At 41.5% G+C, this 142397-nt stretch overlaps 4 protein-coding genes across 4 annotated transcripts; 3 read left to right on the top strand and 1 right to left on the bottom strand.

Moving 5' to 3' along the window:
* Positions 1-22773: 22773 nt before the first annotated feature.
* CDK15 (cyclin dependent kinase 15) lies at positions 22774-59487 on the bottom strand. Its single transcript, XM_058809722.1, has 14 exons — positions 59377-59487; positions 58365-58514; positions 58130-58227; positions 57484-57563; positions 54217-54311; positions 53367-53429; positions 51251-51374; positions 50562-50682; positions 45515-45608; positions 40470-40533; positions 33453-33501; positions 30702-30841; positions 25263-25400; positions 22774-22915 (listed from the first exon to the last, which is right to left on the bottom strand). The coding sequence occupies exons 1-13, from the start codon at positions 59485-59487 to the stop codon at positions 25291-25293; spliced, it is 1299 nt and encodes a 432-aa protein (XP_058665705.1). The 3' UTR covers positions 22774-22915; positions 25263-25290.
* Positions 59488-61052: 1565 nt separating this feature from the next.
* On the top strand, positions 61053-97891 carry ALS2 (alsin Rho guanine nucleotide exchange factor ALS2). Its single transcript, XM_058809220.1, has 34 exons — positions 61053-61092; positions 65195-65284; positions 67188-67342; positions 67815-68731; positions 71076-71436; positions 72293-72461; positions 72926-73022; positions 73423-73500; positions 74443-74619; positions 76198-76369; positions 76750-76930; positions 78634-78699; positions 81127-81289; positions 82080-82211; positions 82435-82563; positions 82874-82944; positions 83298-83364; positions 83647-83849; positions 83985-84050; positions 85453-85551; positions 86062-86226; positions 88350-88461; positions 88756-88833; positions 88944-89077; positions 90990-91157; positions 91420-91537; positions 92069-92226; positions 92917-93039; positions 93514-93690; positions 94070-94115; positions 94619-94680; positions 95294-95443; positions 95700-95796; positions 97165-97891. Exons 2-34 carry the CDS (start codon positions 65265-65267, stop codon positions 97201-97203), a joined length of 4950 nt encoding a protein of 1649 aa, XP_058665203.1. The 5' UTR covers positions 61053-61092; positions 65195-65264; the 3' UTR covers positions 97204-97891.
* Positions 97892-104607: 6716 nt separating this feature from the next.
* MPP4 (MAGUK p55 scaffold protein 4) lies at positions 104608-125963 on the top strand. The gene is made up of 21 exons (XM_058809701.1): positions 104608-104662; positions 105215-105336; positions 106236-106313; positions 106992-107072; positions 107623-107754; positions 109747-109828; positions 110956-111041; positions 111990-112061; positions 112478-112674; positions 113792-113856; positions 114638-114655; positions 115666-115704; positions 116426-116446; positions 117703-117717; positions 119162-119203; positions 120011-120181; positions 120929-121009; positions 121957-122050; positions 122852-122960; positions 124556-124690; positions 125657-125963. The coding sequence occupies exons 1-21, from the start codon at positions 104629-104631 to the stop codon at positions 125846-125848; spliced, it is 1866 nt and encodes a 621-aa protein (XP_058665684.1). The 5' UTR covers positions 104608-104628; the 3' UTR covers positions 125849-125963.
* Positions 125964-130052: 4089 nt separating this feature from the next.
* TMEM237 (transmembrane protein 237) lies at positions 130053-141960 on the top strand. The gene is made up of 11 exons (XM_058809364.1): positions 130053-130086; positions 130982-131038; positions 132077-132190; positions 132563-132677; positions 133247-133404; positions 134006-134129; positions 135110-135301; positions 136215-136288; positions 136782-136875; positions 137672-137793; positions 139307-141960. The coding sequence occupies exons 1-11, from the start codon at positions 130053-130055 to the stop codon at positions 139372-139374; spliced, it is 1152 nt and encodes a 383-aa protein (XP_058665347.1). The 3' UTR covers positions 139375-141960.
* Positions 141961-142397: the final 437 nt, after the last annotated feature.

Genomic DNA, 142397 nt, shown 5'->3' with positions numbered 1-142397 from the left:
TGCTGTGACACTCGGGATCTGGCTCCACACTGGCGTGGCCACCACTGAAACCAGAAACGGAGAAGTGGAAAGTCAGGTATGGCTTTGTTAGAACTCCACATTTCCAGTCATTCTGGAAAGCAATTCTCATACTTGGACTGCTGAGTAGAAGTACACCATGTACACACAGTGTATAAACAGATGAAAATGAAATGCAATATTCTAGCGGGAAAGGTTTCTAGAGGTGCTTGGTACTCAGTCATCTTGTGGGCTCTGTGGGTAGAAATGCACAAGTGATATCAGAGTAGGGAGTTATGACTGTTCCCTTGAGAAAAATGCCCCAGAAACTGCAAAGATTAGCAATTGGAGCAAGAAGTGAAGTGAGATTTGGCCTGGAATGAAGAAGGTTGGTTAGCCTCAAAAAGACTTATGCCAAACAAAAGGCCAAGTCTTTAACTGATGCAATTCACCATTTCAGACAGCTGGCCCAGACTGATTTAGTGGAAGAGGGGCTTGAAAAGCTGTTTTGCTAAAAGAGATGGGAGTGTGATAGTAGACAGCAAGTTGAATCATGTGAGTCTACAGTGTGTTATGGTAGGAAAAAAAGTAGCCAACAAGATTCTTATCTAAGTATGGAAAGGCATCAAACCACAACTGAGGGAGGCACTGGTTCCTCTCAATGCCTGATTACATCCCAAACAAAATAGGCTGCTTTCAGTCCTGGTCTATATCACAGTAGAAAGGTAGAGATAAATCCATGAGGATACAGGGGGAGGCTCTGAGATGTAGTACTGTAGGACTGGAGAGGCTGATTGGTGAGGAAAATGACAAAAAAAAAAGGCAACATAGATAACAAGGAGCCTGAAAAAAAGTGACATTATATATGTCCATGTGCTTGCCAGCTGTGAGTTCCAAAAGGTAGAGGAATACTTTAGGTGGTTATAACAGGCTATAACCAGAAATAGTGGCATAAAATTATAAAACATAACTGACAGTAATATGAGGTCACTTCTCCCCAGGTTACCCCACATACAAGTGTGTGGGAAAAAGGTGAGGAAGTGCTTTTGCATGGCATACACAGCTGGACGAAACATCCTTGGTCCTGATCTCTTCCATTTTAATGGGTCCAAGTAGCTGCTGCAGTAAGGGTTTGGGTTTTCCTGATGTTCTTTACCTCTCTGTTATGATAAATATTGATAGCCTTGCCCAGAGCACCTCCCTTCTCCTTGTTCCATGTGGATCCTTAAGTTCAGGTTTGAGCTGTGCTGGGAAGGGTCTTGCTTCAGCTGATCTCTCAGTCTCTTGAGAAGCTGTGGTGTTGGGAAAGGGTAGCATTGGAGGGGGATGTGGGTAGGTGACTGCCATTAGCAGTCTGTAGGGAGAAAGTTGCCAGCAGTAGGGAAATAATGGTGTGTTGTGCATGTGATCCTTTGCCCTTTTGGCTGATGAAGGAGCCTCAATCAGTCCTACCCCTCTGGGTAGGGGATGGGAGTGCACACTGGGCCCTCTGTTAATAGCTGGGAAGAAATTCAAGCAGTCAGCACCACCTCCAACACAGGCAGCCCCTCAGTCAGTGGAATAAGGCGTGAGTTTCTCAGCTGTAATGAGCTTGTTTTTCCATGAGATTGCTGTAATAAGCTGTAATGAACAAAGAGCTGCAGGATACAGAGTGAGTGGGTGATAGGATGGCAGATGAAATTCCATGTTGATGTATGTAGAAGTAATGTGGGGAAAAACAATGATAAGTGGATGAGTATTTATTAGCTATTACCACCCAGAAGGGAGATTTGGAGCCATCCTGGGGAGGAAAACTGCAGCATCAGTCAAACTGGAGGTGGGAGGAGGGAACAGCCGGGAAAGGAACTGGCAGCAAAACAGAAAACATCATTATACTGCTGTATAAATCCATGGTACATATGTGTCTTGAATGCTGCCTGCAGTTGCTCCCTGAGAGAGGACGTAGCGAAATGAGAGAAAGTGTGGCAGAGCTGGCAGGAGTCCTGCAGGGTGACAGGGGCTTTGGCTGAGAGTGAGAGGCAGGGACAGAGCTGGGAGCAGCCAGAGGGTGACATTTTGAAGAGCTGTTGGTCTGGAGGGACAAACACTGAGGCAACAGGTAAGAAATTACTTGCTTATGAAGGGACAGTAACAAAGCTCTTCAGCTTGAAACAGTGACAGCTGAGTGGGCTACACTGGAGATTGGTCAAGTTGTGATGTGCACAGAGATGTGAATGAGGAATGATCATTCACTATTTATCACAGCATGGGAGCTAGGAGACAAGGAACAAAGTTATCTTGGAAAAGTTTAAAGAAAAGAAAAAAGAATAGCTTTTTTATCAACGCATGCACAAACCTGGAACTGGTTACCACAGGACACAAGTCAGTGACATGTTAATAAATGAGTTCAAAGGGCTTGGGAAAGTGAATGTAGTTTAAATAGGGATGCTAAACTGGGATGCAGATGCAACCTCCAGCTCAAGGAGTTTCTTTGCTCTGTATTGCAAGAAACTGGGGGGATGTCCATCCTGTTCCTCTCCCGTGTTTTGCCCTAAGTTGCTGCATTGGCTACTGCCAGAGTGGATGCAGAAGAAGACAGACTTAAAGTCCAAGGCAGCGATGGCAGAGGCTGTGTTAGAGGTCTAGCTGTGGCTACATCAGTGCAGACTCCACATCCTCCAGGAAGCAAAGCCATGGTTAGCAATTAATGTGCTAGTTCTTGTGACTGACTTTCAATACAGTCCTACTCCAGGGAGGAGTTAGCTGTTCAGGAGCATGTGAGATTAATTCCTCACAAAGTATTGTCCAAGCATTTCCTTTAGGGAAGCAGCCACAAGAAGACAGACCTTTGTTCTGCATCACTGACTGCTTTAGGTCATCCCTAGAGATGGACTTAAAGCAAAACCTCTTGAACCCTCTTGAACTTTTAAGGAAAGTCATTCCTGGATCTTCCATCTGGCTGAAAAGCTCTGCAAGGGGCTGAGATTCAAACACCTCTGAACTGAGGGGAAATCTGGAGCCAGATCCACAGCTGTAGCTCGAGGCCATCCTGAGCTTTTCATGTCAGCTTTCTTTGAGAGCACTGGCTGTGTTCTGCTCTGCACGGTGCAGATGGGCCACAGGCCATGTGGAAGATAGAGTGAGAGGAATTCCTCTCACACACCACTCACACAGAAAATTTACCTTCAGGTAAACTACTTTAAGAAGGCTTCATTATATTGGACAGCTGTTTACTCTGTGAAAAGTGTGAGGATTCCTTCTTTTCTGCTTTTCCAAGACTTTCATCTCCTTTCTCTTTCAGGGAGAGTAGATGTAATAAGATTTAAAGCTCTGCCATGTAATTGTCATGAAGTTTATATCCCATGATTCCTGTTTGTGAGCAGAAATAAATTAAGCACCTGGATAAGCCCTTTTTCTCTCCCCTCTCCTGAGCACACAATGTGATGAGAAATCTGCTGAGAAACAACCACAATTAACGATGGGGTCACATTTAGTTCAGCACCCTGGGCTGGTTAATTGGCAGATTCCATTACAGCTCCCCTTATCTGTGTGCCAACACAGCTTCTAACAAGCTGTTTGCTGGGTAATTAATCCTGTCCAGGGTTTAGATCCTGAAGCTGGGTCTGCTTTAAGGAGCTGTGCCATTACTAACCCTCTGTTAGCAGGGCTTCTTCACTCAGAGCTCCTCCCTGCAGAGCCCGACTGTAGGTCCAAGTGGCAGACGGGACAGGTGGAGACATTGCATTCCCTGGAGAAAAGCCAGCCCTTGGTTTTGTGAAAAGAATCCAGAATCCCTGTATTCAATTTCCTGCTTTTGCTTGATGTTGCTTGGCAGATCTGTAGTGAGGCAATGCCTTGAGAAGTTAACTGGCCCTCCTGCAAATGCAGGTAATTTTATTAAACAAATCCATAACAGGATACAAACTCTGCTAAATATTGAAATAATAAGTTTACTAAGTAACCAAACAGTGTCCTGATTGGCAGAAAGGGCAAGAGGAAAATGAAAACAGAGACTGAAATGAAGATGGAGCTGATCATTGAATTGGTGGGAAGGGCCAAGGTTGAGGGTCCATGCACAGGGAAGAGCAGACAGACACTAGCAGAGTCAGCAAACAAGCACATACCAGGGAGGTCTGTCACCTCTGCCACTGTTGTGCCTTCTGCCACAGACACCCAGGTGGGCTTTCGGGTGTGAGGCATACCCTTTTGTTCTGGTGAATGGACTAGACAGAAGTGCTGATCTTATGCGTTCTGGTACAGAAAAGTCCTTTCAGCCTTTCAGGTAAGCTGTAAGTGAGGGGGGATTCATCTCTGCCTTCCCCAGTCTCTGTTGTGCTAAGACATGTGCCAGACAGCCAAAAAGAGTGATTAAAGCAAGAAAATTAAAATATGGTGGGGGGTGAATGACCGGAAATATTCATTCATGTTTTCTCATGTATTCTCATGAAAATAATTCTAAAAATGAGTGCATGAACAGTAGGTCAGTTTGTACAACATTCTTGGAAGCAGGGGCATTGGAGATGCACATGGAGAAGGCATGATGCCAGGATGAGCAGGAATGCAGGCAACTGGATGCTTTGAGCTGTGAGTAAAGGAGAGAGATGCTTGTATATTTACCACCTATTCTCAGCTTTCACTTAGGAGGAGATGGATTACCTCCAGCTTTTTTCATGAGAAACTTTCCTGTATCATGTGGCCTCAGCCCTTGCTTTAACTTGCATCAGCCCAATGTTAAAGTAGTCCAGCAGCTGTTAACAGACAAGTGGGTTTTTTGCTTCTGGAAGTTGGAAAATAAAGGAGATGGTCTTAGAGGACTTAATGAGATTGATCTTCAGGTATTCCTCAGAGCCCATTTGCAGCTTGCTCAGTGCAGGAGCACCATGAGCTCAGGGATCTCTGTGTGAGTTCTCCCATCTAAACTGAGTTTTGCTTCAGCCAACAGCCAAGTGAGCTTGCAGTGTGCAGGGCAAGTACCCAGCCTGAAGCCAGCTTCAGAGCAGAAAGAAAACCCAGCCAAACAGGACAGGAAAGGCTCTGTTAGCTGGGCTACCTGGAACACCAGGAGACAGGGGAGGCCTGAGACAACTTCATAATTGTGTCTGTTGTAATGTACACCCATGCACATTATAAAAAATATTCCTCATTATTAATCTTTATAGAAATCAAATTTGGACATTGGTCTGCACCTATCAATTCAGGCAGGTGAAAAAAACACTCAAGAGGCATTTGACAAAGAGAGAGCCTGGTGATGAGAAGGGATTGCTTTAAAGAGTGGTGCCCCTGGAGGAGCTGGGGAAGGCTTTGTAGCACTCTGCTGTGGAGCGGAGATCAGCATGATAAAGACAGAATTGCTGAAAGGACACAAAGGAAGGCAGGGAGCAGGAAGGGGAAGGCACTGAACAGGCATGGGGTCAGCAGTTGAAGTCTTGAAGAAGGACAGATGGAGCGGAGAGAGGGAAGATGAGACTTGTAAAGAAGCAAAGAAGGCAACTGTGTGGTTTGGGTGAACTAGAAAATGGGGAGAGAGGAGATTACATGGCTGTAGTGAAAGAAAGATGTGGATATGCATGTTCAGGCACTCCCATATGTCAGAGAGCAAACTGGGACCATTGATGTATTTGGTGCCATGTTTTCAAATTGCTGCTTGTTGGGAGCCACATCCATCTGTCTTTAGTTTCTTCTTCCACCAGGAGTATGTACTAAGTACCATCTGATTTACTTACAAAGTATGAAACAACCACTGAAGGGGAAATCTAATGCCATTCGGGTCATCCTAACTTCAATGGATAAGGCACCTGAACTTTGATATTATTACTGAGGATATCAGAACTGGTGAAGCTTGAAGTACAGCATTTAGAAATTTGGGAAGTTGCTCAGCTGGAGTGGGAATAGGGTTGATGCAGGAAAATCCTGAGAGCATCAAGAGAGAAGTTAGAAGTTTGATGATGATGAAGATGATGCTTCGTATTATTATTTCCAGTCTGCCTTTACAAAGGTACGAATGAGAGATCGTATTGGTTTTCCTGTACAACTGCATTGCTCAATAGTGTCTTGAATATCAAATGCAATTTGTTGAAATCCATAGTCCTGATGTTCTGTTAGAATGGAATGTATTGTATCCTATATGTTGGGTCTTTTTCTTCAGGAGCCCACTGGTGGCCAATGCAATTTTCCTATAAGGAAAAAATTTCAAAGGGTCAGATCCACATATTTCTGATACCATCCATGCAAATTAGCATTTCTGACAGACCAGAGTGCAAATCTATTTTTTGTGTCTGTGAATGCATTGCAGCCTCTGTTTGGTTGTTAGGGGATTTCTTGTTTGTTTTCTAGTGAGCCTAGCTAACATGCAGTTCCTGTTGATCTGCTCATGCTGTGGAAGGTCTGAGCTCTGTGGTGTTGCCTGTACATTATAAATACTGTGCACACATTTTATCCAGATACTGTACAGCCTCGTGAGAGTCCCAGAAGTTCCCTGACTATCTCAGATGGGACCAGTTGCACTTTGTGGAGTGCAGGACATAAGGAAAATGGGTTAGATCAATTTTGCTTGCCTTTTTCTGTAGGCTTGTTCTGTGCATCCCTTCTGACAGACTAAGCATGCTGTTTATGGATGTGATTTTTTGCTACCAAAACAGTAATGCTATCTCTAGTCCTACTTAGATGTGCTGACACTAATAAGTTTTGTATTCATGAAAAGATATTTCCCTCTAATAAGGAAGGTTTTGTCAAATAAGGATGCTTTTTAACAATTTTCATGCATGGAAGAGAAAGGGATGGAAGGGAGGAGAGATGTGTTGCTTTAGCTACACTGATCTAGTTAAAGTAGCACCATTTTTGTGTGTAGACAAGAGCTTAGGAAATGTGCAAGTTTTAGTGGGGGCAGGACTTTAAAGCACCCATTGAAGTCTAGTGTCAGTTTTCAAGGCTGAAGAATATTATTTTATTTAGGCTTCCAGACCAGCCTTGCTCCAGGAATGCACTTAGGTTGTTTTTAAAGCAAACATGAAATCAATAGCCTGGTGTTCTGCTCTGCTATTTCTTGCCAGAGCCTAAGGACCACACATGGGTTTTCCCTCCTCTTCGTCACACTGCCAGGCATGCTCTCGGATAACGGCAGGCAGTTCTTGGGGATGAATGCAGAGAGCTTCCAAATGGCCAAACACACACTGGACATCTGGGCAGCTTTTGCTGCAAAGTATTTTCCATCAGGCTTCCCTCCAGATATTGCCATGAAAGGACCAACTCACACCAGCCTGTCACAGATTTTATCCAGCCTCTGACTTTAGGGGGAGTTTTATCTGAGTACAGCTCAAATAGGAGCCTGTTGGCTTACCTCACCATTTACAATGCTCCTGGTGGAAGGCAGGGCTGAGGGTTTCATTTTGGCCCTGGCAAACACCAGCCCCGAGAGCAATACAGCATGGTGCCCTCCTGCACACCACTCCAGTGATGGGCCTCAACTCACATTTCCCTGCACTCTTGTTTAGTGCAGGAAAATAACTTTCATCCATCCTGTGCAGGGAACAGGGGCTTCAGCTGTAGGTACTGAATGGCTGTCCATGTAGGACTGACCTGCAGCTGGGTGCCCATTCCCAACTCCAAGCTGCCACCATCCTCATGAGCTAAATAACAGCCTCTGGCCAGCTACTGACCTCTCTGGGGACATAAATGCTCGCTTGGTTTCTAGCAGCTCCTCGGGCCAGGCTAGCTCCTCTCCCCCAGGGTTTGAAGCTGACCCACCCTATGGTACCAAGACAGGTCCCCAGACAGAAATGAAAACACACATTAACTGAGAGAAACAGGCTAAAATTGGAAGTGACCATTTTGTGTTTGATGTTATTCAGAGGAGCCTGTTCTTCATTTAGGACATTAATAGTTGCAACAGAAGCTGTAATATTTCAACAACAGTGGTGATTAGGAGCAAAGAGGCAGCTAATCTCCATCTAAAAAGAGCTAACTAGCCCGTCCTTTAGCCCCCACCGCACTGTCACATTTAAATACCATGAATATTCACTGCTTGGCACCCAGCTGGCATCTGAGCTGTTTTGACACAAAAACCTTCAAACTCAAAGAGTTTTTAATCAGTCTGCAAGAGAGAGAAGAAGAAAGTGAGAGAAAGAAATAGGAACAGAGAAAATGAATCAATGAGTTCAACAGAGAGGGGGGTATCTGTATCCACTTAACCCCTTCCTTTCCCTGCAGACATAAGTGCTGCCTCCGCAGTTCTGCAGCCCTCTCCCAGGCTGCCGGGGAAAGGAGGAGGAGCACCCCATCCCCTCCGGGCAGCCCCAGACCTCCTGAGTGCTCAATCCTACCCTGGAACCCCATATTCCTGGGTATCCCATCCTAGCTGAGTGCCCATTCTGCCGGGCTGCCCCATTTCCTCCGACTACCCCACCCACACCAACATCCCTTGCTTCGGGCACTTCCTCCCACTCACCTTCCCTCCTTAAAACGCATCCCCTTCTGCTGCTTGTGCTTGTTTTCCGGCACAGGGCTCTCCCCTTTGCCTGTGTTTGTGACTGGTTACAATATTCTTGTGGCAGACTGCACATTTCACTCGCGGTATGTGATGTGCTTTAGAGCAGCCAGTCTGCCTGCAAGGAGTTTTCATCTCAGAAGGAGGTTTCTCAGTGTTAGCAGCTGCCATCTCCAGTATCCCTATTGGAATCTCAAAGTTGCCTACAGCCCACACAAACCTCTTTGCATCAGCTTTTGCAGCAGGATTAACTATGCAGCTGCAAACACTGAAAATCATGCCTTGTCCTGCAAGAAATAACCCCACAGTGCTCTGAAAGTGAAGTTTTACCAGCACTGTGGATCTGGGCTCTGACATATGGGCTCAGCAGTCCCCAGTTAACCTGGGTCAATCCCATACACACAAGTGCATTTCTGTCAAAGAAGTCTAAGCACACAACACAGAATTTATGCAACTTTATGCTGTTATGTCTACTTGTGGTAGACAGTTTTTAGCTGATTTGGCAGGACAGTCGTGTGGTGTAGGAACTGGTCTACTCCAACACCTTGTAGTGAAAAAACTGACTGGTCTAAATTTTCTAAACGTGTTTAACTTGCTGGAGTGCTAGATCCATGATTCATGTCATATGGCTGTGGCATTTTTGATCAATACAGGAACCCCCGAGTCAGGTTTATTTTCTAATCAAACAGCAGCCTAAAGCTCGAAACTTTGTGGCCCAGGCTGCAGACCTCAACCATGTGTGGGGAATCTCTACTTGCAACTCAGCTGGTAGCATGTTCAGAGCACAGTGGGGGCTTTTCCAGCCTACTGTGTCTTCAAGGAATCTGTTGTGGGCTTAAACTACACAGAGGTTGTTGTGTCATTTGCCTTCATGGTTTTTAAAACTGAGATGCAGCTCAAAAGCCACTGTTCCAGTTCTTTTAAGGAAAACCTCTGGCAAAGTGAAGTATAGAAACCTGGGACTGATTTAGGCAGATTGTTATGGTCACTGCAAAGGATACTGGTATCCAGGAAGGTGCTGTTATGCAGACCTTCCAAGGCCTGTGCTGAGGGGAGGAGTAGCAGCTGGAAACAAGACCACAGTGGCTGGAAGTCCCAGGCCAATGAGGAAAATAAGCAACTAGCACTGGAGAAGCAAAGCTGCATGCCACTGGCAGTGGAACAGAAGATCTCTTGGGAGAACAGAAGAGAGCAGGGTTAGTGAGGAGCCTGAAGGCCCTGCTGTGGTGTGATGAAAGTGGTGCCACAGAGGAGGGACTGGGAGCAAGGGGGTGGTGATGCTGTGTGAGTCCATCTGCACTACACTGATCTGTCTGGGCTGGAGGCGGAGCCTTATGGATGTCAGGGAAGGACAACAAGGAGAAATTAATGTAACCAAGATGGGAGATGAGAGTTCGGGAGCAGGTTTTTCCTGTGTGTGTTCTCCAAATCTAAAGCCAGTATAGGATTTATTAGGAGTTACTGAAGATGGTGACTTCTACTGAATACAGTCTGGGACTCCTTTGGGAGGAAGAAGTAGAAAGACTTGGGTTCCACATTTCCTTACTGCTCTCAAGGTCTTCTGATGCTCTCCAGATACAGAGATCTCACCCAGGACTTTAAAATTTACAAGCATGCACACAATAGCCAAATGTGCTTTGTAATCTCTTCCCAGGCAACAGACGAAGTGGGTTTTGCATAGATTGGTACTTACTCTATTCAAGTTGATAATTATTTTGAATGGAATACTCCCCATGAAGTATGTCTGGAGCAGCATCAAACCCTATGTGCTGTGGGAGGCACATCCATCAGCTGCACTCTGGGGTGAATTCTGGAAAAGCTCACAGCTGGATAGGAGGATCCATTTTCCTATATATTTAAATGAGAAAATAGCATGAGCTTTTCTTCAGTCTCTTCTTGCCAACATCTGGCCATGACTTAAAATGAATTTGCACAGTTGCTATGAACTGTATCTGGGCATGCTTCCTTTGCCTATGGAAAAATGTGGGAATCTAATCATCCAGTACAAAAGAAGGTGTTCCAGTTAATATGTGCCTCAAAGACCCTAAGGACATGGATTTGGAATGCTTTCGAGGAGATGGATCAAAACTATTTTATTTGATATTCATCTACAGTTTTCTGTTGCCTGACTCCATCATATTTGCATGCAGCCAACAGGTTCTGTATTAGGAAAGGAAAATCCAGGCTGAGCTTCAGGCCGCAGAGATGTTGAACTGGCAGCTCCCACCCACCTGAGTCCAGTCTCTCCCCATCCTGTCCCAAGAGGAGCATGGTGCTGCTTTGAGGGTGGGGGGCTCAGATAAGACATAAAACAGAAGCTGTGGCCATCTGTGGCCATTAAAATTCCATTACACCTTTTGGTACTGAAGCAGTTGGTGCTAAAAGTAGCCCACTGCAATGGAAGGCAGACAAGTCTCGTGCAGCCTGGTGAGAAGGTGCCTCATGAGATCTGACTGGGGCTTTTCTGCCTGCAGCAGAGAATGGGGCAGACCCTTACACTCACTGCCAGAAGTCACTAATCCCAGAGCTGGGAGCAGAGCTGCTGCATCCCTGTGACCAGAAACCAAGCTGAAAAGGAAAGAGCTATGTATGGATTGTACAGCATGCTAATAAGAGAGCTCTATTGTTCCTGTGACTGCATTTACACGCACAGCGCTGCTGGATGGTGGCACATAAATGGACAAGTCTATTTGCAGGAGGTAGAACCACAGAATAGTTTGGGTTGGAAGGAACCTTTAAAGGCCATATAGTCCAAATCCCCCCCAGAATTTTTGAAGTTTTTTGGATCCTGGGGATCCTTGCAGCAAGCCACACAGTGAGATGTAGCCTGACACTCCAAGGTTGTTATGTGAGATAAGAAGACTCTCAAGCTCTTGTAGTTTGAATCCCATATCTGCAACTGTTAGAAAACTAAACTTGGGTAAAAGAAAAGGCCCTACATAAAATGAACTGTAATCCACCACACAGAGGAATAGACAGCTGTGGTGATGGTGGGGACCTTTACTGACTGACAGTTTACAAATCCCATCCTCAGCACTTGCTCTTATCCCTGAGTCTCCCTGCTGTGGAGTGACCCAGGGCATGAACCAATACAGCTGAAAAATAAACATTTTTCCCTAGAGTTTTTTTTTATCTGGATGAGTTCCCTGGTCTCATTCACCATGTGCTACACAGACAGCATGCTGGCATAGCTGGTGGCGCAGGGTATGTCAAGGAAGCAAGAGGGAGTGGAAGGGGAGCAGGATTGCTTAAAATGATGTAAATAGCCCTCATTCCAAAAACACAACCACAGCCTGCCCAGAGTGTTCTCCTGTGTGCCAGGCCTGACCTACAGTTTGCACAGAAGGAGCAAGGGGAATAAATGCCTCTCTCAAACACCCTTCAGCAATTCTTGAGTAATCAGTGCAAATCATCCCAAAATGCTGCCACTGGGGTTTTGCAGTTGATGCACAAGGATGCTGGAGCTTTAGGAAACTTACTGTGAGGCATCCTAAAACTGAAAAACAACAGCAGCACTTTATGTCTTGGTTCCTTTCTGTCTGTAATAGCTCTTTTGAAGACTCCTGTGTTCTCTGTGAGGAAAAAAATCTGCTATTTCCCTTTGCTCCTTCCCTGGCACATCCTGTGTGCCTGGGAGCTTGCTCACATTCCTGGTATCGCCCTCTGTTAGGAAGGTGTTGTGCCTACACCGCAGGGGAAAAGCTGCTTGGTCTGGCATGCTCCCCAGGCACCAGCCCACCTGAGCCGCTGCCTGGGGCTGTGAGCCCAGTCTGGCTGCTGTGCTCCCTCCCTGTGCTGCCCCTTCCCAGGCAGCATGTGATCCTCTGCTGTGCTCTGCCTTCCACAGGGAATGGGTTAACGCTCTGAAATAGTCTTTTTATGGAACCTCTTGGCAAGGCAGAAAACTTTCCCATTGCCAGGGTGTTCTTTTTATTCAGCAATTTGTTCCCAGAAAGCAGCCCATTTAAACAGGTTTTCTCTATTAAGGGGCTTCAGCTGCATTTGGGGTTTTTTGAGCTTATTCAGTGTGCTGTAAACTGCAAAATAGTGTCCTACAATAGATTTGTCTGAGGGAACTGAAGTGTGTGCTCCTGTGATTCTGCCTACTGTGGGAGCTCCTTGAAAGCCAGATGTCACATCCAAAGAGTAATTTGTGTTTACAAACACATGGCCACACATACTCAACGTTTTCAACAGCCACCAAACTGAAATTCAAATCCTGCAATTTTGCTTGTCTACCCACCTGCCCTGCACACAGCCAAAGCAGGAAAAAAAAAACTTTCCAAAACTTGGATGGGATCATCTCTTTTATTTAGATGAGGAAAACACACATTGCTGTCTGCAGAGGGCTGAGTTTAACTTCCCAGCTGGGGCCTCTCATCTGTAAATTCTTGCAGACAGAGAAACACCAACTGCTAGCAAGATAATCCAATTTCCCTTCTTTCCCACTCAGAGGAAGACTGCCTGCTCCCCCGCTCCATGTGGGTTTCAGTCTGGCAGAACTTCTCCCAACCACTATACCCCAGGCAAGATCCATATCAAAGCTTCAGCCCCCCAGGGATCATTAGAAGGCATTTATTTCTGCATATTCCAGTCAGGGATGCAGGGGCAGGGGTGGAGGAGGCAGATAACTTTATTCACAATGCAAATAGGCTGCCCTTACTTTCAACCTTTTCTTTAAACCTGGAGATATTAAAAAAACATGAGCTCTTCTAAAATAATAAATACACTAATTCTGCTGCATGTTACATTGCTAGTGCCTCCAGAAAAGTGCCCTGGCACCATTTGATGGGAAAAGCCAGTGAAATCTGTTAACTCTGCTCTTGCCCTCACTACCCAAATTGCTGGTAAAAGTTCAGTCGAGTGGGCTGAACCCATATTAGAGCACTTGGCTCATTTAAGAAAGATCATTAGTAGGTAGTTTTGCACAACAGGACTAAGTTGCTTCAAGGACTGAGGGGAAAGTCAACCCAATTCTCTCTGCAAATTTGAAGCACTAGTCTGTGATTTACTAATAGGAAGCAGGGAGTTATTAAGCTCATCACAACACAGCATCCTGCTCCTCTAGTCCAGAGGGAGCCAGCTATTTAATAAATCAGAAACCAGTGCTAAGCTACAGGGATAAAAGGATCTACATTAATATGAAAATATTAATATCTGGAAGAGCAGATTATAATCTAAATGGGTTAGAATGAGATAGCACCATTGTTTAGAAGAAACAGCTTCCTCCTAATCTCATTAGAGCTGTAATCATACTAGCAATGGAAGATATCTTCAGACCCTTGAAAGCAGTTTGGAGGCCTGGTAAATGTGGTGATCATGCTGGGTGGGTTCAAAAGCTGCCTAAGGCTGCCTTTCAGTGTCAGCTGGATCTGTCTGAAGGAAGCAGAATGTTGAGCTGAAGGGGATGATGTGGCTTTTCCTTCTGAAAGACGTGCAGCTTTGCAGAAGTTCTGCACCCCTTGCAAAAGTGAGCATTGCCCAGAGACGCTCACGACTGGGGAGGTTTCTCTGCTCCACTTCCCTCCAAAACTTCATCTGGAGCCACAGGGCAGGCAGGTGGAAATCTGTAAGAGAGCTATGTTCTCTCTCCCTCACTTTACAAACCAAAGGGGACTTGGCATAGCAGTGCCTGCTATGAAAGGGTACAAAAGGTTGGGGTCAAAGGGGCTGTTTCCCCCAGGCCATGGCCCCAGAGCAGCCCCTTCAGGGTCCTGTCTCTGCAGTTGCCTCAGGCCCTGCTGGATGTGAAGGGTCCAACCCTCACTGCTCATGGACTGCTTCCCTACAGGCCTCCCATTTTTTCCTCACCTGTATTAAGGGAGGAAGCCTGCCCTGGCAGAGAGTGTGATGCAGCCTGGCACATGCAGGCAGGTCCCTGACGACATGGTGATGGCTTGCAACCTGTCTGCCTGCATTGGTCATGTCCAAATGATAGAGGTTCCTCCTCTGCCAGTGGGGCAGCTGCTTTCCTGGGTTTCTCTCTGCCACCTTCAAAGACATTCTCAGATTGCCTCCTCACTCAGCCCCCAAGGCATCCTCATTCTGCTTCCAGGAGCCTCAAACATGGTCCCAAGCTTGGGGCTCACAGCCATCTCCAATCATCTTTCATCTCTTTTTGCACAGGATCTGCAATGGATGGTCAGCATCCCTGCTCCCAGGTCTCTTGCAGACTGTCTTCTTTCAATGTCATTAAATCTTCCGGGTCTGTGTCCAACTGAATGGCTCTGAGAGGGTTTTGTATGAAACAGGCATCTAATCAAGTGAGAAGCCTCCAGCATTTGCCCATTGGAGCATGGTGTGGTTTATCTTGGGGCTTTTCACCAACAGCAGCATGCAGGTCCGGCAGCTCAGCCCTCAGCTCAGCAGCATCAGCGTGGTGATCTGTGCAGCAGCATCGTGTTTGGCTCACAAGAATTGTTCCCACACTTCATCATGGGGATAGTTCACCTTGGCAGTACTATCACATGGTGATAAACCCAAGAGCTCTGTTCAGTGACAGAATTTTTTTCAACCTTTTCGTTTTAAATCCAGTCAAAGTGTGAAATGGTCCAGATTTAATTAGCAGAGAAAATTCTGCAAAGAAAATGCAACAGCTATTACTGATGAGAAGGGTGAAACCAAAGTGAGACTGCATTGCTAAGAGCTGTTATTTTCCTCTGGCACCTGTGACACTTCCAGCCTTAGTCACTGAAATGAATTTTCCAGCAGATCCTTCAGGGAAGTGCCCAGTCAGGCCAGCAGTCTGGCTCATGCTTGCCTCATTACAGACCCAGCCATGAGACATTGCAAACAGACAAACTATGGCCCAGCTGCCAGGCAAGGCTGGCACGTAGGGCTTAATCCACTCAAAATATGAAGGACCTTCCATAACACATAGTTTTGATTTTCACAAATATTGAGACTATTCTTTGCATTAATGATAAAGTGGATTAAACATGCCCCATTTTCCTAGATAATGCCCCTCTGGAGTTTCACTGGGACCAAAGTGGATCTGGCATTTAAACTAAAGAAATCCCTGTTTAGCGTGTGGGAGTCTCTGGAGAGGCCTCAGATCTGCACTGCAGCTGTGAAATACAGCATCTCCTGTGTTGCTTATCAGAGATCTATGTTTCTCCTGGGAAATTTTTGCCCAAAGGATTCAGCCCTTGCCCAATTTTCTACTGGAATTTGTTTGTTTATTTTAAATTTCTTTTTAAACATCTGAAACCAACAAACTTAAAATATGCTCTAAATCTATCAACTTGAGTTAATCTCTTAAAATAAAATTATTAAAAAATTAATTCCTCCAGGCTGCCAAATTCTATTTCTAAGACTTAGTCTAAAATAGATTTAAATGACTGAAATTCTAAACCCAGGAAATATGAGGTTTAATTGGAAAGAATCACAGTTTTTCTTTTCTCCTGTGCTACTCCACCTGCTCTTGACATCTGATTCTCCTGAATTTTAAAATGGTCCATCTCAAACAGGCATGTGTATATATAATGCTGTTCTTTTGACCCCTGTGCCCACTTTGCAGCCACAAGGAAATACAGGTACCCAAGGAACAAGTCACTCAGGGACAGCTCTGCCTCATCTCCTCCTCACTCAATCCTCCAAGACAGCTTCCCCCTTTTCTGTGCTCTCTTCCTTCTTGTTGTCTATACTCATTTGTCATGCAAAAAATATCAGGGCAGTAATGGAGCCAGATATTTTAGGTCCAGTACATCATCTAATGTCTTCCATGGTTTCCACCATGCTGAAAGGCAGAATTCTGCCATGATGCTGTGTGGACCTGGAGATGGCATTTGGCTGTGAATGCAGTGACATCTCCCACAGCTTCAGAGGTGCTCCAGGCAAGTGAGTGGGCTGGGATCTATAAATACTGATCCAAACTTCAGTTTATAGGGAGGGATGGTAGAAAACACACAACTACAATCTGTTTCGAGAATTTATTAATATTAAATCCTCAGGAGGTATCTCTGCTTACTTCACAAACATCTGTTTGTTGGAAATACCATTCTGATAAACAATTTTCTCAGCCTCAGCACTGTAGCAGTACAGATGTTACAGATGAAGATGATCATATGGTCCTTTTGGTCTTTGTGCAGGTTGGCTCTCCCCAGTACAAAGGTGTAGGACCACAGTTCTTTGCTCACAGGTGCACCATATATAGACACCTGCAATACATGAAGCACTTGGGCATCAGCAATCATAATCAAACACCCAAAGTGACTTCAAGGAAGGGTACTCCCCAGGGATCCCCAGTCCTCTGGGTAGGATGCATTTTGAACTCTAGTGATGCTAGATGGAGAACTTCCAGTGTATCTCAGCATTAAATATGTTTGTCCTGGAAATAGCTTCAACTGCATATTTTGAATGAAGTCTGTTGGCTCTGGAGAGAGCTAATGGTCAACTACCTGTAGGTATTTTTCCCATGTCATCATCCTGTTGACCAGTAACATACAGAGCTGTCTGATGTAAAGCATGGCCAAGAATGGAGAATCCCAAGTTTCTGCCTGTTTCTGGTGGCTATCCAGGGCATATGGAGAACAACACCCTAATAAAAAGTGAATTCTGATGTTTGTATCCGCATCCAAACTGTTGCAGTGTATACAATGACTTGTATTTTAAGAGCCTGGCTACTCTGTCTCACTACCCTGGAAAAGACTTTGGAATATTAAATAGAGAACAATCCCACTATCAGCAAATACTCCTCTCAGAGATAAATACAGTAAAAGAGTCATACTTGTCTTTCTTAGCCAATATTGATATAATCTCAATTCCATAGGGTATTTCATTTGAAGAACTATTCTGGAATTATTCAGAGAACATACATGTGATGGGGTAAATGAGTAGAATATGATTTATCTTTAAAAGGTCAGGCTGTGTACCAGTACATATTGCTAAAAAGTGTATTTTATTGTATGACCAGCTGGTTGGATGTCTTACTATGATACATCAGCATTGTGGTACTGTACATTTTGAAGACAGTGCTAAATTCAGATCCTGGCTCCAGCTGAAGGGCTCAGGATGCCATGACTTGCTGTTTGGGGCACTTGCTGAAGAGAAAAGCAAAGTTCAGGGTTGGATCCAGACGGAGAGCCCCAGAGTCCCTATTTTCCTGCTGCCAGGAGTGCTAGTTTTGGCTTCTTTGCTTGACTAGGAATGAATGGGACTGGTTTGGTTTTCTTCCAGATGGGTTTTACTTTGCCTCATTATAAACTTCACCATGCACTGTCCTTTCCCCTGCCTTATCTCTCGTCTCCTTCAAGGGCAAAGCTGGGATGTAAGAGGGTGCTTTTGCTGGAAGCTGTTCTGAGCTGAGAGAACAGGCAAAAGTGACCCTTTATCCTGCTTGGTGTTTCAAACAGCTTCCGCCTGCGGGGAGGGGATGTATTGAGAATGTGTGAGAGAAAACACTGAAAAAGGAAAAAAGGCACAAAAAGGGAGGAGAAAAAAAGTACAGCAAGGAAGCTAGAGACAAACTTCAAGTTGTGGATTATTTCTCACCCAGGCTCTAATTAGGAAGCCTCTTATGGGACTGCGAAGCTGTCAGGCTGCCAAATGTCAGCGTGTTTATCGGAGATGAGGCGAGTCTCCTGTCTGCAGCAGCGAGTTTGGTGCCATGATCCTCCCGGGTCCTTGCGGCGTGCGTGACTCACTCGGCACTGGCACCTCCGGGGGCTGCGAGGCGCAGTAGAGGGCTCCTTCTCTTCCTTTAAAAAGCCCAAAATAACCCCTTTCCTGGGACTTGGCCTCTTCATGCTGGCTCTGCATGGAGAGGGTTAACCATACAGTGCAGAGCAGCTTCAGCGTATGTGACTCAGATTCCCGGGGAAATCCCCGGCTTATCTGATGGAGCCTGTTAGTCTGCTAATTGAATAAGCTCCTATTAAAAGTGCAATGTTTTTTAATGACTGCTAACAACGGGGGCCAGATTCTGATCTGATCTTTCGCTTGGGATGGTTTTTGCTGCTGGTCGGGCCCAGCCCCTGATGGCAGCCTGGCCCCCAGCCCCAGCGGCCCCGGCGGAGCTGCAGCCGGGCACGGAGGCTCCAGGGCAGCCTTTCGGGGGGCGGGTGAGCCACCGGCCGCTGGAACACGCAGGAAGATTTATTTGGGATCTCTAGGAAGAGGCAGGATGCTGCAGTGCAGCCAGCAGAGCAAAGCATTTGTCGGGAGGCTATCAAGGATTTCATGTAACATGATTGCTGCAAATATTTTTTAGTGATTCGAGCCGTGCTATGAGTAATTAACTTTCCCGGTGTTGAAATCAGGTTGATTTGTTGATTCTTCACATAAGATGTTGCCTGTGTCTGCCTAGGAAAAATGTTGTGTATGGGTCTGCATAGGCACATTCAAACCCTAATTTTAATTAGAATTATGTGTATAATATCTGTATCTCCTTTTTCTCAACAGGAATTGACTTTGAGAAGGTACTTGCCTAACAGGAAAATTTTTAAAAATGTGATTAGCATTTAAAGTTACTTAGTGGGTTCCAGGGTACTTCCGAAGGAGACCATAACACCTCTGATTTCAGCTAGGCTCAGGGTGGGGTTGAGCTCTTTTGCATGACCTTGTGACCACATTTGCCTTTCTTTTCCTATCTGGAATTCCCAGTGGGTTACCCAAGCCTACTTGACAGCAGAACCATGTAAAGTTTTCTAATAAGATGTTTTTTCTTCCAAGCCAGGAATGAGATCTGACCACCTTCACCCCCACACATCTCCACACCTACCCATCTCCTTTGTGTCCTTTTAGCTTTTCTCCTAGGAAAGTTTCTATTAAAATGCAGGAGCTTCTTTTAGGAGGTCCCACACATTCACACTGGCACTGAGCTGCTGCTTTAGAAGTTTCATAGCAACCCGTAAGTTGTGTTTTTTTCCACACAATAACAATAACGAAGTGTCAAAAATCTCAAGCTGCTGTTATCAGAGGCAGAGTCTAAACTCCATTTCTCAGCCTGTTTCCTATTCCCCACTCCCGAGTTGTCAGATGCTGTGACATGGCTCCATCACACCACGACTAGCAGTCCCAACAAACAGAAAATGATTTCCAACTGGCAAACACGCTGTTTACTTTCCAGAAAAATTGCACTTTCCCATCTGACAGCTGATCAAGGGATCTCCTGCTGCTGTCAGCATGAAGAAGTGTTTAAACACAGGGATGGAAGTTTAAACATTTTCTCATTATCACAGAATAAAAAAAAATTTAAAAAATAATAAAAAATAAAGGCATTGAGTCTCTCCGACCACCTGCTGTGCCAGTAATGAAGCGATGTCACATGACCAGCCGGCGAGGACTTTTATCTCTGCCCCAATATCATTACTGAAGTGACACCTGTCACATGACCCGCATCAGAGCTTTCATCTGGGCTCCCCAAATGCAGTTCTGGCTTGTGAGGGGGATTTTCCTGGCATTTCCCTCCCCCACACACACTTTAAAGAGCATTGCCCACTTGCACCATTGCAGACAGGGGTTTGCTAGTTTTAAAGCCCTTGGATCTTTTCTTGGACATATATAATTTGGCCAACAAACTTGCTCCAGGCTGAAACAAAACAGAATCCTTGCCTGGGAAAGAAGTTATTTCATTTACTTCCAGATGTTTTTAAACCAAATACTTAAGTCTGATGTTAAATTCTCTTAACATAAAGGAGGATGTTAAAGGATTTCTCAAAAACCTCAGATTTGTTTTTGGATTTTTATTAAGTGGTGAGAAGGAACAGTTTGATGACCCTTAAGCACAATGATCTCCATTTACATGCATTTTATAAACTCTCACCTGCTTTACCCAAGCATCTTGCCCTGCCAAAAGAAAATATTTTCTGGGAAAAAAAAAAAAAAAAAAGGTAAAGGTCAGCCCTACACCTCTCTGCTAATGTCTGGGACTTCTTGTGAGGTGTTCTACAACAAACATTTGGATTTGAGATGGGCCAACATAAATGACAGCAGTACTGAGCACTTACTTGCCAGAACTCATTCAGTCATCTCAAAACAACATCAGACATTCAAATGTGACAGGGCATGATCACACCACAGGAACTAGATGTGAGCAGGCTGGAGATAAGAGAATATGAATTTTATGGATTTTTCCACCTCCTCCTTTCCTACTCCCCACTCATCCATGATTAAGTCTGGTACTTTTCTCCCTGCATAATCTGATTCAGCTCACTAAAACAATGAAAAACTAACTCAGCAAAAGAGTTCATAGTCTTCCATCTGTTTAGTGAATTAAATCAGTTCTTCAAGGGCTTATAAAGGTGACAGAGAGAAAAAGAGAAAGACTGTAAAGCTTGAAGTAGGGAGGGAAACGGGGGAAGCAGAAGAGCCTTTTTGGGTGGCACTAACAGGGTACATGGATTCAGACATGTTTCTTGTTACCTACTCTTTCTGACTCTTACAGCCATTTTCCCTGAAGGCTGCTGCCCCTGAGATTGTGCAGGCCACGGGATGGAAAATCTATGAGACAGTACTCCTGATGTAAATAGTATTCACATTAGCTGAGGAGAGGAGTGGTTTGGAGTCAGTTTCTCTCTGATCTGGCATATTTTAGGCATTGGGCCTACAGTGTTGAGTTAATGAACAGAAGACTGCTGGGTTGCAGCATATCCAGGGTCATCCTGGCTCTCTGCCCCTCTAGATGCAGAATTATAAGGTATCATTTGACTCTTTGGCAATTTAGCATATGGCTAAATTTAGCAATGGCAGGGCCATTTTAGGGTGGCAGCTATGTAAAACAGCAAAGCCATTCTGTCCCGCTGCTTCAGGGCAGAAGAAATTTACAATTGATGCTCTGGATAAACCATGAGGAAAACTGACTCAGTTCTCATCATTAGATCCCTCACTGCCCATGCATAACAAATCCTTTCATTCAACATATCTTGAACATTTAGTTGCTCTCAATTAGGAGCAGACATTCAGCCACAACCATCCCAGTGCAGGCCATGGAGATCCTGCTTCTTCACTGCTCTCAGTCCAGACATCTCCAAAAATGCAAAAGCAAAGCAAAACAACCTCTATCCCAACTTGGGCATCATGTATAGCTGCTCTGTTCAGTATTGCAAAGGGAGGTCAGGTCATTGAGAGTGGCTGATGTTTGGGAGATCCAAGTCCATGCAATCTACAGGTATAAAGACTTTTTGGACACAGCTTGCATTTTCATCAAGGCAGAGAATTTTAAGGAACATAACATGAGGAAAATCTTGTCCTCTTAACTGAGCAGTGCCTGCAGACAGTCTGTGTCCCCCTTAATATAGCTAATCTATACATTCCTGTAGCAAGGGCAAAGGGGAACATAAACTGTTGTGCTGCTTCCTGCCCAGATCTGCAGTGTGTGTTTGGTAAACGATGGACTGGAGTGGGGCTGGAGATGCAGCTCTCTTAACTAAAAGCTCACCTTTCAGCTTTTCACCTCTCAGCTGTTCCTATGGCTGCCACCCATGGCTCCTTGACTGGTTTTGTTCCAGTGCCTCAAGGCTCTGCATAATTCTTGCTCAGAGGTCTTCCAGCCATGCCAGTGACACTACTCAGATGAATAAACATATTCAAGAAGGTTTATATGTCTGCACCTCAGTGATTTATCTTTGTCTTCCTTTTCTTCCCAGATGTACTGTGAGCTTACACCCAGGCTACTGGTTTCTGTGTCCCAGAACTAAGAAAAAGTATCTGAGAAAACTGAAACCAAGCAGACTAGTACTTGAACACAGTCAATTACTTGCTTTCCCAATTCTTCCAGGAAGAATTCTATGAGAAATTTCAGAGTAACTGCAGTTGGGAAAGAGGTCTCTGATTTCCCCATGTATCCCCATCAGCACTCACCTCAGATTAGCTTTCCTTCTTATGGTCTGTCAGCAGCCTTGAGATCAAGGAGATTAAAACACTGTGGAAACTCATTAATGAGCCAGGACTCTGCAACAGCTGGACCAAAAATGGACTGCATTTGGCTGCATCTTAATTCTCTGCCATCTCCCCTCTGCTCATCAACACCTGCACACATTTGGGATGCTGTATAAGACCCCTGAATTCAGCTCTAAGCAACCAGTCTGCAATGCACATGTCTAATGCTCTGCTGGTGTGGAACCAGTATGCTGGTAATCCTGTTAGTAATGGCAGAAGCTCCCTCTAGGAAATTATCACAAACAGTCTTAAACAATTCCTTTTGTTGACAACTCTATCCAAGAAACCATCTTCCCTGGAGACTTCACTCAACTTTTGACTAATCCCCTCCTTCCCTCAGGAGCTCTTTTGTTGAAGGAGATTGTAGGCATACCCCAGGAATGACAGGTCTCTGTAAGCCTTGGATGAGCCTCTACATTCTTTCAATTGTCAGTCCCCATCTGTCCTGTTTGTACATCGATCTTCTGGTCCAGGGAGCTCTCTATTAAGTGACACATGGCTGAGTATATTCTGCAAGTCCACTGTCCAGACTGTGCTGTTACCTCTTCGTTGCCAAGTCAATCCTTCTGACATTGCTTTCTGAAAAACAAAAGGCAAGACATCTGCACAATTTCATTCCCTTCTACTGAAAGGTGACTTCTGAAAAACACACACCCCACCCCTCAAACTGTGTCCTTGTTTTATAATCTCAAGGACTTTTCTTTATTTTGTCAATATAAGGAGTTATTTCAAAGGTCTTTGGTGTAAGGGAGGGTACAATCTGCCCCTATTGCAGAGGAACTCTGTGAGGGGAAAAAATCCATATCCTAAGTCCTGAATCAAAAAGAAAAATAAATCCCAATTACAAATATTCTGCAGGGCTAGTGCCTTCAGTTATTCTGCTTGTCAACATTTGGTTTAAAACAGGCTTTTCTCTTCCTGTAGATTCAACTACACTTAGCTGGTACAGTATCACACACATGTAGGAGGTGCAGCATTAGATATTTGAATATTTATTTTGAGAGGCAGAATGAGAACAGTAGCAGATTCCAATGGCCCATATGTTCCTCCTCAGCAGGTAGAGGGAAAGTGGTGGGTGGAATAGGGCAGAAAATGGGTGGAGTGTTGGCATGGAGTATATATCAACCTGGGATAGACAACTGACAGTATCTCATCTTTTCCTGAAACCAGAAGGAGAACAAGGAGGAGTCTGTGATGATGTTTTGTCCCTTGTTGTGTTGCTCAGGGCCCATGGATTCAAGAAGGAGCCTAGTATGTTTAGTTTTTTTTGGTTTTGTCTATTTTTGTAACTTTAGTCAGGTTGGCAAAGGAAGGAAGGCTGGCCAATTTCATTATGTTCCCAGGAAATTCCTTTCTCTCATGTGCCAACGTGAGGCTGTTGTGCTTTAGATGCCTATCTGCCTCTCATTAGATTTGAAAAAGCATACAGAAGCCCCTGCTTTCCGTTGGTAGCCTATTAAAATGACAGAAAAATTACTGTAACCTTGCTTGCATGTCTGAATCCAGATACCTTTTTTAAAAAGAGAATTAATAGTATGAACACCATCACATATAGAATGTTTTCCTGCAATGAACTACAGAAGAAAACTTGAGTTGACATTTAAGCTTGTCTAGCATGCTTTGTAAGCAGCTAAAAAAAAAGGGACACAATCATCTTGAGGACAGGTTAATATATAACAAAAAATGTTAAGAGTTTCTCCTACTATTGCATGCTTTCACTATTTTAAATGATATATTTGTGAAACGATCTCTAAATCGTTTAAAATGGGCCAAATCCAAGTTCATAGAACATTGATGCATGAGTGCCCTCCTCAAGTGAGTTGCCCCAGAAGCTTTAGTGGAACTGACAGCCAGCTTTTCTGGCAGGATTAGTTCCTGTCTGATCACAGAGAGGGAAAAGCCATCCTGTCTGCACTCAGCTGAGCAGGTGAGCAGGGAAGGCATTCAAGCTTCTTCCAAAACACAATCTGGTCACAGCACTGGCAGTGTCAGGTCTTTCTTCAAAGGATTCCAGGCTGGCCCCTCTGCCTGCTGTTGTCTACATGGTGTGGGCAGAAGGGGTAGAGAGGCTGTGAGACCAGGCACTGTGTGCTGGGACCTGATCCTATAGCAGGTACAGCATCCACATGCATTTGAAAGGGGTACAGATGGGTAGCTGAGGTGTGTCCTGCTGTCCTAAGGCTGCCTCTTAGCTTGGCAGACAATAACACAGTCAAACTAATTTGGCCTCAAAATCAGTTTCCAGGTCTGCAAGCACTGCCCTGCAAGCACACACCCAGCAGCGGCACTGACAGGACACATGCTGCTAACAAATGCACAAAGTAAACAAAGAGACAGGATATAATGAAAAGATATTTTCCGGTAATTTTTTTTAATAACAGTGATTTTAAGTGACCTTTTGGTCTTCTGTAACAAAAAGATGAAAAATATTGATGCTGAAGCATAATTTTGAAACCTGACATTAAAATAGTGATTAATTAAAACCCAAGATATTACAAGATAAGGAGATTTTGCCTAGCTCTGCTCAGGTTCCAATGAGTGTGAAATCAAAACAAGTAAGGTATGAAATGTGAACTCAGTAGGCAAGGACAAAGGAGAACAAAGCAATTTGGTCAGTTTAAGCAATGGGGAATGAAGCAATACTTTGACTGCAGAGGCATTGGAGGAAAGGGCACTGGTCTGAGACTTGGCAATATGACAAAACAAATCCAAACCTCCCATGATACCACTGAACATTGTCCATTGGGGGCCATTGGCTTGCTGATCTCTTCTCTCTGAATATGAGATTTCCCACTTTGTTCTCACCCTGGATGTGATCGTTGATCCCTGAGTATCAAATCTGTTTTCCCCCCGCCTTCAATACACAAAGGAATTCATGTCCTAAGGATGATGGCAGCAGCTTTGACAATGGCAACTACATGCTTACCCAACAATTATTCAGTCATCCATGGTTTCTACCAAAACTTGCTCAAACCTCCTGAGACACGGCCTTTTCCATAAGAAGCAAACAGGTCACAGATTTCAGGTTGCAGTCTCACCCCTGGAACTGTGAGCACTGATTGTCCTGTGGAAAAATCAGGTTAAAGAGAAAGCTGCAAAAGGGTCCTTTTCCTTCATTGTGCTGCTTTCTTAATGCTCTCCTGTGACATTAGCTGCAATATAAACGAATTCAAGATCCCATTTCTTACAGCTGCATTCCTTCTGATTGTTTTTGGAAAATTATTTCTTTAATCTAGACACTCTTCTCTAGAAATCTCATCTGCAGTTTCTTTTCTTTTTTCTTTTTCTTTTTCTTGGAGCAACCAGCAAAACACTATTTGGTAGAACAGTGGTAGGAAGGCAACCCACTAATCAAAAGGATTCAAATGGATCTGCACACTGCCAAGCTCTCTCCTTCCCACCCAGCAGAGGGGAAAAAAAGAAAAAGAAAAAAGAGATAGAGCGAAGGCACAGAGCTTCTCTCCTTCAGCAATCTCACAAATGCAAAACCTTCCACTCCAGTGACTCCTCATTAACTTACCAAATCTGACAGTCTAATTATCGTAGCTGCTTCACGCTTAGAATAAATAAATACTAAAGTGGGTGTTTAAAGAAATTGAGCAGTGAAATTCAGTCATCTAGACAGTCAATAGAGAGTTTATTTTAAATTTTTATATTCTTATGTATTTATATCATTTTAGGAAAGATAATGAGATAGTTGTCTTTCAGGCTAATTGAGTTCCTATGCTCATGGTTGCTTGCTGTCACAATCTCAAACTTAGCTTTAACTTTTGTGCCTTAGAAATCTGATCACTACCTCCCTATTTACTCTTTTCTGCTGATAACTGGGTGAAGTCACAAGTGCACCTGAGGATGGGAAATGACTATGTGAGACTTCCAGTCTGGATGTCTTTTCACAGCAAACAAGACAACTAAATCTTTTCAGATTTGCATTTAAGAGTGTTAAAGGGAAAATGGAAGTTAAAGAAACCTCAGCTATAACTTGCAATTAGACAAAACACAGAAAAACATCTGCTAACCTCTGATGCAATAGCGTCTGCCTCCACGAACGGTATTAACAGCACTCCCCCCAAGAGTGGTTTGTCTCCCTGAACAATAAGACCTTTATAGAGATTCTCTGGCCTGAGATCAATGGGAGTCAGAGCATTTGATCCATGTCTGTAGGACTTTGTTTCCACAAGTCATGTGGGCCAAACTTTGCGCCAATTGCTTTTGCAAGAGCAGGAGCTGTGGAGTGAGCAAAGGAAATTTTCCTTTTCCCATCTTCCCCTTTGCCCCGTGCTCCTAAACAGTGCCCAGCACAATGGCTGCCCCAGGACAGCATGCAGGGAAAAGCTTCAACAGGGCAACATGTCCAGGGCCCTGTGCACTTGGCAAGCATCTGCTGTGATGTTGCAACAGCTCTTTCCTAGGGTGGTGGCTTAATGACACAATACAAAACTTTCATGTCCTGTCAGTATGAAGGCAAGCACATCTTCCACTGTGGGGATCACACCAGGTGAAGGGGGGTGGTTTCCTGAGTTAAGTGAAGATTTATCACCTCACAGATAAGAATGCTTCTGGCTTAGGAGGGGCAGCTGATTTCCTGCTCATCACCAGCTTTGGTTTATTCCCGTATTAAGACACATTATAAACCAGACTCATACACCTGGTAGGAACTTTCTAGGTGTCTGTATCTGACTTACAGTGAAGGATATCTGTTTGCTGTGTACAGAAGTCACAAAGCAAAGTGGTAAAAAAAATCAAGTATGAACTGTATGAACCTTTTAGCTATGTAGGAGAACCGAGGGAAACCGGCCAACCCAAACAAGGGATGATGAAAGCCAGCTCTTCTTTATATGTCCCCTGCAATAACATTTCCCAGTGCTGGCTAATCCCAACAGGAATGGGATTTGTAGTAGGCAATGGCTTGCAGCCTTAACCTCCTCATTGCCCACACTTACTGACTTGCTTTGTCTTAGTTTAGATGCAACAGACATTAAAATGACTGTCAACATCAAGCCTCCCTCCTCCTCCTCCTTGTCCCTAAAAGGCTGAATAGTGGACTGTTTCAGGAGAAATGGTACAGTGTCTTCATCACCTGGTGCACTGATTTTGTGTTGCTGGGGGAGATAACAATTAAGAGATCATTTGTACCCAACTAGTCAAGCTGAGATCCCATCCATGCAACACACAATCCTGATGGAACATGTACTAGAATGTACTGACTGCTGTGCTGAGGGTACAGCCAGGGTTGAACGTCTCCTACACTGAGAGAAAGGTCTCTCCTGAGACTGGGCATTGGTCTGGTGGGGAAAGGATCTGAGCTGCCAGCTCAGGCCTCCCTGGCCCCTGTGTCTGTGAGGTTTGGCCAGAGCTCTTCTTGCACTGTGTTTTCTTGGGAGTGCATTGTTGATAACCCCAAATCCCACTGCTTTCCTTCCCTTCTGCTCTAAAGCATTGGAGGGGAAAAGAGAGGGAAAATAAACCAAATCTATAACTAAGAATAATAAGCTGCAATTGTTACTGTGTCTGACCTGTCTGACAACAGAGTGAGATACCTCCTCAGAAGGCCCTTTTGCACTTCGGGACTGACACTGAGTTGAGAGCACAGCTCGTGCTCTCTTGATTCAAGGATCTCATCTTTCTTCCAGGAGGGATTAATTGGACAGAAAACATTCTGCTTTAGCAGGTGGCAAAGGGTTAGAATGAAGTTTCATCAGAGCTGCTGCAATGCAGGGCTGCACTGCACAAAGATAATTGTCTCAGGATTGGCTCTGGCCAGAAAAAGGACTGCAAATGCTCTGGTTTTACAAAGGTCATCACTGCCACCCCTTAGGCTACTAGCCTAAAGGAAAGGAAGCTGAAGAAACCCCTGCACCTCTCTCTGTTTCTATATGCAGAGGTGCTGGTGGCACATGTAGAATTAAGGCCACCGAGATGATGAGCAATGTTTGAACCTGGACCTCAGGAATCTCCTCCTAGAGCTACAGGCACAGGAATGAGCAGCTGTAGGAGAGGCCCATCTGTGGGCCAGTCCTACTCAGAGGGCAGAGAACCTTCTTCTTCCCTTAGAGCACAGGCTACTCTTTTTTCCCAGCACTTTGCGCTCAGATGAGCATAGCAACAGCAACCTGTTCCACTCTGTAGGAGCTGCTCTGGAGGAAGCAAAGAGCCCTGTGCTCCCTCTCCCCCTTCCCAGGGGCAGCAGGCAGCCTCTCACCATTAACATTCCCCCTAGGAATCAGAAACATGTTATTTGGAGGGGTACTTAACTTCGAAACAGTGATTTCTCCAATTATTTTTTCCCAGGAGCTGACCTTTGAAAAACATCCTCTAGCTTCCAGCTTGTCATAACAACTTATAAAAAGGACAGTTATGGATACAATTATTTCATAAAAACAGAGAATAATTTTTAAGAGAATCTTTTATTTTTTCAAATCTTGTTTCCCTCTTACTCTCTTACACACCTTGGGATTAAACCCCTCTTCTTTCACCTTTCATCTCCAGATCACATTCTGCCCTTCTGCTTTAACTGTCCCTTTCAGAGGATGGCAACTAATAGCCAGCATCCTCCAGAACAAAGTGGAAACAGAATATATTTAAAATCTGCACTGTTATCATAGCAACAAGAATTTTAAAATGATACAGTTAAATTCCAAAAGAGTGTTATGCCAAAGTGACACAAGAGAGCAAATGTCTTAAACAATTATGGCAATAGGAATGGCTACATGGGGAATTATTCAGAATAGCCTAAATTTTACAGGCTTAATGAGTCACTCATGAATATGGTCTTGCATGATCGTACTGTACTTGTTTCTGCCCTGTGCACTTTGATTCTGTTCTCAGCACATTGGTTGCTATGATAACACCATGCAGTTTCCTGTCCACACGACACTTCTTGCTGCAATATGGGGGATAATAAATATGGGATGGTGCCTAAACCCAGGTGAAAGGAATCTGTCCCCTCACTGGCAGCATATCGGAGAGACTGACACATTATGCCAATCTGTTTTCTCATTCCTTCTCTTTCTCCTCACTCTCTCCCTTTCTCTCACACTGTCTGTCTCTGTACCTGTTTTTTCCTCTCTCTCTCTCTCTCTCTCTCTCCCTTCTCTCTCTCTCTCTCAGCACTGACACTTTCATCTTCTCCCTTGGGGATTGGAGATGTCACTGCGGGAAGTGCTTGTCCGCCTCTCTGGCAGCAGCAGAGCCCTGTGGCTTTGACAAACCTCATTTAATTGGGAGGAAGCCAGGAGGGTTTGAAAGAACTGAAACATCCACGAAACTCCTTTTATCAGGCATAATTTAAACTCTGCATGGAAAAAACCCTATATGTATAAAGAAAAGTCAACTTCCCTCCTGCTGTGCGTGCTCCCCTCCTCCCCCCCCGGCACAGGCAGGCTCCTGCGAGATTCCATCTTTTCATTTTTCTGAAAGTGTCAAAGTAGATTTGTGCTCTGTGGCTGGGTGAACAGAAAAGGAATGCAGATGTCTCTCACTCAAGCACATACACACACAGAGCACCTTCTGAAGGGCAGCAGTTTGGGGGATTGGGAGAGATGCTAACTGGCTGCTTCTCCACTTGGGATGTGTCGCAGGAGCCAGAAATTTGGTTTTCCAATAGCTTGACAACACAGTCCATGAAGGTTTTTTCTTAATCGCCCCTATCTTAAAAAACACCACCAAAGTAACTAGTGTACAGGGTGCCCAGGAGGCAACAGAGAATGCAAGGTCCCTTTGGCCTGCAGCCCAGTAGGAGGGAGCTTTCCCTAGTGAGGAGCAGAACTGCAGCTTGGCAGACCCTGTATTTTTTGTCAGCTCAGGCCAGGAGAGGCACAATTGTGTTTGCAGCTGTGTGCTTAAGAGAAGGGAGCAAGGTAAAACTGAGGGAGAACTGGTGTGACAGGGTACAAGGAACAGCTGTCTCAACATCAAAAGGGAGTGGGAGGAGCAGTCCAAGGGAATTGGGGCTAGCAAACCATGCTGAGCAGATGGGAATTCAGGACATCAGGAGGGAGCAGCGGGTGAGTTACACTGAATGCACAGTGTGAGCTGGGGAAACATCCAGGCCCTTGGGGTTACAGAATGGGGGAGAGATGACCTGTCAAAGCATATACACCTCTGCTTTGCAGAGGGCTATGGTAGCAGCCCATCAGGGGCTAGTAGTATTAACACAGTGGTCAAGTAGAAGAAAACAGAAAAACAAGTTGTCAAATCTGTCACAGGATGTAAGCTTTGCAGCTTATAGGAGTGGGGAGGGAGTGCAGGCAGAAAAGAGACATCCAGGTGAATGGCAGAGACTTTCAAAATAGAGAGGAAACTCACAGTAAATAGCACGTGCAGCAGCTCTTTCTTGGTGAGATGGAATAGAGAGTTAACTCACCAGCAGGGACCTGGTAGAGCTGAGGAGGCAGAGGGCTGAAGAAGCCATGAAGAAGCGCATCTTGTGCAGAGATTCGGCCTTGAGGGAAGGCTGTGAGCATCCTGGAGGCCAAATTCTCTGCTGCTGGCACCCTGCTCATCCTAGGGAAACAAAAGAAAAAATAGCACAGGAGATGAGGATGAGCCAGAAAGCTGGAACCAGAACATGACCCAGCCCTTCTCAGCTTGAGGCAAAGATAGTGGAGGGACACAGGGGAGCTGGATAAACCCACCCCAGCTACGCAGCTTTGCAGGACATTTGCTTTTCCATCTGAGTTTGACTGTGTTGGGGCATATGCATCCAGGATTTCAGCTCAAACTCATGTTTACAGACAATTTTGAAAACCTATTTCTGTTTTTTAAAAAGAAGGTTGTAAGTGAAAGGGGAAATGATGCTGAGGAGACTCTATTTTACATGTTATAACTGTAATATCAGAGTTTTGTGGTATCAGTTTGCAGTGACAATCCAAATGTAAAAAATAATGTGACTGGCCCAATGAGAAGACTAGAGGTCAAACCTAATAAACCTAAAGAAAATACCATTTCCTCTTCTCCTACCCCAGTACCAGTAGTGCAGCTGGTTGTAAATTGTGTTGGGGATTCACAGAGAAGAATCTGTTTCTCAGGATGAGTGCTTCAAATAAATGTAATACACATATGCTCCATGCCCAGCAAACACCAATGCCAAGTGGCTGCTCCCTAGAGGAGCACACAGCTGGGGACAAGGAAGTGGAAGAGCAAAAACAAACCAACAAGGAAACAAATAAAAATAGTCATTTAGTTTTACAGCTTTTACTTTGTTTGTTTGTTCTGATCACATTTCAGCTTCAGAGCATGGCCTGTTGTGCTTCCTCCCTTGCCCCCAGCGGTGCTTCCCCTCCAAGTGACATCAGGAGCTGGGATCCCCCTGCTCCTGCACTCCCCCTCCCTATACAGAACATTTGACATGCTGACATTTTTGTTTTGAGGAGATAAAATGTAAAATATAAAAGAAGAGGAAAAAACACCAAGACAGAAGGAGAAGAAGAGACCCTGAGAAACAAATTTGTAGAAGGTATCTGGGCTCACTGTGGTAGATAATTGCTGAATTTTCACCTCCAGAAAAACAGCTCAAGTTCCCCTTCCTTGGGGACCAGGGATGGGACAGGGAGCCAAAGCATCATCCTGTCTGAGGCCTCTTGCTAGAGCTGCATGACAGGCTGCCCTTGCCATGGCAGGTTCTTGCTGGAGACCTTCTGCCCCGTGGTCTCTGCTGCTGCAGGCTCCCACTCTGGGCAGCAACACAGTTCTGTGCCTCCCACCATGGCTCAGGCTTCCTGGTGGTGGCCAAGCTCTGTGGAGAGCTCCCTTTTGATTTCTTAATTGTCCATGGAGAGTCGTGGCTGAGCAGTCTGTATGAAGCAGCTCTTTCCTTCTCCCAAGCTGAGCATTCCAAGGCAGTTCTTTGGCCATGGCAGAACCAGGACTCTAAGGCAGAGCTGGAGCTGGCCCACATTCAGCCCAGAGCTCTGCCATGGATGTGCTAGGCCAGCCTCTTGGTTTGACCTGAAGTGGGGTCTGTCAAAGGATTATGGCCAAAAAGCAGAAATGCAGTATAGCACAGTCACAAGGAATATACTTATTTCTTTGTTCAGGCTGAGAGAGGATTTGTTCTGTTCCAGGACCTGCATTATAAGGGTTTGGGACATATTGAGCCTTCTGTGTTTTCAAGCTGTGCGTGACAATGGCTGGCATTTCAGTAACCTGTGCTTTGCTGAAAACTATAGCATGTTTGTTCAGCCATTTAGAACAGCATCTGGGAAATCCTGCTCTAAAGAGCAGCACATGTCCCCCCTAGCAGGGCTGGATCCCAAGCAATCAACTGAACAGTTAATAAACAGCAATGAAAAATGTGGTTATGTCCTCAACGGATATTTGATTATTGGCATCTTCATGTACACAATCTTGATGACAAATCCTGTCTCGTCTTTTCCTACCTATCTATAAAACCTGCTGTGTGCCTCAAAATCATTTTAGGGGGATTTGATTTGAATGACTCCCTCAGCTAGGTTAGGGCACTTTGTCTGATTTTAAATTTCTTTCACTGATACATATATATCCATTGCGTGTGTGTGTGTGTCTCCGTATGTGCCTGAAAAACACTCCCTTCCCTCAGCACACTAGGGAGTGATTCAGCAGTGCTGGTGTGTCTGGTCAAGCTGTGTGTGTAACCATGGCCTTCATCTCATAGCTTTGGCCACTAAGAATGTGATTTTTCCCCTCCTAGCTAATCACAAGATTATTTCATTGTCTCATGAAAATGCTGTCCTAGCATGTCTTCCTTACTGCTCTTGAGCAACATTCCTCCAGTCTGTTTTCAAAAATGAAAATTGGGACAGTGTGAAGTCTGTCCTCAGTCTGGGCAAGAGGGCCTGGGAAAGTATGACCTTCTCAATTGAACTGTGCCCCACAGAAAGCTGCACACAAAGTCACTGAATCACTGCTTATCTCAGAATAATCACTACTCCTCTGAGAATATTAAACCCACTATGTGTCTACCTTTGCTGCGATCTCTCAAAATCAGTTGCTTAACTGATGTTAGATCTGCTTGTTACTACAGAGCCACCCTGCTCTTCCTGAGCTTGCCAAAAGAGCTCATTTCAAGTTAAATGATTGCACAAAGAAACAAATAAACCCAGAGGCAATTTTGACATTGCTGTTATAGGTAGCTTACCTGTCACAGATGACTCGGAGGCTCTGAGGTCTCCTGGAAGCAACCAGTTCTAGAAAGTGTAATATGCAATCACAAGATTAAATGAAAATCAAGCCAAAACCCATTCTCTGAGCTCCTACAAAAAATGTGCTCAGAATTTCAAAGGGCCCTATAGAATCTATCATCTTATTATTTATAAATATACATTATTCCTATAGGACTTGAGTACCTGCATTGATCTTAATAAGGCTGTTCCAGTTCTGTAACACTTTCATATATCTGTGAGTATAGGCCTTGGACCTCCTCCTGTTACAGTGTGAGTCTCAGCTTTGACATCAATAAAAGCAGTATTAGTCCCTAAAGCCTTCACACAAAGGAAGCAAAAAGAAGTTTGCAGTCCTGAATCCCCAGTCAATTGTCCTGACTTTCCAAGGGGCTGCTGAGCTTCACATATTGCCCCCATGGGTACATGGGGCTTTTCTACATGGATGCAGCAGTAACACTGGGGATGGAGACAAAGCACTCTCTTCTTGCCCACAGCCCTCACTGAGTTTGTTGTTTGTCCAGTTAACCATGCTCATGGAGGCTTTGTACTCACTGATTATTGTGATCTCTATCAGACTGGAACTTAGCAGAGTTTGCAGTTTTGTGGAGTCTGTGTTCTTGATATTTTTCAAGGACATATTTCTAAACATTGTGGTAAATATAGAGGAATACATTCCTCAAATGCTTTATTGTAAAGCGTGAATTTTCTCAGACTTAGATATGAATGAATGGCTTAAGCCTGGAAAATCTCCCTGTGGAGTTGATGAACAGAGATTTTTTTTGCAATCAGAAAGGCTGCAATTTCTACGCACCTACATTTTCCTGAGCACTGTTTCTGACAGCAGAGAATGAACAGTGGCACTCTAGTCACGGGAAGGAGAGCAGGAAGGGTGGTGTCCACCTCTCTTCCAGCTCAGCCTGGACAAGCATTCCCCACAGCAGGGAGACCACCAGGAGGCAAGCAGCACTGGTCTGCTGCCAGCAGACTCAGAGCTTGGCTGGGGTTAATGCTGCACCCTTCCAGAGCATCTGCCCTCCCTGGCTGCCTGGAAGCAGCAGGCACTTCATTCAGGGACAGGAGCTGCCTGCTGCACTCCAGGTGGGAGTCCCCTCTGCTTTTGCCTGCACGGCCATTTCCAGAGTGCCAGAGCCAGCCTCTGACTTGATGCACAGACAACTTGAAAAAGTGCAAATGACTGAACTTCCAGCCCTTGACCTTTCCAGCAGCAATCTTGCACCATTAAACCAGGCAAGCAGGTTGTTAAACCTCTCACAGGGTAAGTAACAGTTCAGAATTGAATTGTTCTCCTACACCCAAATACTAAGGTAATTTCTAGAGCAGTAAATGGGAATATAACTTAGGATGAGATTAATGGCTGTTTATGTGCCAGAGCACTGGAATATCACCAATAAATAGATGTTATATATTAGCATCTTGAATACTCCCTTCCCAAATAAGTCACCAAGACTGGCAGAACACTGCTCTTGGATCACTAATAACATTTTCACTAATCACCTTTCCTTTCCTTTTCATTTCCTTTTTTTTTTGCCCCCTAGACTGTAACAATAGTGTAGAAATAAGTTACCAATGTAAAGTTTCCAGATAGAATAGGAGAAAAACAATTTTTAAAATTGTTTGGAAAGGCAAAAAATTTTTCTGTATGAGGTAGAAATTTTTGCCTCTTCATAGAGCTGGCCAAAAAGGTGTGGTAACTTTCTGTCAGAAAAATTTGATTTGTGAGATGAAAACATTTTATGACAATTTATTAATTTCATTAAATATTAGTAAAAATGCCAAGTTTATTTAAGTACTGTACTGAAATATTTTAACATTAATATTCTTTAATGAGTTTAACACAGAACTTTAAAAAAGCATGTTGAGTTGGTAACAGCAGGGCAAAACGTTTCAATGATATCTTAGTGAAATGTTACTTTGTTTTTGCAGAGTGTATTTTCAGGATTAACATTCCAAAAAGGAAATAAGATTTTCTTTACATTAGAAATAGAAATATCAGCTTGCTTACTGGGAACTGGGAGGAATACCTGAATTGTAGAGTTTGCTGTCTTGAGCAAGCCTCTTGACTTAAATTTATCTTTTATGTAACCTGCAGATTAATAATTATCTGCAAGGGGTACCAGCAAGCCAACTACTCCTGTCCCTGTCCAAACACATCTCTCAGTGAAGAATTCAGCTTGAGTGAGGACTGCCAAATTTGCCACTTTGTGTATACAGAGCTTTGATTATAAATGGAAGGTATGGGTAAGAAAACAGTGTGTCTCTGGACTTAATGCAGTTAACTAATGCCGTTTAAATCAGTTCAGATTAATCTCCTGACTGACCCCTTATAGACAAATCCTTAGAGAATGCCGAGGCTCCATTGTGTTGAGCAGGGTAAAAACAGAGCAGTAAATATTTTCCCTACTGTAAGGTTAAGAGCAATCTAAAATTGTAAAACACTGTAAACAGCTACTCCATAAAGGTAAGAGACAAAGAATATTTAGATCATTCAAAAAAGTGGATGAACTACTGATTTAATTATCTCACAATGATGATGTAGACATAAAATGATGGGATTGTGTAGGGCTGATTGGCTTTTTTAACAGTTTGAGTAGATCTGAAAGGTAGCACGGTAGGTTTGTTATTTTCTATGCTTATGCAAGGTAGAGTGTGCTAATGAGGAAATACCTTCCTATTTGAAAACCCAGGTGGAAGTGGCTAATGAACTGATAATGAGGCAAGCAAGCCAGAGGACAAAAGTTAAACTTTCCTAATTGATGAAGAGAGAGAAAAGGGATGCCAAGTGCTGCTGGATGAAGGCGGTGGGGTTGCAGGCTCACAGAGAAAATTTCTCTCATTAGTGAAATCTCTGTGGCTTCAGGACAGGAGCAGAGCTCTGTCTGTGTGGCAGGCTGGAAACTGCAGGCTGTGCCCATTGCCACACAGATGGGAAGTTTCCCTACACCCTGGCTAGCATACATTGCAAATTAGTTACAGTGCGGCTCTTCCCTTTGCGATCAAAGCCACATGCAGTTTATTATGACAATAAAAATTTTATCGTTTTAGAATTCAGTTTTCTACCATCCCATGTGTTAAATGAAACATCAACATAAAAAGTGAGATTACAAAAAATCCCCAAAGCACTCGGAATGGCGACTTCATCTGCATTTTCACAAACGTCATGGGAAGTTTGCATTTCAGGGCGTGCTGCTTGTTGCCTCCATCTGCTGGTGACATTTTGGAAACGCAGCAGATACTGAAAACATACCTGCGAGCACAAATTGACTCTGGAAAGCTTCTAAATCTCATTCAGCATGCCAAAGCCGGCAGATAAATGAAAAACTAGGTTTTATTTGAAAGTCATTGATGCATCTGAAAAGGCCTTGTGTGAAACGTGCATCACCTCTGTGAGTAGATATTACCTGGCACAGGCAAGTTCATCATTCAGCCTGTGCAATGAATCAAGGAGTAAAGCTCATTCTCAGTTCATCATGTTAAAGATAGGTATGCACTGCTCCCCACTCTTTGGAATCCAAATTTCAGAAAAAGGAAATAAAAACTAACTTGGTACATTGGGCGCTTCAGCATTCCCAGTTTGGCAAAAGCACTAGCTTAATGTCATGGGCTGTGATTCCTAATCGTTTCCTGCCCTTGACCCCTGCTGTCTAGATTCAAACTTGTAACCATTAATGGGGCTGGATCAAAACACTGGCCTTCTGGTGTCACCAATGGTGTTTAGAGGGGATTTAAACTCACTGCTTTTCAGCGCAGTGAAATGAACACAGCAGTAGATTAATGCAAGGATTTGAGCTCACTCAGCATGAGAGCTTTCAAAAATAGTGTTAACAGAGCTGCAACTGCCTCTTTCAGGGGAAGCAAAATGAGGGAACAGAACAAATGAACAAACACAGGGCAAAGCCTTGTCACTATGGGTAGGGCTGGTAAGCCCAGGGAGCCAGGGAGAAAGCCACTGCCTGTGCTGAGATGTGGGGCAGGAGCTCTCCCAGTCCTTCCTGTTCTCCAGGGAATGGCTCTCCAACCTACTTGCAGGCCCTATGACTGCACATAATTCCCTACCCCAAGTGTCCCTCCTTGGGGCAGAGAGAAGGTGACATCACAAGCTGTAGGGCTGGCCACAGACAGGTCACTCACCCATCCTTCCCTCGGGTTGAGGCTTCAGCAAACTGTAGGGAATGGGCATGAGGCTGTTCTTGAACGTTGTGCAAGACACCAGGGCACAGGGTAGTCAAAAACGCCTTTGCACTTTTCATCCCTTGCCAGCTGCCCATAGAGGAGGCAGAGGAGCTGCTTTTCCTCCAGCTGCCCTGTGTGTGCCTGACTCACAGACCCCAGAGCCCATGCTGCATCCTTTCCAGACTGCAGCAGGATGTGCTCAAGCCCACAGCAGTGACAGGAAAACATCTAAAGGTTTCCAGCTTTCATTTCAAAGATTCCTACTAACCCACCTGGCCCAGGAACACTTCCAGTAAGAGTCTCAGTCTGGGGCTGAGCCTACACTGCTGAATCCAGTGGGAGTTTTGCCATCAACTTCAATGAGAATAGGATCACACCTCAGTGCTTTGTTTTGCCCGTGTTCATTCCTTGCCGCGGGCAGGAACCTGTTTGTTTGTTTGCTGCCTGTGCTCAGTGTGAACATCAATAGGACTAGCTAAAAGAATTCAAACCATCAGATTTGGGGAAGAGCTCCAAAGTTTGTTTGCTTATCTGAACCAACCCAGGCACCCAGATGCGCACAAATGGTCTGGGAAAAACCTCAGGAGAGAAGGTTTTCTCAGGCTGACTCCACAGACTGTATTGGGGCTGAGCATGTCCTGGGGGGGAGCAGCATTTGTGCTTCAGGGAAGAGAGGGGAAGTGCCCAGAAGCATATAAATAGCATTTAACTTTAAACAAAGAGACCAGTTGTCTTTTTACCAGCAGTCTCATCAAAAAGTGAATTGATTTAGTTCATGAGTAGGGCAAATAGTCCAACTTCAAACTAGCCTTCTTCTTCCAGACTGGCTTGTGTAATCCAGGTGTGAGCCAAGTGCTTGGTTCCTGTATGTGGCTGGAACAGTTCACAGCCCCTTAGGCTCGCAAGAGGGGAAAGGGATATTGCCTCTCCAGCTAACACTGCTATTGCCCCAAACACTGACAGAGCCGTCTTCCATGTGTTTGCCAGCTCCGTGGGGTGCTCCAACAGAAGTGTCCTCTGAGTCCTGCATTTCTGCCTGGTCCAGCCACAAAGGCACCAGCATTCCAGTATCACAGCACACAGCACAGGTCAATTCTGCCCCTCTGGAGTCCTCTACAGAAACTTTCTATCAAGTCTGAAAGCAAGTCAGGCTTGAAAACTGCTTATGATGTCTCAGCTTCACTGGCGTTGTTGCCCTGCTGTCCAGGTGCCTGTCCTCTCCTTCCCAGCCCTGCCACTGGCGCCCTCCAGAGCAGCAGAGGACAGCACTGCTACTCAGACAAAACAGAGCTGAGGGAATCACTGCTCAGAGCAGTTCTAGGCACTCACATTCTCTGTTGTCTGTGCAAGTTTCTTTGCTAACATAGCCTTAATGCTTGCATTTCTAGGTTGTGCCTCTACCCAGCACCAGGACACCTAACCATCATCACCCAGAGTTTGCATGTTTGAGGCTTTGTATTAGCAGATGACTGGCATAAAAAACTTCTTTGTGATTAGTTCCTCCCACACATGAGCATTTCTGTATCTCCCAGACTACTCTTCTCAACTTGTAGACTATCCAGCCAGGCCTTCCACAACTTAGAGAAGAAAATGCTTCCTCCAGCTGTCTGCTCTGTGCTTGCTTGCTATCCAAATTAAACTTGCTGTGGACAGCGACACATTCCCATTTCACGCTGGTTTGATTAATGTGTCTCAGCTAATTGTGTGAAAGATTCCAGTCCTTTCGACTGTGAGACCAGGTTATTGTTCAGCCAATCTCAGCTACCATGTGAAAATGGGGGCTGTTTAGTGTTCATGCACCAGAATCAAAGGAGGGGCATCTTGGACTGGGTCACAGAGCAACACCCACTTCTTTGAAAAGATGTTACTATGCTCTACTAAACCTGTAAACCTCTTGCTCAAAGCACGTCTTCTCCCTCCTCCTCTCCCCCCTGTTCTTTTTTTCCCTGTCCAGATAGACAGGCTCCCCCCACCACTCTCCTATGGTATAAGTGAGAGAGAATGGCTAGATTGTGGATGGCTGAATTTCACATTCTAGGGTTTTTAATATTTCACTTTAATATTTCTCTTACAGAATGATCCTGCTGAGAGGCTGAGAATCAGTGCTCATCATTTCCCCCTCACTGACACTTGAATATATTTTCCCAGGAGAAAACATTAAACAAAAAGAGAAAGAGAGAAAGGGAGAGAGAGAGGGAGAGTGACTGAGCTAGCTTTTCAAAGCATACTTCTCAACCTGCCCACATCAAAATAAGAGACAACTGGCCCTTTGAAGTTCAGGACACAGACTTCTCTACCAGCTCATGTGGAAATAAAAGAATCCAGCTTTGTAAATCACACAGATTTCTCACCTTGCCAACATCAAAATCAGGGACAGTGACCTTTAAAGCTGAAGTTTAAAGGTCCCCAAACCAATCTCCATAAAAATAAGGAAAGTTCAGATAAACTGCATCTCCAGGTGCCTGTCAGCTTTTCCAGTCTAAACCAGGAGACATTGGTCCTTTGCTCCACTCCACTGAGGAGTGGAGACTAAATACACTGTGACACTTTGAGCAATGAAATCTTCCATTAGACTTACATACACCAGCATTCAGTGAGGCAATTTTGGCACACACATACCTCTGTTTGTAAACCAATCAAATCCCAGTCCTGTTGTAGTTCCTACACCACTGTCATTAAGTAGCTCAAGGGATTTAGTAACATTGAAGCACAGGATTTTTCATAATAAGAATTACTGACCCAACAATGGAGTGGCTAGTGGCTCAGAGAAAAAGCTGGTCTTCTCATGAGTTAAATCCTACCTGGGTTATAGTTGGGGAGTTTGGAAAGTCCTGGCCAGGTATCTTCAGTTGGGACCCCCAATACCTGCAAAAGAAGAGAGTGAGAAGAACAATGACCTCTTTCTGCCCATTTTTGCCTTTGTGTGGAGTTGGAGGAATCACTCTCAGTGAGAGTGGCGGCCTGTCCTGTAAAGCAGAATCACGCTGCCTTGGCTGGTACTGGATCTACCACTGTGCATAAAGGACACTGACATTTTAGCACTTGATTATGTAGCAGAAAGGCTCCTGCTGAGATTGAATGCTGTTGCTGCTGGGAACATCAGTGAAGGCATATGCAGCTTCACTGCCAGGTGCCACTGCTGCCTGTGTTTGCCAGCCCAGGGGTCACACAGCTGAGCCCTTTTCAGTGCTGAAGGTGTCCTACCACACCAGAGCTGCACTGGGGACTTACTGTGCCTGCTAGCACTGGCAGCAGCTGGTATGTTCAGCAGCAGCACAGGCTGTGAGCTCTGAGAGAAACCCTTCTGAGGAAAAAAGTAAAGCTGGCAGACAGGTCTAGTAGCTGGAGCTAGAAAACAGTGCAGAGCCTCACTCTGAAGGATACAGAGCTTCAGGAGCTTCAGCAATGTCTTTGGCCTTTATTGAGGATTGTGGGCTTCAGCAGTAGCTGCTCACTGAGCAAAGTCTGGGCCACTAAAGCCTCCTCCACCTTCATTTTAGTTGCTGAAATGTGTGACATATCCAGATTTCTGCAGTTGCAGATGTTTAGTGTTGTTATTATTATTACTTAATGCATGCAAAGTGCCCTGTGCCTGTTGATATGGATGATGTGTGCTAAAGCAGTAAAGCCACATATTTAAGAAGAGTTCACAGCATGTGCATTGGTAGTATAAATCAGTACTGCTAGCTCCAAACATTCAAAGCTTTCATCCAGACAACACCCAGAACTATCAGGTTTCCTTAAAAAGCAGTGAAATTTTAACATGAAGAGTTTCAGGGTTTTTATTCACTTTCTCTTCTCCAACACTAGATTTGTCTCACATTAGTTACCCTTTGCATATGATAGACAATTCCTGTTTCTGAAAGTGTGAGCTGAGATATATGATATGGGGAACTTGGCCTCCCCAAGATTTGTATTAAGATTGCAAGAAAACAGGCATCAGTTAAACACATTAAAGAAGGAATAACTATAAAGCCAGCTTGTGGCACTTGTAAAGCATCAGGTAGTTGATTATTTTTCTCACTCACAGCTGGGAAACAGCTGTGACAATTGCTGCCTGGAGAAGACAGCCACAAGCAGGGTGTGCATCTCATCACTGGCACACGTTAGCACGGCGTCCGGTTGCTGTGGCCCATGGTTCCAGACTGTTCATGGGCTCAGTCTGCCACAGCAAACACTAAGGGGGAGGATCCTTGCCTCTGCTCACCTGTGAAATCACCTTGGAAAGTTGAAAGCTCCCCAAAGAGAAGGTGTCGTGCAGTGTTCAGCCAGCTGGGGATGTTGGAAGCTGGCTTGCGCCATGGGTAATTTGACTGCCCTGGGTGAGGATGCCTTCTTGACTGGTGTGTGCATCATGTGCCTAGGACAAGTCTGCCCAAAGCAAACTCTGTATGCACAGGAAAGAGAGAGTTGGAATTTGAACCTGAATCCAGAATTTGCTTTCTTTTTGCTATCCTGTTAGCTTTCCAGGAAGCCCTGCTCAGTGGGCCCTCATTCTTCAAGGTTTCTTGTGAGCTGTCAAACATCAGTTCTACAGGCATCAGAGGAAACTAGGTAAGTTCAGTGCATAGTAAAATCATACTTGACAGGGTCAGCTCAGCATTCTGATTCTTTTGGTGAAGAATTTAAACAAATAATTATTTGCATGTGCTTATACTTTTCTACATAAGGATTACAGCAAATGTTACATTTTACTGCATCGGTGAGTGAAAGTGTTCAGAGCACCAATCACTGAATGCCATATGAATGTATATTTGCATTTTCTGAGCCTTTTCATTAAAAAAGATACTTTTCCAACATGTAAACCTGCATCTCTTTTTGTTTTCCAATGGAAAACAAATGGGGCAAGTGATTTCATTTCTCTTCTCTTCTCTTCTCTTCTCTTCTCTTCTCTTCTCTTCTCTTCTCTTCTCTTCTCTTCTCTTCTCTTCTCTTCCCACCCTGGACCTTTAGTGAGATTCCTTACCAAATCAGACAATGTGTTACAATTATTTATTTGAAATTAACTATACTCTGACAATTGTTTTACCTGTTGTGTATCTACCTAAATCTAGATGTTAACTCTCTTGTCCATGTCATCAGAAAAAACAAAGCAACTTCTCTGCACTCTGTAGTGAAAGGTCTTGGTGCAGGTCAGTTCAGACCACTGGGGAAGAAACAGTTTCAGCCAGAAACATTTTTACAGTGCTTGCATTTCAGCAAGTGCTTTTAGATGGTGTAAATCATTGTTCTTTCTCTCTGCCCTCTAACTGCTTGCTTCTCTTGTGATGACTTAGATGAAGGAATCAACCTTGCTGATTTTGTTTAATTTTGTTGGGAAGTCTTATTGTATGTTTTGTGCTGAGGAGCTTTGTAGTCATTCATTTGGCACAAAGTTTGGCTCAGCAGCAGAAGCACCCTGGTGGCATGCTGTAGCCTAATCCAGCCCACATGAAGTCCTTCTCAGCATGATGTTAATCAATAAGATGGAGCTTTTGCATGCAAATCCTATGCCCGCCTCTTAAAATTTGAATCATGGATCTTGAGTTGGTCAGGTTTGCTTGCTCTCCATGCTATGAGCAAACTGGAGATGCTGGAGTCCTCATTCACTCATGCCACACTTCCATAACCAACACTGCCAGCCTTCCCTTCATGTTTGGCCCTGCTCCTGGGCCATGCCTTCATGAGTACCAGTGCTCATTAGGGCTACTGTTTGTGCAGTCAGAGGATGAAAAGGGCAAAAAAGCTGTTCTCATTTAGAGTAAGCCAGGGAGAAAACCAAGTTGCAGGGTCCCCAGTTCATGTAGCCCCACAAGTGAGGGCTGACACAGACCAGCAATGAGCAGCCAGGGATAGAGATGGGAGATGGAGACTGCTTTAGGTGGCACTTGCCTTTAGAACAATTTTTGGTAAAATGACAGCCAGTCAGTCCTGATGATTCAACAGGACAAACACATTTCACAGAATGGGGATTTTCCAACCATGTATTTGTATGGTGTGTGAACCAACAGTCCCACATGGAGATGAGCATACTGGGCCATAGAGACTCATGCACACAAATGCAGGTGGTCTCTCTACCAGTGCAGGCTGCCTCTACTAGTAATACATGAAAGGAACTGACTATGAGAAAACAGTAGGAATCTCCATTCTGAACCTCACACTCAGCAAAATATCTCATGCTAGACATTGAGAGCCTCTCAGGAGCTTTGAAATCTTGGTCTAACACAGAGCCTCATTCCAGGCTGTATAATATCATAAAACCTCCTGTGAAAAGCACTAATTATTTCATAACTCTTTAAACTTCCTCATGATTTTTAAATAAGGGGTTTTTTTGCCTTCTGTGGCACAAATCCTGTTAATCATGGTATTAGTTATAATACCAGAGAAATTATGATAATGCTATAACCCTCTAATGCAAACCCACAGGAAATGGATCCAGAGATTTCAGAGACATAAGTGTAAGGATAGCCTTCATTCACACTCTGAGAAACTGGACCCTGCCCTGGCTTTGAACCTTGTTAATTGGCTAAGTATGGATTCCCCCCACCCTGCCCCAATAATTCTCCCCCCCCCCCCCCCGCTGTGAAAGAGAAATTCAGCATTTATTTAAATGGACTGAACTCAAGTCTAAAAATCTGACTTATGCAGTCTAATGGCTGTGAAGTAATTTCTCATTATTTAAATGAATTTTATTTTTTCTATACTTTCTCCTTTGAAAACCCATGTTTCAGAAACACTCTATGCATAAGAGTAAATCCTTGGGAGAAAATGTGAAAGGGCTGAAAGGGCAGACACAGAATCACAGAATCTGCTGAGTTGGAAGGGACCCAAAAGGATCATTGTTTCCAATTCCTGGCCCTGCACAGGACACCTCAAGAATTCCATCGTGTGCCTGGCAGTGTTGCCCAAAATCTTCTTGAACTCTGGCAGTCTTGGCTGTGACCACTTCCCTGGGGAGCCCATTCCAGTGCCCAGCCACCCTCTGGGTGAAGAGCCTTTTTGTAATTTCCAACCTAAACCTCCCCTGACATAACTTCAGGCCATTCCCTCTGGTCCTGTCACTGGTCACTATGGAGCAGAGATCAGTGCCTGCCACTCCTCTTCCCCTCACAGGGAAGTTGTGACTGCGGTGAGGTCTCCCCTCAGACTCCTCTTGTCCAGGCTGAGCAGACCAAGTGACACCTACAGCAAGGCCTAAGATGAATGCTTGGGTGAGCTCGCTGTTGAGTCAGCACGAGCGGCCAGGAGCGCACAGAACCTGTCAGTGCTGCTGACTGCCTCAGCTCTGCCACCTGCCCTTGGAATGTTCCTCACTTCCCCAGCAGGGAAAACAACTTAGGAAGGTCCCAAATATGTTGCTCTCACTCACTACTATCTTTATAAAGTCATTTCACACTTTCCATTATGGCAAATCAGTCTCTAAAGCCACACCATAAACTGGATGATACAAAATGTGCCAAGTTAAAGTGAAGAAAGATCTCTGACAAACCTCAGGGTCCTGCCATGTTCAAGGTAATTCTGGAGCAGTATTAGTGTGCTGTATCCTACAGTAAGTAAAGGATTTAAAAAGAAGCAACAGAATTTGCAGTACCTGCACACCTTTTATGCCTTTTTCAATTTGATGTCACTTTAATTGGCTTTAAATTTTTGATGAGATGACAAACATCAAAAGGAAGTAATTTGATTTACTCCTGTGTCTGTAAGAAAGTTGCCAAATATAAAATGGGTTACAAAGTCTGCTATGAATTTGGCAGATTAGACCAAATTATTTCTGCTATTCACAGGACCTATGCTTAGGGCTTCAAAATTAACTAGGCTGGAGCAATGGATTCTTTTTCTCTTCCATTTCAGAGTGTATTTTACTCACCGCCCAGATCTTCTCCAGTTGTTCATGAGTACCAGAAGTTGCTGCAAATATTGGCTGACCCTGGATCATTTCCACAAATAGACAGCCTGCACTCCTGCAAGAAACCCAAGGTATTAACTCATTCACATAAATTATATATGTATTATGATTGTTAGGATGGGTGGGAAGAGAGGCAGAGATAATTGTTGGAATGGAAATTTAGGAATTCTGATTTGTAAATGCAGATATCTTGATACAAGTGCACAAGAAAAACAGGAAGGGAGCAGACCAAAGATAAGTTACATTCACATGCCTCCAGGATTTCAAAACCCAAAGGGGTCAAGGTTCTATACATGTCTGTTTCCATCTCCTTTTTCTCATCAGCACCACCCACTAAAAAAAAATAAATTCACTTTTCACCATCAAGACAAGACAGGTGAAGTCCTTGGAAAAGAAGCCCACTAAGCACTATCTTTTTTTTCAAGTACCAAAAAAATGGTTTCAGGTCTCTGTCCATTAATCCTGTTACAAACTATGTGATAAAAGGATCATGGCAGAAGCCTGTGCATGGACTTTCCATGAGAAAAGGGTACAAAATTGGAGTACTTAGAGTAGGAAAGATAAACAGGGAGGTAGTACACACTTCATGGGTTGAAGGATATATTAGATGCAGAAAGAACTCAGAGGCACTAACTACTATAGCCATTTTCCTTCAGAAGAAATTAGCTCTTTTCTGGAAAGCTGAAGGCAAGATTCCATAGCATAAAAAACCTGGTCATAACAGCAAGTTAAAATATTCTTATTTTTATGTCATCCCCTGCTCTACACTTGCTCCAAAACAAACCAGACAGCTTAAAAAACCCCAACACTTGCCAAATTGCTTCATTTTACTAAGGTGGATTAGTCCTCATGGCATTAAAGATGAAAAAGTTGTGATCAAGGTAGAATTGCCTATTTGCAACTATTCTCATCTCCTACTATATGGTGTAAAACTGCACTAATTTACTTTTTAATAATTTCCTTCAATTTTTTTCTACATTTTCTGTCTTTTCACTAAGCCCCATTGCAAGTTTCAGTCTCATTCTTCTTTGGTTATATCGTATTTGAGTCCTTTAGGCTCAACTCTTGAAAACCCAGCTTTGTCTTACAAGCTCTGAAAGTATTATTTTCACTTGCTTAGCAATAACTGGTAATCTGTTCTGGTCATCTGCATTCCTGTGTTACCCTTTGCACCTTGTTTCTGCAATACTGTAGTTGCTTTTCCCACCTGGCTGTGGTCAGTTGAAACCCTGGCAGAGAGCTCATCTGTGGTATTTATTTTGGTCATCCTTGCACACCAGCTGCTGCCAAGCCTGTTTGCAGATCCATATCTAACACTGTTTTCATAAACATCTCTGCTGCATTTTCCCTTAGCTTCCTGTGCTCTAACCTTGGCAAGTCTTGTGAGATGAGCTTCTTTGCTTGTCTAATATCCTCTTACAGAGTCCAGGCATCATGAAACTTAAATCCACAGCTTTTGCAACAGAGAGTTTTCCTGGTGTTTCATAGCACTACCACATGATTAGACATTACTTTGGAGCCCACAGATAGATTCTACTGAGCCCAGTGGCATACCAAGACTGTTTTCACAGCTGATGGATGTACCCAAGTGGCTCACCCTATTTTGCAACCCCAGGGGCTGCTGTAATTGGCTGATTGCATTGCACAAGTCCAACTGTGCATGGTCAAAGCAATTTGGGTACTCTTGATTTGCAGGCAGAAGAGAAACAACTGTCTGTGTTTTAGGAACAAGTGATGATGATGTTCTACCACAGTTTGCATTCTGATATCCTAGCTAGAAAGGACCATTAGACTGGCAAGAGCAGGAACTTTGGAAACTAACGGTACTCATATTAGCCTTGCAGTAGAGGCCTCAGCTTTCCCTCTGAGAGTGACAGTTACCGCTCTGACAGCATTATGAGGATCCTTCTGATAAAGAGGATGATTCAAAAGCATTTACTGCATTTACTTTTAAATGTTTCTAAATATTTCTTTGACCTGGGGTTGTTTTGCTTTTCCCCTTTTCATTCTTTCCCCTCTAATATTAATTTCTCAAGTCTTCTTACCCCTTCCAGTCTATAAGTTTCTCAGAGGGTCTCAGTCCTATAAAATTGCCTTGGGAAGCGATAGGGCAGAGGGAGGGGTCTTTTGGGAAGAGGCCTAGGCATGATATTTTAGCAAGTGCCAGATATGTACACAAATCAAAACAGTGACAGTTAAAGTAGTAGGAAAAGTTACAGGGATATTCAGGGAGCACAAGCAGAGCTGATTTAGACAGTACAGTTGTATCGATCTGCAGTCCCTGGGGAAGGTCTGAACACTGTACTTTGCCCTCAGTCTGCAGTGCTGCATCACACAGTGGAAAGATTCTCATCAGGATTAAGATTTAAGATATCTCTACTGCATCCCACAGTTCCCTCTCCATGTTTTGGAGTTTTTGTTGGCACTATTTTATATTTAACCAGAAATATATCCTTCCTCTTGTTCATCATCAAGCCTGCTCTGTACAGTGGAGCTCTTAGTCAATATCTCCCAGTTTGCCATAGCGGGGCACTGTGAACCAGGCTGAGGAGAAGGCTGTAGTGAGCCTGGCAGGTCCTTGTTAAATGACTGCATGTGAACTCCTATTCTACATGAATCTACAAGGGAAGAACACTGTGATTTTTTTTCTCTTTTTTTTTTTAATGGAAGATTATACAAGGAAAGACTGACTGAAAAGACATTTTAAGGCACTCATTATGTTTGCAGCCATTAATGTGGCTGTATATAAAGCACTTGGTGTTTTTCAAAAAAAAGAAAAAAAGTCCTTCTGATATGTAGTGTAATCTCCCTGAAATCCCTTAATTGAATCTTCTAAAGTCCTGAAGAGATAGTGAGGGAGAAAGAAAGAGAAAAGAGATACAGAGAGATTAAAGCAGCTTTTCTAGTTAGTCCAAGAGAGACCAAGTCTCCTTCTATATCTCTTTCTTCATCTATTCAAGGCCTCATTCACTTCCCATGTGCCTCCCACTGACAGTATTGCTGCTCAAGCACACTATGCATGAATTGCAATAATGTTTTATTTTGTTATAATTGGTTTCTTTAAACCAAGGCTTTGACACCCACTGTCTCATGCCATTACCAAGGGCATTCTGACCTGCCTTCATGTAAATTGCAGCATCCAAAGGACATAGGGTTTTTTTTTTCCTTTCTTCCCAATAGACAAGTAACATCTGTGTGAATTCACATTATTTCCTAATAGACAAAAATTGAACTTAAATGCAGTGTACATCAAGATAATAAATGACTCTTGTTAGAGGAAGTTACTGAATAGAGCTCACTGAAGTACTCTCTATTCTCTCAGCATGACATCTTTCTTTAGGGCAAACACTTGGAATGTTGTTATTATAAGGAGGCGTTATAACAAAGGTGCCCATAGTGTGGATGTAGTTCAGTGGGACAGAGAGCACTGTGCTGCTAGGGCTGGGATCTTTGTACACCACTCCTACATTGCTATTCATTACACCAGAGCACAGACATGCAGTGGGGATGTTGGTTTTGCATAGGCAGAAATTACATGCTTTCTGTGCATAGCTGCCTTTGGACAGGGGTCAGCTTTCAGGGAAAAAAACCAACAGGCTTATCCAACAGGCTTATGCCTGATACAAACCCTCTAATCTGCTAGGCAGGCATGTTCTTCAAACTCAGCAGACATTTCTGAGACACTGTCTGGAGGGAAAAATGACAGGTAGTGGGGGTAGTAGACAGGACTATTTAGACTGGCTTAGCAGCTGGAAGCCATTAGAATTTAGCAAGGTTTTCCTCCTTAGAGAAGCCTTTAAATAATTAAATTAGCAGCAGTCCTAGGGAAGTAAACAATCTAAAAACTTCCGTTTGCCTGACCTACCCTCCAGACTTAGGTCACTGGAGTGTCTGATAAGCTGCAGACCTCTGGAGGGAGATATAGCCTGTGAAGACCTGGAGCTTTGCTGATTGCAAACTTAGCCAGCCATCTTGCACATTCTTCAGCCTGCTGCACTCCTACCCCTTCCCAGCCTTTGACTCTGCAATAGTTAAGAGTACTGGTGGGACAGGTACAAGCAGAAGATTAACTGGTCTGAAGAAAGGGTGAAGCAGCAACATCATCTACAGATGTAAAATTGCCAGAATAAGGAAGGTCTCCTGCAATTTCACGAGCTGCACACTGCCCATGAGCATGTCAGGACTGTGTTGATGGAAGTGGGCTCAGGTGGGGCAGAAGTAAGCCAGAAGGTTGATGAACCTTACAGTTAGCACAGCTACCATCCAAGCCAGCCCAAAAGACCACTGGGAGCCTGCAAAGCCTTCATCCTCTGCTGTTTTCTGCCCACTCTCAGAGACTCCTCTCCCATCTATGAATGTGTAGCTTGTTTCCTTTTGATTCCTTTTGATTTGATATGGGCAGAGCTCATAAGGAAACAAGGCTTTAACAGACACAGCCCTTCTCCTGAGTGAAGTACACACTGCATCTGAGACATGGTCTTTGAGAAGAAGGACACAGTATCACAGAAATAATTAAGATCTCAGACATCTTTCTATCTCCAGACTCATTGAGAAACCCTTTAATGGCACATTCTGTTACCAAGGCCTAAGTAACCGATGGTGCAGTTGTGGGTCCATTGTTTTCACACAAAGCCATTTTTGCAGAGAGTTACTACTGGCTCAGCTGACTACATAGATACACTTGCATTGAGCATCTTCTCAATATCTTCTGCTGCAAGACACAAAAATGCTCCATACATGTTACCAGACAAGATGCATATCTCTCATAAATATTATCAGATGAGGTTTGTATCTATCCACAGCTGAGATGTAGTGACATAATTCCCAAAAACTTCTATGAACCCTTATGAAGCTTCTACAAAACTCCATACTGCTCACAAATTTACTGCTCAGAGGTGTTAATTCCTCTGCTTACAACCGTAACTAGTGTAACTTTGGCTGATTTAATTTAATTCAGATAAAAATATTTTTTCCCAGGGAATCCCAGAGCTTTGATATTGGTCAGTACCAGATATCTATATCAGAAGAATAAGCTGTAGCTCCAAGCAGCACATCAGGAGGACGGTACCAGAGTGTCACAACTTCAGAGGAGTATGTCTGTCTGGGGATGGACTGGGCACGAGCAAGCCCTGCAAAAAAATCCCCAACAAACCAACAAAAAATGCTGTGTTAGGACAGTCCTTCTACCTGTACAGTGCATAGATGATAACAATTGGAAACAGGACATCATTTTCTTTTCAAACACAAGTAATCTCAATGCAGCTTACAAGCAATTGACAAAGAAAGTGTTTCTTGAATATACCTCTGGGGCAGATCAAATCAAGTAATAGGCTGTGTTTTACAGGGCTTTATCATTTGAGACTGAAGCAGCTATCCCAAACCAATGCCAAGAAAGCTTTTTGGGTCACACATTGCTGTGGACTCTACACCTTACATTATTTTCTGAATAGAGAGGGGCTGATTCTTTGTTCTCTTGAACAAGTTTTACATGGCAGTAATTGCTCTGACTTAAATGAGTTTAATCCCTGCACCTATCAGTATAAATACAAGAAAAGCTGTACTGACCACAGAAATAGTTTCCTGAAGTTCAAGAAAAGGTTATGCTTCTCTGCCTTAATTGGCTGTGGATACAGATCTATATGCATGCTACAGCTTTGGCCTGAGCAGATACACAGCTGTATCCAAAGTGTGACTCACCAAAGTCAGCTAATTTGAGCTCACCGAGGCAACTGATGAGCAAGTTCTGGGGCTTCAGATCTCGGTGAAGAATGTGTTGTTGGTGGATGTAAGCCAGGCCACGCAAAAGCTGGAACATGAAGAGCTGGAAAAAGCCAACAAAAAAACTGAAATGATTTGTGTGACTTTGCATTGATACATTAACTTTCAACTTCAGGAGAACCCTGGAACAAAGCAGAGACAAAGCAAGTAAGAAACCAGTAAAAATCCCAAAAATGAGTAGAGCTGGCTGAGGAGGAGAAAACTGTCGTGGGTTATGACTGCCCTACAGCTTTCTGAGGTTTTTAGGGTGGAATATTTGGCCAGGAGGGCAGTTTAACTGTGGTCCATAAATGAACATTCTGGAAATTTAGCTTTTCTTTAGAAATGGACTGTTGATTGCAGGAGCAAAGTCAGCTTGCCAAAACACAGACCCCAGCTTTCAGAACAGCAGCTGTGCTGGTTGCAGTGCTCAAGACAAAGACACAAAGACACACAGCCAAACAAAATGAAAGCCTAAGGAGCTGAAGGTTTGCCCCCTTGAGCCAGATGGCACCAGCTGACTGGGTTCCATGGCCACTGCACATGCCACCAGTGGAGCAGGGAACTGACTGACCTGGCAATGGGAACTGTTGGCTTCAAGCTGGGAGATAACATGAGGACCTGGTTTTAAAAATACAGCAAATCAGATATGATGAACAAAGCAAGCAAGGAAGAAGGAAACCAAGCAAGAAAGGAAGCCAATAAATAAATATCTAACTCCCACCATCATGGTAGTCTAAATAAGCCTGGGGTAAAATAAGTTGGGCTGAAACAAGGTATGAAGTTTGACAATGGATAGAAACAGAACACAGCAAAAGTAAGAAGACTTCATCAGAGAAAAGATATTTTTCGCCAGAGGTTTAACCTGAAGAGGAGGAAAAACAGTGACACCCATAGGTCATTTTTGTATCAGACAATTGTCCCTGTAACATACTGCATACTTATATTATATAGGAATCACTCAGAGAAAACAAACTGCATTTGCCAGCAAAAATGAAGCAAGCTAGATGACCCTCCTGAAGGAGCAGTAAATAATTTGTAGTTCAGTTCCTGCTGACAGTGAGTATTCCGGACAGGAAAGCAGAGCAGCTGGCTAGTGTTTATTCACAGAAATGCCAGGGAGTACATATTACAGCCATGTGCTCCATGTGCTTTACGAGCATGTCTGGTAGCAGAACCCTTGAGATCTGCGCCAAAACTGCTACACTGCATCTCAGATGTAGCTGAGCTTTAAGGATGTTTAAAATCTGAGGCCCCAAAAAACTTCATCAGAATTGGTGTTGCTTAACAACTATCTGGAAAAAGATGTGAACAATGTGGCAACATTTGAAGATGACAGAAGTATTTAGATTAGTTGTGATAACAAGTGACAGTGAGGAACTTCAGAGAGATCTGACAAAGCCAGATGAATAGGCAGTTTGATAAGATACAAAGTTATTGTTGACAGCTGTAAGATAAATAACTGAAGCTGCTCAGGAAAAGGGCCCAGACATTCACTGAGGACATCTGCACTGAAACCTTAAGCCAGTGTGCAGCAGCAGTCCTGAAAGTTCATTAAATGTGAAGATGCATACAGAGGAGAGCAGGAGACTATTATAACATCAATCTATAAAGTAATGGTACATGTTTGGCTGTGTTCAGATCCAGTCAACCACAAAAGGTATGGGAGAAACAAAAGGGACTTAAACAACTGCAAATATGAAGATAGTTCCAAATGAGAAAAGGGTGAGATGTGAGAGTTTTTAATTAGAGAGATGAATAATGTGTTGTAACTATAAGAGGACAAAAATTTGTGTAGAGATAGGTTTCCTTGCCACAAGATGTCATTGTTCTCAAAAGCTGAATGCCTGCTTGTAGGCTCAGAAAATAGGAAGAGGGGCTAACTGAAAAAAGGCTTGGAGACTGAGGGAGCTTGTTATATCATCAAAGGTAGATTTTCTCCCAAGTTTTTGTCATATATGTAACAAATATTAGTAAGTAATTTACAGTGACCATACATAGTGGAAAATAACTCTTCCTCATGCCTTAAGGGATACAAGTCTTCTAAGGAACTCACCATAACATTGCACAAATGGAGTCCTCCAGGATGCTGGCTCATGTACTGTGCTAGATCTGTGTGCTAAACAAAAGAAAAGAACTTGAGGTAAAGCTTCTGCTGTAAAATGCCTCTACCAACAATGCCTCTTCTGTAAATGGAAAACTATGCAACTGCTACAAAGCTGCCTATTTCACCTGGCTGAACATCTGGTCTGATGCAGCACACAAGCATGTGCTTAAGTTCTGGGCCACACTAGGGACCTGGCTGACGTGTTATCTGACCCAGCACTTGTGACCTGAAGCTGCTGCTTAACAGAATTCATACTTGTGCCAGAACTAACCACAGAGCTGCAATAAGAAGACATAGCCTCTGTATTTTCTTTATCATTTGGTAGACTATCTGCAAAAGCATGAGAAGTAGCAAGATTTAAGTGGAGAATTTTATTGGTATCCTGGTCTCCCCATGAGAGCAACTCACAGCTTGGTCATGGTAAGCCACTGGGGTCAGTGCCAAATCTGACCCCAGCTGGGATGTGAGCTCATATCATTATTTCCTATCCTTCCTGTGGCAGAAAAACAGTACTTTTATTGTGTTGGCAAGGCAGAAATGGAAGTAAATAATGTCTGTCACCCCAGTGGACACAAGACATGGAATTATTTTTGCATACAGCTGTCGCATATGCAGAAAGAAAAGAGTAAGGCTGTGTGGCTGGAAAGCAGGAGATCAAGAAGGAAAATCAATCATTGCACTACAGAATTACAACTTGTTTCTTTGTAGATGTCTCTTAGAGCAGTAAATTCATTCTGCAGCCACTTCCCAATACTTCCCAGTACTAGCTCCACAGGAAGCTAGAAAAACATGAACTCACCATGTACTCAAAGACAAATGTTAGTGTCTCCTTGGTCTGGATAATGTCATGAAGCAGTACAATGTTGGCATGTTTCAAACACTTGAGAAGAGAAGCTGGGAAAACACAAAAGGAAGATCAACTTTACTGCTGCTGGAAATGGAAGGAGATCATGCACAAAACAAGGCAGCGAAAATAAAAAACTGGGGAGTAATAGTCCAGACTTGGCAGTTCTGTAAGAAGTGGCAGCCACTGAGCCTGAAGGAGGATGGAACAGCTCTGCAGAGAAGCAAGCATCAGTGCTCCAGGCTTGGCAGAAGCCCATCCATCTCTCAGAGGTGGGATCTTGCCTCTGTCAGAAAGAGCAGTTCAGAGTTCCCATGTGTCAGCTTATAAATTGAGGAGATGTAATTTTTTCAAGGTAAATGCTGAGAGGGAGGACCTAGGAGCTCCGAGAGCCAGAATGCAGCAGAATGAAGTTACCGAGTGAATAGTAACTTGTATGTACTTATAAAACTTAGGCACACTTTTCTTTCAGATTAACTATCAAAAGCATCATTGCAACTGTGTGTCCCTGGTCCTTGGGTCCTGACCTGCCCTTGCCAAGCCTTGTCACATCCAGGGTGTGGTGATGCAGGGGGCAGCACAGTCTCGGGTCACATATAGACTACAGAGCCCTGACTTATGCTAAGGCAGGAGCTGCAGCTTTCTGAGCCTTTTGGCTGTGCATTGGGTTTGCTATGTTAGAGCAGGCTCCAGGCAGAACTCATATGAAAGGAGCTTCTCAGCAGAAAGTCAGTTCCTCAGTCTGCACAGCTTAATCATTTGCTACCTTAGGTATGAGACAATATAGCAGTCACTCTGTACAGAGGAGGAATGTGGGGAAGAGGTGAAGCTGGGATTACTTTGCCTGTAGGTCACTGGCACAACTGCATAATCTGACCTAGCTGTTCACAAACAGGGAACACAAACTACACAGAGAGAAGCCCCAAAGCCCCGATAAAGCAGATGTCCCTGACTGGAGATCTTAGTTCTGCTTCTGACATAGCAGAATAGCCTCAGAGCTGTTCCAGACCCACTTTTTGCTGCTGATTAAAACCAAATTAGCTTGCTGTCAGACCACACAGTGCTACAAATTTCATTCAAATAAGGCACGGGCATACAATCTTGTTTCAGCTGAATTAGCTGAAGCACATAATACAGAGCATGGGCCAGATGTGGGAGGCAGAGTTTTAGTCACATTAAAAGCTGCTTTTTTGTTTTTCACACAATCTGAAAAAGATATTTGAAGAGTTTCATGCAGGCAAAGCAAATTTATACCGGATTAGCACTTTGCCTTTTGTGACCATAACAATCTCACCTGGTTCTAAAAGCCCTACTGCCAGAGTTACACTGTGGGACACAGCTGTGGCCCAAGCCTGTGTCACTCCTGAGACTACTGAGCAGTGAGGGATGCCTGATTCAGCACAACTACTGGATTACGAAGTAGTTCTTGCACAGAGCTTGGTGTTGCTGCAGCTAAACTGCCTCTGCCATTGATACTAGTCCATTTAGCTACCACCAGTACGTCCCGAGTGCATAGCAGTATGGACCTTAAACATGCTTCACACTTGCTATGAATCTAGTAAAAATACTCTGGCTAGAGCCCATCTGCTACAGAACATGATAACCTGACTCTGTGATACCTCAAAAATTCCATATGACCGGAATTTTTGCTCCAGAGGGGCAGCACAGAGGGTCCACAGTAAAATGGAGGATTCAGCGCCTGTGCCTCAATCAGGCTTCTGGGAACTGCTCCTCACTTTGTTGCTTCTACAACCCCCTGCTGGGGTGTCAGGTGCTACTGCCAGAGCCGAGCTTTAAACGCATTTTGTCTCTGCGGGGCTTCCTGGGGTGAAGCGTCTCTTTGTCAGGGGAGCACATTCCTCCAGGGTAGCAGAGAATGCGCCGCCTTAATAAATCTTGTGCTTTGTTTTTGCTACTGGCTTACATTGTAAATTTGAGGTGTCAGATGCTGCAAAGCTCAGCAGTGCACAAAAGACCTACTTAAAGCAGACCCTTCATAGGATCGCCCGTGTTTTCTCCCATAATGAATGAAGTTAAGACTCTCAGCCTGTCCAGTAGAGCATGTTAAAGGGGTGCTGATCTTTGGTGCATCATTAGTTCAATGCAGATAAAGCTTTTAATGCTTATTTTACTGGTGGGCTACAAGTGTAAATGCAGAGCAAAAGCACCACAGCAAATGAGGAAAGGTAACACAAGCCATTTTTTAAATAGGCATATTTAGGTGTGTCTCTGCTTTCACACAGAATTGGACTAAGGACTTTGTAAACTTTCTTGTCTTAATTACAGTTATAAACCTGGAGTGGATTCAGTAACCTCTCTCGTTATTCTGAGTTGACTGCTTTGAGAGTCCTTCTGTGCTGGCACTGCTCTGTGAAAGCTGGCACATCTGATCCCTGACTCTCCATCCCTGTCACAAGATTAACCCTAGTTTCAAAAGTGCAGTAAGAACTAAAAAAACCCCTCATGTGTGTTGTCCTACATGGATAGCTTTCACTAATACCATAAAACAGACTGGCACAACAGTTGCATATTTCTGTGCGTGGAAGAAAACAGATTATGGTCTTCTTGGGATTGTACAGCAGATGAAAATAGAAGCCTCAGTCAAGCAGGCTTGTGAACTTAGTCTGTAGGGAAATGTAAATACTTTCAGCCAAAATCAAAATTGAGAAATCTGCCCAGTGCTCTACAAAGTCGACTGATAAGAAGAATTTCTCATTGGACTGAAATAACACATGTTATTACACATCACTTTTATTGAAAGTATCTATCTTCGGGCTGGGATCTGTGATGCTCCAGGAATTGGCTAGGAAAGTGTCATGGTTGTAGTAACAAGTCTACAACTGCCCAATGCAGCAGTGGCAAATGCTGTGTACTTTCTAGAGGGAGAGAGAAAGCAGCTGTGAAGGAGGCAGCAAGCAGAAGGTGCAAGGGGGCCCTGACACTGCTAGAAAGAACATGCTCTGGCTGCAGCTGGCACTTTCCTTATCACAGGCATGGGTGCATCTCTCACAAGCGCATACACCAGAGATTCCTTCTCTGTCCATTCCATGCCTGTCCAGCCCAGCGTGAAGACATCCTCCATGAGAGGATAAGGACACTGAGAATTTTGGGAGAAGGACAGCTGGCACATTGAATAAGCAAGGAAGGACTGAGGAAGACATTATGGAGCTTTTCCATGTTAAAACAAACGCTCTTCAAGAGTGATGCTCCTCTATGTCTTACCTTCCCGAATGGCTGTAAAGGGCACTCCCTCCTCTGCCTCCAGCTTGATCACTTTCAGTGCCACCACCTGGCTGTTGATCCTGTCAGGTCACAGTAGAAAGTCACATGAAGCTTCTCAGTGCTTGGCATGATAACACTAACAGTCTCCCAAGCAAACACCCAAGCAAAATTTCTGGGGCTTGCTGACCCACTCAGGCCAAACTCAAAGGTAATTCCAGACCTCCTCCATCCTGTGTTCATTAGCAGTGAGCTGAGACCAGCCCACCTGACTAAACAAGCACTGTGCTGCTATCCAGGTATTGCTAGAGCATAGCTTTGAGCAGTGGCCCCACTCCACCTTCTCACAGCTTTCCTGTCCCTGTGTGATGCCAGCATGACCTCATGCCAGATTTTTCAACTATGCAGAGATTGCTCACTTCAAGGAAAACCTTTGCTTCCCCCCTGGTTCAGCCAGACAATCTCCTGGCACACTGCTGTGGATCAAAGAGTCTTTGTGATACCTCCACGGCTGCAGTGGAGGAGTTCCCTGAAAAATGGGGATGGGGCTTTGCAAATATCATGTTAAAGGCAAAACTGGACTTTTGATTTGCCTTTATCTGCCATAGGAGGTGTTTCCAGCAAGCACTGGGAAGGTAGTATTGCTCACCTGCTGATCCCCTTGTACACAGTCGCACAGGATCCTTCACACAGCTTCTCTAGATGTACATAGGATGTGGCAGCTCCAAATGGGATGCCTGGTCTCTGCTTCATGAAGAAATTGGTATGTGTTTTAGATTGCTGGGTCTACTAGCAGGTCATTCAGTAATTAAGTACTGATTAATGGCTGGAATAACCATTGGATAAAATATCTCCTTTCTGGCTCTCTGGATGCTGCACCTCACCCATTTGAACCCCTCCACAACATCTTGCTCCTGGAAAGAATCAGTGTCACTCCAAGGTCCCTGTGTGCAGTACCTCCAGCTCTGGAGGCTATGGAGCTGCAGGGGCTGCAGAGGAGGTAGAGAAAGGGATGCTCTGGTTACATCTAACAGCTGGCATAGGAAAAGGGGACAAACTGTGTCACTGGCAAACTCCATTCTACTGATGAGTTTCTTTTCTTTCTCCTTGACTGCAGTGGCTTTGAGCAATGCACATCATTTTCATTTCTCTCTTCCAGTCATAGATCTCCAGTACTGGCTGTGAGGGGAGCAACTGTCTGTGTGTTCCTGTGTTGGTTCCTCTGTTGTTCACTCAGAACACACAAAGATAAAACTGCCTTAACTGCAGAGGGTACTTCTGCCAGCATCATGCTAAAGGCATGCTATTTCCCCTCAACCTGAATTATAATAACCTGTTAGGGCAGGAACCAAAACTCAAATGCAGGAGTGAAATTTCAGGAAGCTTACATTTATGTATTCTTCTCCCCCTTAATCCCTTACCCTTCACCTCCTTCCTCACAACTGTATAATTTACACAGCCTGGTAATTTGGCCCATACAGCATAGCAGTGCTGTACACTACTCAGCTATAGAAAAAGGTAGCAGTAAATGGCAAGCAGGCTTCAAGCCCTCCCAAGCAGCTCTGTTGAATGGGTTATAATTTGTCAACACAGGATTTGCAATCTGTGGCATGCTGCCTCCTCCAGAACTGTAGGTTGTTGGCTGCCTCCCTGTTTTGCAATCTCTCACTGGCATAGAACTTGCTGGAGTGCAATCTCCTCTCCCTGCTCATCTCATCAAAGACACTTATTGTCATCTAAGGTAGATTCCTCTTTCAGTAGCTTCACAAGCCTGAAGCTGCAAAGTTTGATGCTGTCTGGTTAGAAGCAAATGTGACAGCTTTGCACTCCCACAAGTGGAAGCACCCAGGCTTCCCCTATCTCAATGCAGAAGTATCACAATATGACATTAAATACCTCTGCTGCAGTCACTGCTTCCATGTGCTGGAGGCCTTGGACTTCTTGGGAGCTCCTTCTCTCTGAACAGCAGCTGCTGCATCCTGGTCTAACAGCACTTACACACAGCATGTCTCCCATGTTGTCCTGTTTAAATTAAACTGTATCTCTTTTTTTCTCCTTGCTCCTCCTCATCCTCTGTGTCTGTAAATAACAGCTCATATGACTCGCATGAGGTCTCTGCCTCAAAGGGTCTTGTGATTTCTGAAAGTCCAGATGCACCTCTGGAGTATTTCCATTGATTTCAGTTCCTTTGGTACATGCCCTCCAAAAACAGCCAACATTTTTCATACCTGACGATGGAGAATTTATAAATCCAAACTTTCTGCTTGTACACACTTATTTCAGTTAAGCAGCTCTCAGTGTAGTGAGTTGGATAATGAAGGGCTAGGTTTCACACAGGAGCAGACCTTGCCTTCCCTCCCTGCCTGTAGCAGTTCTAGGCTTCAGACTTCAGCCTCTGGGCTCTCGGGTGAGCTTTCTGAGCACTGTGGCTGAGCTGTGCTTTCTGCAGGAGCTGTACATTGACTGCCCTTGCTTTGGCATTTCCGTCAGCGTGGGGACCTGTCTGTCCCTGCTGGATTACGTGTCCAAGGGGTGCAATGAGCTGTAGCTGATGGTCTCGTCCATATGTCAGAATAACCAAAGTGATTAACCCTGCCCACTGCAGAGCAGGGAATGCACAGGGGATTTACCCTGGATGTGGATGGCCAAAAATCCCCTTCTTATAGTCCTGCATGAGCAGGATTCACTGTGCAGCTTCCTAGGATTAACACCCAACCCACACAGGGAAAATGACAAGGGCTGAGGGAGCAGACATTGTCCTGTGGTATTTTTATGCTGACCCATTAGATCCTTCAGTTTTTATTTGAACATATCACATGCAATCTTCACTTTGCTTCAATATTTAGATGTCCAAGAATAACACTTTCCATGAGCATAGTTATTTATTTAAAGCAAAAATGTCTTGGGAAGGCAGGAATGATTTCTTGTTGCAACCCAACCACCCGGCCTCTGCATGTCAGGGAGTAGAGGGGAAATACTGTCACAAAGAGAAGTAATCCAACTTTTGCCAGGTAGCCAGAGATGATAAATGAAGAAAGCATGCTTATAGCTGCTGATTGTTGTAACTGAAAAAAAATAAATTAATATATATATATGTATAGCATGCGTGTATATACACACATAGGTGTATATACATATTGCATATATACAGATATTGCTCTATTTATGTGTACATATTTAAATGTATTCTATGTGCAATCTATGCGTGTGGAAAAGCACACCTAGGCGTGTGTGCATGGCTCGCACAAACACGCGCATGCACACGTGGCAGCACAGCTATTCACACCAGGCCGCTCCACGTTGGGCCTGGGGCAGCTGTGGCGCAGACCTGCTCCCCGCTAAAGCAGCGGTGTCGGGCGGGTTTGCGGAGCCGGGAGGGTCGGGCGGGCGCTGTCGCTGTCACCGATCCTGCCTGGGCCGGCCCCGAGCTCTTTATTTGCGCCTCGAATATTTCTCGACGCACACCCACGTGTCGCTCCGGTCTCTGCCTGTTTTGTCCCGGGCAGGGACCCGTCGGCGCTGGCCCCGCCTCCTGCGCGTCGCGCGCCCCCGCGTGAGTCAGCCGGGCGGCGCGAGGGGCTGCGGGCAGCGCGCGGCTGCGGGCGGCAACAGGTGCGGGGCTGCGCGCGGGGCTGCGCGCGGGGCAAGGGGGAGCCGCGCCTGAGGGGGGAGCCGCGCCTGAGGGCGGCCGCGCTCCCCGCGCCTGCCGCACCTGCGCTGCGGGACGGGAGCGCCCGGCGGCACCGGAGACACACGGGACAGGCCCTGCGCTGCCCCCGGCTGAGCTCTGGGACTTGGGGAGAGGCCGAAGAGCAGCTCTGACCGACCCTGGGTGTCCAACTCCAACCGCGCTGTGATGGGCTGGTACAGCACAGATATCGAGGTGTATTTCTGTCGGGTCTGAAAGGTCCCCTCCCTCATGGTGGAAAGAGACCCCGAACTGTAACTGACATGCCCTTCATCTCCTCCCACTTGCGTTTAAAGGTCCTGTCCCTATGCGTGCCTTGCTTGCTCGGGTGTTAATGCAGTTCGGCTTTTGGAGTGTATTGAGTGATGGTGCTGCTGCGGCTGCAGCATCCTGTACAGGTGACGTGGTGTCCTGTCCCTGTCACAGGCCTCCTCTTCCAGAACGAAAATACGGAGCAACCGGAGTGCTCGTAGATGATTTGTAGTTAATCACTGCTGTTGTAGGGCAGCAGCTAATGTAAACTGGCTGTACTTTGCACTTTCAATTTCTGCAGAGTGAACTGTCTTCAGACGGGTAACCACATGAGAATGTGCAAAATTTAGGTATAATCAAAAAAGAAAAAAGAGGCAGGAGGAGATTCAGATTTTTTATGTCTCTTACGAGTGCGGTAAATTTTAAATTTTTAATTGCATGCTGTAGCAGTTAATTTTCACCTGTGTTGGTTTTTTCCCCCGGCTTCTTTACTGCTTTATTTTGCTACCATCCTGCATTCGCTGGAGCTGGCGTTAAAAGCTTTGCACCCTCGCCCTCATCCAAAGGGATCTCTACTGTCTCTCAGTAGCCAGTTGTTTTGTTTTGTTCTGAGCAGATCTTAATCACACAATGTTAAAAGCAGTGGTTAATGCTGACCAAAACACAAGGGCCTCTTTAACCAGTCACACATTTTATGTAAGCCACAGTTGCCAGTAGTAAACGATGTTGACAACTCTGTTTTGAATGAGGAAGCTTGGAGATCACCTCTTCAGAACCTGAGTAGGTAATTCTGTATGACAAATGTGCAGTCTTGGTCCTGCGAGTTATTGCTAAATGTGATGCAACAAATGTATTAAAAATGTATTTGGAAATACATAAGTAAACATGTGTGAAAGCTGTAGAAATATTTGCAGTGTTTATTGACATGAGGCTCATGGGAGTTCCAGTGTTGCTCAAAGTCAGCGGCATACCAGCTGCTGCTGTTCAGCAGTGAATGTGAGGTTACCTTCATGTCTGTGGTGCTTGCTTAAAACTGGTCAGCGAAGAGCACAGTCCGTGATAGGGAGAGAAGTGTTTGCTCCACATCATTCCCAACAGTGGCAGTTGTTACGGTGTGGTAGCGTTGGATTTCTGGAGAATTAGCTTTTAACTTTGGAAGTGGAGAGCATGACATCAGTGTCATGCCAGTGACCATCTGTCTGTAGCACAAATCCATTTCATAATTGGCACTGCTTGCTGCTTTGCACTTGCAGCGTTGGAAGCAAAATGTAACGGTGAAGGTCTGGGCAGAGCAGTGAGGGTGCTGGTGTCACACTGAGCTTCCATGCACGAGTGTTGTTTTGTGCCTGGGCGTTCACCTCCGTGAATGCTACAGCTAATAACAATGCAGGTAAACTTAGTGGAGAGGACACAATGTATAAATGATGTGAGGGTAAGCAAGGAAAGCGACATGTTTCTGTTGGGAGGAAGAAACCTTCTGTTACAAGAACTTTACTTAGTTTGTAGCTGTGGCAAAGCAACTTGTATTTTGCATTAGCTGTGAAATGGGAATAATGTTGTGCTGTCCTAGGAGTGAATAAGAACTTGAACTGAAATTGAAAGTGATTTCAAAATGCCTTAAATATGTCTCATCTGTGGAAAGAAGACAGTTTGACTCTTGTTTTCCCTTATGTGCAGAAATGCTTGGTAATGCAACCTGAAGTGTGAGCTTCTGTAAAGAAAATATCTATCATGCTCTTAGTTTCTAATTTGCCACTGTTGCAGCTTTCTTACTTAAGAATTATGTAAATAGTTTTTCAATTTGGCTTTGAAGGCAGATCTTGCAAAACAGCTAATCAAATGCCTGTCTTTATTTTGTTACAATCAGAAGGTTTCATGACAACTACCATAAATTTTTTTGCAGTTAAGGCTCATGAAAATGAAAAAAATTCTGAGTCCATAAAAAGTCCATAAATTCTAGAAGTCAAGAATTTTAGTTCCTTAACCTCAAATAACTATATGTAATGTAAATGGTGTATTTGTTGATACTTCAATTACTCTATCAGATGTTCATCTCTTTGATTCTGTGACCCACTGAGTCATTTTATTTGAAGCTAGAGTCCTTCACAAAGGAGGGGTGCTGGCATTTTCAAGAGAATGAATTGTAGGGTTAGGTGGTTTTGAGTAGGCTAAAGAAAACCCTAAATTTACTTGCTCTGAGCAAGAGCACATTATGGTTCCAAAAGGCACTTCCATTTTCCTTTGATGTTTCATCAACACCTCTGCTGCTGAAGCATCACATGACAGTTCCTTTGTATTTGTGAGACTCCTTTGTTAATATTTTAAAAGTTAACTTTTACAGTTGTAAGTGGTTTTTTCCTTTTGTAGTTGAGGAAGGAGAGGCTGTCTTGAAAGCAGAACCTTTGTGGTGACTGGTGTGTCTGTGTTCCTAGAAAGTATGCTCTGGTTTTTGGGGTTTTGGGGGTTTTTTAGAGCAGGGTGTATATGACTTATCACACTACCAAATGTTATCAAATCTTTATCTTTTTGAGGTCTGTTCCTTGCCAACTCTGAAGCCCAAATCACTCTTCTTAGGGTCCTGTATGTGCAGGACTGGAATTGTTTGTATGCTGTGTTGTTTCTATATGTGAAGGTCTCCTTGGTAATTCATTATTCACAGCACTCCAGTGGAAGTGTTGGAGGTTTTGTTAATTATTTTAATTATTTATCAACTTGATGATTACTGTTTCCAAGTGTGCTCTGAAACTCCTGTATGAGAGTTACAGGTCTGAATATATTTGGTCTCTTGTATGCATGACTGGCCATATATATTTCTGCATACAAAAGCTTCAGATGACTTATTCTGGGTCTTAATTTTTATACTAACTTATTTGTTTTCTGTTTTGTTACAGTGGATATCAGACAGCAACTATAATAAAGCAACAGCTCTAAAGCATTTATATGTGAAACTTTGAATAAATGTGATTATACACATGCATTAATGTAATATTTGTAATACTTCATATAGTAAGGAGTAGATCAAGAGAAATCGCCATTCTTTTAATACTAAAAGAAGCCAAACAGCTCATAAGAAACAAAGATTAACTGTAGCTTTGTTTTATTCCAAGAAAAGCAGTACAAAGTTATCTTCATGAGGATGGAAAGGTGTGGTGGTGAACTTGCAAAATGCAAAATCTGAAAGGATGAAATTGTGGCTAGAGCAGCCTCTTTTTTCCCCTCGTCTTCTGTGGTTGTCTTTATCTCCATAGGCACTCTGCTACCAGTTTGCATGAATGTTTTGGACTCTGCTTTCTGCATTTCTGCCCAGGCACTATTGCACCTGCTAATGGTGATGTGTGATTTGCTTCAGGAATTAAGTTACAAATTCAACTCCTAATCATTTTCTGCTCATGCAAATCTATTCATCTTAAATTTAGCTGAGTATTGAATTCTGTCTTATGACTGAAAATGAATCAATTTGGTGTTTTTTGCGTGGTGTAATGAGAATTGTATAGAGAGATTGATGTGGATTTCTGCCTTTGAATGAGGTTTTGTTCATTCTGTCCTTACAATAGAGCCATTGTGAGCTGAGTAGTTAGGACGAGTCTGGCTGTTTAGCTTCTGTCTGCCAACTCAGTGTGAGTGAACTAAATATAAATACTTGATCCCTTCTGGCAGTGTGCAAGTGTTTATTTATTGAATGCAGGAGCTAAACCTTTGGAGGTTTTTGGGGTTTTGTTGTTGTTATTGTTTTATGTTGTTTGTGACTAAATTGCTGGGCTTTTTGTTTTTCAGTTTGTGCAAATTCTATTGTTCCTTTTGAAAGAGGAGCAATTTGGTGGGGATGGAGTGCTGCCACTGACAGATGGACTCACAGGAAAGAAGGTGAGAATGAGCAGCTAGGTGAAACCACAGAGGCTCCCTGAAATAGAGCAGCTCATGGTCATCCTGGAAAATCAAGTGATATCAGCATACTCTTTATGTAACTTGTACTAAAACTTTCACTAAAGGGAAGATTCTTATCTTGGCTTCAGTTGTGGCTGGAACACTAAAGGTGCTACAACAGCAACTTCTTTTTTAAGCTGATGGTTGTAATTTCTGGAGCCATAGCCACAGGCTACAAACTTGAAAGTAGCAGTCCCAAGTGAACAGTACATCCTGTCTGGTACCTGCCCCTGTGAATTTTGATTCTGGATCAGTAGTCCTCCAGTAGGCTTTTCTTGCACTGAGATACTTGGTAGAGGTCCAGATTTGTTTTACACTGTTTTCTGAAGACCTGTTAAACGGATAAAAGCACAAATATTGGGTGTTGAACTGATTTGATGTACAATATATTGATGAAAATTCTCAATATTATAATTTTGTATCCTTTGGAGTACTTTGCCCATCTGTGTAAAATCTGTATTTTTATCTTAGGTGAAATATCCTTATATTGATATTAAAATTTTAAGCCTTTTTTTTTTCTTTGTGTATATATTCCTTGATTGGTGCCTTTTAAATTTACTTCTATTCTAAACACAAGTCCTATGTATTTGAAGTGCAAGGTGGACTCTGCATTTTAAATCTGTTTGCATTTTAAATGTTTGCTTTACTATTTACGTGAATTCTAGAAGAGTTCTAGACTGTCACCTTTTAAATTTTTTCTTTCTTTTCTTTCTATTTTATAGAAAAATAAAGATATTTGGGATGGACACAGGAGCTAAGAGAGATAATTTGGTTTCCTAGCTATTCTTAACTGGAATGTTTCAGAGGCAGATTGCATAAGGATGTTCATCCTGTGCACCACAGTTAACAAAGTACATATATTAACAGATCCATGGCCTGCAGGAACAGGGCTACTTGCATGAGTTTGCCTGCAGTGTGGTGTATCAGAATAGCTTTTTTATGGGTTTGCTACAGGTTTGGAGTACATTTTATTTCTTGTGCCTTTTCTTCTAGACAAAGACTGTAATTCTGTCAAACCTTCCCTTGCCATCTTAATGTATTTAATTCCACAAGTTCATGTCAAGCTGCAAGAGCTGATTTATGAAGGGAGTGAGTGACTTGGCTATTGTCAAATTAGGATCTAAACCTCTTTTTTTCTTTCTGAGTAGATAACAGTCTAGTCTATATAAAATTCTAGGGAATTAAGCTTGACTCTTAATTTAAGTCTAGTCTTAATTTAAGGTAGGCTATATTGATGCTTAACATAACTTTTTGTATTTAAATCAAGGGATTCTTCAAATTGTTAAAACTGTGGGCTTGTCAAAATTCTGAGGAATTTCTTTGTGCTGAGTTGGAGAAGTTGCTGACTGAGCATTCAAACCACAGTGTGTTGAAGTTTGCATAGTTCCAGTCACTCCTGCAAGCCCTGATAATTGCACACTATTTCAGGATATTTGTTTTTTCATGGTTCAGTTGATTTGAATAGCTGACTCATTTGAATCTGGGCCACTCATTAAGAATTTACAAAGAAGGAAAAAAACCCAAATAATCAAAACCTCGTTTTTATCTCTAGAGGTAGAAATGAAAGTGTATAAAGGATGAGCTCCTACAGGTGTAATGTTTTAAACACACTATTAATGGGAGCAATTGGTACATGGACAAGTACAAATGTGAAAAAGCTTATGGTTTCAAACAGAAGACACCTTTTCATTTAAATAACATTTACTTCACAATTTGATAATATAAATATGTTGGCTTGAAAGTAAAGCTAATGTCTGAACTACCAAGCCTTTCCTACACAGGCAGTACTGAACCATGGAAAACTTCATCCTGATTGTGTTCCAATTTCATGCAATCTTTGTAGCTCAGAAGAGGCAGAAGGAGCCAAAGAGAGAGGCCTGGTCTATGTTTGGAAGGCTGGTTCCTGCTCTGTGACTCCAGAAAGGCTCCCAGGCCTCAGTGGAAAGACAGTGTTACAGGCAGCCCTTGGAATCCACCATGGCTTACTTCTAACTGAAGGTAATAAACACCTAATTGTTATGGTCTGGGGCAGTAACAATCTTCAGTTATTGTCAAGTTTTTTTCTTTCAGAAGTGATACTAGATCTGTGTTTGGAAAGATGAGGACTGTACTTTGTGCTTTTCATACACATTTGTATGTCCTTTAGTATGTTCTTAAATTAGAAAGGACCAACGAATACACTTAACTCGCTTGACTGGAGCATAATGGAGTTTTTAGCAGAAAAGCATTACTTACTTTAACAGTGCATGCATGCACAGGGTAACATTAGTGTGAGGTGTAGAACTTAACAGCAGCAATTGCAGAGGGCAACCAGCAGCCTTCTTATATCAATAGCTATAGTCTTGTTGAGCCTGGACTAAGCTAGGAATTCATATCTGTTTGTCTGAAGCAGTCTTCGTATTTTTGCATTGGTTTAACAATGGTTTTACACTCATACTAGGATTTGTTTTTCTTTTTTCCACCCTCCCAGGTGGAGAGGTCTACAGTTTTGGAAAGCTGCCCTGGAGATCAGGACCTGAGGAATGTGTTAACAGTCCTCTCTTAGAGAGTACTTTGCTTGGCCATCGTATAATTACAGTGGCAGCCGGCAGCTTCCACAATGGAGCGGTGACGGAGAGCGGCGTGGTGTACATGTGGGGGGACAACTCTGCTGGCCAGTGTGCAGCTGCCAACCAGCCCTGTGTGCCCCAGCCGCAGCTGGTCAGTATCTGTGACTCTGAAACCAGCCCTCTGCTGTCCGTGCGGATTTTGCAGCTGGCATGTGGAGAGGAGCACACGCTGGCACTGTCGCTGAGCAGAGAGATATGGGCCTGGGGGAGTGGCTGCCAGCTCGGCCTCATAACAACAACTTTCCCAGTGACAAAGCCACAGAAGGTAGAGCACCTGGCAGGACGTGTGGTGCTCCAGATTGCTTGTGGAGCCTACCACAGCCTGGCTCTGGTACAATGCCTCCCCGTGCAGGAAATGAAGCCTATCCCAGAGAGATGCAATCACTGCAGTCAGCCTCTCATTACCATGACAGACAAGGAAGATCATGTCATCATTTCAGATAGTCACTGCTGCCCACTGGGTGTAGCACTGTCTGATAACCAGCCAGAAAACCATGTTTTCTGTCCCTCATTGGACACCCCTGGAGGGAAAGGTGTAACAGCTGGCCAAAGTGAAAACTGTCAGAAACCACTTGTGGAACAACACAGGCTCGTGGATTTAGAATCTGATGGACCAAGTGGCCTTTCCAGCAGCGATGGTCGGGAAGATAGTGGAATTTCAAGTTCGGGAAATATTCTGTTCTCAGATAAACAAGAGGGGAAAGAGTACTTAATTGGTTTGTCAGATAACTCATTAAATGAGAGCCTGAATAAAAACATCTCTACAGAGCCTGAACAGGTTGGTACCTAATTACAAATTACAGCACAGTTATAATTTGCAACAACTTCTCTTGCATGTGTGACAACATTACTCTTTTTACAAATGAAAAATTTACTTTACTATAGCTATGGTGTTTTTATAGTTTCCAAGTGGCTTTTTCACTGATGGTCCTCAGCTTTTAAGTGGAAGATTTTTTTGTTCCCCACTGTTGTTCAATTGTGAGCCTTCATTGTGGGCAGCCTTGACAGTGTTTTAATCTCTCTTCCTCATGGTCTGCAGTACCAGAACCACATAAGCAAATTTCCATGCTCTGTTTCCTGATGCATGGGTTTCCATTTGTGTGGGGCAGAAGGATTCAGTGGATCTTACTGGTACTCATCCAATTTACCTTTAAGGTGAGGGTTTAATTTCTGTACCTGGAACAAATCCCTCACAAATCCATCTAATTTCTCAATCAGTTTAAAATTCTGGATTGCAGATTGCTAAAAGGTTTGACCAAAAGGTTTCTAATGGTAATAATGTAGGGGTGGCACAAACTCGTAAAAAGCAGTGGGAGATGTGTAAGTACTACTCTGTGTAGTGTGGAAAATGATTTAACAACACTGTTCTGGTGCTATAGCAGAACAGTCAAGTACTCATCTCTTAGTGAGCTTCAGAAAATTCTTGACATGATGGTTTAAGAGCTGTTTGTGGCTCCCTGACAAAATATTTTTTTCTGGGTTTTAGAGAGGGAAAAAAAAAAAAAAGGAAATGTGATTAGGGGCAAAGGGAAGAAGATAGAACCCAAAAGTTACTAGACAGAAAACCTATCCAGAATCTTGCAGCACAGTCTGGCAGTCCTTACTTAACTGCTGTCCTGTGAGGAGCCCTGCTGCTCTGTGGCCTAATTTGCAAAACTGACACTGAAAATTTCTTTTGTCATTTAAAGTCTTGTGCAGACATAAATTTATTTATTTTTTTAGTAGTTGCAGTAAAATATTCTCCACGGTGGTTCTGGGAAATAAATTTCACAATACCTACAAAATAGTTGATTTTTGTTACTGCTTCTGATGACAACAAAACCACATAGTTTTAAAATCTGTCCAGTACTTAGTAGTTCAGCAAGTTATGCTTTCTTTCTCTGAGGAAAACTTCCTTTAGAGAAATGCATGTTGTGTAAATACATTTGCTCTTTCTTTTGCTTCTTGCTATAATGAATGCATTCTAGCAGTTGTGGGCTCCTCAGACTCCTGCAAGAGCTCCAGCATTGAGAAATGACTGAAACACATAGATTCATGCTCCCGTTGTCAGTTCCTTGTTCCTGGCATATTTCCAGAGCACTGTTTTCCTTGCACAGTTTCAGGAATCAAGACTGGAATTGATTCACTGAATCTTCCACTATTGACATAAAGGTGAAGAGCAGAGATGAGGTCTAATGTAACGTTTCAGCATTAATAAAATCCTTCATTTTTCTTTGCTTTCCTACACAAATGAAGTTTTCCTTCCTGTTTTGCTTAGGTATGCCTTTTAGAAATAGGATGAAGTAAATAGAACCAATCCCAGTCCTTTAACCTAAGCTTTAAAGTCAAAGATTGTTTTTATTTTGTCGGAATAAAATGAGCTGTAGTACTTGCAATAATACTATTTTCCACTGTGTATTAGATGGGAAAACAGGACTTTGCTGTCTTTGTTTTAATATTCAAGCTATTTGTCAGAGGTCATTTTGGGCATTGTTTCTTATTTGGTGGGTCAGCTGTTTGCTATTACAGGTAATGGTGTGCTGGGGCTAATAATTGCCTTCGGTCAATTTGTCCCTCGTGTGACTTGAGGGTTATTGACTAAGCTTTATATGGATACAACAACGGTGTAAGGAGACACAGCCCAGTTTGGTTTTAAGATAGGCCTTGCAAAATGAATCCATGAATTGCTGTTTACCTTTTACATATTGAAAAGAGCTCTTGTCTCTCTCAAAATGGAGCATGCTCACTGATGCACTTTCATTGGTGGCAAAGAAGTTGGCAATAAGCTTAAAATTATATCCCTTCTTATATTTGTGTGCAAATATCCTTTTTTTGTTGCTATTTAAAAACCCCAGACTTACAGTCTCTTATGTGGGCAGGTGTAACAGACAAAGCCCAGTCCTTTTAGAAATGGTGCTTGGTGCTACCTTTAAAAAATCATTCTGAGCAATAGATGTACACCTAAGCATAAAAAATCTGGATAATTTATATTATACAGTTAAAATACATCTATAATTTACAGTAAACATTAATAATAAATATTATATGGTGTTCAGTCTGGCCCGTGGTTTGAATAGTGAATGTGTATCATCATCCTACTGTGCTGCCTGCTCTGATAGTTTCCCACTTCCCTTTGGTTTTAGCCATCTCAAGAGGAGCAGCTCAGTGCTTGTATCCCTGGACCCCCAGGCAGCAGCACATCCACCCTGAACAGCCTGGTGGCCTCGTGTGCCTCAGCAGTTGGGGTGAGAGTCGCTGCCACCTACGAGGCTGGAGCCTTGTCCCTGAAGAAGGTCATGAACTTCTACGGCACATCCTCGAGTGAGCCGGGATCTCAGTCGGGCAGCAGGTCCCCGGGGCCCGAAGCTCTGAAGGACAGCCGAGAGGAGCAAGTCAGGCTGGAATCCATGCAGGGGAAGAAGAGTTCCAGTCTAGTAGATATTAGGGAAGAGGAATCTGAAGGAGGGAGTCGAAGACTTTCCCTGCCTGGCTTGTTGTCACAAGGTAAACAAGCATGTTGGGGAAAAAACACTGGAAAACTTATAATAATGTGGAGGTTTGTAAGTGAAAAAAACCCCAAATATTTATTAAACACAAATCCAATGATCTCTCAAAGATGTGTATGAATTCTAAATGATACCTTAAGGCTTGAAAGCAGTGGAGAGAGTAAAGACTAGCAGATACTGCATGCTAAGAAAACTAAAAACAGTGGGTCTACAAATGGTCTTTCTTGTTAAAATAAGGTAAAGTGAGCACATTGGAGGAGTCATATTGCCAAATGATCTTTCATGGTGGTTTTGTAGCCAAAGATAAAAATCTGTGGTCTGTAATCTGCACTGCACTGAGCTGGTTTTGAGCCAGAGACCTATAAGTATTCCAGTTCCCACTGCTGAACTTCAAAGTTAATGACTTTGTTCCCTCACAGAATTTAGTGCTGTTAATTGCTCTGAATGTATATATGGTTTAGTTCTATATTGATCTTGCATTTGAGGGGAAGTTTAGGAAGTATTCAAGTCTTCTGTTCACTCCAAGGATATATTTTTTTTCAAAACACTTTAATGTATAGTTTGTTTTGGTTTCTTTGCTTCATTATAACTGCATGGTTTTCATATGTCTGCTATACTTTAGAAGCTGGTAAAAACTACTTGATATCTACCTGGTTTTACTACCTGTGGTACCTCTTTGTATCCATAACCTATTGTCTTACCTGTCAACCTTTGTTCTCGGGCTTGAATTAAAACTGCTTCAAGAAGTTTTGATCACTTGCTATTAAGTAGTGTTGTTACTGTGTAATGCACAATCTGAGTGATGCATTTATGAAAATGATCAGAAATTTTTCTCATTCTTGGCCTCTGCTCAGTTTCCCCAAGGCTCTTACGGAAGGTAGGACGGGCAAAAATGAGGACTGTGGCTCTGACTCCAACCTACAGTGGTGAAGCTGATGCTCTTTTGCCCTCTCTAAGAACAGAGGTGTGGAGCTGGGGGAAGGGCAAGGAAGGACAGCTAGGGCATGGTGATGTTCTGCCAAGGTGAGATTTCTTTGAAAAATGTTTTTTTATTCAGTAGATTGCTAGGAAATTTTGAGTATTGAACACTCTCAGCTTCTCAAATTTAAACATCTGCCATGCAGTGTCTGCTTGTTCTTTCAGATGTTGTGATCTAATTTTCTCCAAGTAATATGTTTTAAGCTGTGTTGTTACTGAGCATCAATCAATTCCAATTTTACCCTTTGTAGTCAGTAATAGTTTTGGTGATATTTTGAATTTATCCAAATTGGGGTGAGGTTTGTCATCAACTTTTGCCCTTCCTGATCATTTTGACTAAGCTGGTTTATTGCCAGAAGGTTCCATATGTATTTGTTTTTTCTAATTTGTTTTGGAGAAGGAAATAAAACCTTGAGTGTTTCCACATTAACAGTACCTCTGATAATATTTTTTCTTTTTCCCACATTCTACCCGTCTTCCCTCACCTTACGGGTTCTGGGGAATGACAGGCTTCAGCCACTGTGTGTGAAAAGCCTTGATGGTAAGGAAGTGATTCACCTCTCTGCTGGTGGCCATCATTCCTTAGCACTCACTGCCAAATCCCAGGTACAAGTCATTGTTACCATTTGTTGTTTCTCAGACATAATTATCATGTTTGGTCTTTTCTAGTTTTTAGTTTCTTTTGCTTCTAAACTTTTGTTCCTGTTTGTGGGAGGCAGCATGGAAGTGTTGTGGAATGTAAATTGTATTTCTGCCCAAGTTCTGCACGTACCATCAACATTATGTTTAAAGATTGCTGTGAGTTGATTTGATGCATTCTATTTCTGAATGTGAGAAGACAATCTCAGAATGTAGGAAGGCAGTGAAAATGAAGGAAATGCTTCTCAGTACATGACTCCTATAGCCTTGACTTGTGTGTTTGCACTTGATGTGTTGTACTACCACAGTTCAGTATGTTTCCATGTATATAAATGTTCATTCTGATGTTCAGCACTGCTTCTTGCAGGTGTATTCCTGGGGCAGTAATATCTCTGGCCAGCTTGGTCACTTGAACTCCCCAACAACCGTCCCTCGTCTTGCAAAGGTACTTTGTTTTCTGTGGTTTTCTTCTTGTACAAGTGAATGCAGAGTAATTTCTGAGAAGGACCTGTTCATGGATCTATGTGCTATTTAATAACAGAGCCCTTGATTTTCTTTGGCTTATGCTGTAAAATGATCTTTAGGTGAGCTTGTGAAAATCTACACAAGAAATCATTTTCACAGACTTCCTCTGGTTTTTGACCACAGTGAAGTTCTAGAACTGAGAAATGTGACTGTTCTATTTTCCTATCAGATTTCACTTTTACCTTATGTTTGATTTTTCTGATATTGATGTTGCAGTGTTGAAACTTGTGAATACTTCAGAGCTCTGTTTTTATTCTAAACAATTGTTTCTAGTGTTTTTAGTTTGGTTGGACCACACCCACATTTGTTGTTCGTTTCCTTATTTCCGGAGCTTTGCAGAATTTTGGCAGTGGGTTTTCTCTTTGTTTTGAACTTTTCACCACATTGAGTGAATAGCAAAATAACAATTTTTGGGTTAGACCACAGCCTTTCCCATGTTTTCTAGTGCTCATCTTAATGGAAAGCTAGCTGCATAGTTGTCCTGTTTAGGCCTTATGCAAATTAATGTACAGCAGATTAATTGTCTCCCAACTTTATATAGATTTCCCAGTTAAATGTAGAGGGGAGAATAGTGTTCCACTTTAATCAAACTCACTTGATGCCCATTTAAAAATAAAACTGATTTGTAACTGAAAGGCAAAAAAAATCAACCATTAGAAAGAAAACTGGAAAGAGTTTTCAGTATATGTGCAAGGAGTTTATATGTTATGAGACACTGAAGCTGAAAAATTGGCTGGTTATTGCAATAGTTTGTTCTTGGCAGGTGAATTATGTACATGTGTGACTAGAAAAGTTATATACTTTTCTCTCCTTCCAGCTTTGGGTGATGATTTTTAATGTCTTCCTTCCTCCTGAATTTTAGGTGTGCGGTGAAGGTATTTGGACTACAGCAGCAGGACTAGATTATTCTCTCTTCTTAGCAGATGAGAAAGACTTCCAGCCTGGATTATATTACTGTGGCCAGGAGACATCAACAGAAAATAATTTGAATGAAAATAGCTGTTCTAAGAGTCCAGCTTTGTTAGTAGCTTGTAGTAAGGTGAGTGTTATTTCCTTTAAGTCAGTACAGATCATACTGGTGCTCTTAGGAAACAGCGTGGTGCTGGTGGCTTGATGAGCTGTAAGGGTGTCAAGGCACGTGGTTGGTTCCTAGTAGTCAAACGAGGAGCACATTGGATGGGGTGCAGAAAGGAGGTCAAGTTTGTATTGTTCTCTCCCCTGCCTGTTTCTTGGCCTTCCCTTCTGTTTGAGGGACAAGGAGGTGTTTCTAGTATGTTAATCCATTACCTTACATCTGTGTGTGCTGCAGAAAGGCACACTTTTATTGTGCTCTGCTTCACCAGTCTTTGTGTCCAGGCTTCACTGCTACTGCTCTTCACTTGCTTGTCTCTCAACTGGCTGAGGCCATGGGCTGCTCTGTTCTATAACTCCATTCTGCCTCTTGTTAGTGACTGGGCAGAAGGTCCCTGTGAGTTCTGCACCTTCTCCTTCCCCACCCCTCCCTTTCACATGAGTGCAAAGGGAGATCTGAGCAAAAATGTGCATTTGATGTCAATGGGAGACAGGGGCTGCCCCTACACAGGTTTTTTCATGAAGCTGAATTTTACATGTGCCTTGAGGTTGGCATGAGGTAGCAGTGTGAACTGTGATTACATGTCCTCTTCCAGTTTGTGTATGGCTTCAAACCAACATGAGTTTAAGGTAACAAAAAGGAAATTATGAGGGCAGAGAGTGTCTCTGCCTTAGCTCCTCTGGGTATCACTGCTATTTCCCTAAATTGAGCAGGAAAGCTGTTTGGGAAGTGTTTTGAGGAGGGACAGAGACTTAGACACTGGGTCTGTGTCTGTGCATGCAGACACACACACCTGTGTGCCTTCTGTAAGATTGTTGCTAGCCATTCCCTTCTCTTCAAGGGTGACTGGTAGGCTCTTGCATATAAGAACTGGTTGCCTGTGGAAAGACTTTGGCTCAGTGTTTCAAAGGAATCCTCTATTTATCAATCAAGGAAATAAAAGTAGAGCTCAAACTCTGAATTACTCACTTTTGCATGTGGGCCAAAATTCATGAGGAACCATAATGCATCAGTGGCACTTGTGCTGACTTTAGATAAGAATTCTGCTTTGAACTACTGTGGAAAGCAAGTACTACTGTTAGTAATATTGCAGTATCAATAAACTGGATTCTTATCAATAAATTGGCATATTCTGGGTCGAGAAAGGACCTGTCTAGAGCACAGTCATAGCTCTAATAAATTATATTCTTCATATTTAATAGGAGAAATGTATGATGTACTGAATTGAAGGTCACTGTCTCTTAAACATGGAATGGTAGTATGAGCCACCTTAAAAGGTGATTTATGTATTTATTGTCTTTTGGTTTTGTCAGAGTCAGGAAAATGAACAGCAGTTCATAAATGTATCTTCAGCTTTTGTCATTCCTGTATTTAGACAGTATTGAGTGGGTTGTTTGTTATTGAAGGTAATTAATGCTTACCATCAATTACTACCACTTAGCTCTTCAACATATGCTTTATTTGCATTACTCTATTTTTAAATTGGGGTGTAAAAAGAAAAACATTAAAGCTGCTGTTTTTTCTTTTCTCTTTTTCATCTTTCAGATAGGGTACATAAGCAATGTGATAGCTGGTGGTGACAACTGTCTGGCCTTAGTTGACAAAAACGTAATGGGATATATTGCCAGTTTGCATGAGTTGGCTGCTACTGAGAGAAGGTTTTATTTCAGACTGAGTGAGATCAAATCTCAGGTTCTTAGACCTCTTTTAGGTTTAGGTAAGACCTTCTTTTAATGTTTTCCTTGATATCGTTCCCCCTACAGTTTCTGTTATGCAAAATTTAAACCTAATAAGATATTTTCAAGATAAAACTAAGCTCTTGCTTTCTCCCCTGTTTGGATGAAGAGATGAAAGACAGTTGCATTTTGACAGTGTTCATTCTGTTAATATTTGCACTTTCCTGATGGTTTCACCTGAAATACCTTCATTATTTGAGCTGTATTTAGTCTAAAACTGTTGAATTTCTGATTCTGGATAATGTATCCATGAGGTGAAAGTACTGATAAAACATCTAAACAGCACCATGTTGAGATTTTCTCTGTTAATGGGTGCTGCTCTTTCATAAGGTAATCTAAATTGCTTTCTGGTCTGTTACAGATAATTTGGGCAATGCAAATGCAATCCAGTTGTTGCAGGAAATGGCAAGCAGGTTCAGCAAGCTGTGCTATCTCATTGGTCAACATGGAGCTTCTTTAAGTAGCTTTCTTCATGGAGTAAAAGAAGCCAGGAGCTTGGCCATCCTGAAGCATTCCAGTCTCTTTTTGGATAGTTACACTGAGCAAGTATCCAATTCCCTCTCATCTTGAGTCTCTGCAGGCTTAATCTACTGACTGCAACAAGCCCTGAGTTAAGGGAAAGTAGGTCATAAGGAAAGCTATGTGACTGTTGCATTGTTGTGATTTAGAAATGTGTGGAGTTTTACACAAATGGATTCATTTTTAGTGAGATGTATTTCCAAGTCTTCACCAGTGGAGCACATGAACAGCATCACCTTCCTTTGTGTAAAACTCTGGGTACAGATTCTTCTTTGGTTGCTGCCTATAAACCTAAATATTCATCACTTATTAAGGATCTTGTGTAGTATAATGTGACAAGACTTACCATTGCTAGGTTATACCGCTGCTAATTAGAGCTGCCTTTGGGGGTTTATTGAGGTTACAAAATGCTTTTTCAGTAGCCATTAACTAAAGATTGTCTTCCAGACAAAAATTCTTCTGTCCTCATGCCTGCTAAACAGCTGGCATTACACCTGTCACCCAAAAGCTGGAGCTGCTTTAGTACTGAGCATTAAGTCTGGATTTTCCTAGTTATTGTTTTTATTGGCTTAATGCATTTTGGGAGAGAAGATCTATGCACTCAGCCTGTTCTCTGTCTTTCCTGACAGTAACTTCTAGTTTCTGGACAATTTTATTTAAATGTGACAGAAGTCTCATCATACTTAATAATTACAGGTTTTTGTGAAAAATAATGGTTTAACAGAAAGTTTAAAAGTGTTGTATCTTGGTTACCAGATATCTGAAAATATCTAAGGAAACAAAATTTTGAGATTATCTACTTGTTATTATGCAGTAGTTGTCAACTTTGTTATGCAATAGCAGTTTGATGGACAACTAGTTGCACTTTTTTTGAACACAGACACAACCAAGAACATTTTTGCTAGGTCAGTGACAAACTTATGCTGTATCACCCTAAAAGAAGCTTCCATCTTTGTTTATCATATAGATTGTTCATAAATCTAAATATGTGTTTTCTCATTTTCTTACTTAGTCTTCAACTCGAATTTTTCTTGTAACCTAGATTTTCAAAATTGGTTCTCATTACTCAGAATAGAAGGTTTTAATTTTTTCTTCCTCAAAGACTGAAGTACCTAACCTCTGTTCTCACTACTGCTTGTCTTCTGCACTCCCTCTTTGCTCGCTATTGCTTACATGTTTTTATGTGTATGGCATCAGAGCCTTGGTGTTACACCATGAGTATCTTTCAAGATCAGTCAGGCAACACAAGTATCATCTGTTAAATGGGCTAAGCAGAGACCTCTTCCCTTGGAAAAGGGTGGTTTTGTTTTGTTTTGTTTTTCTAATGGTGGTGGAGAAAAGTCATAGAATGTTGAATAGCAGGAAAAGAGAAAATTCCTCTCTTGAAATTTCCATCCTGACTGTAATTAGAAGCTAGTAGTACTAAATGGTTCAAACAGGTAGTTTATTCTGTACACACCCAAATTTGAGAGAAACAAAAGTAAAAGTCAAGTAAGCCCTCTGCCTTGTGCTGATGGCAGCAGAAATGTGTAGTAGTGCATGTTCACTGCTCCATGTGGAAGGTGAATGCCAAGTGTTCAGTAACAGAGTATTGCTCAAGTACTCTATAACTTGTGTAGTAAAAGATATTACAGAGGTCATCATAAACTCTTGGACATTTCAACAGTTGCTGCTTTCTGGGATGTTTTCACTTTCTAATTGAAGATCTTTTTCTTCCCTATATTAGGTATTGTACTTCAGTAACAAACTTCCTCGTAATGGGAGGATTTATGCTCCTTGCAAAGCCAGCAATGTAAGCAAACCTTTACCATTTTTTGAACATTTTTATCAATTAACTGTAAAGAATTGAGAGGGCATGTGTGTAGTAATGACCATGCAGAGACTGGCTCTCAGCATACTTGAGTACACTAATTCCTTTTCCTTCAAATCAAGAGAAAGTTACCTCCTCTTAACTGTGATAAAGAATTTAGGTTAAAATGCTGCTGAGTTCATTTAGTTCATCTTGAAGGTGGAGAAAGGTGGAAAAAAAGCTTGTTATTGGGAGTTCCTTCAAAGAAACAGAGTTCAGGTCATGATTTTTTTTAAACTTTAGATAAATGAGGTTAAATGTTCATCATTATTCAGTGTTAGTGTTTATTCTTTCAAACGTTGCTGTCAAGAAAATACCAAAGAAAATTAGCTCCAGTAGATTAGATGAATGAATTTCATTTGAATTCTTTAAGTTTATGGAAGTGCTTTAAAATGATGCAAAAGTATTTCTGCATGTGCATCTTCTCTGCCTCTCAAGGTTTCTTTGCCCTATTTCATGCTGTAAATGTGAGGAAGGAATTGTATTTGAAGGACTGAGACAGTACAGTTGAGGTTTCCAGATCCTGAAGCTTTTCTCTTATTTCTGTAGAGGTTTTGCCTAGGAAATAAAGTAGTCATGCTGGGTCTCTCACCCTAGTGCTCTGAAGAAGTTGTACTGAGGGTAATTTTTAATTTGTCTGTGGAATTGCTGCCTTTCCTTCACAAATTCTGTAACTGGGACTAATTCAGTTAATGTTTATGGAGTGCTTTGAATGCAGTATAAATTACGGTACTGGAAGTTCTTGGAAAGGCTGGTACCTAGGACGAAGAATATTCTGCCCTCTGAGGATCAGTGCCAAAGTCTAAATACAGAATCACCCTGCTGAGAGATACTGAGAATCTTTTTTCATTGGTCAGGATTTTTAGGATGACTTAGAGGAAATCTTAGTTCAAGTATAAGCTTGTTTATAATTCATACTGAAATCACCCAGTGCTGAATTCATCACCTCAGTTGTCACTGCTGGGTGTCACAGCTTCTCCTCCTGCAACCAGGGTCTCATTAGGTAAATAACACTTCAGGGAAGAGATGTGTGCAAGTTTTGTCCTGCTTCTTGCAAAGGAAAGTTAAGAATATCTTTGATGCTAATGATGAATTTCCCCCCCACTCCCTCCCTGAGGGGTACTGTCTTAAGTAAATGGTTAATGGTGTCAGCCCATCTTTTATGGATGTTCTGCAGCATGAATGCATTAGATGTAGTCCTGACTTTAAAAAAGGTCCCAGCTTCAATGGAAGTCTCCATAGTTGGCAGGTTTTTGAGATGTCCTCTAAAAGAGTAGACAAGCTGTAATGAATGTTGTCTATTATTATTTGATGCTTTTCAACAGAGAAACCTCCATGTGAGGATCTCAAAATTAAAAATAGCAAGCTGTCCAGAGGCATAAATTTAAAATTAGGAAAAACAGTCTTCTCTCAAAGGAAGACTTTATTCCTAAGGCTTGTTCAGTAACAGAGTTCTTAAGTACCACTAGCAGACCTGGACAAGGCACAGTAGTTTGTGTGAGATGGCATCTCACTAATTGTGTAGCATTCTTAGGGAGTCTGCTGTGAACTCTGATCTGTTTTGCTGTCCCTGGGCCCTGCTTTCTCAGCCTCACCTGATTCTTGCAACTTGTGGTTTAACTGTTTCCCAGCTGGATGTGTTTCAGTGCACCTGTCCTGTGTGCCAGCACTGGTGAGCACACACCTACAGCAAAGGAGAGGGAAAAATAGATGTGCTTTCCTTTTAATAAGGAAATTCTGGGTTTGTGTGCTAATGTATTGTCTTCTGAATCATTTCCCTCTTCTTCTCTGAACTAGATTAGTTCTCCCTCTTGGAAATCAGACTGAGGATTGAACAGATTTCCTGCCTTTCTCTGAGGAAGAACTGCTCAGTTGCCTTGAACAACAGAGGGAGAAGAAATTATTTCAGTATATTTAGGGAAGTGCACTAGAGCAAAGTTAGGATTCTTTCAGGCCTTCTTGCATGAATCAAGAGTGTTAGAAACTTGCTACTCTAAAAGCAATGGGGATGTCTTTCTCACCTGTTTGTTCTTTACTCATCAAGTGGTAAAGAGGAAAAAGGCAATGGTTACACTCCAAGTGAGCAACATAGTCAACCTCCTTCAGCCAGTTTGATGACTGAGCATATGAAATTAGAAGTAAAAAACAAGTCTTGTATTGCAGTTTTAGCTACATATCTTTATTGCTGTACTTCCTGAAACTAAATTGTAAATAGATGAATAAGCAGCGTGCACTTGCCCTTACAATTTTTATGGGTTTATGATAATTCAAAAAGGGGCAATCTGGGCTCATTTACATAACACATCACTGATGTCTTAATGTCTTTTTTCTTCTCTCATCCCTCTGTTTCCCAATGGTCCCATCATTTAGGGACTTCTTGAGTAAAAACCAGGAGCTGTTACAGAAACTGTCTGAGAAGAATGAGGAAAACCTGCAGCTAGTAGAAGTTTTGAATGCTCTGTTTTTCATGCCATTTGGACGACTTCATAATTATGCCAGAACTTTGCTAAAGCTTGCCACGTGTTTTGAAGTGGTAGGATGGTTTTTCTATCTATAGTGCAATAAATAAACACATGAAACTTATAGCTTGGAAGTAACTGTGTGAAGCAAATGCCAGGTAATTAAAACCAGTTTATTCCTCAGAGGAGCTACTTCAAACTTGTATTTGCTGCAGGGAAGATCTTGTAGATTTATTTGCATAATCTTACACCACTTGCACAAATCACATGACAGGTAGAAACTTGTTATTCTGCCAGAGCTTGTTTGTGTGCCTGAGTGCTTAATTGCAAATACATTGTTTTGATATTTGCCTGTTGCTTTTCAGTTTCATCTGGCATCATTGCAGCTACCCTTGGCTGTAATACTCTACAAAAAACACTACATATGTATTAGGTAGACTTTTACCACCCATTTAGATGTGTATAATTACTTTGTTTTGAAATAAAAGATGACTAAACAGGCACAGTAACTACTTGTACATTTAGCCCAATATTGTAATTAGTAATTTAGAGTATTGTTCCTGCAGTTATGAGCACTACTTCTGGGACAGCTTATTGAGCTGCAAGAAAGTAGATCATGTAATTGTGTATTAATCATTCTCCTTGTAACATTCAGGGACCTTCTTGTGATTTTTAAAAACTATCAGGACACTAACAGAACATGTGACCAAAAAAATAACTGTCTGCTCTGCTTATTACCCAGACCAACTGTCATGCCCTTAGTGCAGATTTAATAAAATGAGCAGTTGTGTTGCAGCTTGGTTGGTGGTGTTGGTACAGGGGATCAGCAGCACCCTCAGCTCTGCCTTACCTTGTGCCCTGCAGGCATCTCCAGAATACCAGAAGCTGCAGGATTCTAGTTCATGTTATGAGAACCTTGCTGTCCATCTTAGCAGAAAAATGAAAGAAGCAGAATACACCCTTGGCTTCTGGAAGACCTTTCCTGGGAAAATGACGGTATGGTGATGATTTCCAGTCCATCTGCAGCTTGAATCTCTTGCTCTTAGTGCCTGTGTCCATTACTGATGCTGCTGTCCCAGTGTTTTCCAGCTGGTGTTGCTGTAGTGCTCTTTACTTTGGAAAGGCTTGGAAAGCTTTCCTGTGAAAGACTAAAGCAGCAGCCCTCAGTCACAGTCAGTGAGGAGTGGGATTGTGTCACTTTGTGTTGCCCTCCCTGCAGGACTCCTTGCGGAAGCCGGAGCGGCGTTTGATCTGTGAGAGCAGCAATCGGGCCCTGTCCCTGCAGCACGCAGGAAGGTTCTCTGTGAACTGGTTCATCCTCTTCAATGATGCTCTGGTACATGCTCAGGTGAGCCAGCTTGCAGCCAGCAACAAAACCTTTTCTCTGCTTCAAACACCACATATTTTTCATACACTGAAGTTTTTCCAGTGTAAAAATAAATCTGACATCATGTGTCTTTTTAACATTTGATTGCATTGGCCTGTGGCTGGCATGGTTTCTGTTGGCTGTTGCTTGAAGCAAAGTTGGTGGAAAGAGTCCCTAATGCTCAGTTTTTGCTAGTTCTCAAACAAAGGGGAAAAAATAAACCATTTGGAAAAAAGTGGGGCTGGGTTAATGGATCAGTAACTGGTGATGTTTCCTTTCTCCTTTCCTACAGTTCTCAACACACCATATCTTCCCCTTGTCCACACTGTGGGTAGAAGCTCTTTCAGAAGAGACTGGTAATGTGTGAGTATTCTTGCTTGTGGTGCTGAAACAGTCTGATCTTTTGGGAGAAAAGATGAGCATTTTGTAACCAATTACTGTGAACTTGGAGTGGAATGCAGTGATTGCAGCCATATCTACCCTTTTTTCTTGTTTCAGAAAATGTATTTCTGTGTCTTAAAAAAAGTTGTGTAAACATCAGAAAGATTAAGGTGGTCGAGAGGGAAGCAAGTCTTCTTTCTGCTGCTTCTTTTTATTGCTAACTTTAAGGGAATGCTAGCTGGGGTAGGGAAGAGAAGGCACAATATCAGTGCTCTAAGAAATCTTGGGGTTTCAGGATGGAATTTCAGAGATTAAAATACTTTTTCCCTGTGTAGGAATGGGTTGAAGATTACAACACCTGAAGAGCAATTTGTTCTTGTTTCTTCAACACCACAGGAAAAGGTGGGCATTTCTACAAATTTAAAACAGCTTCAGTGATACAGATGATGCTTTTTCTCCCGTTGTGAAATCAAACTTGGAGAAGGATTTTCCTGAGTATTCCCCAGTAACGAAGTCTTTCTGCAGCTGAGTGTGCAGGCTGGCTGTGCCTGAGTGTCGCAGCGTTGCAGTGCACAGCACTGTGCTGAGCAGTGCCAGTGGCATGATTGTGCTTGCTGTAAAGGTGAGAGCCGGTGCAAAGACAGCTGCTGGCTAAATTCTGTCATGAACCACTTTCTGTTTCAGACCAAGTGGCTGAGGGCAATAAGCCAAGCAGTGGATCAGGCCCTTAGAGGGACTTCTGACATGGTCCTGTATGGAGCTGGTGGGAATGTGCCAAGACAGGAACCTCCTATTTCTCGCAGTGCCAAATACACCTTCTACAAGGACCCTCGATTCAAGGATGCTGTTTATGATGGGAGGTGGCTTTCAGGAAAACCCCATGGAAGGTAAAAGCACTGGAGCTGTTGAAACCAAAATGAAGTGGTTGCTGTAGCAATAAGTAGGCTCACTCACAGAAGGTATTTTTAAAGTGCAAAAGACAAAAATTGTCTTACATATTTGCATGGGTTTGTATTTTCCAGAGGGATCCTAAAATGGGCAGATGGACGAATGTACTCTGGGACTTTCCGGACTGGGCTGGAGGATGGGTAAGATATCCTAACTACTTGTAGAGCCAGGCAAGAAATACTTTTTGTTGTAGGAGCAAACAACAAAACCTTTTTAATTAAAGGTTTTGCAGTGAATCTTACTGGCCTGTCTTACAACATAGTGATGCATCTTCTCTAGTGTTTTCTTTGCTATATTTCTGGTAGAGCAAAGGTTTAGTAATTTAGCAAAGAGACAAAATCTTGAACTGAGACTTCAGGGTTTGGGTGAAAACTAATGAGAGTATGTGATCTTGATGATGAAGATAACTAGTACAGAGGAGACTGAAAGTAGGCTGAATGGAAGGTCTGAAACAAGGAAAACCACTTGAAAATAACTCAATATATTACTTTTATTATTAGCTTTGAATTAATTCAATTAGCTTTGAATTAATCTGTGGACTGCATTGCCAAGAATCTGCTTATAACACCGTTGAGGCTGAGATATTAATTTATTTCCAAAGGCATTTTTATCTGCATCTTGTGAGCAGACATGCTTGTATTGGGCAGGATAAAAATATGTGAGAAGTCTTATTGACTTTGAGATGTATTTTCAAAATACTGGGTTGGAGGGGAATTGAAATGGGGTCTGACCGCAGACAGCTTTTTAAAATTCCTCTTGGCTATTGGCGTAATGTCAAACTATAAAACAAGATTAGAGCTTTGGTCATTTGTAACTAAGTAACTAATCCTGGAGATTTTAGGGTTGTTGGAGATGGAAATACTGCAAACAAGTCCCAGCCAGAAAGAAATGGATTAGTATTTAGCTGTAATTGCTGAAATTATCAAATGTGTATACTTGTATTTCAGCATGCATGTTATAGTCCCAGCAGTTAACAGCAGTGTCATGTTGGGAGGACATGTTCTGAAGAGAACCTTCAGAACTGGATTTTAATCTCCTCAGGAGATGAAAATCAATAAATACAGTTGTGTATCTCATTCTTTTCAGGCATACTGAAACTGTGAATAATTCTTTGTCACTGAGCATTACTGGAAGCTAGCATCTTTTGAAAAAATCTTTTCTGTAGCATTACATGCCCTTATCTTTCCCTGGAATAGAGTGTACTTGAATTATCAAGAGCTGAAGAAAATAATAAAGGTAGAAGCAGTCGTATGATTTGAAAAGACTCATGGCCTGAGAAAAACACTGCATTGTGGCTGTGAGAGCAGTATTTATAATGTCACAATCAAACAGGAGAGAGCAGTATGGACTAAATTGACCATCTAGTGATGCTGAATTCTTACTTTCTCTTATAAAAACTCTTATCTGTGACTGCTGTAGTTAAAGATGCACAAAAATGAGAGAGAGCGTTCTGATTTTAGAATTGCTCTGTTTTGTGTGTCTGCTCTGTTAATGAAATGTGCTGGTGTTACAGCTGCTTGTGTTCCATCTCTGCCCTGGCAGGTATGGGGAATACAGAGTGCCCAACAAAGCACTGAATAAAGAGGACCATTACGTGGGATACTGGAAGGAAGGCAAAATGTGTGGGCACGGAGTGTACAGGTAACTTGTGGCACTTGTGTTGCTGGCACTGCATGGCTGCAGGAGAGCAGGGCTGATGCTCTGACCAAGGCTCTGTGTGTAGCTTTCCTACGTTGCAGACTTGTGGTTGTAGTTAGTGTAGCTTATTTTCTGCTTTGCTCACAATGCAACTTGTACAGTGGTTAGTTGTTAATGTCTGCTCTAATGTTGCTGCCACCTGGCAATAAGAGAGGATTCTTTGCTCTGAGAGATAAGTATCACCTCCAATGGCCTTGCTTGCAGGGCAGAGAGTGGCTTTAAAACAATAAAGCATCCAAAGACTTGTATTAAAGGATCGCTTTTATCCCAAACATACTTTAACTGTAGTTGCTGTTTGGTGTGGTTGTAATGCAATTCCTAGAAGGAAAAAGAGAGGGCTTATCTGTTTGGGGGAAGCACCCAGCAAAACGAATCAATCAGAAGCTCCCAAACCAGCCCCCCAGGAGAGCAGCAGATGAAGGACTCTGAGCTGTTCCTGTGTTGCTGTTGCAGCTATGCCACGGGTGAGGTGTATGAAGGGTGTTTCCAGGATAACATGCGGCACGGGCACGGGCTGCTGCGCAGTGGGAAGCTGACCTCTTCTTCCCCCAGTATGTTCATTGGACAGTGGATAATGGACAAGAAGAGTGGTTATGGAGTTTTTGATGATATCACAAGGTAATGCTTCCACAGTCCTTAAAACTCAGGTATGCAATTTTGCAATTGCAAAAAGAATAGGCAAGGATGTGATTTGTGAGTACCAGGAATACTGCATGTCTTTTTCTTTCTTCTTAATTGCTGGGCTTTCTGGGTTGATGGTATAAAGAAATGAGTCTAGAAACTGCCTTTTAGTGCTGCTTCTGGAGTGAGTGGTGGAGGGATTGCACTGTTTTTTTGTCTTGTTTTCTGTCATACTCCTGCCTGAAAACTAGCTCTGAGTATGGTGTTTTATTGAGGTGTTGTGTGGTGCATGTGCTGAAAGTGTTAAAAATTCATGTGAGGAGTATTCTTTCATCTCAGACCTATGAGACTGGGTTGTTCAGTGGCAGATAATGGTGCTCACGAATTTCAACTCATGCTCAGATTTTCCATTGGCTTATTCTCCCAGTGCAGTGGAGGGAAGATGCTTCCTCTCAGGGCAGATGACTGAAATGATGGTCTCAGAGACAGACTTGCACTAAATACGTGCAATAAATGAACCCTGAGCACACATCAATATAATCTGTCTTTCTGTCACCAATTTAATGGTTGTTTTTTCTGGAAAGAGCTTTTGGTGAATGCCCAAGGAACTGTTGTTGGTTAACTGAATGCCCACTTGAAAAGCCAAGCAGGCAAAAGTCTGGAGTGTAAAGGGGAGATGTTTTTCTGAAACAAAGCTGTTGTAATATCTCTAGGTATTTCCTACCTTCCTATGTTCCTTCCTATGTTCTTACTCTGTAGTGCCAAGACGTGTCTGCATACTTTCTTTAGTCATTTATCTTCCTGGGACAAATAGATACCAGCTTTTCTTGCAAATCCTCTCACCTCCAGAATTTGTAAATGCAATGTTAATTCATGGTGAAGGAGGAGTGTGGCATTTGCTTTTCACTCCAGCACTACTCAAACATGAGTGAGCTGCCCTGATGTAGTTTTGCTTCTGGTGTTGGGGAGGTAATCTGTGTGTCTTTGTGTCCTCAGGATTTGTTTTCTGCACTTATTCTGCAGCCCAGACTAAAAAGGAATAGCTGCAGACACTATTGCCTGCTGTCATTTTTGCAAAACAGTTATTTGAACAAGTGGGACTTTGAGTTTCCATCCCAGTAACTGAGCATGCAGAATCTCTCTCCAAGGGCCCTTCACCCAGCAGAGGCCTCTGTAGCTGGCAGGATGAATCATCAGAGAAGCTTCCTGCCACCCTATGGGGCCAGTCAGCTGGGAAACACCCCTGAGCTTAGTTTAATGGTTGGACTTACTCTCTTTACTATAAACATAGTTTTTCCTGGGTACATTTCAAGGAAAATGCTTGGTAACAAGCAGAATTGTATCAAATCAATTACTAGTTTCCCTCTAAAAGCAGAAAAAAAGGCCTTAAGAAGTTAATATTTTATTAATTGCATGGGGAAAATGTCACATTCTCTTCCAGAACTGGAAAAATAGGTTGTTTGGAAATATTTGAGACTTGCACTAAGTTTCAAACAACTCTAGCCTGACATCTATGCACTTATATAAAGAAAAAAATAGTATTTTAAATAGTCTGAAAGAGGCTGATGTTTATTTGTAAGCAATCTTTAATTGTATAATAATTTTTTTAATGTTGTGACCTTTGTTAGGCTGTTATATAGAAACTTGGCACAATATGATGTGTTTCTTCACAATATTTGTACTCTTAATATTTCAAAAATGTCATGTATGACTTTCTAGGTCTCCCTCCTATTCCCCAAGAAGAATAGCTTGGTTTCTTTTGATTTTTTTATTCTCTTCAGTTTGAGCCATCAGACTTTAGGTAAAAGAAATAAAAACTTTGGCAAAACAAGCTGCTCAAGTTCCTTGGGGCGTGCAGTGGGCTTAACAGGGCTGCAGCACTGTTTCAGCTCATCAGCTTGCTTGGATATGGCCAATTTGGAATGTGAATTGGGAAAGAAAGTTCACTCTAATTTATTTGTACCAAAAATAGTCTGGTGAACCTCAACTGACAGACCCAAAGCAAGTGCTCTGTGACTCTCTTCTGATGATTTCTTTAATGGTCATTGTGGCTGTAAAGCCAAAGAAAGACTAGAGATGTACTATTTAGGCTCTGTTTTTCCCACTTCATTTTTCTTCAGAGGAGAAAAGTATATGGGAATGTGGCAAGATGATGTTTGCCAAGGCAATGGTGTTGTGGTTACTCAGTTTGGACTGTATTACGAAGGAGCCTTCAGCAGCAACAAAATGATGGTGAGTTGGACACCAGACCCTGGGCTTAGGGACTTCTCCTCTAAGTGTGGCAGCTTTCTGAGGCAGATGAGTGTGTGTTAGGTTGTGGAAACTTTCTGCTCTTCTGATCTTCTATTGCCCATGCTTTTAGAATTGCCTTTATTGTCCCTGCTCTAACCTAGGACTACTTCAGAAAGAGCTTAGAAATTACTATTTGCTAAGAATTAAAAACAGGTTTTCTAAAGTGCATCTTTACATCTGTGGTCTGCCCTTCTGTTATAATTACTGCTTTGTGTTCTTTGATTCTTTTTGTAGGGGACTGGAATTCTGCTTTCTGAGGATGATACAGTCTATGAGGGGGAATTTTCAGATAACTGGACTCTGAGTGGAAAGGTCTGTATTGCAGTTGTCACTTGTAAACTGTTAACCATCTAAGAAAATAAAAAGGTTGTCATTTGGTTCCCAATGGATTTTAGTTAAATGTTTTATTATCTTTTCTCAAGGGAACACTGACCTTGCCAAATGGAGATTATATTGAAGGTCTCTTCAGTGGAGAGTGGGGATCTGGAATAAAAATCACAGGAACCTACTTCAAACCTAGTTTGTATGAGAATGAGAAGGACAAGCCTAAAGCACTGTGAGTGTTGAATAATAAATAATTATTATTTTAAATAATAAATGTGGTTCAGTATTACTTAGGAACAGAAAGATTGTCTTTTCTCAAAGACCGGTCAAAAATACTTCTTCCAAAGAAACAGTGAGGTTTTGAAAACATTTTTCCTCGTTCTTGCTGCTAAAGAAATAAGATAAACCTACTGTTACAGTTATTCTTGCTTTAATTACTACTTGAATATGCAAATAATGGCATGAAATTACAGGACAGCTGATGTGCTGCTACTGTGCTGTGCTGTAGCAGTCTAATTTTTTTTTTTGTTTATGTTGGAGCTGACTGATAGAACCTGAGTTCACAGCTGCTGCTGACTTCTGAGCTCCTGAGAAAGACTTAAGTTCCATTAAATTAAGTTAATAACAGATCTCTGCCTTCTGCCAGTTACTTTGTTAGCAAATTAATGAATTAAGTGTGTCATTTAATAATGCCAGTAGGGATATATTTGGACAGAGTTGACTAGATCCTCCACTTCTTCCAAACCGTGTGTAAGAAAATAGAAGGTTGCTGATTTGCAGAAAAGCATTTTAATACCGTGGCAAAGACCACTTTGAAAAGTATCTGTAAACCTCTCTGTATAGCAGATGCCTTGGGGTAATTTGCTTAATTATTTCTGGGGAAAAAAAATCAAAATATGTTCAAGTTCTAATTGATATATCTTTGAGTAAAAGAAAGCACAGTAAAGAGTTGATGGTGAGATGTTGGTATGTGGTAGCACCATGTAATGGTTTAGCAATTGCTGTATGGGATTCAGTGTCTTGGAAACGTGCTCTGAAATTTCAGATTAAAATGGGAAACACAGCTCTAATATTTTTACATAGATTACTTGTCAGTTGGCTTCCTGAAGCTTTCACTGGTGATTTCTTTTGACAGTGCTGACACCTACAACAGCATGCAAGTTAAGCAGGGCCTCCCTGCTGAACTGAACACTTGCAGCCTTTACAGTTGTCTGCTTTTTACCCCAGTAGGGAGTCTATGAATAAATGTATATACATATTTTTGAGGATTGCTTGTGAAATAAGGGTTTCATCTATCCTCTTCTGACTGTCTTCAAGTTGAAAATCTTCTGGTATAATTTCTGAAAAGGCTTAGAGCCTACTTTTCCTGCTTTGTGAAGCTGGCAGCATGGGGAAATTACCTGTGTTGCTAGTTCTCATCTCAAATATGCTGGAAGAAATATTAATGAGAGGTTTGACAATTTCTGACACTTCATTTAATTCAAGATAGACCTGTTAACCCTGACAGCACTTACTTGTTTTGAGAAAGCTTTTCAAAGCCGTAAATTCATTATATGTCTGAAATATCTTTATACGTGCAAAGAGCTCTTGGTTTTCTTCTGGCTACAGATGATCCCTGAGCTTTGTCTGGCAGTGAAAGGATGCCTGAGCTGGTTTTGCTCTCTATCAGCACATCCCTAACATGCTCTGCAGCATTATCTGTAGCTGCTACTTTAGGGTCAGAAGCTGTGTAGCCATCCTTGGTATTTATGTGGGTAGCTGTGCTACTTGTACACTCCAGGACAGAGAGATGCTTGGGACTTACTTATGCTGTGTCCTTGCTATACAAATGTGTCCTGAGACTTCTGAATGGATACCAGTGATAAAGATAAGCACCAGACCTTTGCTGTACCATTTCCTGGAAGGCTGCAAGAAAGAGTAAAACTAACAAGGTTCATAGCTGTCCTCTAATGTAGGTATTAGTAGTAGGTTCTAACTTTATTCTTAGTGATAAAACATGGTTCACAGTAGAGTCTGTTAAGTTTCTCAGCTTTTGGTAAAACAGTGTGAGAGATGAGATTGACATTAGCCATGAGTGGTTTTCAAGCTGAATGTGTTGTTTCATTGCTATTTGATTTTAACAGACCCACTGGTCATTTTATTAGGCGGAAACTTGGGATCCTGGCAGTGTCCCCTGATGAGAAATGGAAGGCAGTATTTGAAGAATGCTGGAACCAGCTTGGCTGTGAGAGCCCTGGCCAGGGGGACAGATGGAAGGCTTGGGACAACATTGCGGTGGCTCTGACCACCAACCGACGGCAGCACAAAGACAGGTAGGCTCCTAGAGAATGTGTCACCAAGCAAGAGAGGATGGAGAGAGAAACTGCAATTGCACTCAGCTCTAAACTTGAAACTGGCTGTAAAGTTTTAGTTAAAACAGCAGCAAATCCCAAACGAAATCATAACCTTACTGCTCTGCACTACAAACCCTTTCAGGAACATGCTGATGGTTATTACTAGTTGAGTTGTTAATGTCAGGGGTTTTTCCCCATTGTGTGTCTCAACCTGTACAATGTCTGTCTTTTTAAACTGCAGCCCAGAATTACTGAGCCGCTCACATACTCAGACACTGGAAAGCTTGGAGTTCATTCCACAACACATTGGTGCCTTCACCCTGGAAAAATATGAAAATATAAAAAAATATTTGATAAAGGTATTGTGACTGAAATGCTCACATAATAAGGCATGACAAGCTCACTTTGTAATAGCTTTCCTAATTACTTCCATATTTGCACTCTTGTAATCCATAGTTCATGTTTGCTCATCACTTATTATATTGAAGTCCACAACTAAGACTAAAATAATTGAATACCTAATGAATGCTCTCTTAAAGTCACTTTCTGTTCAGTTACTGTTTTCATTCTTTAATGTTGGATCCCAGCAAAGCATCTTGAAATACTTGCTAATTTTTGCATGTCGATTTTAAGATTACTGAGCAGATGACTAGTCCAAGTAGTAGCACAAGTTCTTGTACTGTCTTGACTCCTATAAATTGTGTTTAGCTGACACAGAAATTTTATAATTCAAATGGCAATTTGTTAAATATAGCTCATTTTTTAGATACTTGTAATATTTTCTTGTAAGCCTGTTGTTGGATCTTTCACCCATCTGTCTTGGATTCCATTTTTTTAAACTTGTTTGCCATTGACCTATCTGACTGGCCAATTAATATACATTGTCTCAGGCTTGTGATACTCCTCTGCATCCCTTGGGCAAGCTGGTGGAAACGCTGGTGGCTGTCTACAGAATGACCTATGTTGGTGTAGGAGCCAATCGACGACTGCTGCAGGAGGCTGTAAGGGAGATCAAGTCCTACCTCAAACGCATCTTCCAGCTGGTCAGGTAATGAGACTCATTTTCAAGTCAAACTGCTGCTGAATTCATGAAAGCTGCCCCATGTCCTGAAGCTACCTAGTGTTGTACAGTTCAAAGGTGCTGGCATTGTAACTTAATTTTGGGGGTTGTTTGTATTTTCCTATCTTTTTAAGGAGTCTTGAATATTTTGTCAAAAATGGAAAAATTAAACTAGTGTGTTACATCCTACATTGTATTTCAAAATGTGGCTGTAAGCAGCTCACCTGGAATATGGATTTACAGTTTAGTGTCTGTGGATATCAGGGCTGTGCAAAGACAGTGTTCAAAGGGTATAGAACACTAGTGAGGATAGGGAATCCCAGTGTATTCCATAAAGTTCTTACCAATGGATGAACAATCTTCCTATGAAGAGCTGGCTTGGCTTCTTGAGAATGTGTCCTGCCAATCTGAAAGCAGAAATACTCCAAATTACTAACAGTTAGAAGCCTCGTCTGGAGGAAAGTAATGTTAATGTAGGAAAGGTGTCCTTGTCAAGGGAGGGGTTGGCATTCCTAAGTTTTCCTCCAGGGAGCTGGTACTCTGTGTGTTACCTGTGCTGTCTTAGCCCACCATATATTATTTTTGCTGTCTTTTTTTTCTCCTGTCTTGCCTTAGTGCTGAGATCTGTGGAAACGTGTAGATGTGACCTCAAATGCGTTTACGTGTTTTGCCTTTTAGGTTCTTGTTTCCTGATCTCCCGGAAGAGGGCAGCACAATTCCATTTCTGATGACGGAGTCAAAAGGAAGGCGATCATTTTGCAGTGGGAAATCTGATTCCAGATCGGAATCTCCTGAGCCAGGGTACATAAAGGAAAAACAAAGCATTTGTTGCATTTTTTTTTTCTTCTTTGGGGGAAGAAAGATAAACAATATTCAACTGATGGATCTAAGCAGTGGTTTGTCTTCCCCTTGGGTTGTGATGACAAATTCTGATAAGCAAAATTCCATGTTATGGTTGTAATAAGCATTCACGCTTGTCCGTGCAGTGGTTCTTTACTTAAAACAAAACTTGCTTTTGTCTGTTATGGGTAAGCAAGTTAAGGCTTGAGCCTGGGCTTCAGAAAAGCATTTTGGATAAGAGCACTGGAGGTAATTTATAATCTTATCAGAGTTGCTATTTGATGGATTTGTACTTATTTCTTTACTCTTATCCCTCATAGAATAGACTTGTGATACATGAAAGATTTGTTCCAATGATTTTCATTCAATTTTTATAGATAACTAGGTTTTTTATGTCTTCCTTTGCAAACCACCCCTTCTGGTTTTTTGTTGCAGCTACGTGGTAACCAGTTTTGGCTTGCTGCTCCCTGTGTTACTGCCACGCCTCTATCCCCCTCTGTTTATGCTCTATGCCTTGGACAACGAGCGTGAGGAGGACATTTACTGGGAATGCGTCTTGCGCCTAAACAAACAGACTGATCTGGCTCTTCTCAGCTTCCTGGGAGTGCAAGCGTGAGTACAGCAAAACAGAAACTGCAACAGGTTATGGCATGTCATTAAGTAAAGCAACTAAAACAAAGCCCCAGCTTTCTAAAGTATTTTCTCTGATTCAAATGCATCTAGACATGTCTTCAAGCTAATTAGAAGGGTTAAGAGTGACTCAGACCTTCCCTCTTCCAAAACAGGGAAGTGGAAGGGATGGGAACGAGGTAAACATTGGTGTTGCTCCAAAATCAGAGACATTTCAAATTACAGTTTTCCTGGGTACCTGTGTGAGGTGTAGCTGATCCTGGAGGAAGGGCTGTTGTGTCTCAGAACACGATGACTTCATTCCTGTAATGCGAAAAATACGTTAAGATTATGTTTTCTCAGTGGACTATGTTTCTTGCAGGAAGTTTTGGCCAGGAACTGTGTCCATCCTTGGAGAGAGTAGAAAGGTATGTTCATTGGGCCTTGTTTATGTGTTTTGCCCAGTGGTTCTTTCAAGAAACTGAAATCATCAAAGTGATCAAAGAATTTTTGGCCAGGCTCTTTGCTTAAGATATGCCATGTTATTATATTTCCCTTAAGTTTGCCTACTATTTAAATACTATAGTAATGACTTAGCAGGGGCACTGGACTTGATCTCCAGAGGTCCCCTCCAGCCCCAGCCATTCTGTGATTTCTTACAGTGGCCATCAGGCCAGCTTTGTCACTCACTGACAGACTTGGCAATGAAATCAAGAGACCTTTGCTTGGTCTCCAGTTATGAAAGTGTGAGAATGAATGTCTAGCATAGAGATTTTCAAGCTGCTTAATTAAGAGAGTTATATCATTATATACTTTCTGCTTAGAAAAAATGTATAGTTTACATTCTTAATCATTATCTTGTTGAAAGAGGCTCAACACTGAACAGTGGGGGTACTGAACCTGCCTGATAAATCTTACCATGATTACACAGGTATCATCAAACACAAAAGATGCCTGCTTTGCCTCTGCTGTTGAATGTTTACAGCAAATCAGGTAATTCTTTGTAATCTGTCTTTCAGTGTTTCACTGTCCCTGCCACAGTAGTATCTGGTTTACTTGACTGGGATCCTTTACATGTCACTCTTTTTTGTTCACCTTTGTAAGAGAAGTCACTAAGACATTTTCCAGTTCTGAGTAAAGATGCAAATTCTCCTGCTGGGGAATGAAGTGTTGCTTCATGAACACAACTGAAAGGTGTCTGTAGGGCACCATTTAGAATCAAGGGCATAAGGATGTCTGTCAAATACACATGTGCATTTCCAAACAGCTGTGGGCAAGTCACCTGAGCATGGGAGGCTTTTCTGTGTCTTTTGTGCAAGAATTTAAGAAATTAGGAATATTTTAGAAAGGAATTTTTCCCCTTTTACTACTATATTAAAACACCATAAAAGTGTGACGAGAGTCTGCCTTGCAGTAGTGTGCCTTGCTGTGGTGCTTGTAACCTGGGTCCTGTGCAGCCTTGGCAGCCCTGGCTGCTGCAGTGTCAATGTCTGACTGACCTCCATGGGCATGGGGAGGGCCATGGTGGCCAGCAAACCCTTCCTAATTTAGATGCAGATCTCTCACTGCTTACTGTTATCCTGGTTTGCTTTTGCTCTCCAAACAGTACCACATTTACCCCAGCTGACAAGCTGAAGGTGATCCAGCAGACTTTTGAAGAGATCTCCCAGAGTGTACTTGAGACCCTTCAGGAAGATTTTCTGTGGTCCATGGATGACTTATTTCCTGTTTTTCTCTATGTGGTGCTACGAGCCAGGTAGGCACCAAGGGTGGCATCAGTCATAAGTGAGCATTGGCAGGACAAGGACTTCTGTGTTAAACACTCCTGCTGCTTGTTATGGGATTACTTACTGGCTTTTTGTAACTATAAATTCTCCAATTTGACTGTTTGCTTTGGTCTGAAAAAGTCTTGAACAGTCTTTATTGTGAAAAAGCCCTGAATTCAGAATTAAGAAACATAATACTGGCAACTTGTGTTCCCATGTTCACTTTCCCACTCTCACATGTGGCAGGATAAGGAATTTGGGGTCTGAGGTGCACTTAATCGAGGACCTGATGGATCCCTATCTCCAGCATGGGGAGCAAGGCATCATGTTCACTACCTTGAAGGTATGAAAATTATTCAGAGTTACTAAAGACTTTCTTTGGAAATAATCAGCTTTTAGCAATGAAGATCAGCTTAGGACAATTATATGAACATTAGGCTATAACTTCTTTGACTTTAATTGAAATTTTTTACTAGGATAGGCAAGGAAATTTAATGTAAAGTTTTGGCTAACCTCCTAATTGCAGGTACCTCTAAGAAAAATGGTGTAATGTGCAAATGTGGATTGCTCAAAGGTAATATTGGTTACTGTTGGAATGTTCTAAATGCTCACTTGTCATTCCCCTGCGACTTAACAAGCCTTACTCTCCCTATAAAAACTGAAATGAAGTGCTTCTTTGGAGATTAGCCATTCCATTAAAGTTTAAGTCTAACATTACATCAAGACTTTCCAAGAATGCAGTTTTAGGGGGAAAAAACCCCACACTGTCACTCTCCACATTTTATTAAGTATTCTTATCTTTTTAAGTATGGGAAAAGGAAGAGTATGTGTTTGGAAGAATATCCTCTTATACACTAAGACATTCATAATAGAAATACATTGTTTTGCTACCTCAAAACGGTTTATCACGCGGATCTTGGGACTAGTCAGCAGTGTGGAGCCTTTTAGTGGTGTTGTTTTGGAGGGAGGCTGTTAATCTCAAGTTTAAGGAAAAATCTTAAACTGAAGTGTTAGGTGATCATGATTGTATTTTCTGTCTGTGCAAACTCAAAAAAGTTGAGTTCCAGAGGATTTTTTTAAAGACCTATTAGTTTCATAATGTTGCAAAAAAGGAAGGTTTGCATTGGTTGAAATTTACTAAGGAACCTACATGGTGGAAGCCAAAGTAGAATCTAATTTGCCATGAGTGCAAATGTTGTCTGAGACATTATATTAAGTTTCTGATCCTGGCTGACCTGACCCAGTGCATATTTGAGCCATCATTAAGAAGTGAATAACTCGCAACATGCAGTCAGGGTGATGGAAACCTTTGCTTTTCACTCTGAGTGCTTTTGAAATGCTTCATCCCTGCATCCTTGTCCTGTAAAATATTTTCTATTTTTGAGTCCTTCTGTCAAAGGGCAAAGAGAGACTTGTAACCAAAAATATGCTTTCATCTAGGCATAGTGGGAGCTGTGAAAGTATGGAGTCCCAAATCATGCTATCTTGCTTGATTAGGTGTTGAATATAATTTGTAACTTAGTCTCCTGTTGCTCATTTTGCTAGCTCTTGTATCAGAAGGTTCTCATGTGTTGAGTGCCACTGTAGCATCACTGCTTGTAGAGAGCCTTGTCCTCCGTTTTCTTGCATAGGGAAAAAACTCAACCTTTTTGTGTGTGATGCTTTGTTGTGAACTGGCAATTGTGCTAATCTGAACTTTGTTTTAATTCAGGCATGTTACTACCAGATTCAACATGAAAAGCTTACCTAGACCATCATTTACAACCTGCCTCTGTGGGACAATTTGCTCAGTGGAACTTCACTAATAACCACTTTCCTGAAATGGCCCTTAGAAATTACTTGGTTATGTTTTGCTGCTACAGATTATATTCAGTTATTTCTTCTGAACTCTCAGTTCTAAGATTCAACTGAATCAAGACTGCAGCCAGCTTTCTGTGAAGTGGTGAAGTTAAAGACTTGGTTTGTCAAGTACCTACCAAGAAGAAATACTTTCCTGTTCTAACAGAAAGATAATTTACTCCTTTTAAATTAACCGTGCTGCACAAAGGCATGGCATCTACATAGAACAAGTGTGAGAGTCTGGACTGCATGGCTTCCAAAGCAGTGGGTTTGTTTTTATTATTCCTGGTCTGTCAGCAGAAATGTTTAAAGGGAATGAATTGCACCACAGAACCATTTGGTCTTCCTGAATTAAGCTGTATGTTTGTTTATTTAAGAAAATAGAAATATGTTAGTATTTATAATGGGTACCTATAGTGTGTTTGGCGATAACGGTTTTGAGGTATCTGTGTTGAACAGCATTGCTGAATGCAGTATTCATGTGCTGTTGTGAAATAATCACACTGTTATGGACTTCCCTATTTACTAGAATTGTAAATATACGGGCATTTACCTTTCTTTCTGTTTATGAAATAAATAAAAGGCACTGACCACTTCAGATTTTGGCACTGAATGAAATGCTGTGCAATGTTCAGTTTGCTTACCCTGAGGACAGATGCTGTCTCTGTCAGCCCTTGTGGGCTGATGAAGAAGGGTGCTCTTACACAGATGTGCTGGGTTGGCCTTGGTTAACACCAGGCTCCTCTCTCACTCCCCTCCTCAGCAGCAGGTGATGTCCAGTCCCTTCCTGGGAAAGAGGGCTTGGCATGCAGAGCTGTTGCCTCAGAAGCGAACTCCTGGCACCAATGCCAAGCTCTTCCCACTGCAGGAAGCTCCTGGGCAGTTCACCCCGCAGGCTGTGTTGGGGTGGCTGCTCCAGGGGGTTTGGAACTCTGCTGTGGCTCCTGGTTCTGCCTGTGCCGAGCCAGAGCTGCCTCTGAGGCAGAGCTTCAGCGCTTCCATGCTTCCCACTTGGAGCAGGACACACTGGGCTGTCTCTCCTGGCACTAATTACAAGGTGTTCCCCTGCAGTCCCTTAGCATGATCCTGATCACACCTGCTGGAGCACTTCACCTCGGAGGCTGCAGAGAAGGCATTTCCCTGGGGAAGGGAATCTGTGAGTGTGTGTGTGTTCTGTGGTTTAGGGCTAACTTCATTTATACCAATAACACTGGTGGGTAACTGGAGTACTGTAGGTGCCAGGACTGACTCAAAAAAAAAAACAAACTGAGGGGAAATGTAGATTACAGAATGTTATAATAGCTTAAGTTATGTTAGACTCCATAGATAATGCTTATCATATTTTGAAATAGTGGTCATGGCTTGTATATTGGCATCTAAATGGAAAGAACCCGTATGCCAAAATACTGTTGTGTTGAACAACAGCTGCAATGTAGCAGTTTTCATACTAAAGTAAAAGTAATTGGTATTTTCAAAATTATTTCTAGTTTTATCAGAGATGGGGAAAGGGTAATTCTGGAACGATGATATTTAAAACTACTGTTAAATTGCAACTATAGTGATGAGAAAATATAGAGAGAGGACTTAATGTTTACAAAACTTAGTGTTGGCTTAATCTTATTTTTTAAATTATACTGAATAATTGAAGGAAATATAAGCAATAATATGAATAAAAGGGAAGCTATAAAAAGCTAACTTAAAAGGGGAGAAGACACAACTAGAGGTGAAGAGCATAATGAAGGACAAGGCAGAATTCAAACACTTCATCTTGCACTAGATGCAGCCTTTCGATGCAAGCATCTCTTGTAAAAAAAAAATTAACTGAAGCCTGTAGGAACAGAACTGCCCTTTAAAATGGGGCTATGCTGAACAGCTGAGTAAAGCAGTAAAGCAATGGCAATTTTCATCTGCAGAAGATCTGAATTCAGGATTTATTTTGCCTTTTGTGGGAGTCGTAACCATGAAAAACAGATTTGGGAATGTTTTTCCCCCTATAACTGCTTTGAATTAGCATTTGTTGTATTTGGACATTTCAGAAGAAAGGATTTTAATATTACATTTTGTTTCATATGAAGTCCCAGATTGATTTTGTGCCTTAAACCAAAAATGTAACTAGAAATGGGAAATTGTTTTGTATTATTTCTGCTTTTCAAGAACAAGGCGTAGCTACGAATATGCAGCAGCTTAAATGGTGTAACTTCATTGGCTGTGAATGGTGCAAAGCTGAGAACTACAAAACCCAAAGGATACATCTGCCTTTACATGTATAAACACAGAGAGAGGTATGTATGTATACACTCAATCTAGAAAAAGTAGTGGTATCACATATGAATTGAGCTTGGCTGAATTAGGGAGGCAGACAGTCTGGGCTGGATTATTTTTGGTCCTTCTGATAGATAGCTCAGTTATTAGCTGAAGAGAATCCCTGGATTAAATGTGCTTCTGACACAGATTCCACTTTACAGCCGATCGGGGCTGGGATGTGCTAGGAAATCAGTGCAGAGCAGCTTTGATTTGTGCATTGCTGTAACTAACAAAGAAATGAGTTAACCTGCACGACCTTTCCAGCTGGATTGCTTCAGGGTAATTACTTTTTTCTCTTTTTTTTCCTCTTTAATGGAAAGCCAAGTATTTCCTGTGCTGCAGCAGAAATCCTGTAACCAGCCACAGAAGATCAACACTGGTGTTGCAGATTCTCACTGCAATCACAGGCACAGTAGCTGCAGACAGACCCCAAGTGATGAGCACCCTATTGACTGGGAAAATTGATGAGAATAAGAAGCTATTTAGGTGAGAGACGATGTAAAGTAGTTTTTTTATGCTAGAAACGGGTTAAGGGGATTTGTTCTCTTCTCCCTGGTAATGAGTAGTTCTAAGGTTAGGTTTCTGCGGATTAGAAAGGAGAGGATGTCCATAGATTAGCTGGGGCAGTGAGGTTACTTGCTGTACTAACATTCAACAAATACTCTTTCCCTGTGGAAATTCTACATGAGCTGAACATGGCGTATTCTGTGGGGTTTGCAGGTAAGAAAATTTGCACTGTACTGAAACCATTTTCCCCATGTAAATGTGAAATTAGTTTCCTCTTATAGCTATAGCAAAGCTATTTAAACTTCTGATACCTGTTTCATTCTTGTTAGCTAAATATTAGAGGAGTGTATGAATGCGGAGTAGGAGCTTGAAAGGGAATTTTTTCCTCAGTCCTAATCTTCACAAAACTATTCTTGTTTTAGAAATAGGTAAGGAAATTACCTGTTCTGCTATGTTGAGAGATAATGCAGAAAAATGTGTGCCTGATGCGGGACTGTAAAACAAATCCTTTTTTGAACAACCTAGCTGTGTACTTCTAAGTTGATTTAATATCAATACAGTGGTTGGTTGTTTATTTAGGGGGCTTTTGATAGTTTGATTTCTTTTCTATAAGCCCAAGCTGTTGGCAGTAAACATCTGGAAGTAAAGCTGGCTGCCCCTCATGACTGCATCCAAGTGTTGTCTGAGTGCTGCTCTTTTGGGCAGCGACGTTTTGGCAGCTCTTAGCCCATGTAAACAAGGCACTCTCCCCAGCCCTGCAGCTCTAAGGTTGTTGGAGGGAAGCAGAATGAACCACCACTGAATAGATCTGAGTACAGAGAGTAACAGCATTAATTACCTCACATGTGCAGGTGTGATTGTGTGAAATCTCACTGAATGCCTGGTGTGAACATAACATTTTTTCAGGTTTTTTTTTAAACTCTACTGCCTTTGACTTCCATTAAGAGGTGCTTGGGTATGAGATAAGGATAAATGGTTTCAAAGGCTTAAGTTGTGTCAATTTATTCCATTAATATTTAGGGTTGCTGCTTTAGCTAAAACACTTTAGTGTGTCAAAAAGTATACGAAGAGCAAGATTGTTCTTTACACTGACTAGAAAAGAAGCAGTCAGACTTCAATAATGACACTGGCCTAATTAATGCAGAACAAAAAAGTCCCAAACAGGGCATGTGGTTTGAGTTGTTGAATCCTTCCCACCATTTTTTTTTGCCTAATCAGTTTGCTGATTTAGAGTGGCAACAAAAGCTTTCACAGAGTGTTTCCTTCCCTCAAGCTAATCTGCAGTCTTCAATATGCCAAGTCATTAATTTTGGCAAAATTAAAGATAGGAGTAGTTTTCCTTGTAAAAGGCTGAAGTCTAACATATTAACTAAAGCAGTGTGTAAGAGCAGGGGTGTGATGTTCTGGATGTCGGGTTCTCTGGTGTTGTCCCCTTCAGAGGCTTGACAAGATGCAAAATTGTCCACTTAAAGACAATTCTGAAACTTTATTAAAACAGGGCTTAGGTTCCCTTGCCGCTCTAGCCCTCTTGTCTGACAATTAGGGTCAAGGAATTTTATACTCTGCTGCTGAAGGTGTAGCTCAGGTTTGGGATAACTGATGTCTGCAGACTTGAGGTGACTGACACATTTTGACTCAAATTCTGGCACACTCAGTGTGGATATCCAGTTCTTTCTCTGACAACAGACAAAGAGAAATGTCTTCTATTAATGAGCATCTGTAGTTGCATGCAATACATGTGAATGGGAAGGCCCTTACACTGCCTGGGAGATTAGTCAGGTAAGCCTTTTAGCAAGAATTTCCATCTAATTTATTTAGATCCCTGGATGAGGAGACCCTGAGCTCTGGCCATGGAGTCTATGTAGATATAAGTCTCAAGAAATAAAGGCACAGTAGTAATTCTATGTTTATTTGAGCTCTGACCTTTGCCCTTAGGCAAGCAATCCAGTAGGTCTCTTTCTAAAGAAGCAACTCTTCCTCTCTTCTGGTAGTGACTTTTTCAGCATCTGTTGCTACTGACAGCTTCTGAAACCAGGCTTCACACTTGGAAGCTGCTTTCCTTTTGCGGTGTGTAAATACAAAACAGCTACTAATTTATGACTGAGGTGAGCTGTGGTGGTCAGAACTTGACGGATTTTGATTTTCAAATACCACTTCTGTTAGTGTGAGCATAAATTCTGTGGTTTAAGATGACAGCAATGGATGGAATGGTTTATTCCTAGAACTCTGATAGCTGTAGCTTAGGGTTTCACTCAACAAGGCAAGCAAAATCTGCAGTAGCTTTCCCAGATTTTTGGGAAATCTGAGGTTCACCTTCAAGATAAACTGTGTCCAAAATTTCTAAACACACTCAAGTTTAAAATATTTATTCTTTAAAAATATTTATTCTTTAAAATATTCAAGGGGCAATGATATTGCTTGTGTTTAAGCAGAATTGAAAATATTTTAGCATCTCCAGAAATGTTTTTTGTTTCCAAGTGCTTTGTCTCCATTAAGACACAGGTTTTCATGACTAGATTTATATGTCTTGCTTTGTTAAATCCATCATTAGGCAGATCAACTAAGCTTAAAAATGGGGAAGGCAAATTTTCAAGGGGAAGAACTGAGACTATTGAAAATATTAAATAATTGCAGGTCAAACTCCATTTGTACTGAGGGAGGATCAAACTATAATTTTGTGAATCTTTGAAAGAAAAACCGTAATTGTAAAAGCAGTCTTCTGGTTAGAATTTCAATAAGATGTACCATTGAATATCTTGTAGAAGTAACTTGAAATGAATTGCCCAGACTCAGTAATAAAATGTTTGAGTCATAATCTCATAATTTATTACTTTTTCTCCCTTAATTTCCACTGCCTTTTGGAAGCAGTTTTATGATTTAACAGGAGAGAGAGGAAGTGTGTTCTAAAAATGAATATTAAATGCAGTAAAAGTGACAGTAATGACTTCTGCTTTTGTAAGCAGATCAAGATAATACTTTTCCTGCTTGTACCTTTGCTGTTTTCTGTCTACAGAGCAATCTAAAGAAAAATGGCTGCCTTTTTACTTTATTCATCCAGGAGATAACCTACTGTGTATTTAGCAGAATTTGGTGTAATTCAATCACTGTGCCTCGCTGGGGTTCACTATTGGCTGAGGTGCTCAGATATTTGATGTTAGTTTTTTTGCTTGTAGTCTAAGTTGTGGCCAGTTGAAATATTTAATTCTTTAAGAGTAATCTACAATACTGCTAATCATGACAATACCTTTACACTTGTATCAAGTGTGAAGTTAAATCAGCTAGGATGTAATGAAGATTTTGAACTACTTAAGAGCTTTCATACATAGCTTCTTGATGCTTTAGGGTATAAATGCAGTGTGTGGTGTTCCCTGGGGGGGGAATTTCCATACTACTTTGAGAAGAAGAGTTCAGAGAATTCTCTGAAGCAATCCTGTACTGCACTGTTTGCCATGAACAGCAGATTGAAGAACTTCTTCCAGTTTTACTTTAAGAGAACATTATAGGCGAGTGATAGGTTGCCACAGAATTTTAAGGGAGTGAAGGAATTTGAAAGAAAATTTTAGAAGGTGCATATTTTATTTGTGGAAAGGTCATGCAACATGGATATATATTAATTAGTAAGTGCTGCTTTCTTGCATTGCTTAAAAATGCTGACTTTAAAATCTAAAGAAAAAAATAAGGTAGTATATGCTGCTTTTTGTAATTAAAGAAATCAGCAACACATTTTTAGTTTAGCAAATAACTTCTTTGATTCCATCTCTAAAAGTGACAACCTATTATAAATTGCCTGAGAGATTATGATACCAGCAAGGTAAGAAATAGGGTTTTCTATCTGGGCTTTTGGGTTTTTAATTCATTGTGAGGAAATAAGAGAAAAATAATGAAATCTCTGTAGAAGAAATCCTTCAAAGACCTTAAAATCTAATAGTGATAGCAACAGGGATCCCTTTCTTCAAAATCATGTCTTTGCTCAATGAAAATTCAGTAGAAACTCCAGTCTTTCAATTTTAATATCGTGTCAATATTAAGAGGAATTAAATGTAATGTATTCTTGAATATGCATTATTTTCCAAGCTATATGGGTATAAAACAAGATATAAGTCTTTAGAAAAAATTACTATTTCTCATGGTGGTACACTTAAGAGGCTGTAGAGCTAGAAGATGGACCAAACAGCTTTCTGGTTTTGATGACTTAATGAAGCAAGCAAATGACAATTCTATAAAAACATTAACATGCCATACTGCAGTTGAGGTTTGTCTGTCTGCATCTTGGGTGCTACCAGGTGGCTGAATTTACAGGAGGGACTCATATATTTATCTTTTATAGCTGTGGTGCACTTTAAATACAAATTATTGCCCACCCCTTCCTTTGTTTTGAGTTCTGCTTTCTTATTAGTGTAAAATACCTGACAGTATTCTGATATGAGGGTGCTCTTTTCTCTAGTTCATCATCTCTCTTTGTGAAACCAACGTGGTGTGAATGCAGTATTCAAAGTGAGTGGAATCTCCTTGAATAAAGGAGAAGATGGAGGTGCCAACAGTCAGCAGTAAAGATAATGGTAACTTCTGCATCTCTTTTTCAGTTTTCTTTCTCTTTTCAAAAAGTTCTATTCCTTGATCTCTGTGACTCTTCTTCCATTGAGTCGTGAGAGAGATGAATGTGTCTGAAGTATTACTACTCAACAATTGCAATGATTCTTGATGTTCTGTGGTGGTATGCAGTTAACTTGAGAGAGTATCAGAGGAGAATGCCTGGTATTTGTTTCTGGCTTATAAAGCCAAGGAGTTTGCTGTTGTTTTATCTCTTTTCAGTAGGAGGTATGAGCTTGAACCCAGACTGTTACATGTGACATTGCCTGCATGGCTTTCTCACAGGTCAGTTGCAAATTGCTAGCATTGACCTAACCTGCTGGCTAATAACATGGTAAAATAGTTCTTATGCAAGAGTTGATTGCAGGAAAAAACAAACCAAATCAGACAGGAAATGTCTGCATTTCTTAGAAGTACAAATTGAGGAAAGGTGAATTTCAAAGGTCTGGGTCACTGTTTGGCTTTGGTTGGTGTTCTCTTTGTACTGAAGTGTCTTGCGCTTTTCTGTTTCTTGGGCTCAGGTGTATCTCATGTTCTGACTCTAGCGCTGCAAGAGCTCAGCTTGCTCTGTAAGAGGGATGTCAATGGCGTTGGCATGCTCTATGAGCTGCTCAGATCCCACTGGCTGCAAGCACTGCTCAAGGTAAGCTGCCTCACAGCTGGGGGAACAAGGTCACCTACAGAACAATCTCTAGGGAATAGCTACTTGATTTTGCCATATGAGGACAATAACTGCTTATTTACACTACGTGCTGATAGTCCTCATGTAACTTCTAACATCAGCAGTCACAGTAGATGAAATCTTTTATGCTTTAAAGGAAAATAAAGTGTTCTCTTTCATCATATCCTAGACATTTAGGCTCTTCTACTTTACCTGTCTGTATTAAGGCCAGGGGACAGACACTGAACACATCAATGCTCAGTTGTCTTTCCTGTTCTTAAATTTCTGTATGGATATGCATCCCACTTCTTGGCCTGTATTTTGACACTGTATTTTGTTTTGCATTCATTCATCTGATGTGTAATTGAAGATCTCATATTGTTAGAGAACAGAGTTCTGACTGGTGTTTCTATCTTGAGAAGAATTTTATCTCTGAGACAAATTCTGTAAAAATTCTGCTTTTCTTTAAGAAGGATTTTTGAAGTCTTTGATTTTTAAAGAGGAGCTTTTACTGGATAAGAATGCTCATAAGAGTATTTTAAATGCAGCAATTATGCCTTCAACTAGAGGCAGGAAAGAGGCTACAAATCAGAGAATTTATTATCAGGCTATTTACCTGTGTAGACAGCTTTTTTCCCTAGGAAAATTCAAAACTACAGTATAACTGGCTAGCTACCTGATAATATGGAAAGATATTGAGTTCAAGACTCAATTCCAGATGTGTCAGATATTAAGAATTGAGATTGCAGACTCTGGAGCTCTAGTTGGACTGACAAGTTTCCAGAAATAGTGTTGTCCATTGCCTGTCATGTATGTATCTATATGATCATGTGAACTGGTCAATGTCATTGCCTTGTTTTGTCTGTCATGGCATGCAACAGATTTATGAATGCCTCCAACAGTATCTTGGAAAAAGACCAGCTCCAGTCACGCTGCAGGCACGTGCGTTGAGTCGTGAGGTGAGACTGTATGCACAGTTTATTGCTTTACTTACCCAAATGAAAGCACTCTGCTGCAGTTAAGTGTTCTGGTATTAATTGTGTCTCAGGTCTAAGGACAGTATATCAACTTGAAACTCTCCTTACACATCTGTAAAACTACTCAACAGCCCTTACTGGGGGGGCAGGGATGGCATGAGAAATGGGCACAGCTGTGGCTGCTGGACTACGCAAATCCTGGCCGGTGTAATGAACACAAATGTTAATTGTTTAATCACTGACCACGTATTTTTCTTCCCATGTAACTCTGTGGTTCAGTGTTATGGCTACAATCAAGCAGACTGATGTAAGGATATTGAAAAGCTTTTTAGATTTTTCTAATTATAATAGCTGAATTCTAAATCTTTTAATTAGTGGGAGAGTTAATGACGAAGTAGAGAAACTGAGACCAGTGATGAAATTGGTTGAGAGAAGGGAGCAAAAACTGATTTAGAGCACATGGCGCTGTGCCTGAACTAAATTAAGCCTGGCTGAGTGTTGTGCAGCTGTGGTCATATTGTCCAATTCTAGAGCAAACCATGTGGACATCCTCTGATTCACATAACGTGGGGGGGCTTTACACTGTCTCCATTCCTTTACATTCAGTGTAGAGCTGTCCTCTGGAATCCATCTCTGTGCTTATTTTCTTACATTTATCAGGTGGTAGAGTTGCTGCATGAAGCCCCTCCGTCAGGAGAGGTCAAAGAGCTAAGACGGCTTCTGCGTTCTCCACACTTCAAGGCAAGTCCTGCATAAGGAAAGCAAAAGTTTGCTCATGGAGCTCTCTGCAGAGGGAATGGAAATGGATGGGCAGCTGTTCACAAGAATTGGTAAAGGGCCAGAAGAGACATAGTTTACTAATGATGAACTAATCTGATCACGAGATCAGATGTGGACTGTATATCTGAAGTATCTGCAGTGGGCTGCATTTAACTTAAAGCTGTGTTTGAAACACATTTCTTACAAAGTTTTTAATTATGGGCAGTTAATGAAGATGTATAAATCAAATTTTCCTTGAAATTGTAGAACCTGCATTCTTAACCCAAGAGCTCCAAATAGAAATATTTATTTCCTCTTTTGAAGGTTTTCCACAAGAAATAGAGGAACTGTTCTTAAAACTTTCATGGTTTGATTTTATTGGTGAAACAAAAAAATATCAATATATGCAAGGGATCTGTGTTCACAAAGGAACACATTCAGTGATATCTGGTTTCTGACCAGTCACTGTTTAAAGCTCTGCTATTGATCTTTGCTTATGGTTGGTTGGTTTGCTTCTTTGCATTTGTAACAGGCCTTGCTATCTGCTCATGATACTGTGGCCCAGAAAGATTTTGAACCAACCCTTCCACCATTGCCAGACAACATACCTGAAAATGAAGAAGCTATGAGGATTGTCTGCTTAGTGAAAAACAACCAGCCTTTGGTGAGGGACCTTTCTTGTGTCTGTCAATTTTTTTTAAGTTAGAAAGAATTAATAGTGCATTGGATGCATATTGGTTTCTTCCCAGGAATGTCATGGGGATTTTGTACATTCTTGTCCAGATTTTACAGGATCACAAGAATTGTTGAGGCTGGGAAGGACCTGAGAAAGGACCTAGCCATGCATGGTGTGGGTGTAGGTTGTTCAGTACCTTGTCTGCTCAGTGTTTGAACATTTGGCAGATATATTTTCATTATATGAGATAAAACCAAACTGGATTGAGAGTTATTCCCATGGCCAAAACAGAAAGGAAGGGAGGAGAGTTCTTTAGTAATAATTTGTACTTATAAGCAGCAAACATTGTATAGCTTAGCTAATCTGTTTTAGGAAAAGATAGCTGTTATATTTGAGATAAAAAAGATTTCTAACTGTCAATCAGTGAGGTTATTTTAGTGTGATGGAAGTTGAAGGCATTGAAGGGCTTAGTAACTAATACATTACAGCCCTGGAAACTGCAGGCCTGTCGGTCTCACTTCAGTGCCTGGTAAAGTTACAAAGATTATTCTGGGAGGTATTGAAAAACACTTGAGGGACAACACAGTTATTGGTCACAGCCAGCACTTTGTGAGGGGAAAGTCCTGTTTATCAAACCTGATTTCCTTTTATGACAAGGTAACACAGCTAGCTGATCAGGGGAAGCCAATTGATGTCATTCTTCTGGAATTCAGTAAAGCTTTCAATATTGTCTCTCAGAGCATCCTTCTGGACAAAATGTCCAGCACACAGCTGGATGAACACATTATGGGATGGGTGAGCAGGTGGCTCATGGATTGGGTGAAAAGGCTTATAGTGACTGGTGTTACATCAGACTGGGCACTTGTCACTAGTGGGGTTCTGCAGGGCTTCATCCTTGGCCCTGTGCTCTTCAACAGCTTCATAACTGACCTAGACACAGGACTGGAAAGGGTTCTGAGCAAGTTCATAGAAGATACAAACTAGGAGTAGCTGTTTACTCCCTTGAGGGCAGGGAGGCCCTGCAGAGAGACCTCAGCAAAGGAGAGGGCTGGGCAATCACCAACCATGTGAAGTTCCACAAGGGAAAGTGCTGGATTCTTCTCCGGGGATGGGGCAGCCTTGGATATGTGGACAGACTGGGGAATGAGGTGCTAGAAAGCAGTGCTGTGGAAAGAGACCTGGGGGTCTAGGTCAGTGCCAAGTTGGAAATGAGTCAGCAGTGCCTTGGCAGGCAGGAGAGCCAAGTGTGTCCTGGGGGTCACCAGGCACAGCATCTCCAGCTGGGCAAGGGAGGGGATTGTCCTGCTCTGCTCTGCACTGGGGCAGCCTCATCTCAAGTGCTGGGGGCAGTTCTGGGTGCCATGATATAGAAAAGACATGAAACTATTAGAGAGTGTCCAAAGGAGAGTCAGGAAGGTGGTGAAGGGCCTTGAGGAGAAGCCGTGTGAGGAGTGGCTGAGGTCACTTGGTCTGCTCAGCCTGGAGGAGACCTCACTGCAGTCACAACTTCCTGTGAGGGGAAGAGGAGGGGCAGGCACTGATCTCTGCTCCATAGTGACCAGTGACAGGACCAGAGAGAATGGCCTGAAGCTGGGTAAGGGGAGGTTTTAGATTGGATATTAGAAAAAGATTCTTCACTCAGAAGGTGGTTGGGCACTGGAATGGGCTCCCCAGGCAAGTGGTCCCAGCACCAAGCCTGCCAGAGCTCAGGAAGCATTTGGACAATGCTCCCAGGCACAGGGTGTGACTCCTGGGGTTGGTGCTGTGCAGGGCCAGGAGTTGAACTGAGTGATCCTTGTGGTCCCTTCCAACTCAGCTTATTCCATGATTCTGTGGTTACTGCAATATCCATGTTGTGGTAAAAAGGCTGTATCCTTCAATGTCTTTGTGTCAGCCTGAAGATCACACTTGTGATATGGAAGGAACCTCACTGGGGTCCTTTGGTGATCGATGTGTTTTTCCTGTGTTCTTTCCTGCCAGGGTGCCACCATTAAACGCCATGAGATAACAGGTGACATAACGGTTGCCCGTGTGATCCATGGTGGGCTGGCAGACAGAAGTGGTAGGTGGAACCTGAAACAAAGTGATACATAAAACTGAACTTGAAATAAGATGTTTGAAGTAAGACAATACTTAGCTTCTATGGTTAGTCTTCCATTATGGGTCAAGATGATGTGCACACGGGACAGCATTGTAAGCAGTGATGCATTGCAGTGACTTTCATTCTGACTTCATAGATTTTCACATGAATTTGCTGTTTTAGACTGAGTTGATGAAGAAATCCAGTTTTCATTATGTATTCTTGGCACCAATACCTGGATATCCCAAATTGCAGTGTAGGATGAAATGCAGCACATTCCCTAATGGAGAAATGGTAAACATCAATAGCTGGTGATTCTAAAAGACAATGGGCTTTAAGGAGTATGTAATAATACTTTTTGGCACTACTCTACTAAACACCTTGCTGAGCACTAGTTGCTAAGCAATCTTGCAAGGAGTTTCCTTGGAAATGTTACTACTTTGTCATCCTAGAATTGAATGTGTTCCATGTCCCTTAGGAAATATAATGTAATTAAAATGTAAAACATCAGAAGTAAAATTCAACTGCAATTATTATAAAATGGTTCCTTTTAGTATTTTCTGGCCTTTGTATAGAGAACCCAACTTGCAGAAAATAGCCAATTAAGTTCCTAGCTTGACTAATATTTTTGAGTTAAAGCAACATGGAAAAGAAAACAATATTGTGAAGACTTTACTACAAAGGACAGAGAGGAGTCCCAGGAGCTCCCACTGCACCTGGAGTTTTTAGGGGTCTGATTCCAAGTCTCATGGTCTATTAATATAGAATTTGTTCATAATTTACTTTGAGAAATGGAGCAATATTAAAATGTTTATGCTAATTTTAAGGCCTATAATCAGCAGATTGTAAAGATGTCATATGGGGGAGTGGGAAGGATTAAGAAAGCTGAAGCACGCAAGCTCCTTGTGACCTGCAGCAGTCTGCAGTCCTATCCAGGAGCAGTGCAGCTCCTGGATATCCAAAATGCCTTCCTCCATACATGGGGCAGGAAAATTTTAATGATGACTTAAAACCTGTGATATTTCTGTGTGACCCTGTCTTGCCTATTCAAGATAAATCATACTGTGATAAAACTCCTGCTGCTGTTTTCATATTTGTTTTCATGGTAGGGTTGCTGTATGCTGGAGACAAACTGGTGGAAGTAAATGGAGTTCCTGTTGAGGGACTTGACCCTGAGCAAGTCATTAATATTCTGGTATTTAATATTTTTTAAATATATTTTCTACTTTGTACCTTAAGATTATTTGTATGCTCGCTCTTTTACACACTCTTGTACATGAGAAAGCCTGGAATTTTTAACAGAAAATTCAGATTGTTTCCTTACTGTGAATGAAGTTCTCAACTGCTCATGAAATCAGAATATATGAAAGCAGAATTAAATCTAACTTCTGTTCTGGGCAGATATTACCTTAACTGTTACTATTCCATCTGCAGCTTCTGGGAAATATACTAATTTATTCAGCCTTCACTGATTTGTGACTTTTTTCTAGAAGTGCCACTCAGAAATATTCCACAAGGAAGTTGTGGAAAGCTGCTATTCTAGTAAGAGTGCATGTTTCAAAATGCACTAAAGCAGAGTGAATGAGCTTGTAAGCTACACACCTTACCTTGCAAGAAAAGGACAGTGTAATTACTGTTGTCAAAATTCTCATGAAGAAATCTTTTGAGGTGTCCCTGTTTTGTCATTTTGTGCACAATTTTTCAGGGTTCTTAACTGTTAAGTGCCAGCCAGTGAGGTATTTCTGTGTGTAATCATACCAAGTCTGTGCCATTGCCATGGCTGTACAAACACCATTGGAATGTTTAATTACTAAATTATGTTCCTCCCCCTTTATATAACCCATCTCACCAGACTCTGCTGCTAATTTAAATAAGATTTCAGTAGAAAAGTTTGGTATGAATCAATGCTGAAATTACATATACTTACAATGAAACATATGCTGCATTAAATTAAAAAAATATTTAGCAAAACTTTGATGTTTCATTTTGGAAAAAATATAGTATTGTCACATTGACTCTGGCTACCTGAATTCTATCTGTAACACAAACATTGCAGTATCCTCAAAGCCATGCTCTGTCTTGCCTATGTTTGATTACTTGTGTTGAATACCAACAACATTTTAATTATTTTCTAATCGTTTAGGCCCTCTCTCAGGGGACAATTATGTTCAAATTAATTCCAGTTTCTGATCGGCCTGTCAGCAACCAAACAACAGTAAGAAACATTCTTTTTCTTTTCCCAGACTAGTAGCAGTAGTGCCCAACTGTGGTGTTGCCTGGAAGTTTCTTGCAATCCCTAAAATGTTGCCTTGCCTCTATGGCTGCCTCTCAGCTGTCATCAATGTGGTGTTGCTGAAGCAGTAAAGACAGTAAGAAATGTAACTGTGTAACAAAGGCACTTCCTGAGTGACCTACAAGGTGAAGGTGTGTTCTTTTCATAAAGTATGAGATAAATGGGTTTTTTTCCCTCATTTAATAAACAGAGAGCATTTAAGGCTTGATCTGTTTTTTAAAACTTGACTTCACCATTTGACTGAAGTTGCAGCAATATCTGGCACTGTGATTGTAAAGCCTGTGTTCTATCCATTCTGGACTTGGCTTCTGCTCACTCCTGGATGTTCTCTTTACTAGCTGTACGTGCGAGCAATGGCAGATTACTGGCCCTTGCAAGATCCTGCCATACCATGTGCAGATGCAGGCTTGCCTTTCAAGAGGGGTGAAATACTCCAGATTGTGGATCAGAATGATGCTCTCTGGTGGCAGGCCAGGAAAGTTTCCGATCTCAGTGCCTGTGCTGGACTCATACCCTCAAATCATCTTCTTAAAAGGTAAAAAATCACCATTTTCCTGATTTCTGATTCAAAAATCAGCCAATTATTCAAAATTTTCCTAAGTTTTGTAGCAGTATGATTCAGAGTGACATCTGACAAACATCTTTCCTCTTTCTGATCTCTGACTTCTTGCTATTTTTCCCTGAAGAGCACCTGTGTGAGAAGAAACTTTTGAAAGCTTCTTGTATAATCTCAAATTGCCATTGAGATTGTATAATCTCAAATTTCCATTTAGGATATTTGCAGCACTTATCCAGTCTCCATGCTGGTTGTTAAGACATCTAGGGGAGTGTAGCAGCTGAAATTGAGGGCCCTGACTACTACATGATCATCATCTATGATGAAAAAAAAAAAGCAAGGGGAAGATAGGGATACTTATAGCATAGTATATTTTTCAAGATGTCCTGTGATGCCTTGCATCACTAAAGATGTCCTTGCATGAGTGACCTCTTCAGCTTTGGTCAAAACTGAGTAGACCAGATTAGAAGAACAGAGAAAAAAACCAAACACTCAGGAAAGAACAGGGGTCTCATGCCTATTATTTTCTGCATAAATTGCCCATTATTTTTACACTACATGAATTCAGAATCAGAGTTGCTGTAGCAAACTTTTCAATCTGATCCTTTAACCACATGTCCTGTGGTACCCCCAGGATAATGTAAGGCCACGCACTAGCACATGATAAACTTGACTTTATAATAAATATAAGCCTACCTGCAGTGTGTATAATGCAAGGTGAAATGAAACTGGGTTGTGAGTCAGGCTGCAAGAGCGCTGTGCAGTAACGGAGGCAGCAGTACTACTACCCCTACCAGCAGCACACTCTTCTACTTCCAGGAGTCTGTACCACAGTATGGCTTATCTTCCTGTACTTTTGTATAAATTCTTAGTACTTCTGGGCTGCTGATTTGGAAATTTGAATACTTCTGATAGCACATTGGTTTTATGTCAGGTCTTTGCAGTGAGCTAAAACATTGGTAATGTTTCAGTTCTTGCTGTCTTCTCTCAGTTGAGTACTGATCAATCGTACATGTAAGCAGTGAATCTGACTGGAACATAATGTGTTTGTGGACTGTTTTGTTTCTTTAACTGTGATAAATTTATTTCTATGTAGGAAGCAGCGAGAGTTCTGGTGGTGTCAGCCCTTCCAGCCCCACCTCTGTCTCAAATCATCAATGTGTGAGTGAAAAGTTACTTGAGTGATACAAAAGGAAAGAAAGATCTTGTCTCTGTTGCAAGGACACTGAAATAAAAGCTCATGCAGTTCAGCTTAGTTCAAAGATATTGTTTCTGGAGCCATGTTGTAACCTTCAATTGTGTTAACTATCCCCTGAAAAAAAAAAATACTTACTGATAATTGTACCTGGAGTACCGATGGTGGAGATGGTTGTCTCCAGTGTACCTGAGATCTGACTATAAGAGAAGCTGTGAATTCAACTTCTTCTAAAGTCTCTACATTCTGGGACCTCACTAGGCCAGCCAGTTCTCTCGAGGAAAATTGGCTGTAAGTCTTGAGGTGACAATTGTACTGGCTTGGATTTCTGGGGACACAGATACCAGCTCTGCCACTGAGAATTGCCATGTTTGGAATGTTTCTTTGCCATCAAAACTATTGAGAAAATAATAGAACTTATTTTCTTGAGGTCTAAGATAAGTTATGCTGCCCTTGAATTTATTCATAGTAACAATGCAGAAATATTATCTTCTGCAAACTATAATTTTCTGTAAATATGCAATTATTCCCAGAAAAAGAATGTTCTTCCTGTTTCTTCTGTCCCCATTTCCTTCTATGGCTCTTTATGCAAGTACAAAATTTTTTTCTCATGATAAATCCCAGGGGGCATGTGTTTCATTCCCTAGGACTCTGTTTGCACTGATTGCATTGCTTGCTAGAGCTGAGGCTGTCTTTCACCATAATTTTATTGCATTTTAACTGCTTCAATGGATATGCTGTGAGCAGTAAGCACTGTGGAAGAAGGTAGGAAATCACACCTGGACTGCATTGCATGTCTGTACCCGGAACCAGTATGACACATGGTTTTACAGGCTTTTTAAAAAGTTGCCAGGAATTAGGCATTTTGATAAGTACATGTGGAAGAAGCCCAAGTTCTCGGCATTTTTGTGTGCTTAACATAATTGAAATCCAGCCTTTCTTCACCTAGTAGATACATACATTGTCTAAAAGTGGAAACCTTAGATGTGCATTATCTGTCAGGGAAGTGACAGTTTGAATGGGTTCTTTGAGGAAAGAAAGACAAAATTTCCTCTTTCTCTTTTCTTCTCCTTCTTTCTCTCCTAGAGCAGCTCTGAGAGAGTATTTCTTCAAAGGATACATATGGGCAGAATGTGATTGACAGATACTCTGACAAGTGCCCTGTAACTGGCAAATAGCTCCTGCAGGGCCCATCTGGAAGGGTGTGCAAGAACTAAACACTAACAGTGCTGTACTGTGAGCCCGTGAGATTGCCCAAGCTCATGTAATCACATTTCTGGGACATAAATTGATGTAGTCTGGGGATTGAGAAAGAGCTGAATTGATCTTTTCCTTTTCTTCCCCATAAAAATAATAATAAAAATAAAAAGCAAAATACTTTCCTTGAGTGTAGTATGTTGGAAAGGTATTTAAAAGCTATAAGGCAGAAAATTATATTCCCTCATGGTAATACTTAATAAATAGATATCTACTGGATAAACAGATTGACAGGCATGTTAAACCTTTCATTATTTCAAGAGGAGAATAAAAGTTAGATGCATTTGTCTCTCTGCCTTCAAAGCACTCACTTAAGAGTTTTTGCTCACTGCAGTACAAAGAACATCACTAAACTGGAGTTAACAGTTAAAATTCTTAAAGATGTCTAAAGATGATTTGAGCTTCACCTATCTTGTTTCTGATGTCTGAGTTGAGTCTTGTAAGATGTATAGGGGTGTTTTTCCTCTCCAGTGCTTTTCTGATTCAGATGACTTCTTTTCCTTTGTGTTGATCTGTAGAGGATGACATGCAGATTGACGAAAAGTGTGTGGAAGCAGGTAACTGAATTCACTTGAGATAATTCTATTTGCTTCAAGGCAGTAGCTAGTTTAATGCCTCATTTCCTAGATAAGGCCACTCATTCTCCTAGTGAACTTAATGGTAGAAATTCTATTTTTCATACCCTGGAAACCTCCTCTCGTATTAGTGTATTAAAATGAGCTGTTTGCAGTTCTGGTGTACAGTGCTTATGGTCAAGTCCTTTGACCAGCAAAAAAATATTTGCTTGAATGAGATGCAACTGCTTTGATTCAGGTGTTGGATTGTGGCTGTAAAGTTACCATGGTTTTTTGCCTATTGCTTATTTAACGGCACAGATTGTTTTGGTGTTGGAGAACCCACACAATTCCTTGTCAAGAAATCTCTGATCTTGGGAGAGCAAGGAGCAAGAAGGTTTTTGCTTGTGGACACTTGAATGTAAAGATTGGTAGCTTGAGTTGCTCCCTAAAGCAGTGCAGTTCATTCTTCCTTCTGCAAGGTAACTGAGAAGCTCTCATGGAGGGATGTGATCCTGTAGGACTTTGTGAAGAGATGAAGCAGTTAATTCAAGTATGGTGAGCTGTATTTTGCCACCTCAGGTAGAGGCAGCTGGGGAAAGTATATGTGAGACAGACTGACAGAAGCTGGAAAACTGATTTCTGATTCTGATATTCATTAGAAGGAAAAGAATTAAATTTTGAATTTATTTTAATATCTTTGCTATCTGGATTACTAAACAAGATGAAGAAACATTTGAGTCAGGTAAGTTCCTGTGACCTAACTCTAAGTTCCTTGCAATTGTTCTGCTGTGAGAAGGGTGTCCAGAGACAAGCATCTTAGAAACAAGCAGGTGGCAAAAACCAAAATGCCACTTCAGCTTCAGGAGGAGCCATTCTGGCTTGAAAAGCCATTATGTAAAATCCTGTTGCTTTAAGTCTTCCTCTTGTTCTCTGATTACCTTAGTAGTAAGGTTTCTGTCCTCTTATCCCACAAGTGTGAATGTTTCTTCTCGTGCATCAGCAGCAGACCTATTTATCCAGCCCTTGTCAGCTGTACCCGTGCAAGCTGTGACAGCAGGGGCTGCACTGATGTCAGCAGATAATTGGATTACCTTCAGTAGCATGCAGGCCTGAATCCCCAGTGCCTGTAGGAGTTGATGTGGTAAAGAGGAAAGCTGCTTCTACATTCCTGACTGTGGGCATGGCTGACATACAGGAAAGAAAAATGCTTATAAAATTCATTATTTATGTACAAAAATTACAATCAATAAGTACTCTTTTTTTGACCAAACTGACACAGGGAGTTTTGGTTGTTTGTTTGGGTTTTTTTTTCCATTTAGGAAGCAGCTGCTTATTTACACCACGTTGAGAGTTCTGCAAAACTTAAATCTTATAAAATAAATCCTTTCTCCCCTAAAATAAAACTACTGCTAAACTTCTGATTTGAGGTATTTGGTAATCTTGTGGTGAAGAGTGTCATTGTACCTTAGATTTGCTCTTCTCCACAAGGTCTCTACTTGCCAGTTCTTATTTCTGCACCTTCTTCTCTTATCACAAGTGTTAGTTCTCTTCTACCTCTCAAGCAATGCCCAAGGCTTTTCAGACATAACCAGCAGGTCTGCAGGGCAGTCTTTTGTTTTCAGGCTAGGATGTTTCTGATAATTGCACTTGGGGATTACTGTTGCAAATCCTGCTCAGTGCTGAGTCAGCTGTCTGCTGTATCCACACAGTCAGAGGAATAAAGGTGCAAATATTTGCTATCCTATGTTCCACTTTAACCACTTCAAGTAGTTGCAGATTTTGCACTACCATACTGAAATAGATGCTGCAGTTCTTGCATTCTTTGGGAACTAAGAATTCATGCTCAAAGAAGCATATTTTAGATTTAATGTCTGTAGTACCTGTTTTCTACATTCCCTAAATGTGCTGGACAATGCTGATTGGATTTTTTGTTAGAACATAATATAGACTTTCTTCTCAAAACTAATTGTTTTATATCTGTTTTATCTGAATCTGCAGAGGAGCTTAAAGAAGGTAACACTAACATTTTTCTCTGTCTCCTGTAGCAGTAATCTAATAGAATTTACCTGTGTTTATGCTTTAGCAGGAACTACCACTCTTCTTGCAATACCCAGTAGCTGAATTGCTTGTTCCCTGTAGGATTCTACACTGCATTCCATACCACAGACAGGGCAGATAAAGCAGAAAGATTTAAACATCTTTGAATGATGACTCAAGGGACTTGAAGATAGATAGGCATGTATCAGCTGAACTTTACTCTGAACATTGCCCTGAATGAGCAGTTTTGTGCCAAGGAGTTTTTCCCATAGTCATTAACTAGTTATGTTAGTACATATAGAAATGTAGGAATAAAACTGCATTGTAAAGGTACAAGTAATGAAGAGTGTATAGATGTGAAAGGGCAATTAATATGCATCTAATTTTGTTTCAGTACTTCCATGCTTATGAGATAACTGTAAATCAAAGAGTGCTAAAACTATTTCAAAGCTTTGCAAATGAAAATAATGTTTTTCCTTGGAACAAATACCGCTTTTAAAGACATGCTTATGTCTTCCGTATCTCATTCTTGCTTTAACAAGGCCTAAATAAAGGGAATGCACAGCTTGGATAACTACATGTGTGATTAAGGGAAAATAAGGAGTACTTTTTGAAAAGAAAGCTAAACACTGGCACCATTCTTTTCCTTGATTTGTTTTCAAATCACCTTTCTCAAATAGTTTCTATACTTTCTGAACATTGGTTTATTGGAAAATTATGTTTGAGCCTTTTATGAGAGATTTAATTTTTAAAAAATACAGAGTTTTAGAAGTCTCATCTGAATAATAAAGCCTTCATGATGAACAGCCTGAGAATGAGGACAAAAAGAATTGGAGGAAAGAGGTTAGGCTCACATGTTGGAGCACAGACATCACTGATCTGATGAATAAAAAGAAGTAATTAAATCAGGTCTTCATTTTGCCTGAAATATCTGAGTAGACACAAGCTGCATTTTCCAAACATGCTATGGGGCACAAACTGAGTTGCAAAGTTTTTGTTTCTAATTTTGAGCTACTGACTTGTTACTATTGTTTTAACTAAAGACTTCTTGTAAAATAGATTTCACCTGAAAAGCTTAAATTATGTGGAGGTTTTTTTCACTAATTTCAATTTCAAAACATTGTCTGGCATGTAGATATCTTGGGAATTAAACAAATAGAATATTAAGTTTCGAGTTTCATTTAGGAAGTACCAAGATGTTCTATCTTCATTTTTTCTCACAATAACCCTTTTCAATTGGTCATTGGTCATGTGAAATACTTTGATATTATAGAATATCATGCTTTTAAAATTATATTAAGCATCACACTTCCACATATTTACTGAAACTCCTTTTTTCCTTAGGATCAGCAATAATTGTTTGCCATCTAGCTTTTAATTTTCTCTCTTCTTTTTCATTTCATGGCTATTTGTATTCTAGAAGAGGAAGAATTTGGTGAATTTGGTCAACGAGTCTTTATTGGTATGCAATGACTAAAGATAAGTAAAATGTTTGGGGCTTGATCTAGTTTGAGTGCTTCAATCAAGTTCAATAAAAAGCTTTGCTCTTTACATCACTTAAACACTTACTAAATGGAATACAGCTTTCTCTGTTTTCCAAACATCAGGAAGTCTCTTTCTTCCTAATAATGCTCAATCTCTGCATTTAAATCTTTCTTCCTTTTAGGTTTCTACGGAGACTTGGCCACTGCTATTTAAACTTGACTTCATGATTAATTTTTCTCAAAAGTAATGTCTGTCATCCACTGAGAATAATCATGAGGGTTTCATTAGAAAAGTGCATCTATATGAGAAGTTTTCAGAGTTGGATGGTCAAGTGGAGAAACAAACCTACCTCTGTGGTTATTAAACCATAGTGACCTTTAAACTACATGTTCTGGAGGCTGGAGCAAATGTTCCTGACTTGCCTCATGAGTGAACCACCTACACTATCAAAAAAAGTAGACCTGTTCCCTAGTGATACCTCAGGTAGTCAGAAACTTCCTCTGCAGCTTGTTTTGGGGATCTTTCAGAAGTCTTTAATTCCAGGCTAATTTTCAGGTGACTTTCAATGGGATTTTACCTACTCTGTAGCTGTCATTTAATGCTCAGAGATTCTACCAAGCTGTCATATCAAGTGCAGCAATGAAATTCACTAACCCTCACCTTGCAAAAACCTCAGTAAAGGTAATATATGTTGTGTGCCTTAGCAAGAGGCCCTCTGGGCTCCAGAGCCACTTGCCTGCACTGGGCTGCATTTGCCAGCGGTGTGCCTTTGCCCCCTCTGCAGCTGGGTTCCGCAGGAGCATGCGGCTGTGCCGCAGGAAGGCCCGCCTCCAGCAGCAGTCCTGCTACTCGCGCTGCCCCAGCAGCTGCTACAGCGCCCTGGCCGCCCCCTACGAAGAGGTGGTCAGGTACCAGCGGCACCCCACAGACCGCCACAGGCTCATTATCCTCGTGGGTAAGAGCTCAACCCTTCCCAGGCACGTTCCAGCAGGGGTTTCCTGCTGCTGATGGCAGCGCTGACTGTGCAGGCAGCGCTCACAGCAGCGCTTCAACAATTACTGTCATTTGACCCCACTATTGGGGTTAAAGTTTAATGAAGGTATCATCTTCTTTGCTTGAGATAGTGAGTGTTAAAAAACAGTAATAATAAAGTCCTGAGAAGAAGTAAGTTATGAATGCTGGTTGATAATGGATTTTATTAAGGAAGTGTTTCAGTTTTATATTCAGCTGTGACTGAAAATTATGAGAAAACATTGGTATCTTAATGGAAAGATTCTTGACATGGAGGCATTTCTACAAGCAGTGTTAAATGCATAGATATGACAATAATAAGAAGAATATTTAACTCCAGACTAGCACAATCTCAATCATGGACAGTATGGAAAGATACCTTTAATAATGCTTGTTATAGGACATACTGCATTAAGTGGGCTGCAGGCTCTCAAGGAGACTTTAATTGTAGTGACTGAAGGGAAGATGCTGTTCTGCCCTATTCTATGGTCCTGATAAAGCAAACTGAGTAAAGGCAAATCCACTGTCCTTTCTAAGTCTGGAAGTATTTGATAAGTTTTTTGTTTTAAAATAGTACTGCTGAGTTGCCTCCTGGGTGTGGCAATATTGCTGTGGAGTGATTTGTACCCTGTCAGTAATCCTAGCTGCTGTTACCCTGTCAGTAATGTCAGCTGCTCTTCCCACTCTCCAGGTCCCGCAGGAGTTGGTGTGAACGAGCTACGGCGAAGGCTGATCACAAGTAACCCACGAGAGTTTCAAAGTGCCACACCTCGTATGTAATGCTTCTCCTCTTTCCACCACTACCCCAGTTCAAACATGAATAGGAAATGCCAAGCACCTTCCTCTTGCCTTGTGTATTTATACACTCTTTGCTCTATGGCTGTTTCTTCAGCTCTATTGAAGGCAGTACTCTTTACTTTCTTAAGGGTTAGCTTAAAATACTATCTCATTTTGGCAAATCAGACAAAGGTATGTTCAAGCTCCAGCTTCTGAAACCCTTAAAAGCTTTATGGAGATGGAAAGTTATCTACATGATTTGGTTTAACTTTAGTGCTTGCTTTTCCTAGATTTAAAAAAACAACATTCTTGGAGATATTTCAAGTTCTTAGGGTTTAAGTACTCAGGTATGAGAATGAAGACAACAGAAGTTGGTGCTTAATAGGCTTTGCAGCTTTCCTTATTAGCCTTCTAGTCTCAGATGAGACTTATGCAGCTTAACTGCTGACGTAACAACTGAAATTATTTCTACCTGTGCCTATTTGGTTCTTGTAATTTAGATAACCAAACTGGAAATTACGTATCTGAAGCTAGCTGAAAAGTCATGACTTAGTGCTTAAAGTACCAGATAAGGGGAAGGTGCAAGTGTGGGAAACTTGTGGGATTTTTCTGAATGAACTTTAAAGAAAATTGCCTCTGAAGAGTAAAGAGCTGTGCAACCAGTTCCAAGGCAGTTCCTGATTGCTTTCAATCACAACTATTTGGATTAAACTACTCTTCCATTCCTAGAAATACAGTTGTGCTTTGATAACTTTTAATGACTTGTAACTGGCAGACCATTACAGTATATGGGGCTTTTGTTCTGGATTAACAAATGGAAATAACTAATATTATTATTTATGAAAATACTTATTGATAGTTCTTCATGAAGTTCTCATTTTCACTTAATAAAGTTACAATAATTTAGTTGCAGCTGGGGTTTTTTTGTGTGTTATCCTTCAGACACCACTCGTGTTCAGAAAAGTTATGAAATGAATGGTCGTGAATATCACTACATATCGAAGGAAACTTTTGAAAACATGGTGTATAGTCACAGGTGAGTAGGAGAGATGAATTACATTTTTATTACCTGAAATGCAACATGATCCAAGAAAATACAATTTTGTAGTTGGTGTCTAGTCTGGGCTCCTCCACTTTTACTGTGTATGTGTGGTGTAAATTTGTGTCAAACTACTTGAGACTATTTCTTCAAAGACTGTGTTTGTGCAGTTGCAAATAGCTCCTCCACAATTAATCTCAGAATCCTTCAAAAAGGAAGTGGGTTCTCTAGTCCTGAGCTCATTAGATGTGCTTGTAAGTTATGAGTTTAACTCTCCAGGAAACCAGACTGCTTTTGAAAGTTTAGCAGTAAATCATACCTGTTCCTGACCTGCAACTCCATTGCAGCATCTCTGCAGTGATGACACATGAGTAGCTGAACTGTAAGGGCTAAATATTCAAGTGTCTGCTCCTTTCTATGCATCAATCACCTCTCTAAGACAGACCAGCTCAGCACTACAGAAGCGACACTCATTGAACTGTGCCCAGCGCTTTGAAATCTTCAGACTTAAGAAGTTATTTGTAGTATGTAATTGACAAGCATTGATAAGTAAAATCACAGCCTCTAAATACAAAATTCATAAAACCATGATGAGTAAAAAATGCATGTTTTGGAGATGAATTGTAATGGTTTTTGTGCTTAGTGTAGCAGGGAAGAGCAAAGGTGAACAGTATTCAGTGGATTTTATGATCATTCAGTCCTGAGCACTGGATTGTATTTGAAGATTTCACTTATAAATGGAATCTTTCTGAAACTCAAATGCTCTTTCATTTTCCTTCTTCCTCACCACTGTTGCAGAATGCTGGAATATGGGGAGTACAAAGGGTACCTGTATGGTACCAGTATTGATGCAGTGCGAACAGTCCTCGATGCAGGGAAGATCTGTGTCATAGATTTAGAACCTCAGGTGAGTGGTAAAGGGGCAGAGAATCTCCTGAAAGGAAAAATAATTTTCTCTACATTCTTGAGCCATTGGAACAGTGTTACTGCTTTGTCTTGTTTTTCACTTTATCTCATGGTGCTTATTAATGATAGATTATTCTTTTCATGTGTCTTAGGGGGTGGTGGTGGTACTACAGTGACAAGTATGTTGAGACAGTTCATTTTTTACCAAGCCATCAGCTGCATTATCAGTTTGGATGGTATGGAAATGAATTTTCATACTTACTTAAAAGTAAGGATTAGTATTTCACATGGCCACCTGTTGTATTGGATGTATTCTTCCTCCAAGCCCTACTGTTGAGAATTCTGTCCTTCTATTAGCAACCTCACAACACCCTTTGGTAAAAGCAGCAACACTTAAAGTAATCAAGCAAAAGCTGAAAATTTTAGTGTGCCCTTGTGCCTGAATTTCTCTCCAGAAGTTACAGCACTCAGTAACCTGCTTCTTCACTTAGATACTATTTTTCTTCCTATTTTATTTTCCTTCTATTTTTGCATTGAATTTGCTGATGAAGATAAGGCTAATAAAAGCCCGAGCTTGTAAATATCTAAGGTACTTAGAGCTGTCTAGCTAAACCTTGCTAACCTTCCCTGAATTGCTTGCATATTTAGTACTTAGGAGCTGTTTGGGCTGTGCTGTTTAAACATCTCCTCTAACTGAATGTAAGGAGTGACACCATAACTCAGTATTTCTTAGATATTTCCCTCTACTTATGCAAAGCCAATGTGTCTGAGCCTTAGGCTGGCAGTGGCTTGTGCTGCCTAAAATAAAAATTAAGTTACAAGATTTGTGGGGTACTCCTCAAAAACTGAAAGTGCTGTAAGAGGTAGCTCAGGTCACACCTTAGAAACTGTCCTTTGAGTTTCTTGTTACATTTTTAAGCAAAGGGGTAAAAGAGGGGTGTTGTGGTGTGGGGAGTGTAATCTTGCCACTTGGACAGATGTGCCATTATGATTTTTTTTAGGGTGTGAGTTTAAAGGACAAGTTTTGGAAAGGATATGAAGTAAGATCAGTAGCAGAACTACTGCTGTGTTGCATACTTTATTTTAAATCTGGTGGTTTGACCAAGTTTACGTGCTATGATTTTCTTAAGTTTTTCTTTTTTTTTTTCATTCTCTCTACTGCTCTGCAGTAATTTAAAAATAGGAAATGTTACACAGTAAAGGAGTTCTGAAAGCAGGATACTTTCTTCTAGCATGGAACAATAAAGAGATACTTGTTCCAAAAGTAGCTCCCTTACAGTCAAAAAAGAACAGGTTTCAAATGCATCTTTTATGTGGTTGATTGTAGAGATCTGTTAGTGACGCTGTTCCATCATTCACTGGTACTGATAGCATCTCCTAATGAGGCTACCAAGCAGAATTAAGTAATTGTATGCTACAGTTGCTTAACAATGTCTGCTCCAGGGATTATTAGTGGGATCTTTTTCAAGTAAGTGTTCCTGAAAAAAGTGTCTCCTAGGTTTGGGGATCACAGTATGTTGTAAACAACTGGCTTTTTATGGGAATAAAGCTGGGATGAATGCACTTGAAAAACTTTATTTTACTCTTCATTTGTAGGGTATACAAATAGCCCGGACCCATGAGTTAAAGCCCTACATTATATTCATCAAGCCACCCAGCATAGGCTGCATGAGGCAGACTCGTAAAAATGCCAGGATCATTACAGATTATTATGTGAACATGAAGTTCAAGGTGAGATTTGAGAATAAAAGAGATTGAGTTTATTAATCTGAGATTCTGTTACTAGAACATAATGCATTCTACTATGCTACGCTGTTAACTCTTAAAAAAACATTACTGTGTCTTTAGGATCAAATCTAATTTTTATTATTTTCTGTGAATTTTGTTGGGATTTCTTTTCCCCTTCCAGACTGGCTTTGAAGCATAAGAATTGTAATTTGTAACCTAGGGGGCTGAGGCACTTAGCTTCAAAATGTCTTAAAGGAGAAGCTATTTTGCATATTTTTGTTTTGTTTTGCTGTCTTGTGTCAATATTTGAGTCAACACATATATTTACTGCTTGCATTGAAATACTTGGAATGTGCTTTGTTCAGAAGTATTATTATTTTTTTCAGTTATAAGAATGTATGTTTAGTGCCAGTATCAATCCTGTACTAAGTTCTGTAGCTAAAACACAGATCCTGCTTGTAGGAAATGCATCTCTTATATTTAGAATATATACAGCACTTTGACACAATTGTTTCCATGCTAATCATCATCAAATTTAGCATCTTAACATTTTGGAGACCTCAGTCTATAACTATGTGGAAACGATTCATGATTGCTATGACAGAAAGTAACATGGACATGGGGAAATAAACTAAAATTTGGCATAAGAACACAAGCAGTTGTAGATTTACCTTCCAGTCTCTAACATTCTCTGCCACCACTTATCATTAGAGTAACTGGTTTAGGGCAAATGGAGTATCCTGAGACACAAGGTACTTCCTTGGGAAGCATATGGCCGGCAGCTCAGTTTTGAGACCTGGAACTGACTGTAGCAGAGGTACTTTATTATAGCAAACTGTAAATGAAATAAAGCAGACTGACATTATCTATTCACCTCTTGTTTATGTGGCCCAAGGTGTTTTGCAGATGCTGTGCAGGTATGTTTCTCTACACAACCCTGCAGTTTTATGAACTTACTCTGTCTCACAGGAAGAAGATTTACAGGAGATGGAAGAATCAGCTGAGAAAATGGAAGCTCAGTTTGGTCAGTTCTTTGATCACGTGATTGTGAATGACAATTTACAAGAAGCATCTGCTCAGCTGCTCTCTGCAGTACATCGTGCACAGGATGAGCCCCAGTGGGTCCCTGCAGTATGGATATGCTCAGACAATCAGCCCTAATTCTAAGCAGCAGGCAGCTTCAGAAAGATTACAGCTTATGTTTTACTTCAAGAATAATCCTAATGTCAGGATTGCAAGAATTTATCTTTGTACGTGAGGGATTTGGAAGAGGATTAGGAAGGAAGCTCCAATGGGAGATATAATCATACTATGTTCTGTGTAGCTTTTGAGCTTTTTATGTTACGCTTGGATCCACTTTTGTACAAAAAAAAAAAAAAAGGAAATACTGTGAGTACTAAATTACAAGAATAAAGAAAAATCTATTTTGTTGCATGTATCTGTGTTATTTACTTATACATAAGTTCAGAAAGGTCCTTTCCTCTCTTTCTGTTATGCTTGTTCTGGTTCTGTGATGCCTTTACATTCTGGAAGCCTTACAGATTATATTAAGTCAGAATGTGCTTTTTTTTGCATGGTGTCTGTCAGTAGAGTGTTATTTATGAAGATATTGGTTTGTTGCTAATCCTTTTTACCTTTTAGGATAGGAGTGGTGTTGGCATAATATGAATTACTCCAAAACCCAGTTATCGTCATAATACGTGTAAATATTTTTCTGCTCTTCCATCAACTCAGGTGAGTACAAATTGATAGAATGTGGACTTACCAAAGAGGAAGATAATCAGAAAATCTTTCTCTTGTTGGTTTGGTCTGTGGTAGCACGGTCTCCTCATTAAAGGGTGCAATGCTTATGGCAACTAGTTCCTCGCTCTCTCCACCTCGTATTTGTAGCTGTCTTGCCGCCTGAGGTACACAGATGGTTATTTTGTTGGCCTACCTCATCTTGGAAGAAAATCGACAAAAGCCAGTTAAGCAGTCTAGAAAGAGGTTATTTAAAGAGAAGTATTACAACCACCAGGATGCCTGCTTGTTCTAGAGCCAGGGCTTGTATTCCCTGTTTAGAGGTAAAATGGCAGAGACCGAAGCCCCAATATGTCATTGATGTGGGTAAGTACTGACAGAGGGTGAGACAGCAGCCTGCTCTCTGCTGGTGGTCCATGACCAGCTTCCCCACTTCTGCCTAGTCCAGCATTTGTCGACTCTTTCTCTTTGCCTTTTTTCCATGTATTATTTCTTACTTTTTTTGGTGTTTTGTTTTGTTTTTTCCAATTACTTCATTTATCAGTTTGAGACTCTAGCTACAAGGTGAAGTAATCCAGAACCCTTTTTCCCTTGATTTTGCTTGTCTGCAGCCCGAAAGACGACGACTACCGCTCAAAGCCACGGACCCGAGCTCACTCCAATAGGGCAGCTGCCGGCGAGCACGGAAAACGGGAAGCCGGCCCTCCCGGCGCTGGGGGCGCGCAGCCGCGGCGCGGAGCGGAAGGAGCGGCGGCTCCTCCCCGCAGAGCCGGAGCTGGGCGGGCGCGGCCCATGGCGGCGCGGCGGGCGGGCCCCGGCGTGGTGAGGGGGTGGTGGGGCCGCAGCGGGAGGGGGGCGCGAACGGCTCCGTGGGGCTGCAGCGCGGAGGGCCCGGCGGCGGGAGCTTGGCCCACCCGAGCTGTTGCTGAGGGGATGTGGCGGGGCGCTCCCCAGCCGCAGCTGCTCCGGGAGGCGGAGCTGAAGCGCGGTGCGGGAGCGGAGCGCCCTCGTAGCGCGGCTCCTGCATCCCCGCCCTGCTGCATCACGCGGGACGGGGGAATGTAACCGGCCGCAGGGTCGCACTTTTCTGTCCATGTTTGTTGCGGAAGCAAACAAGCATTTCCTCGTTGTATTTTTTCATATATACCTCTCAAAAAAAAAAAAAAATCTGCAAGGCTTTAACAAATCTGTGAAGGCTGCTTCAGTGTTTTTAAACATTGTGGACATTTAAACCTTTCCTTCTCAGCATCCTGGAAAGGACACCCGGGGAGCTGGGTAGTTTGTTTTTCCCCGAGTTTCCAGGTGCGTCCCACTGTCTCGTAGCCTGGCTCAGGTGTGCAAACACACGGTTTGACCGAGGCAGCAGCTGCCTGGTTTGTCGAAGTCTCTTGGTTTCGGGACACTTTAGAGCACTCAGGGGCTCTTCTGCCCATAACAAAAGGTCCATGGGAACCTGTCCCATGGACAAACTCATCCTTTCTGTGAAATTTGGAGTGAGTTACTTCTGTGAACCTGCAAAAAGACAAAGCTGATAGCTCTATGGCAGAGCTGGGGACTGTTACGCAGATGGACAGATGAGTATTTATGACTGGCTGCTTGCATGGGGTTTCCTGTGTGGCAAGGAATAAATGATACAGAAATCAACGGACTTGCCAGTTGTTTTGTAGAAGGTAATAAAATAGAGAGATGCTACTGAGTGCAGAATTACTACTGCATAGGCAGTGAATGCTGTATAAAAGGTTTGTGGCTTTTGTTTGTTTTTATTGGGTCTTTAGCTTTTAGGTTTTTTTAAATACCAAGTATCCTAAATATTTACTATTTACTGCCACAAGAATGTTGGAAACAATAAAAGTAATGCGATCTGACCTTTACCAATACTTTTTTCCCCTTATGGTGTACCAATATAGTGTGACCAGTCCCCACCAGTTTGCTGAGTGCCCCTTAGGGTGTGCAGTTCTCTACCTGTGTAAGTGGCACTTGCTGTCAGTCTTCAGCATGGCCAAAATCCAAGTGAGAGATTTGAGGTCTAATCCCACAAACCCTTCCTTGCATGAAGCATCTCATTTGCTTTGGGTAAACAAACCAATGTAAAACTTGCTTATAGGAACTTGTGCCAGCATGCAGAGTGAAGGGTGTTTTAGTGCAAGTAATATTTGCTGCCATTGAACAACCTGCCCTTGTTTGAAATGGGAGTAGTTCTGGGTCCTGACCCAGGGGCAGGAGAGTTCAGCTCCAGCTAATCCTGGCTGCCTGAAGTTTATTTTTAGTTCAGAATTATCTGAGGTTCAATGTGAGCAGCGTGAGGGAGCCTAGACCAGTTCACAGTGCCTCTTCCAGGGAACGACTTCAGATGATATGGGAAAGAAACAAGTGGTGAGTTTGTGGATCCTTGAGTCTTACCAGTCTTATAGCCCTTTTTATTTCTGGTATCTGAATTTTCCAAGCATGGGAAATACTTTTTTGTGTATATTCTTCCAATATAATTGTGTAATACAAAATCTGAAAGTTAACTTCTTTTTCTAGATAAGAGAAAGGTATGTGCTCAGTTTCAGATTGTTATCTGGAGATCCTTTTAGATTTTAGGTGTTTGACCTGCTGGTAAATATGTTCAAAATTATATGGAAAAACTATATTTTATAATATTTTAAAGTGTTTTTGTAAGTGAGCTTTTTTCCTTTTATTTATTATTGTTCTGAATTTACATTTTCATTAATAGAAAATGCTCAGCTCATGTCATATACTGTAAAATTATACTGAATGCATAATTTATTACAATATTTTTTATTCATTTAAATAAAATGACTAGTGAAAGTGGTACCTTACAGGAAAAGTGAAAATTATTGAAGCCTGAATGCAAGCTGTTTCTTACACACAGTGCTTAGCTGTATGTTCCTACTGCAGTGCCCATCAGAACTCTGGTTGGTAAAGGCATATTAGTCCAGCATCTTTTACATCCTGCTTTTGTATCACATCTCCATTAGGAATGTTTGGCCATTTAGGAGGCATACAGAGCAAAACATACCTTGGATGTTCAGATCTGAAGCTGTTTTCTGAGAGGTGGTTTCATACTGGCAGAAGCTGACTTTTGTCTCTCTCTTGTCTTTCAGTGCCCGCCTCGTGCCCTTCCTCCAGTGCCAAGGTAAAATCATTGCATTCTGTGGAACTGATCATGATGCTGTACTGCAGATTTTGAAAGTAGTAACATTAAAAGAAATAAGTTTCATAAACATCTGAGCAGTAAAATTGCATCTCTTGCTAATTTATTGTCCCAAAATGCTTTACAAGGAATGCAAAACATTTTAAAGTTTTATAGAAGCCAAGAAATTTTACCATATTACCTCAGTTTTAATACTCATGGGAGATAAACCCTTTAAAAACTTTTACACAAATATTCCAGTTTTAATGTCTAGTATAGCTTAATATTAATCTCATCTTCCTCCCTCTTTCTTTTATTATGTGTTCTTTAGTTTATTTGAATCACAAATACTTAAAACCAGGAAATTCTGGAATTAGGCTAGATATTCTTTAATAGGGAGTTAGGTATCTATCAGTTTGATGTAGTATAGGAAAAAAATTGGGCTTTTTTTCAGTGTGAATGGAAAAGCAATTATGCAGTTTTTATGCGATGGTACTTGAGAATTCCTGCAAAGTACCTGCAAGTAAATGTGATGTTTATGATTGTCGACAGATAATGTCTTTTTAATGATGTATGGGCTCAAATGTTTCATAACTTCTGTTGGTTTGTTATATACCAGGCAGTAAGACAAGTTTTAATTAGCCAGGTGATTAAAGCTTTTAATCTGATCCACAGCTAGCCAATCAAGAAACTGTGTGTAGTCACCAACAAAATGTTGAATCTTGCAGATTGCTTCGTACCCTTAGCCCTGTTATACACATCTGTTCATAAAGAGGAGGGGGAATAAGGAAATTAACCATAAAAGCGGCAGTGTGAATTTCATGGTTGTGAATTGTAATTGATTGAAAACTAACTTTCTTTTCATCTTTTTACACTGCTCGTCAACACTTCAATATGAAGTGGAAGCCAAGGTGAGTTATTAAGGAGAACTACAAACATTGGTAGTTCCTTTTGGTCATTCTCTCTTTAAAGATAGAGTCTTATACTTTTCCTAAATGCAGGCTGATTATTTAAAGTGGATACCTGGGCATTGTTAGAACTGTTGTTTTTCTTTGCTCTCTTTATTGTTAGCTATTTCCATCAAAGTAACTGAAGTGTTGCCACTGTGTTTTAAACAATAAGTTTCTTTTGCAGAGCATTTTTCACAGTATTTCAGTTTATCACTTAACACACATGCATGTATGTATTGCACATTTGCTGCACATAGAACTTCTTAGCCTGATTTTTTACTGTTTTCCTGTTATCTGTACTCCTCCTCCTTGTGTGAACTGGTGAATTGTAATCTTACCTGTAAAAACAAAGGATGTCATAATTTGTAGAAAATAATGTTTTCTTAACTTGCAATAGGATGGTTGTTAAAAAAGAATATTGAGGTTTTTCCTTGCTGTGCACCCATACTTCTGTTTCATGTTATACAGATGAAATTCCACTCAGTCGTCCCAAAAAAAGGAAACCCAAAGGAAAGACGCCATTAGGTAAGGTCCTGCCAAGACTAAAAACTGTTCTTTTATTCCTTCCATTTTTTCCTTTCTGACTTCTTTGCATAATTCATTAAGCAGACATTTCTAGCTGTAAGCTGCTTATGTTGAATGTGTTAAGAACTTGAATTTTTGAATGAACTAAGATAAAATTAATTTAGCAGTCTGGTTCAATTTCAGTCCAGGCACAAGTTAATCACTTCATTATCACTGAAGACTTGACTGTAAAAGATTATTATTTACTGGTTACTTTTGCATTTTTGCACAATGAAGGTTTATAAAAGGTGGGTAAACTTGACTTTGAAGTGGAAACAAAGATTCAGTTGTTAACATAAAAACTGCAGTCTTTGAAGGCGCTATTAAAAAGCAGGTGCGGTGTAAAATGGAGAAGTAATTTTGTCTTTCTGCATCTGATCGTGATGCTACTGCACTATAATATGAATTAATTTTAACTTTTCACAGAAATATAATTCCTCCAAAGTATAATATTAAATTGCTCAGACTGGAGTAAATATCCCTCCGTGGATTTTTTTGCTCCTTTTTTATTCTTGTACTGTATGTTTAGCATTTAAATTTTCCTTTGATGTGATGCCATTTTGCCTTATCTGTGTGGATCACCTTGCACCTTATCTTGCACATATCTGTGTGGATCACCTTGTAATAAACTATTACTTTTTTCTTGGCTCTTGCATTATAATTTTTGCACATAGAAAAGAGAAATATAGAGGTGTAGTTCTTTCCAGTGATGAATTCTTTTCAGGCAGTCCTCTGCTCTATGCCCAAATGGGAATTGTGCTGCTTCTTGGATACTTCAATTCTCTCCTGAGCATGATACTGTTTTACTGTGAAATACCTCTGTATATTTCTACTTCTCAGCAATGATCCTCAACTCTTACATTTGCTTTACGTAGCCAATGCATTTTCATCTCAGTTGTTGCTCAGCTGGGCAGTAAATGGTAGTAAATGGCAGCTTTGTTTTGCCTGTTTCTCAGTGGCTCTGAGTTCAGCTGCTGGGTGTTTTCCTGTGCTTTGTAGATGGCATTGTGCAGGCAGCGGTTCGTCGGCAGTCTGAAAGCAGCGAGCCCCTGACCCCTGAGCCCCCTGATGCCCCTCCTCAGAGGAAGCGCAAGAAGAAGAAAGTACCTACTGGTACGTGAGACAGTGGTGGATGGGAAAGAGAAGTGAGTAGAACTTGGGAACACAGAAATATTACTGGACAATGTGTATTTAGGTTTAAAACATTTCATGTGCTTTACCTAAAACAGATGAAAGTAATCTCTGGGTCAGTGGTAGCTTAGAGTTTCACTTTCTGGTTTCAGATTTCATAGTGTACAAACCTCCATGAAAATAATGGATATACAGTTTTGGAAATTATGTAATTCTTAACATCATTCAAGGCTCAGATCATTACTTTTTTGCAACTCTTTTATATAATAACTATTTATGTATTTAGGTGCATGTATTCCATTTTTATGAAAGCTCTAAAACTTTGATGTTGGGTTGGTTTTTTTTAATCTTCAGATTCTGAGACCTCTTTTACCCAGCAGAATGTGGCGTCCCTATTTCAGAATGGAAATGGCATGGATGTCCCTGAAGCTGAAGAAACGGTGATCCGCAAACAGAGAAAAAGAACAAAGTGAGACAAAACTAGTATAGCTCATAATCTGGACTAACTGTAGCAGTGAATGTGGCTGAGGAGTATTTTACATTGTCATTTGGCAAAAATATAAAATCTTGAAGCCCACAGTACCATTCAGCCTGTGCACAGTTCTTTCCAGGGTTCAGATCTAACTTTTTTCACTTCTTCGTTCTATGCATACCTGGATGCATCCCAGCTCTAAATACATTTTCATGTGTCTAATAGTTCAGTCACAGACATGAAGAAATTAGAATTTGGAACTGCTTTCTATCATTCTTACTATCTTAATTATATGAAAATTAGCATTTTCCCCCCAATTATTCTAATAAGTTTTATTCTAATATGTTCTAATCATTAAACCCTTGATATGGAATTAGTCTTATGGTTTTAGCAACTACCTCCATGGGAACTTTAGTCCTTCAAACTATAAACAGGGTAATATTATACAGGTCATAGTCTGATGGGTTTTTATCAGTCAGGTTAGGCATGTTAAATGTTCATAGGAGCCTTTGGATTTTACACATTATCTCCTGTTCTTTGTCCCACTGTGTGCTCTGTGCCAACAGGAAACCTCGGCCAGCCGAAGTGAGCTCCAATGAGCTGGAAGTGGAGGAGGAAGACATCGTTGAAGATGAGCACAGGAAGAGCCCAGATCAGCAGCCTGTGTTTGCTGCTCCCACTGGAATTAGTCAGCCTGTTAGCAAAGTGTTTGTTGAAAAAAATCGTGAGTTCATATTGTGATTTAAGTAATTTAAGAACATTCTTGCAATTAGAAGCATTATTGTATCTAAAATCTAAATACTGTAGTATTGGGAAGAATTTTTTTTAAGTTTTCCAAAACAGAAATTATTTGGAAATAAATACACATGATAATTTTTTGACAGTGGTCAAAATGGTGGTGTTACTGTGCTGATATATTTGGTTTGATTTTTTAATTCCATGGTGGAGGTGAAAAAGATTTCAGAGTACCCAGCTGTCACAGTACCTTGAGAAGAAGCTATTACTTACTAGAATTCTTTGAATTGGAAGTTTTTTGCAGGGTGTTTGTGTTTTTCTGTTGTTTTGTTTGGGGTTTTTTTGTCCCAGGGAACACTGAGTCATTTCCCAAAGTGCTTTGCACATTGTTAACTCCATAACCTGACCCACCAGGATGCATCATTCTGACCAGAAGCATCCTGTATCAGTGTAAACTGACAAAGGGCAGGAAGTGGGGAGAAGAAATTTCTGATGCTTCTTAACAGCTTTTTAACACTAATAAGCATTTATATAGAAATGATGGTGAAAGGAAACAGAGCTCTCTAAAACTGATCTCCTTATCCTTTCAGGGCGTTTTCATGCAGCTGACCGTGCAGAATTGATTAAAACCACTGAAAATATCAATGTGCTTTTGGACGTGAAGGCTTCGTGGACTACTAGAGATGTTGCCCTCTCAGTGCACCGAAGTTTCAGGTGAAAAATAAGTGTTCAGATGTAAATAAACATAAATCAGGGGTGGCTTTGGTTTGAGATTTTGGAGTTTTTCCCTCCCTGAAAATTAGTGCCTTTCCTCTATAGTTGTGGTGTATTTTTATTTGTTTTGGATATTCCTAATAAGTGGTGGTTCTGGATTCAACAGGTATAAAGTTTATCAGTCCTCTAGCTTTTGGTATTTGTTGTCAAGATTATGAATTTCCAGTAGACATCACATGTGAAATAGAGCTTATAAAAAGAAACTAAGAAAGCCATATTGCAAAGATTCAGACAACATCTCAATAGCAAGAGATTGAGCTGATAACCAAAACATTATTTACCTAGAGAAATGTGTTAGAAAGTAGAACTGACCCATTATGTGTATTACCAGAATAAAAATACCTAAATTGAGTAAGTTCTCAAAGAAAAATCCTGGTTGGTGGGAAAGAGGGAGGAGTGAAATTGCACTGGGGGAACAAGCTTGCACATAATAGTAATACCATTACTTTTTAAATCTATGGTTGTTTTGTAATAGAGAATGGGAACATAATAGCCATCATCTTCTGTGGTGTATTTTAGCTGGAAGCCTGTGCTTGAGCCTGTGCTCAAGCTTTTACTTAGCAATGAGGATATTGAAGAGATTGCCTTGGGGACAAGTTAGAATGTTGTGAGTGCAAGGGACAGTGGTCATGGGAAACTACAGACAGCTACAGGTGAAAGTGTTTGATGCCTGTAGCTGTAATGAAGGGAAGGCAAAACGTCTTTGTTTTCTTTAAGTGCTCAGGTTCTGGTGCATCTGGTGTGACAGGAGCAAACAGAACTCTTGCTTAGAATTTTTTAAACTAGATCGGAAAAAGCACTCACAAACAGTCTCTGAAAGGCCTTGAAAAGCAGGGTTAAACAGATGGATTCATAGGCCTTTTCTATCTATAGGTAATTGAAGGTGTTAAAACTGGTCTAATGTTTTTTCCTCCATTCAGGGTGTTGGGCCTCTTCACCCATGGCTTCCTTGCTGGTTATGCTGTATGGAACATCGTGGTTATCTACATTCTGGCAGGAAATGAGCTTTCCATGGTTTCTAACCTGCTTGAGCAGTATAAGACAATAGCATACCCAGCTCAAAGTTTGTTCTATTTTTTGCTGTCTATCAGTACAGTCTCAGCCTTTGACAGGTAAAACATACTTGTATTTGAAAGGTGTATATATGTAATTTGTGTATATGATGTTCCTTTCTCCTTTGGCACATGTTGATTTGCTGTTGATGATTTAATTGATATACTCAAAGAATGATTTTTCACATGGCTGACTAAACACAGAAGGGTGTACTTGTGCATCCAGACCTTTGGTAGTCATTTCTGTCTGGTGCTTGCACCCTGCTTCAATGTCACAATGTCACCCTGCTGTTTGTGGGATCAGGAGATGAAGCAAATGTGAGAGCTGACCTGTTTTTTTGCGGTGGGACTGTGAAGAGGGGTAGAGAGCAACAAATGTTTCTGTTAGGTTCACTTTCATATGAATCCTAGTCAGGGTTGAAACATAGCTGAGTGAACAGTTTTCCTGGTTTAGCTGGGGCTTCTGCATTACAGATTAAGAGTGGGAATGAAAAGAAAAAAAAGCTCAAAAAAAGATCATTATCTAGACTAAATTAATGGATGTTACAAATGTTTCTTTTAGTTACAGGTAGGATAAGCCATTGGGGAGTTGGTGCTATGAGAATAATTGTTACTTCTTTCCCTCCCAGGATGGCAGGGAGGAGTCCCAAGTTACTCACATTTGCTCCTGTAAGCAGTTACATTAGCATGGCCACTGAACTGAATGGCAAGGATTAGAGGGGACAGATGTCCCCAGGTTCTCCCTGTTTCAGAAAGGTCTGCAGTGGGAAACCTCATGGAACATCCTCCTTCGTTCTGGAATTGGCATAATGGGGACCATTGCCATGTGGGTGGGATATAGTTGTAGATTAAGGCGCTGTTACAGAGGCAGAAAAAATACCTTGCAGAAAGTAAAAGAACAATAGAATGCTCTTAGAGGAACAGTATCATTGTCTTACTGGGTTGTGCTAATGACTCTTGATTTTGTTATCAGGATTGATCTGGCAAAAGCATCAGTTGCACTGAGGGGCTTTCTGACCCTAGACCCAGCAGCACTAGCTTCTTTCTGTAAGTATCTGAAATGGATAGGAAGCTGTCCAGAAAATATGGTAAATGGAAAACTCCTCCATATTCTTTTTACTGAAATCTTCCTCCCAGGTTATTTTCTGCTTTAGAATAAATTACTTGCTCAGTAGTTTATAATAGCAATGGCCATAAACCTTTTGTTCCATATTTTTTAATGCATTTCCAGTAGTAGCATTAGTGAGATTGTTAGTGATTAGTAGATTAGTAGTTCTTTTCCATTTCTGACTATAGAACACAAACCTAGCAAAAAAACAGAATCACAAAATGTAAGTCTGATTTGGTTCATGGATTGCAAAAGTGCAGAAACCAGATTTTGATAGGTCAGGGGAATGTTAAAGAGAAGAGAATGAATTAAAGCAGACTATGATTGGAGGCAGACGAGTAAAAGGAAAGAGAATGCAGTCATTAGTGCCATGTCATGATGAGACAGCATTTTGGGATTTATGTCTGACACTACTAACTCCATTTCTTCCAGTATACTTTGCTGCTCTTATCTTATCCTTAAGCCAGCAGATGACGTGTGACAGAATCCACCTCTACACGCCAGCTTCGGAAAACGGCAGTATCTGGTAGGAAACAAGGAATAATAACCCATAAATTATAACATAGCTCACTTAGGGACCTTGTCAAACTGGCAGATTGAAGAGATTGTACAAGATATGTAAGAAACTATTGATGAAGGATTTTATTTCTGAACCTGCCTTTGAGCTTGTCCTGAATATTTGATACTTTCACTGAAAAATAAAAACTCAGGGATGAGTTTGGTCGTGTTGTTTGCAAATCCATTATACCTCAAACAAGAGTTGGAATGATGCTGGAAATGTCATCTGGCAGGAACCTTAAGAATCTCTTTTGCTTGAGAGTGGGACCCTACTGAGATAAGTAACCATTTTGGGGTTCAAGGGCAGAGCATTCTGTAGACAGTCAACACTGTCTTTGAAGAAGGCTGCCACAGGATGCATGGGCTTAGCAGACACAGCTGGCATTTAAATATAAACCATCATTTCATGTTAGGTGATCCCATCCAAAGCTGTTCCTTTCTGAAGTACCTAGTAATGGACTCAAATTCTGGTAGCAGGAATTTTTAAAGTAAACCAGGAGGAGTAGAGCAAAAACATTTATGTGAAAATTTGCTGGTTTGGGCAGTTAGTTTTTAGGGGGGGGTGGAGGTTTTGGGTTTCTATGATCTGTGATCTTTGGTAATTGTTCTCTTTACCAGGCCTTTGCAATGCAAGACCATCATGATGGTACAAATAGCTCTCTTTTCTCATCTGGCTTAGAAAACTTGTTTTGATGTTATTCTGCTGCATTCTTACTGTAATTTCTGTGCACCAATGATGACTGATGGTTTGATGTCTTTCCCAGGACTGCAGGTACAGAGACAGAAATTGTTCATTCGTGGGTTGTGGTGAATCTCGTAGTGTCTGTTCTGGTTGGGACAAGTTGGATCTTCTTAAGCTCCCGACCAGAGCTAGACCACAGTGAAGGTAGGACACATTAATAGGCAAAATGTTGTTAATTCAAGTTGTTGGGTCTTTTAATCTGCTGTGCTGTGCATTTGGTGTTCAGGACTAGTCCTGAGAAATTTTGTGACTGAGGAAGAACAAGTATCTCCTAGCAACCTTGCACAGCAAATGCTTCTCAGGATGCTGGTGTCTGTGTTTGGTACTTTAAACATTAATTTAGAAAGAAAAGTTTTATTTCTCCTGTCTGAAGCAACATGAATTTTGAAATATTACAGAATGTCTCTTTTCAATTAAAAGAAAAATAATTTAAAATACTTTAACAGTATTTTAAATATTTGAAATGTATTTATTCTATGTGTGTCTTAGCAAATTCCCTAATGTTAATGTTCCTTCTGCAAGTGCTGAATGGGTTACAAGTTCAGTATTATTTTCAATAGGACATTGCAGTGGTTTTGGGAACTCCCTAGCTTTGAAAAGTCAGATGTGTGCTTGCAGCACAGGACATCATATGAGGACTGCTGCTGCTGGTCCAGGCTGAAGGAGGGGGAAGCAAGTTCTTCTCACAGAAGGAACTTGGCTAGAAACTGGGCCTTCTTCCTTTTGTGTTCCCCCTGAGATCCAAAAGGTGTGTCCCAAGTCAGTGTTCCTGTCAAGCATGTGCAGCCTGTCACTTGAAGGTACGCTGTGCAGAAAAATCCTAAATTTAACTTGAAAGTCAAAACGTATCCTAACAGCACCATGAGTTGAAGCACAGATTTGTGTTTGGGAGGCTGAGGATTCAACAGGCCTCTTCAAATTACTTTTGAATTTTAGTGTATGGGTCTCCATATTTCAGCTGGCTCCAGTTACTGTGTTTATTTCTAAGAAATCATTTAATGAGTTAAAAAACCCCAAACAATTAAGTGGCAGCCTTTACAGTCTTCAATGGTAAAATTTATAATAGATGCTTAAATAATATTTTAAACCCATAAATAATAAAGGCTTACACAAGGAATCCAGTGGCAGAATTTTACTTGGTTTTTGATTAAATTTTTTGATACTTACATGTGCCTACTAAGACTGGAAAACCACTTTGGAATTTTCTAGAGAGAAATTCATTAGTACTTACTCCAAATAGTAGAGGAAGTTTAGTCTGCTGAGGATGGGATATGCTAACTTAACACTGTGAGACACAGAGCAAAACTTATAAAAATGAACAAGTCTCTAAACTCAAGTCCTTCCTTCCTGAGTCTGACACTCTCAAAACTTTAACAGTTCCTCAGTCTAATTCAGAGTTCTGTTTCAGTGTCCACGTTGAATGCACAATGGTACTGCACATGATCAATTGCTAACATTGTCACCAATTCTGTCCATTTTGGGGAGCAGCAATAGTTTGCTAAAAATATTGGTGGCCCTTGCCATCGCTGAGTTGATGATATGATTGGGATGAAAAGCAGGAGGCTTGGGGGAATGCCAGGGTATTTTTGAGGAATAATGGGATTGTATTCATGTGAAAGTTTCCAAAGAAAACATAATTTTCTCCATTCTCTTTTAGAATTGATGTTTCATTCTGAAATTGAGGAATTTCCTCACGGAGATGTCATACCCAGAGTCCAGCCATAAGTGTGGAACAAGGATCTGCATATATTGTAGCTGTGACTGATGGCTCAACATGTTGTGTATTATAGCTATGTATTATAATTTTCATAAAGAAAAAATGTATTTTTATATTGTATATATTTCATGTTGAACTTTTTATGTATGTTACAGTTTCCAAATGTGATTGAAAACTTTTATATTTTTGCTTTTTATTTTACAAAGTAGATTATCCCTAGTGCATAAAGTCAAGGTGGTTTTGTAAGTACTGCTACCTACATAGCCAAAGACACTAGAGGGATGCAGATCAGGTGTTCAGTGCTTTTTTGACTGCTCTACACTCTTCAACAACCTGCTCTTGGTACTAATGCAAACAGCAGTTAGCTTATCTGATTTGGTTAAACATTTTCTAGAGATGAAAAAAAAATCTTACAACAAAAGTAGCCTAAGTAGCAAAATTAGCCAAATTTATAACAAAACAGAGTTAGGAAACATAAACCCCACCAAGTTAGTAATCTTAAAATAATCTACATTTATTTGTCATAAAATATTTTTCTAGAAGAAAAGATTAAATTGACAGGGATTTTTAAAAATAATCTATAAAAGACGATTATTAAAATTCACTTTTTTAATCTTCATTTAGTTCTCTTGACAAAAATCTTGATGATTACAAGTTCTTATAGGCTGATGTAGATAAAAGACAAAGAAGTTTTAATGTTGCAACAGTTTGGTCAGTTAAATGCATCTTCTCATCAAACAGGGTGTTTTTGTGTTGCCAACAGGATGTGTCCATGTCCTGTAATTTCTCAACAGTCAGGAAGTGTAACTATTCCAAAGTCACTCACAAGAATAGTGTTTTGATTTCTCCTTATCTGGTGTGACAAGAGCAATCCTTTTATTCACTGCTCTTTATAAACAAACTTGGATTTCATAGATGTTAAAAGTGTTCCTACCTATTTTGCCAAATTGTTGTTTTGTGTTAGGATAGAATGGGAAATTTCTTCCTAAAATGACAAGAAAATGCTTATTAAATCAACCCAAAAAGTTTGCAGCAACCCACCTTCTATGCAGTGACATAGCTGTAATTGTGGCAGGCAATGGGTTTTGCTGACAAGATTCATCCTTTAATATGAAAGTGGCAAAATGAAAGCATTGCAGATGTGAATAAATACAGAAATACTGCAGGAAGAAACAGTCTCCTTAGTAAACACAGATGAGGTCTAGTTTGAAAACCATTTATCAAGAAAATATCACCTAAAGCCCAAAACTTTTTTGCATGTGTTACTTAACATATATTGATTTTGCCTTGTTTAATTTAATATGTGTGTCTGTGGGTGGCTGTAAAAGGGGTGCACTTGTCAAAGTTCACTGAACTTCTTTAGTAGTGAAGCTAGGAGTAGCCAGATAAGACTTGAAAGGAAATGTCAAAGAGCTTTCAATGCTTTCTGTGCTAACTCTGTGCTGTTACCTGAGTTGCTTCAAAGCAAACATGGGAATGTGTATAACTAGGGCTGTTGCTGCCCTGTTGAGGGACTTGTGTTCTCGTGTCCATTCAGCAAATTTAAGTTATTCAAAAATTCAGTGTTTGTGACACCTTTTAAATGCTGTGGTAGTCTTGGCAGGGAGGAAAAAGACATCTATGAGAATTAAAAGATGTTCCACAGCTGTTGGCTGCATTCTGAGGCATTCAGTTTGCTGTAGGAAGGAGCCCTTAGCCTCTTTTGTAAACCGTTGTGGCTCTTGTGTCTGTATTTTTGTAAAACTAGAGTTAAATTATGACTGGCATTGCACTGTACATTAAAATGGAGAGATTCGGGGTGCTGCTCTGCTTCAGTTGTCCACCTGATGTTCTTGCTGATTTATTTGGCTGCAGGAGAGGAGGGATGAGACAGGAAGTGTTCCTGTGTAGTTTGTCACCACACTTTCTGCTATGTGTGTTTGCTTGCAGAGTCACTTCCCTCCTGAAGGTGAGATTATTAATGGCATGGCTGCATGATTTTTCTTTCATGTTGGGATGGTCAGAAGTAAAATTTTGCCCATAAAATATGGAGCTCAGCAGAAGTGTGCTAAGCATGACATTAGTACAGGAAAAGCTTGGATAACATCAGTGCTTGATTTCTGACATTACCACTAGGAATTGGCCTTCCAACTGTCCCTTAGACAAAGTGATGCCAGCCAAGAGCCATATTCATTCTTATGGTGAAATGTAGTCATTTTTACATGGTTGAGCAGGGATTGAATTAATGAACTTAATGTAATCAGTATTTCAAGCCAGGCTTGCCTTTCCGTGTATATTTTTTGGAGGGTCTAAGCATATCCATATTTAAATTAATGAGTTTTGAGGTTGCCACATAAAAAGCACAAGAAACAGTTTGATGGCTAATTATCTATTTTACAAAATACTTTTCATTCCATTAAGCCTCACAGTGGAATATGAGTTTAAGTGAGCTTTTATTTTAGTTTCTTGTAAAATTTTAGAATAAGTTTACAAAATAATTGTTTAATTCTAGAACACACAATATTTGTAGAAGCCTTAACTGAAATGCCTTTGTGCATTTCCATATCATTGTTTTTAATGCATTTGTGTTAATGAAAAGTTTTCAGATATGTTGGTGCCAAGTTCTTGTTTTTAAATATATGAAACATATATTAAACAATTGCTGTAAACTAGTTAGAAATGATGGTACTACTTTGTCTTGTTTCCAGTTATTTAGTCCATTTAAAATAAATCAGTCTGTCTGAGGATTTGGGATGGGAGGCTGAGGGGCTGTCTGGGGCTGCCCCAGACTTGGGTGGGCAAAGCCCCACACAGCCTGATCAGAGGCTGGACGCCAAAGCTAAATTGTTTTAATTACTTAAATTGTTCTAGTATTTAATATTTGGTCAATTTCGCCTTGGTTTAAACGTTACTCTCTCAAGGCAGTTTTCTCAAAATGAAGCCAAGGGGACATAATTTGCAGAGTGTCTTTTTAAAGTAGTTTTGGTATTGCTGAGGTAAACTTTATGAGGGTTATATGATTAGTTGAGAACTACTCGTTTGTATATTTCCA

This window comes from Ammospiza caudacuta, chromosome 8 (assembly GCF_027887145.1).
Source record: "Ammospiza caudacuta isolate bAmmCau1 chromosome 8, bAmmCau1.pri, whole genome shotgun sequence".
Taxonomy (NCBI): Eukaryota; Metazoa; Chordata; class Aves; order Passeriformes; family Passerellidae; genus Ammospiza; species Ammospiza caudacuta.
This window is presented reverse-complemented; position numbering and strand designations above follow the sequence as displayed.

What these genes read in the sequence shown, in the direction of transcription:
- CDK15 (XM_058809722.1), bottom strand. Translation starts at nt 59,487, where the DNA reads ATGCTGTGTGTAAGTGCTGTTAGACCAGGATGCAGCAGCTGCTGTTCA. An exon ending in GCTCAAATTAGCTGACTTTG is followed by an intron (nt 50,683 to 51,250) that starts GTGAGTCACACT and finishes ATTTTTTTGCAG; the next exon opens with GGCTTGCTCGTGCCCAGTCC. An exon ending in TCTTCTGATATAGATATCTG is followed by an intron (nt 45,609 to 50,561) that starts GTACTGACCAAT and finishes GGTTTCTTGCAG; the next exon opens with GAGTGCAGGCTGTCTATTTG.
- ALS2 (XM_058809220.1), top strand. Translation starts at nt 65,265, where the DNA reads ATGGACTCACAGGAAAGAAG. An exon ending in TAGACCTCTTTTAGGTTTAG is followed by an intron (nt 76,370 to 76,749) that starts GTAAGACCTTCT and finishes GGTCTGTTACAG; the next exon opens with ATAATTTGGGCAATGCAAAT. An exon ending in TTGCCACGTGTTTTGAAGTG is followed by an intron (nt 81,290 to 82,079) that starts GTAGGATGGTTT and finishes TGTGCCCTGCAG; the next exon opens with GCATCTCCAGAATACCAGAA.
- MPP4 (XM_058809701.1), top strand. Translation starts at nt 104,629, where the DNA reads ATGGAGGTGCCAACAGTCAGCAGTAAAGATAATG. An exon ending in TGCGTTCTCCACACTTCAAG is followed by an intron (nt 107,073 to 107,622) that starts GCAAGTCCTGCA and finishes CATTTGTAACAG; the next exon opens with GCCTTGCTATCTGCTCATGA. An exon ending in ATGTGAACATGAAGTTCAAG is followed by an intron (nt 124,691 to 125,656) that starts GTGAGATTTGAG and finishes TCTGTCTCACAG; the next exon opens with GAAGAAGATTTACAGGAGAT.
- TMEM237 (XM_058809364.1), top strand. Translation starts at nt 130,053, where the DNA reads ATGGTACTTGAGAATTCCTGCAAAGTACCTGCAA. An exon ending in TCAGTGCACCGAAGTTTCAG is followed by an intron (nt 134,130 to 135,109) that starts GTGAAAAATAAG and finishes TCCTCCATTCAG; the next exon opens with GGTGTTGGGCCTCTTCACCC. An exon ending in AGCAGCACTAGCTTCTTTCT is followed by an intron (nt 136,289 to 136,781) that starts GTAAGTATCTGA and finishes CATTTCTTCCAG; the next exon opens with TATACTTTGCTGCTCTTATC.